Source organism: Drosophila navojoa, chromosome 4 (genome assembly GCF_054131105.1).
Source record: "Drosophila navojoa isolate 15081-1374.11 chromosome 4, UAZ_NAV_1.0, whole genome shotgun sequence".
NCBI classification, from domain to species: Eukaryota; Metazoa; Arthropoda; class Insecta; order Diptera; family Drosophilidae; genus Drosophila; species Drosophila navojoa.
The window spans coordinates 16,906,377-17,050,555 of record NC_142892.1 but is presented as its reverse complement, the minus strand read 5'-3'; the positions used below and the strand labels follow the sequence as shown (position 1 = coordinate 17,050,555).

Sequence of the window (144,179 nt, the reverse complement as noted above, 5' to 3'; positions counted from 1 at the left end):
AAACTCAGATTTATCGCGGCCAGCATATGGGACGGATTTCCAATCAATATTTGGCGGATGTAGCAGATGTTGGGTCAGAAAATTCAGCTTGATTAGCCACGGGAACGACCAGTTGTAAGTCTCAAAATAGCTATTTAGCAGCTAATAACCACTTGTGCAATGCGACAGTGTGACAAAGTGATCTTCAAAGTTCAGCAAGGTCTCCACCGCTGATAATACCAGTCTGCGCCGAGCTCCATCAAATAACACAATTTGTTGCTTTATTATTGTAAACGGGTTTTTCGCTGAATAAACCATTTGCATACATAATTTATTCAACAACAACAAAAATACACCAGAAACCACTTGAGCGCCAACGTCGTTGCATTGATTTAATGACTTAGTCACTCAGTCGGCAACTGGCTCGTTGGTCTAGGGGTATGATTTCCGCTTAGGGTGCGGGAGGTCCCGGGTTCAAATCCCGGACGAGCCCAAGTCAAAGAAATTTTTTATTTTTTTATTTTTAATTTGTATATATAAGTAGAATTGTTAAGATAAGTATATTTTCGTTTATGTTTGGCCTGATAAGCAAATAAAAGATTAAATATATTTCTTATGATTATTGCTATCAACTTTTTAGCATTGCTTGCTTCGCTCGCAGAAATTCGATAGCTTCTTCCACTTGAACTTTACAGTTCAAACACTTATAATTAGTTAGACTTTATATGGCCTCTTAAATGATAAGAACAATTAAAGGCATACAATTACCTGAACCCCCATTTTCCATTGTAGAAAAGTGCTATTTGGGCGACAAAGGCGAGGCTTCGATTACCAGACGATGTTGACAGGTTGAGCGACGGCCAAAAGCCAGCAATGTACTCTCTCTCTCTCTCTCTATCTCATGGAGCATTTAAAGTGCATGCGTCTGGCCCAGCGACCGACCTGACACTCACGGGCGGCCAGGCGCTGTGCTCCACCGGTCTGGCTTTGTGGCTATTTGAAAACCGACGCCCCACAACGCGCACTCGAGACACGGAGAAAGAGACAGGGACAGAGACAGACAGACACAGACTGATCCCTTGTCTGAGAGTATCCCAATGAATTTATATGCATTGAAAATTAACACAACAAACTTTTTGGCTTGGCTGACAAGAGCAGAGTGCGAGAGATAGCGGGAGGGGGGAGAGAAGAGGTGCCTCGGGAGCTTATGTCTGTCATTACTGTTTAAAATGCAGAGACCAAAATCCATTTGCCCAGCCAGTGGCTGCTGGTGCACATGTATCCCATTTGGGCTGATGTATCCGATTGCATCCATAACAGCTGGAAGCACGTAAATCCCATTGTTTCATGCGTTTTGCATGAGGAGTTTCCAAGTCTGCGCTGTCGATTTCAATGCCAAAGCCCCAGGCGATTCGGACGGCTGCCGGAGCTGCATTTGATAGGCCGTAATGTGCGAGTATTGAATATACTCTTTTCTTTTCTCTCCACTTCTCTCCTCTTTTTTTTTTTTATAGCTGACAAATGCAGCCCGAAAAGGGGCGCTCTTCCCGCAGCCAGCAGCCTGTGGTTAACTCTTCGCTCAGCTTGGGCTGAAGCACGCGTCTCTGTCGCCTGCGGACTCTGCAATTGACTTGAACCCGTGGCGCATCAATTGTTGGCTGCGGTTTGTGTGATTTTTATGATGAGGCCCGAGGGCATCAGCATCAGCAGCAGCATCAGCGGCAACAAATGCGAGAGCTCGTTTTGATTGCCCTGCCGGAAGCGGCGCTCAGGTTACATTTTAGCAACGTTTAAGCCAAGCATAAAATGGCCACTGAAATAGGAGAAGTAGCATGTGCAGCTACAGTGGTAATTGACAGCGAACAAATAGACGAAGGCAGACATATCAATGAAAGGTTTTTGCATCAAAAATATAGTTGTAAATAAATGCGAAAAGATTGATAATAATATTTTTAAATTAAATCAAATTATAAATATTTTTACTATTAAAATTGTATATAACAAATATTCATTACAATTCAAATAATTACAAAATAAAATATTTATGATAATAATAACAATAATTATAATTTAAATAAATTTAAAGTTTTAATTTTACACATATACATACATACATACACATTATATGACCCTCTCTACTGTGTCCTTCTTTCTGTGAGCTACTGTACATGTGAATTAAATATGTTGTCTTAAAAATAGGTGTTGCTAGGCCGCAAGCTTTTAACTCAGGCAAACACATAAACACACGCACCCACGCTCCCATACACGGTCATTCTCACACTCATACATAGCCTCGCACAACTGTTGAATAAACTTTTGTATGTTGCGTGCGTATGTTATCTAATATTACTTGCTCTATAAATAGCTTGCGTTTGTAGTCTGGCAGAGGCAAAAGCAACAACTCAGCTGCTAGCTCGTCGCTCGCAACATGTCAGGATGGCCGAGCGGTCTAAGGCGCCAGACTCAAGAGCTAAACTCTTGCCTTCGTAACGAAGGTTGTGTGTGAGCGTTCTGGTCCTCTCTGAGGGCGTGGGTTCGAATCCCACTTCTGACAAGATCTTTTTATATTTTTTTTTATTTTTTTATTTTTTTTATAATGTGTTGCCTAACATTTTTGAGTTTTGGTGCCACTTATTATTAAGAGCTAACTCACATGCTTCGCAATAAATATTTCATACATTCAGTTTTAGATTTTAAAGGATGATCCTTGCTACTGAATTAATTTTTATACATTTGCCAACCCTCGCCAACGTGTCAGGATGGCCGAGCGGTCTAAGGCGCCAGACTCAAGAGATATAAACTCTTGCCTTTGTAACAAAGGTGAAAATGTGAGCGTTCTGGTCCTCTCTGAGGGCGTGGGTTCGAATCCCACTTCTGACAAAGTTCTTTTTACTACAAACTTGAATATGTTTATTATATTATTTTAAATTAATATAAAAAAAAGTACGTACATACATACAATTCCTATTTTGTTTGTAACAGAAAGTTGAATAAAATGAATAACAAATAATATGATAAATATACTGCTTAGGAAAAATGTTCTTTTGAACACAAATTTAAAGTAATTAGTTTCCTTTTATTGATTTGTTTATGTAGAGATATAAATAATAGATAACAAAGCGCTACTACAGAATATGCCACTGCTGTGACGTTAATTTTTAGCCAGTTTTTCATATGTGTCAGGATGGCCGAGCGGTCTAAGGCGCCAGACTCAAGAGCTTTACGTCTCTTACCTTTCATAGAAAGGTGTGTGTATAGATGAGTTTTCTGGTCCTCTATGAGGGCGTGGGTTCGAATCCCACTTCTGACAAAGTCTTTTTTTTACGTTTTCAAGTACTCTTATTAAATATTTTAAGGATGTTTAATCCCTCTTTATGTCGCCTAAGCCGTAGCAAATTAGTTTTTCCCCAACTGAAGCATATTAAATATTTATAACACATCATTGTTGTACTTCTACTCATACCTTATACAATATATATGTATATATGCAGCTGTTGTTTTTCCTATGTCGAACTACCCAGACTTTAATCCCACTTCTCATAAACAAATTACCCGCTGTGCCTTCTTAAAACCCAGCACGCCTGCAACTAATTAGTTTGGTTTTATATTCATTTTTTTCTCTCATTACTTTTTTGTCATGTTGCAAGACTAGCTCAACAACACGAGTGCTCGAGTGTGCGTGTGTGTGTGTGTGTGTGTGTGCCTCCACTGCTTCCTTACCTTAGTCAATAGGGGAATTTTTCATTCTGTCGACTGCACTTGAGTGCACTTGTTAAGGTTCTGGGCTGCCACCTACGCTCGGTAAGCCACCGACAACAACAACAACAGCAGCAACAACAACAGGAAGAACTACAACAAAGGTCGAAGACGCACGTGGCACAATGGGCACGCAATCAAACACCCTCCCGCTCCGCATTCCCCCTTAACTTGTCTGTGCAATGGCCAACTCGAAACTCAATTTAAATCCAGTGCATATGCAAAGTGTCACGTAATTTCAATTACACAGAATGGAAAACGCAGCAGAGAAAACTGCACAAGAGGCGAGAGTAAAAAATGAAAAAAAGAAAAAAAAAAAAAACGAACTCTCGCCCAGTTTACAAACTAAGCCAAGAGCGACGGCTGGTGCGTGGCATGCCCCAAAAGTGGGCGCCCCAGCGCGTGTTGCATGTCAATCATGACTGCACCGGCTGCCCTTCAGACGCCTCCGCATTGTGGCAGGAAAAGTGTGTGAGAGAAGTCTATTGACTTTGGACAACAATAGAGACGCGGCTTACTGACCCATAATGCGTTTGCCAACAAGTCGTTTCGCTCGTTCTCCACTCTCCCTCTCTCTCTATCGCTCTGTCTCTACTCTCTGCGCTCTTTCTCCCTCCCCGTGACCGGCAACCCACGTACAGATCAGGCCAGCGTCAATATTGCATTGGACGTATAAGCTGGCTGCTTACAGAGAGAGTGTATATCAGAGTCGATTAGCAATGGAAAACTTTGAGCAACTTATCGCTATTTTGATATTTTTAATAGAATTTTTAATAAAATATTTAAATCCTAATACTATTATAACGTTATAATTAATCAATTTTATGCAAATATGGTGTATAACAAATTTAAAATTATTATGTTAATAATATACATATGAATATTATATTTATACAAATAAATATATATAAAATAAATACAATTTTAAAAGAGAAAACAAATTTGTTCACATCTAACATACAAAAATTTTCTATTTCTATAAACAAAACTATAAAATTATTTTTTTATTCTATTTATATTTTTACATTTTTTTTAAATATATAATGCAGGTATTTGTTTTTTAAATAATTTAATGGATTTATAAATTATTAAAAAATATATATCTAGTTATTTTTTACAAATTTTATATATTTATAAATTATTTAAGTAACATTAAAACATTTTTATTAAATTAATTCAATAATTTTATATTTTTATATGTAAGACATTTTTAATTTAGTTGTTTGCTAATGTAAATTTAATTAGTTATTTTTACTGCTGCTCTACTAAATAATTAAAAAAAAAAAAAAAACAAGTTTTTTAAACTATTATATACATATTAGGCCTTATTAAAACATTTTAAATGTATTCCCCAAAATTTAAAAAAACGAAAACCATTTTATACTAAGACAAAAACAAAATGTAAATATTTTACCCACACCTTCTGTTAAGACCAAAAATTGTCATTTCACTTTAAAGTTTTCCATTACTAGATAATAATTTTTATCACATTGCAGTAGGAAATGCATTTCTTGCAGTGCATTGCATATTCAGGTAGTGAATATACATATTTATATATATGTGTATATATAAATTTTGTTCAGCCATTAAATTGTTTCCATCTTTTGTCAGGCATTTCCGCTCTTTTATTGAGCCATCCCTAAGGTAGTTGTTACTGCAAGTGCACTTGTCCGGTTCGTTAAAACTTACGGAAATAATGCTGATTCACATCGGTCCACGGCGTGGTTCGTGCGACTGCGCAGCTGCAGCTTTGGCGTAACTAATTTGTTGGCGTTGCAAATCCGTTTTAAATGCTGCTTGTTGCTGCTGCACACTGAAAATTGATTTTCCCTTCTTGTTGTAGTTGCTGTCGTTATTGTTGTTGTTGTTAACTCGCTTGACATATGGACTTTCTGTTGGCGGACAATAACAACAGGTAGCTCTGGCCTCGAATGGCTAACCACAAGCCTTTTGTTCCGCACAAAATGCTTCAGTGGCGGGCGTCAACGTTACACGTTACACGTTACAGGTTACACGTTATACGTAACACGTGTGCCACATGCAACGTGCCACAACTGCCGCGTACCTCCTCCTCGTCTATCTGGACAGCTATATCAGTGCTGTGCCCTGTTGCATTTCGGGGGTATTTAGCGGCTTTCATTGCATCATTAATTTTGATGTGCTCGCTGTCCCGAAATCAACCTGACCAAGCCACGATAAGCTAGACAGTTTGTTGAACCTGACGAGCTCGGCTCGGGGCAGTCATAAAACATGAGTGGAGTGGATGCATGCCATGCAGGTAGGAGCTGACCAAGCTGGAGTGATATGATTTGCATGAATTTCAGCTCAGCTGCTGTTTGAGGTAATCATGCGATTTAAATTGTGGAATATTTATTAAGATTTTGCACTCTATGATGATTTTTTGTATAACTGTGAGTGTATTTCTTCTATTACTTAAACTGTGAAAAGAAAATAAATATTCAATAATTTGTTATATTATAATATATAATTCAGCTTTAATAAATATTAAAGTAAATAAATATATACATAAAAATATTTAAAAATTATAATATTTAATTTTAATTTTAATAAATAAATTTTTTTATATATATTATTTATATTTAATAATATTATTTTATTAAAATTAAAAAGATTAATATATAAATAATATAAAAGTATTTTTAAATCTTATTTGTAATAAAAATATATTATGTAAAATAAAAAAAAAAAAACTTTAATATTATAGTATTTAATTTAAATTTAAGAAAATAAAATGATTAAATATATTATTATATATAAATTCTAATTTAATCATTTTATCTTATATAATTGATAATAAATGAATATGGGAAAGTATTTTTAAGTATTTTTAAATTATACATATATATAATAAAATCATAATAATATAATAAAAAATTTATTTTGATGAATGTGTGGAAATAATTTCAGGTTAATTTTGTGTAGTCTCTATAAGTCTCTATAAGAGCTTTCGTTAATATAATTATATATATTTCATTTTCTTAAAATTGTATTTTATTTTCTCCTAAGATTACTGAATTTTGTGAAAGTATTTGTCAAAATAAATTGAAGAATAGTTCTATATATACATACATATATACAACAATGGAAAAGCAAATCTGGATGCAACATTTGAGACGCTAAATAAAATCATAAAAATATATCCCTTGCCTTATCTCTTTCCCTTACCCTTGCCTAATGGCATTGTTACATCTGCAATATAAATCAATAAACAACTCAATAACTCTGCTCTGCTTTCATTGCTTTTGCATGCTGCTGCTGCTCTCATTTGGTCAGTCTACATACGTAAGGTATAAATAGAGCCATTCTTATTCCACCTACTTTTCAGCTGACCTTTGTTCGACAGTGTGGAACAAAATGTGCGGCACTTTTTCAATAGCCATAAGAAATAGAATAGAATGTGCATAGGAAAATATATGTGAAAAATTTTATGCCACTCGGTGCATGCCACACGCTCTCAAATAGACTGCAAATATATATATATATACTATATATGTGAATGCGTGTGTGTGTGTGTGTGTGCATGGCAAAAGAAATACTGGAAAAAAATCTTAGGCTGGCTGACACTGACAAGTCGTGTGAAGCACACCTGCAAGAGTCAAGCGTCGACCGCAAACACAGAAACCGAACTGGAACGTGGCTTTTTGGCAGGGGAGGGGGACTAGGTGGGCATGTTGCAAAATGTAGTCGTCGTTGGAGCCCGTCAGCTGCGTCGTTCTGGCCTTAAAATGAGTGCAACATTGGCTGGCTGGCTGTCCGTCCGTCCGTCTGTGGGTCTGCCACAGGCTGGCGCTGTGCCAAACTAGCAAACTTGAAGTAGCGCAACAACAATAACAACAACAAATGAATAGAAAAACAAATGCCAGCAGCTTGTTGCAAGCCTCAAGCCTAAGGCCTTTCGCTACTTGAGCACACGCACACACACATACACACACACACTCAGAGAGGGAGGCACGCATGGGCGTGAGTCTAGGTAGCGGGTGTTGCAAGGCATTGTCCTTTGGCACACCGCAGGCGCTGCGCGTGCACAACAGCCACGAGCCGTGTGGCAGCATCACACGGCTAGCCGTAACAATGTTGCACACTCAAGACGCGACCGGCATTCAAGCTAAGGCGATAATGTGACAAGGATAACGAGACAGAGACAAAGAGTGAGGGAGGGAGAGCGAGACAGCTTGTTGTTATCACTGGCTGCTCGGCTGCTGCGTAATGCGCTCATTACGTGACGGCAGCGCAAGGCAAGTGGCAAGTGGCAAGTGGTGCTAAGTGGCAAGTGGCTTAGTCTCTGCCGTCTGGACTCTGTCGCTATTTTTAACCATTTGCTTTTTTTTTTCGGCTTCAACTTGAGGTCCAAAAACTGAACACGACATTTTCATTCCAATGTGCATGCCTCACCTATCGATTTCCCAGCGCAGTTGCTGCTGCAGTTGCTGCTGCAGTTGCAGTTGCCGCAGCTAATTAGACAATTGTCGCTGTGGCCGATAAGGCAAATGGATCTACGCATTGGATTTTCTTGTCTTTGCGCGGAATGTGAATTTATTGTAAATTGATGAAATTGTTTTGCATGGCTGGAGGCCATTCGAGCTGAGCAAAGGAGATTGGTGGAATGAGGAAGACGGCGGGAATACCCTATAGCTATAGGGCATAGTGAATTCTAGTGGAAATTGAGAATGCCCATTGGAATGCACTCAGCAGAAGCAGATGAGACTGAAGAGGAGAAAATGGGAGCTAAGCAAATATGCTTAACAAGAAAATAATGCAATTTATATATGGCCCCTCTACGTGATTCTCACGCGTAAATATTCAATTAAGCCAAGGGCACTCAACTTAAATTGATTTAGTTTTTTCATTAATAGAGATAATATAAAGGCAAAGATTAATATTCATTATGGCATAATTAGGAAATATTTGCTCTCCTGTGAGATTCTAAAATTAACCAATAAAAATATATATTATAATAAGTTCCATAAATACAACTTTTATACATATTCGTTTCAATATTATATTTGTCACAATTTAAACACATACAACTCTAAAGCTAAAGGCCATACCCACGTTCCAAGCTATCCTATAATTTTATTATTAATAAGCTAACTTTTAAATAAATAAATAATTTTTATTTTATATTTATATTTATTATATAGATATTTATAATATTCTATATAATATTTATTATTTTATATTTTAGTTTATATTATATTTATTTATAATATTCTCTTCTCGCATTTTAGTCTCTATGCATATATTTCTATTTCAATCACTCTGCGTCTCTCCTCTTTATCTGTCTTCCTATTTGCAACTCTCTATCTTTCACTATCTCGCTTCTTCAATCTGTCTTTCCCTGCATCCTTCTCTCTCCCTCTCTTATTTAATCTCTATTTTCCACGATCTCTCACTCTTTTTTTCTTTTTCCTCGCACTCTGTGTATATCTTTGATCAAAATCTCTTTTTGTTTCCTATTGGCTGCCTCTGCCTCTGCACTTCTATCTCTCTCTCTCTCGCTCTCTCTCTCTCTCTCTCTCTCTCTTTATAACTCTCTCCTTTTATCGGTATCCTCTAGCTATCTCAATTTGTCTCGCTCATTTACTGTTCCTTTTTATTGATAGAGATCAATCCTGTTCTCTCGATTTTGATATCTTGATCTTCTCTAACAATTTCACTTTCCCTGCTTTTCTCCTTCTCTCTCTCCCTTTGTCTCTCTCTCTTTCTCCCCTTCTCTGTCTCTCTCTTTCTCTATCATTCCCCTTAACTCGGCTCGTAAACTTTCTGCCTAGCACTCTCTTGATCTTACCCCTCATCTCTCTCTTATTCCTCACCTCACCTCTCCCTCTCTCTCTCTCTGTCTCTCTCTCTCCCTTTCTTTCTGACTCCATTCACACATGTTGATCAGTTCCATTTGCTTGCCCTATGTCAGTCCATTCCAAGTGCATTGACCATTATCCATTCACCTGAACTGTCTTTTCACACATCAAAGCTGAAGGCCTATGCCCCCATGGTCTTGGCCAAATTACCATACGGCCAGACTGTGGCAAGCAGAAGCCAATTAACTAAACTGCGCCTAATTAAAACTTAATCGAGCTTGAAAGGCAGCTGCAACGGCGACGGCGACGGCAGAGTTAAGCAAGTCGCAGTCGCAGTCGCAGTTGAGGCAACAGCTGCACTAATTAGCTTAGCTCTCACAAACAGATTCGAAGACAACCAGATTGAAGTGCGGACTGCGGACTGCCGACTGAGGACTGTGTACTGTCACAAGCCATAAATTTTCATAATTTGACAAAAATTGCACATAATTTCAAATAGTCGTCGGTAGGCTTACGGCGATAAAAATCGCCTCGTTGCACAATCCTCGAGTGAGGGGGGCAAGGAGCTCGAGTGCGCGAGTGCGCTTCCTGATGGCCTGGATGGATGAGACTGATTGTGAGAGTTGCGGTCTATTAATTTGAAATGTCTTGAGATAAATTACTAAATGACTACCGCTTACGTGTGATCCATCCATCAATGCCATCATTAAGCCAAACATTTGACAGAAAACGAAACGAAACGAAACGAAGCGACGTCGAGGCTGACGAGGCGGCGGGAATGGGTTTTGGGGCAGCTAGCTGGGAATCACAGCGTACCCAGAACAAGCAGAGCTTACTCAGAGAGAGAGAGAGAGAGAGAGAGGGTAGAGAAGACACTGAGAGCGAGAGAGGTAGAGTGAGTGAGCGAGACCCCACAGTGTGTCTTCGTCGTCTTCGTCGTTGTCTTGCTCGCGGTTTCCTAGCGATTCGTAGGGTGCTGTCGATAGCTCTGCAGCTCCCTGCCTCATCCCCCCGTCGCAGAGCACCGTCTCGGCGCACAAAGAGACGCCGCAGTCGAGCTGATGGCGGCTCGTTGCAGAAATATTTGTACGCCTTGTCCCTTGACGGCGCTGACTGCACTCAGGCGTGTCCAGGTATTTCAACTTGATTACGTTGATAAGTGCCCGCCACATATTTCTCGATTGCACTTGTAATAATTTGTTTGCCACTCATGTTTTGGCCTTTTTGCTGCTCCTGGTCGGGCTGTAATCAATGCCGATGTGAAGTGAGGCAAGCCGAGCTGCGGACACACATTCCGCAATAAGCGCGAGCTGTGGGAGCTGAGAGCCAAGAGCCAAGAGCTAAGAACTGAGACCCAAGTTCCAGGAACTCGAACCAGCTCCACTCAACGCTTCCGATTGCGTGCGGTCTTATCTTTGATTTTATTTATATATATATATGAATACATATACACATACATATACATATATATAAAAGTAAACATCGTTCTTTCTTTTTTTTTTTGGTATTTTAATGAGTTTGGCTTGAATTTTAGCGATAAGAAATTCTGTTTCTTTTTTGCTGACTGGCAAAAGTTTTTTCTCTTTTATATTTTTTGGCTGTTAAAGCTTTGATCTTGAGCTGGGGATTTCTTAGAGGTTTCTAGCTAATTTTTCTAGCCAACACAATTAAGCTTAAGTAAAAGTCTTTCAACAAAAAATCTTAAATATTATTTTAAATATGCTATGCACAATATAAAAAAAAAAAATATTTACATATATATAAATACATATATACTATAAAATCCTATATAAATATATTCTAATCACATTTTTTGTTTGGCTTTGTGACGTTAGCTGCATTCAAGTTGAAAATTTTGCATTTCCTGTGGCGCCCACAAGCCGTTGCACTCACCTGTACGCCTTAACTCACCTGACCACAGGGCGAGTGAACGGCCAAAGTTTCAGCATCCTGCAGGCTACGAGCTGCCTCCGTTCGGCTGCTGCCTAAGTAAATTTTATGTTTTATTATATTTGGGTCAAAAGTTTTTAATAGTTTTTGCAGCTTCACAGCAAAATTTGCCAGAGTAGAGCTAGAAAAAGAGCAAGAGGGAGAGAGAGAAAGAGAAGCGAGATGGATAGGTAGATATATGTATACTTACGCATGAAAATGAAATGAGTATATTAGTTTACTGCAATGACCGTCTGGGTGTCCGCCTGCAATTTGAACGGTATGGACTTCAAGATTTAACGCCCACTAGAGGCGTGGCCAATCGGTAAATGCGTTTTCCAGTAAAACAGAAGGGAAGTAGCTAGTGCTAAAGAGTAGAAATTCGGAATGTATATTCGGCTGGACGGAATAAGAAGAAGTTCAAGGAGATATACATAAATATATATCAGAATCTTCTATTCATTAAGTATTCCCCAGTCAGTAACACTCCACTGCTAGATTTTTGCTTATTTTGTTATAGATTTACTTATAGAGAATTTGAGCGTATCGAGAGTCTTGCACTTGATTAAATGCTCTGTAAATTGCATTTATTCCATACTCTGTTAGCAAATCAATTACAAGAGCCTGGCCCACTTTCGGCTGCATTTGAACGTATTTGATTGCAACGTTGCTGCACGAAATGTCAACGGACTGGCCCGAAATATACATACATATATACGTACACACGTCTGTATAGAGGCCTGGTTTTTGGCCAGGTCCGCAGGTGCCTTTACTTTACTTCACTTCAATTCACTTTACTTCACTTCACTCTGCTCTGCGGCTAACCTAGAAAAAAAGCTAAAAATCCGTCTTTTTTTTGAAGTTTTGATTCGGGTTTTTTTTTCTTATTCGTGTTGCTTTGTGCCCGCATTTAGTGAAAGGCACAAAAAGCACGTTGACGTCGTTGCTATCGTCGCTGCTGCGAGATTAGCTACACTTGTGCTCCATTTAAATGGCCTGGCAGCTAAATTATGCCAAGTTCTCTGCAAATATACCCTGTAATCAAATGGGAAGGGAGTACGAATGATTTAAGGTAGTATGTATTGATGAAGGCAGACTGTTTGTTGAGAGTTCTTAAGTTCTTTTCTTTTAAAATTGGCTTAATTCTTGAATGGGTAAAAAGGGACTATCTATGCCTTAGTATTATCAAAAATTTTAGCCAGTGTATAGCTGGAAATACAATTTTAATTACTATTAAATACTTCAGATCTACTTCATATTTAATAGACTGTAATTTAACTAACTGGTTATAAATTATTTTTTAAAAAATGTATAAAAATAATATTGTGTTGCTTATGTAGGGTATCTGCTAGTTGAGCAACTTAAATAGGAATAACATATACCACAGTGCCTATAATATATCAACCAAACCAAACATTACTTATCATAGAATTTATAGGGTATTTCCCGGGCTATCACACTTTTTTCCAAGACCATTCTAACCGTATTTTTTGGTTTCTTGATTTTTTTTCTGCTTGCAGCCGTTGCTGCAGTTAACTGAAAAGTTTTTCTGCAACGGCACTAAAGAAAAATAGAAAGTGAAAGACGCCGACAAACCAAATCGCTAAAAAAAAAATGTATAAAAAGAAAAGCAAAGAAAATGGCAATCAAAGTGTTTTTCCAGTTAATGTCGACAACGCCCTTTCCCTGAGCGAATGTTGCTCGATCTAGAAAACTATCTGGGAAACTTTCGCCAGGAATTTTTGCGCCAGGCGGGTCAATTGAATTACTATTTGAGCAGAGCCGAGAGTAGAGCGAGAGTTTTCAGAACTGGAGCTGTTTACATTGCTGAAAGTCTAAAATACTTAAATATTGAAACTCTACAAAAATATATTGATAATTTGCATAGGTTTATAAAAGATAAAAAAAGGATATATTAAGCATTTAGGGATGTTTCCATTATTTATTTTGTACAGCGAAAAAATCAAAATTTCGCTTTTATTAAATAAGAGCATAAAATGAAGCATATATTAAGAAATAAGAAATAAATCCTATTTACTCTGCGAAAAATTTTAATTATTTAATACATAATAATAATAATAATAATATTTTGATTAAATATATTACATAAATTTAAGCTTTATTTATATATTTATAGATCTCTCAAAAGTTATTTATTTAAATTTTTTTATATTTACAAAAGACCAATTATGCCATATGTAAAATTTAGTATCATTTCCAACACTAATTTTGAATCAAAAACATTTTACATGACTGTTTAAAAAATTGACTTATCCTAAAACTTGGTCTAATTCCTAACCTAATGCATTGCATTAGAGCATATTTTGCTTTCCATTTCTGGCATTGTTCAACACTTAACGGTTAACACCAGCTACAAGCCGGCAACAAACTAACTGCAAACTAAGCAGCCAGAGCAGAATGTCTGCAACGACTATAACCTGAAAAAAAAAACTGGAGCAAAAATAAAAGTTATGATAGAGAAATTAAAGTTTTCGAAGCTGTAAAGTTCTATATAAGCATGAGTGTGTGTGTGTGTGGGTGTGTGTGTGGCTATGCATATATGGCTAAAAGTTGGAGTGCAAAGGGAAGAGTTGGCAGTTGAATACCATAAAAAATAGCTAATGACAAAAGTGTAAGAAGTCGACGTTGTTGTAACTGATCCATATGGAAAAATATGGAAAGTTAAGAGCAAAGTTTTAGAGTCAGGCAGGAGCAGGAGCAGCAGCAGTTGATGATGTTCGGGAAAGGAAGACAAGTGGGTCAATTACAATGTACGAAATGAGGTGCAACTGAAGTTGTGCAGTGTTGTTAAACGTCACACAAAACACATGATTTACAGCACTGTGCGGGCCACACAAGCTTTAAAGATATTCCAATAATGGATTGTAAGTGTATTGGTCTGACATATATGTACATACATACATATATTGTGTGTGTCAGAGCAGGCATTTAGTGCAGTTGGCCAGTGTTGGTAAATGCCACAAAGCAACCGCATGGCTTACATAAAACAATTGCACCTGCATTTAACTTCAACTCAATGCCAAAATTAATATGCTACCATAAACTAGCCCGAACGACCGAGTTCACTCTATATACATATACACACATACATACATATATATATATATATATATGTATATACATACTATATAGAACAGAGCACTGCACACAACATACCTCTGTCCATTCTGGCCATGTTCCTAGCCAGGTGGCGGTGGAGCAGCCAGAGCAGCCACAACTATGCACATGGCCAGGAATATTCCCTAGGTGAAAGTATGTGAAAGCATGCCATAAATCGTTTGCCTGCTGCTCCGATGTTGTGGGTGGCTCTATACAACACAGATAAACCTCTCTCGTTCTCTCTGTCTGTGTGTGTGTGTGCATGTGTGTGTGTGTGTGCGGTGTTGGTGTTGGCCAAAGCTACAGGCGATTAGAATTGATGTGGGTTACTAAGCAAACATGAAAGGCTATTACGTTAAGCGTTACGTTATGTTACGTTGCGTTGCGGCATTTTATGAGCTGCGCTGAAACTCGGCATTGAAAGCGAAATAGTTTTGACTCTCGCTTAACGTCCGTGCGATCCACAGAGTTTAGCCATAAATTTCACAGATTGAATTATTGGCAGTTCTTGCTGTCAATTATTATAGTGGGTATAGGGGGGGGTATAGGGGTAAGGGTAGGGGGTACGGCTAAAAAAAGACTTTCTGACAGCTCGGGGTAGGGAGGAGGGGTATAGGGGGTATAGGGGAGGGTATAGGGGTATAGGGGGTATAGGGGGTATAGGGGGGTATAGGGGGGTATAGGGGTAGGGGGTACGGCTAAAAAAAGAATTTCTGACGGCTCGCGGTAGGGAGGGGGGGGTATAGGGGGTATAGGGGGGTAGGGGGGTATGGGGGGTATAGGGGTATAGGGGGTATAGGGGGGTAGGGGGTATAGGGGTAGGGGGGTACGGCTAAAAAAAGACTTTCTGACGGCTCGGGGTAGGGTGGGGGTATAGGGGGGTAGGGGGGGTATAGGGGGGGTATAGGGGGGGTATAGGGGGTATAGGGGGTATAGGGGGTTATAGGGGTATAGGGGTAGGGGGGTAGGGGGTACGGCTGAAAAAAGAATTTCTGACGGCTCGCGGTAGGGATGGTTGGGTGGGGGGTATAGGGGTATAGGGGGGTAGGGGGGTATAGGGGTATAGGGGGGTATAGGGGGGTATAGGGGTAGGGGGGTAGGAGGTACGGCTTGAAAAAGAATTTCTGACGGCTCGCGGTAGGGATGGTTGGGTGGGGGGGTATAGGGGGGTATAGGGGTATAGGGGGGTATAAGGGTATAGGGGTGTATAGGGGTATAGGGGTAGGGGGTAGGGGGTACGGCTAAAAAAGAATTTCTGACGGCTCGTGGTAGGAGGGCAGGGGGGGGGGGTTATAGGGGGTATAGGGGGGTAGGGGGGTATAGGGGGTAGGGGGGTATATGGGTAGGGGGTAGGGGGGGTACGGCTAAAAATAGAATTTCTGACGGCTCGCGGTAGGGTGGGAAGGGGGTATAGGGGGTATAGGGGGGGTATAGGGAGGTATAGGGGGGTATAGGGGTAGGGGTACGGCTAAAAAATGAATTTCTGACGGCTCGTGGTAGGGAGGGGGGGGTATAGGGGGTTATAGGGGGTATAGGGGGTATAGGGGGGTAGGAGGGTATAGGGGTATAGGGGTGTATAGGGGTATAGGGGTGGGGGGTAGGGGGTACGGCTAAAAAGAATTTCTGACGGCTCGCGGTAGGGAGGGGGGGGTATAGGGGGTATAGGGGGGTAGGGGGGTATAGGGGGGTAGGGGGGTATAGGGGGTAGGGGTAGGGGGTACGGCTAAAAAAGAATTTCTGACGGCTCGTGGTAGGGAGGGGGGGGGGTATAGGGGGTATAGGGGGGTATAAGGGTATAGGGGTGTATAGGGGTATAGGGGTAGGGGGTAGGGGGTACGGCTAAAAAGAATTTCTGACGGCTCGTGGTAGGTTGGGAAGGGGTATAGGGGGTATAGGGGGGGTATAGGTGGGTAGGGTGGGTATATGGGTAGGGGGTTAGGGGGGTACGGCTAAAAAATAGAATTTCTGACGGCTCGCGGTAGGGTGGGAAGGGGGTATAGGGGGTTATAGGGGGGGTATAGGGAGGTAAGGTATAGGGGGGTATAGGGGTAGGGGTACGGCTAAAAATGAATTTCTGACGGCTCGTGGTAGGGAGGGGGGGGTTTGGGGTATAGGGGGTATAGGGGGTATAGGGGGGTAGGAGGGTATAGGAGTATAGGGGTGTATAGGGTTATAGGGGTAGGGGGTAGGGGGTACGGCTAAAAAATAGAATTTTTCTGACGGCTCACGGTAGGGAGGGAAGGTGGTATAGGGGGTATAGGGGGGGGTATAGAGGGTATAGGGTGGTATAGGGGGGGGTATAGGGGTAGGGGGTTACGGCTAAAAAAAGAATTTCTGGACGGCTCGCGGTAGGGAGGGGGGGGTATATAGGGGGTATAGGGGGGTAGGGGGGTATAAGGGTATAGGGGGTAGGGGGGCTAGGGGGGTACGGCTAAAAAAAGAATTTCTGACGGCTCGCGGTAGGGAGGGGGGGGGTATAGGGTGTATAGGGGGGGGGGGGGGGTATGGTGGTTATAGGGGTTATAGGGGGGTAGGGGGGTACAGGGGGGTAGGGGGGTATAGGGGTAGGGGGTAGGGGGGTACGGCTAAAAAATAGAATTTCTGACGGCTCACGGTAGGGTGGGAAGGGGGTATAGGGGGGTATAGGGGGGTATAGGGGGTATAGGGTGGTATAGGGTGGTATAGGGGTAGGGGGTACGGCTAAAAAAAGAATTTCTGACGGCTCGCGGTAGGGAGGGGTGGGTATAGGGGTATAGGGGGGGTAGGGGGTATAGGGGGTATAGGGGGGTATAGGGGTATAGGGGGGTAGGGGGGTATAGGGGTATAGGGGTAGGGGGTAGGGGGTACGGCTAAAAAAAAGACTTTCTGACGGCTCGGTGTAGGGAGGGGGGGTATAGGGGTATAGGGGGGTATAGGGGTATAGTGGTATAGGGGTATAGGGGTATAGGGGTATAGGGGTATAGGGGTATAGGGGTATAGGGGTATAGGGGTATAGGGGTATAGGGGTATAGGGGTATAGGGGTATAGGGGTGTATGGGTAGGGGGGTTGGGGGTACGGCTAAAAAAAGAATTTCTGATGGCTCGTGGTAGGGTGGGGGGGGGGGTAGGGGGTATAGGGGGGTATAGGGAATGTCGCTTATTGGAGTCTGTGTTGGGGAGATGAGAGATCTTTGCTGAGCAGTTGGTATTAAGATTCTAGGTGATTTATGTAGAGCAGGTGGATAGAGTTAAATTCGGAATGAATTTAGTTTGCAAAGATTTGTTTCTTTTACTATTATTATATTACAATAAATTGTGAATAGTAAATTAATATATAGGGACAAATGGAATGGGAATTAATCAATTCTCCCATTGCTTCTGATCAAGAACAACTATTTATATGGGCTTGCACACATCAGAAACACATTTATCCTAAATTCCCCTTCCCAAAATATTCGTTGCATATCCAATTCGTTAGAATCCAATTCCAATATCTCTCGCTCTCGACTTCATTTCTCAAGCCTTGCAGGCACGTCTTAATCAATTCCATTCTTTCAAGTCAACTTCAAGTGCAATCCGATCAGAAGTGTCATGAGCCATTAAAGAGACTGCATAATTGAGCAGTGTTGTGTAACGCCTTCGAACACCTGTTGGCAACGAGCAAAATACCTTAAAAGTAACAAAGAAATAAACATAAATATATATACATATATACATACATATACATACATATTTATCCATACACCCATAAAAAGCACGCCAATTTGTCGTACATGTCGGACTACAAGAATTTGGTAAACTGTCAAACGGCAAGCAACAAAAAAAATAAACCTCAAACATATTTTCATATTTCTATGCACACACATATAAAAAAAAACTGCTACAAAAGCTACAATAACAACTACAACAACCACAACTTCACTTCACTTACAAGTGTTATACGCTGTTGTTGTTGGTACTGCGTTTTTTTCCTCTCTTCTTTGACGCTTTTTGTCCCCTTCGCGCCTATGACAGTTCTTTGACATCCAACTGTGATTTTTGGACAGCAGCAGCAGCAGCAACAACAACAACAGGAAAGCTCACGCTGTTGCTGTTGCTATAGGTTTGGCATATGTAAGTGTGTATGTTAATTTGATTTCGGTGTCAAATGCTTTGTTATTGCGTCTGTGTACTTTTTGCCTCTGCCTCTCCCTCTCTCGCTCACTCGCACTCAGCTTTTATGGGCTGCACTTGGCTTTGCGCTTTTATAGCGAGCGCAGTTAGTACGTCAAGTGCGGACGCTCTCTCCCTCGTTCCCGCTCTGTTCACTTACACTGACACTCTCTGTTCTTGTCTATCTATCTCTGTCGCTCTTTCGGCTCTGCGCCTATGTCAATCTGTTTGATTTGCTTTTGATTGTGCGCACTTATGTCTTTATTGACAACGGCGTATGGCTATGTTACATAAATAATTTATTTCATACCAGCATTGAGCGATTTGTAATTGAACACACACACACACACACAGGCATACATAAATACGTACATACATATATGAGCTTTTGAATAATTTTGATTTGGCATCGAGTGCAATTGAAGAAATTGGCATAAACAAAAGCAAATCACAAAAATGTTTATCGACTGTTTGTTGTCTGTAATTGATGCACTTGTCGCACATGAATATTTCACATTTAACAACAACAACAAGAAGAAGCAGCATAACAACAAACCCGCAAATTGCATTTTAATTTGGCAAACAACAAAAGTGACCCAGAGACAATGCATTTTCAATTAAGAACAGGCACACACACACACACACAGGTGCAAGGTGAGCGCTTAATGCATATTGATTATTATGCAAATATAACAGCGAGCCATTCGTTGCAGCTCGACAAAGTGTTAAGTCATAAAAAATTATCGTACATACATACATATGTATGTACATACATATATATGTATTTATATATGTTGCATTTGCCAGCATTAGAATTAAATCAATTATTTAAAACTTAAATATTTATTTAGATTTTAATTCGAAGTAATGTGTACATAAAATATTTTTCAAATTTCTTTTTAGTACACACTAAATATTATTATTATTATTATTTTTTTTTTTTTGCGCCTGAAGGCCTTTGTCGCTCTGGCTTAACAAAAATTGTTATTTAGAATTAATTTTTGGTAACAATTATAATATAAATAAATAAATAAAATTATTTCTTTTAATAATTAATTAATTTTTTGATTATATAAATTCATTGTTAAAATACGAAACTTTTTTTTAATTTTATTTTGATTATATATTTTTATATACCAATTAATGTTGAGTTGTTTTATATTTTTTTTTATCAAATAAATTCGGACTTTTTTTTTTATGAGCAGAATATTCAAATTTATATATTGGCCAACCCTTTTTTTAATTTTCTTAATGTATTAAATTAGTAAAAAGATTTTTACACATATACATTTTATATTATATATTTTAAATATTTTATAAAGACTGTATTATTGTTTTTTTAATTAATATAAATATTCCCAATATGTAGTTATATTTCTATGATCTTTTGCTCATTCATTAATATTGTTGTTATTTTTATTATTATTATATTATTATTATTATTTTGTTTTATTTTTATTTATTATTATAATTATTGTTATTAATATTATTTTTTGTTATATTTTATATTGTATATTTCTTTTTCGCCCATTTGTATTCACATTAAAGTTTATTGAAAATTAAATTTTAGATCTGCCTTTGCTTAAAATAGAATCTAATTTTTCGCTTCCATAATTTAGATAAACGATCTTTGACTTTGCGAATTTTCATCAGTTTTTCTTTGTTTATGCATTTCGCTTGCTCTTTAGACACTGATTTTCGTAAACGGCGAATAATAAATTATGTTGCGAACAGCGAACAAAACAAACTCATTTATAATGCCGCAAATTATTTGTCACTATTTCTGTGCACTTGCTATGAGAGCAGGCGAACTAGATTGATGAGGTATATTGGTTGAGCGGGTATTTTTGTAACAGGCAGAGGGAATACTCTCCAATATACAGAATGAGCGACTATAGTTGATTTATGTATATTTATAAATCTTGAGTCGGCATCGAGTCTGCCCGAATAGAACTTTGCCTAGACTCTATATACATATGTATATGTGTATGCATATATATACATATATATATATGTATATGTATATGTAAATATATATATTATATCTTTGTCATCTCTACAACTATTTTGTATAGAAATATTATTCAGATTGTGGAATAAAAGTCGTAATACCCTCAAAAATCTTTCTCAATTTTACTTGGAAGTTTACTTATAATCCCAAAATTGAACTTAATGGGATCGTAGCGTAAGGTAAGTGTAGAATTTGCATACTTAAGCCTATAAAAGCTTACTACGCGGTATCTGCTAGTCGTTCACACTCGTTTGTCTTACTTTCACTTGTTGTTTTTTTCGTTTGGCACAAGTTTTTTTCTTGTTTATTGGGCTGAAACGCGTGCCACACACACGCGACACACACACACACATAGCACACACACACACGCACACATTTGCGCTGTGGTAGCCATAATTAATTTGGCCACAAAGACATCCACAGCCAACACAACTACCGTGTGGCCCTCCCCTCTCCCCTCCCCACTCCAAACAATGGCAAACAAATTGATTAATGACAGCGTATTAAACAATAATCGAGATAGGCCGCCGACGCCGACGCCGACGTCGCTCTCGCACGGCACCTTGGAGGGGCATGGGCGATGGGGGCGAGGCGAGCGGGGTCAACTACCAAAACAAAAACAAAACAAAAAAATTAATATGATTCGCCCACGCGCAAATTTTTTGTGTTTGCGCTCCGAGAAAAGGTTTTTATCAGTTGGCCAAAAATTTGTTGTTATTGTTATAGTTGTTGTTGTTGTTGTTGTTGTTGTTGTTGTAGTTCGCTCAAAACAATTCATTTAAATAATAGCTGGTCCACTTGGCCCGCCCCGTTAAAGGGAAGCGAATCATTTTTCATATGAAAAGCAAATTAATAACGTGTAATTAATATTTCGGTTTAACGGTATTATAATATATATGCGTGTGTACCTGTATCTATATCAACATACATACATATATGTATGTATGCATGTGTGTGTGAGTATATGTGTAGATATTTGCGTAACAGTGAAGCTTGAATAAAGCAGAATCGTCAATCAAATGTGGGAATACAGAATTTTAGTTGGATGTGTTAGATTAAGCTGCATTAGCTCCAGTGTGAACGACTTAAATTGTTCATTTAAGGAATTAGTTCAATTAGCTAACTAGTTCACAGACTAAAGAGACTGTTGAGTGAGTTGATTTTATGAGGCAGCTAAATAACTTTTTCAAAAACAGTTAAAAACTTTAATGAACTAGTATTATTGTTGTATAGTACACCAAAAAAAGTATTTATATGAAAGCAAAAAAACCTAAATTAATAAAACAAATGGAGTGGAACTTTAGTAAAATAATACAAAAAATATAATATAAATTTAACAATAATTTAAAAAATATTTATAAATAAATAGTAAAAAATATATTAATAGATTAAGAGTAATGTCAATTTTTTTTTTCATAAAAAAAAATAAATAAAAATGTATAGTTTACAAAAAAAAAAATGTATTCATATTTACTTGTTAAAGTAAATTTATGAAGAACTGAAAGCGTTAAAAAGTCTTTTTCTTTTATATTTTATTTTTATAAATATATTTATTTTAATACATTAGGTGCGTTAAATTATTTTTTAGGTTTACACTGAATTTTGTTTTTATTTTTAATTGAATAAAAATTTATTTTGATTTAAATTAAAAATATTTATTTATTTATATATTAATTTTAATAAATTAATTGCATTAAATTATTTTAAGTTTTACAGCTTTTAATTGAACATAAATTTGTTTTGATTTAAGTTAATAATATAATTTAAACAATATATTATATTTATATTTTTAGTTTAAAATTATTCATATATTATATAAATTATTCATATATATATAATTAAAATAAACTGAATATATATGTAGATAATTTTAATTTAAGTTTATTCATATATAAAATAAATACAAATTCTAATTGCATAAAATATTTAATATGTTTTTTTTTTTTGGTTTTATAGCTTTCAATTTAACATATTAATATCATTAAAAGTCGTTCAGTTTGCTTATATCAGTTTAAATTTAAGCTGAATAATTTTTTAAAATAAAAATGAAATGAACAATTGTTTTATTATTAATTTTTAATGTTGTTCTCAAATATTAGCAATTATTAGAGATTAACAAATCCTTTATTATCCAGCCGCTCACTTTAATCGCACACTCTCAGCGCCTCTCAAACTGTAATTAGTGCCACTTGAGGTCTAAGAAGCACTCGAGCTGAAAGAGTTTCAATTGCAGCAAAAGCATCTTTAATTTCAGGCATATTTCAGGCATAATTCATATGTATATATGGTGTACATATGTGTGTGTGTATGTAAGTGTGTGTGTGTGTGTACTCCCTGAAGGCAAACTTTATTTATGCAGGCGCACACACACACACAATGCAACCACCCCCAACAGGCTGCTGCTGCAAGCAACCCCAAGGCATTTTCCCTCACACCTCTGCCACCTACATCTCTCCCCCTCTCCCTCTCCCCCTCCCTCACCCACTGGCATACACATGCACTTCACGGCTTGCACTCTCTCAATTATGACTTAATTCATATCTAATGGATATTTTCTGTGAAAATTTCGTGATTAATCGCTGCCTGGAGGCCAAGTCAGGAGGACATCTCATTTGGGGGTTGCTCGCAGCAGCAGAAGGAGTCTGCGACGACAACGGCGACGTCGACTGCGACTGCGACTGCGAGTGCAGTTGTTCACACATGTTCACAAAAAAAAAAAAAACACATGCGAAAAATGAAAACTGTGTTTGGGGCAACTGTCGAACAATGGCGCACCACTCGAACCACCCGCACCACCCGCACCACCTACTGCCGTAACTCAGCGCTGAAACTTTCAAGTTCTTTTAACATTTTCAAAAAATTTTTGCTTCCACACCGCCCTCAATTGTGGAGGCGTGGCAGGCGACATATGCAACGGAAGTCGCTAAAACTGATGACGTCGCATGTGACTTTAATGCCTTAAAAAAAAACAACAACAAGCTGCAGTTGCACGCGGCTTTTCTTATCTATGGCACAGTAGCGCCATCTGTGCGTGTTTAGCGGAACTAGCGCGCTGAGGAAAAACTGGCTATGAATGCATTTTTATCTAAGCGAGAGAGCGAGCGAACTTACGAGAGAGCGAACATGCTTTGAGTGACTTTGAATGCCGGCAAAACAGAGCACAAATTATTTCTTTTACGCTCTCACGCTGTGGCTCCCTCTCTCGCGCTGCCACTCGCTCTCCCACTCAACGCCCGGCTCTCTGTTTATCTTTGGCAATGCATTCTGTTTGCTTTGCTTCCCGTTGTTGCTCTTGTTGTTGTTGTTGACCGCTCCCAAAAAATCTGATTTGCATATTTTGTGTGCACTTCAAGCCGCATTCAATTTCTATTGATATTTGCTGATAAGCTGATAAGAATTTAGAGTTATTAACCCATTGGAATTTAAAGCGGATTCTTTCTGTCAAGCGGCTACCAATTGGAAACTGGGTTATTGAGTGAACTAGAGGCGGAAATTAATAAAAGTTTTGATACAACAGCAAAAAAAATAAATATAAAAATTAACAATATATTTTATATACGACTTATATTAACTAATAAAAAAGTTGTACTAATGCATTAAATAATATTAATTTACCAATTACTCGAAGCCTTTCCAATTAGACCAATTCGCGTGCCTGACAACTTTATTGAATCAGCAAATTATTTGTCTCACCTGGCGGCTTAGCACACCTGTATGTAGTCCAATTGGACAGGCACACACACACACACCACATTGACACCCACAAATATTGTCAAAAAAAATAAAATAAAATCTTGGCAAAGCAGCTCAGCGTTTAGCCAAGTTTCAAACCCAGCACACCATGCGTTTATCTGACTCAATGAGAATCCAATTTGAGTGCAACTCATGCGCTCTCTCACACGCTGCTTATCAGCTGCTCTCAGATAACTTTTGCACTATCCAATTCGCTGGCCGTGCTTCGTGTGCCTCGTATTTCGTGAGCTCGTGCGCTCGTCGCCCGACGAGCAGCGAGAGCGAGCGTGTGAGCGTGGTGGGCTGCTGGCAGATAATTTTAGTTCATAAACAAGTTTCGTTGCGTGCGATGCCCGTTGCGCTCTCAGATACTTTTTGCCAGTTGAGCCGAGTACGTGAACGTGTCTGGACGTTGTTTTTATGGGCAAGCGTTGTGGAGAGCCAGCGAAATTGAAACCAAAACCGAAACCGAAACACAAAACCGTTACCGAATTCACAACCAAAAACAAAACGAAAAAACTCAAAACTGCAACCGTTAGCCGTTAACTAATACAATTTGCATTTAATAGTTGTGCGTTTAGTGAGTGCAACGCGCGCGTGCAAAAATTCTGCTCCAGTTCGCCCTCCCCCTCGCACACACACACACACACACACACACATACGCTCAGGCCTCTCTGCCCGCTGCAGCCGCTGCTGTGCCTAGTGATGAGCGTTAACCCGTTCGCTTTGCGGCGTGCGTGCGTCTTGTTATTGTTGTTCTTTTTTTAGGCAATTGCCGAAAATAACCGTTTTGCCATTCATCAGCACAAAACAAAAACAAAAACAAAATCGAGCAAATATTCGCGTGTTACTTTTGTGCGACGTTTCTTAATTTACTGCAAAGTGCTTTGCCGCAATTTTTCCAAGCGTAAGTTTTAATTAAGTTAGCTTTAAGCTTTATTGATGTTCAGCTGGAATTCTAGCTTCATTTTCCTTTATTTAGCTATTTTCGGCTGTCAGTGAGCAGCTTGCATGTAATTTATATCCTTAACTTGCTTGCCATCGATAAGGTTTCATTCTGCTTCTTCCTGTTCTTTTTTTTTGTGTTTTGATGAAAATTCCACAATCATTAATTATGTCATTCGTCCCCAAAGACAAGAAACGGGTTTGCCTTTCGTTAGAAGATCTTAAAGCTCGTGCAATTCCAGGAACTTTTCAGTTAGGTGTTTGTTCGCTCTGCGTGTTTGTTCTTCGCACTCAGATGTGAATCTTTATGAATGAAGCTCGATCGGGGGCTCGGACCTGGGCTGGGGCTGGGGCTGCTGTGAGGCGTGGACACAGATTACATGTGTTTGCGTCTGTGTGTTGGCTTCGTCTTTATGTGGAAATGCTTGACACTTCTGCAGAACAGTTACCATTTCGACTTGACTTGTTCTGTTGACTGCTGCTGATGTTTGTGTGTGTGTGTGTGTGCGTGTGTTGGGCGTGTTTCTCTTTCAGTTTGTGCCCAGAACCGTTGCTTAATGGCCCAAACGTGAGCTGGCATAAAGTTGGCCTAGGCCAGAAGTTGTGTAACAACTGCAATGGGGAAGCCGAAAATTCCGACACTTTTGACTAAAGTGTAAAAGTCGACGATGGGCTTTAACAGATCTTTAACTATGATTAAATATTTTAAAGTTAATTTATGGATGTATAGAAACAAAAGCAATTAAATTTTAATATACAATATAAATATTCCCAACTAAAGTAATTTGTATACATAATTATTAATATTTAATTTAAAAAAAGTTGTATTTTTTATTATAAATAAATTTTAAAATTAAGTAACTGAATTTTTTATAATATTTGTTGCTAATTTATTGCTAATATTTTAAATATATAAATGAATTTGGTTGACAGATGAAATTAAAATATTTTAAAATTAATTTATATATTCAATTTTATTTAGATTTATAATAAATTCAAACATTTTAACTTAAATGTACGTTAGTATATTTATATTATATATTATTAATTCTTGAATATATAAATATTTTCTATTTCAATAAAATTTATAGTTAAGCAAGACAGCATTTATTTTTTTTATTTAAATTTAAATTTCATTAAATTATCCTTTAATCTTCATCATTTAATTTTAATATTAATTTTCAATTGGTCAACTTCATATGCAGTTATCGATAACTCCGACAACTACTCAAATATAGCTATCGCAATGCTTTTTCACTCCTTGCTGGCATTTGCTCTGATTCGATTCCAATTGGATTTAAGCTCCTGCACTTCGCTAGCCTCGCCGCTGTTTGCTCATTGATTAGCCCCAAATTGAGCGCACATTTGGGCATTACACAACACTGGGCAGCGCTTGCAACACTTGCCACACGCGGTGAACTTTTGTAATCGCATCAGCAAATCCAGCCAGTTCGCACTTTTCACCGCCGAATGAAAAATTGTATTGGAAAATGGAAATTGATGTTTCGAGCGAGACGCGGGCCAAACAAACTCCCAGCTAATTATGCGCTGCAGCAGTATATGGATGTGCTCGTGAAAATAGCAGCAGTATTTGTTTATTTGTTGTTGCCCTCAGCTGCCCCCGTCCACCCTCACCCACTCCCGCTCTCTCGCTCGCTGTGTATTTTCATGCCACTTGAGCTTGTATTGCATAAGCGAGACACAAACAAATTTTCCGGCATGCCGCATGCTTTTTTTTTTATATTTTATTTTCTTCTCTTCTTTAACCTTGATTAAGTTGACGCTCTAATGATGCTGCTAATGCTGCTGATAATGTTCTCGCTGATTACAATGATGATGATGATGATGAAGATGTTGTTGACGATGATGCTGCTGTTGTGCTGTGGGGGGGGGAGGGAGGGGGACAGCTAGAGCATCATTAGCAGCCGCTCGCTCACATTTCTAAGGCCGGTGCGCGGCGCTCTCTCAGCGTCTCGTATTTTTAATTGCCGCCCAGCACTTAGCTAATGTAATTTATATGACTTCTTATGCTCTAAAAGCTTTAAAGGTAGCCAAAAAACATAAAGAAGAAGAGAAATAAAAAACAACAACAAGCAGCAGCAGCAGCAAAGTGCAGCAGCAGCAGCCGGCGAGAGGTGGAAAAAAACTTTTGTTTATATTTACCTAACATTGTACTTGAAAGATATTTTCGTTACTTTTTTTTTCTGTGTCTTGCGCCTCGGCGCCCCGCCCCCCGTTTAGCCTGTTTACGGCTCTTTCTGTTTGTTTATCTAATGGCTAAAAAATATTTAAGCTGTAAAATTGTTACCGTGAGCTGGGCTAAAAGCAGGAAAAAAAAGTTGAGTTTTTCTTTTTCCGTTGGTATTTACAGAAGTCATAAATGCCTTTCCAGACTGGAGAGCAAGAAGAAGAAGCAGCAGCAGCAGCAGCAACAGAGCAACAACAAAAAAATTGTAAAGGTTTAGATTTTGGGCAGAAATTGAAACTCGGACTCGACCTGGCCTCGTCTCGTCTCGCACATAAAACTTTGTATAAAACACAATTTTCCTCTCGCTATATTTGAAATTTATGTAAATGTTTTAGCTGCCTCTGCCGCAGCCTCAGCCTCTGCCTCTGCCTCTGCCGCAGCCTCTGCATCTCTCGCTTATCTTGACTGCTTTTCCTGTTGGTAATTAAAAAGTTTTTGCTGCTCGTCTGCTCAGATTAGCTAATGCAGGTTGATGTATATATATACATAAATATCTAAGTGTGTGTGTGTGTGTGTGTGTGTGTGTGTTTGGCCTTGAAATTGTTATATAAATCTTGTTAGTATTTAGTTTTTTTTTTTTTGGGCCGTTTGAATGGCACGGAGGCCAGTGATAAGCCAGAGTATGGCAAACATTTTGTAGAGCTGAGAGCTGGGAGCTGTTAGTGGGCCTTGAATAGCGGTACCTTTGTTTTGATATTAGCTAATGCTTTAATTAGATAACTTGGCTAGAAGTGTGGGCGGTAGAGAGCGAGAGAGAGAGAGAGACAGAAAGAAGAGTGGGAAGTAAACAGTATGAGGAGAAGAGAAGGAACAAGAGAAGAAAGAAAGAGAAATGACAGTTAAAAGTAGAAAAAAGAGAGATGATTGGATATAGAACATATATTTAGTGAGGAGAGAATGCGAGAATAAGCGAAAAGAAGAAACTGAAGGAATGAAAAAACTAGAAGAAAATGGAGAAAGAAGAGAGAAGAAAAAGGTGAAATTAAATAGAGAAATGAGACAAGAAAGCAAAGAGTAGAGAAAAGAGTAACAAGAGAAGAAAGGATTAAAAAGAAGGAAGAGAGAATAAGGAAGTAATAGAAGGACAGAAGAAAGAAGAAAATGGAGAGTAGAGTGAAGAAAGAGTAGAGAGGAGTAAAGACAACGTATGAGGAAATAAAGCAAAGTGTAAAGAAAAGGGTAACCAGAGAAGAAAGGATTGAGAAGAAGGAATACAAAAGTGATAAAGGAAGAAAAGAAAGAAGGAAATATTGAGTGGATATAAGAAAGGTGCGAGAAGAGTAAGGAAATAAAATGGGAAAATAAGGAAAAGTGTAGTGAGAAGAAAAAAAAAAGAGAAATAAATATTGAGAAGAAAGAAGGGGAAGTTGAGTAGAAAGAAGCAAAGTGTTTGAAGAGTACAGATAACAGAAAGAGATGCAAATATTCAACCTGGCAGAATGAGAAGGAAACTGAATCAAAGCCAAAGCCCATCGTCCAAACTATCTCTGTCTCTATCCAGGGATGTGAACCTATACTCTAGCTAAACAGAGACAAAATACTTTTGTTTACCGTTTATACTTATATATATGTATGTATATATTAAAATATATTTATAGATTCATCTATGTCTTGTCTTAGCCACATTCTGTTTACTTGTTGACCAAAATATCAAATGATTTTTGCTTGATTGTCGAATTTCATTTAATTTAAAAGTAAACTAAAAATCTAAATATAAACATAACTCTTTATCTATTATTGAAGCTGAAAAATAAAATATAAGAAAACTAAATAAAATACCAAATAAATAAGAGAGATTATAGATTACAAACATCTATCATTATATTGTATACACTGATGTATATCGCTGCTCACATCCGCCTCATTCCACACATCTACTCCATTCATCAATCCCATGGCAAATCATATAACTAATAGCATAGACAGCGCGCTGCTTAGCGAATGGTAACAAGTTGTTCGATGGCATCTATTTTGCTTTTTTCTTTCTGCTCTGTTCTGGCAGCTCGACTTGACGTAATTAGAACCGCGCTCAGCCCGCACTCAGCGACAGCGACAGCCCGTGTTTAGCATAGAATTTGTCTATGCCCTCAATCCATATTCCGCAACACATCCAATTCTCGAGCTAACACATTCCAGAACCGTATCATTTGCTCAATCAATTAGGCATTCCGATCTTGAACATGGCTAATCAGTTGGCCAGAAAGGCCAGAAGCAACGCTATTGAATTTCAGTTAAAAGCAAAGACTTGACCTTGCCGCAGAGCGCAGCTGAAACAGTGCTGGGAACAAAAGATCATTAGTTGGAGCGTCTAATAAAAACGTTTGATTGCCCATAATTATGGCCAAGTTAAAATGACAGAGGAGACGCCGCCGGGTCTCAACTTTGTTTGGCCCTTGTGCCAAAATGAGTTTAAACGTCTTCAGACGACGACGACGACGCCGCCGCCGCCGCCGCAGCGACAGAGGCGGAAAGTGAGTCAGGGAGAGAGAGGGAGAGGGAGCAAGAGGGAGAGAGAGAGTGAGCGAGAGGAGAGCTACGTCTGTCTACAAAATAATCTAGATAAAGTGATGTAAGCAGCTGAATATACACATACACATACACACACAGAGACACTCTCTCACACACACACACGCATACTCACACACACACACACACACACACACACTTGACTAATTGTGCCTTTGCTTTGCACAACGCGTCGTATACATAATATAATTAATAACCATAAATGTTAATTGCGCATACGCCACGTAAGACAACTATTTGCAAGTTTTACGCTTGGCTCGATGGCCGTAGTTGTGCTGCCTCTTCCTCTTCTTGCTCTTTTTTTTTTGTTTTGTTTGTGTTTCGTGCCAGCTGTCAATAGCTTTTCGTCCGACTATTTATAGACACGTGTCCTGCGTCCCGCCCCCAGCCCCTCCCCAAAAATGTTTGCCTAGGTGAAAAGTGTGCGTTATGAAAACATTTTCACGGCCTCATTTTCGTACCCTTTTGGGGCGGCTCTCTGCGCCTTTGTGGCCCAAAGTTTTTGTCAGTTAATTAAGCAAATATTTTTTTGTTTACCCAGTTAATTTGCTTTGTGGACCCAACCTGAGCGAACAGAACAGAATAGGACATAACCCCTTTCCTGCACAAATATTGTTGACATGTGCGGGTGGCTTAGAGACGTTGTTGCTGCTGTTGTGTTGGGAAATTAACTTGGCTCAATTTGCGAGTGGCTTTTTGGGCCCGGCTAACCAAAGTTTTGCGCCCAAGATAGTTTTGGGCCATTTAATCGCTCGGTTGAGCCCAGTGGCTTAGCCCGAAAGCATTTAATTTTAACTTGTATTTAAAGATGTGCTGCATTTCTCTTCCTCTCCCTCTCACCCTCTCTCTCTCTTTCTCTTTGTGACATTTGGAATTTGCTTCGTATTTATTTTGTGTAACTTGACTGCTGATAAAGCAGAAATTTAACTTTTGCCACAAGTATCAATAAACCCATAAATTTAAAAAGCACAACTGAAACACTCCACAAAATAAATAGCAAAGAAATTGCTGTTGTTGTTGTTGTTGTTGTTGTCAGCCCACAGATTTATTATATATACATATATTATATATGTATGTATATAAATTCGTATTTGTATAATGTTTTATTTGGACTGCGCTTGTTTTCCGGGGGCGTCAACTATGTGGCCACAGCAAAACTTCGCCCGCTCCCTCTCTGCCTCTCCCTCTCACTCTCTGTCTCTCTGTCTCTTTCAACTTATCTATTTTGTCAAGTTCGAGTGTAACAAATTTTTGCATATTTTGTCATAAATTTTCTGGTCCCATTTTATGATCATGTTTTTGCCCATGTTTTGCTCTTGAGTTTTTACTCGTCTCTAGAGTTTCTATTTTCTGCCTTCTGTTTTAGGTTTTATGTTTTATGTATTCTGCGGGCAATGTTTCAAACAATGTTCAACTATTAAATGCCTCGACAAATTTTAAAAATGTATTTTCATTGTTTTTATGGATAGCTGAAATATATATTTAGATATGTTTATAGTTTTTTTTTTGGGCTTTGTGCAAACAGATGGCTTGAGCGGCAGCAGCTGACAACACATGGCCATGACATGGGCATTGCTGTCCAAGAGGGGGCGTGGCAAACGATAATTCATTTGCTCTAAGCTAGAAGATTAAAGACTAAATCGAGTATGCAATGGTTAATGAGGCGACTAACCGTAGTTGGCAAAAATGCGCAGCATCCAAATGGGTTTACTGTATAGGAAATAAATATATAATATACTATATATATAATATATATGGGTAATATATATATATATATGTATGTGCATAAATATCAAATGACTCATTCAATATAAAATGTATCAAACAGCGAAATAATTGAAATAATCCGCCGAACCTGATTGAGCCATAAATAAGCTACTAATAGATTTAGTTAAATAAATATTTAAAAAAAAATTAGAATTTGTCCATTATTAAATTTATTGCTTTCCTGCTTTAGTAATCAATATTTTTATGAACAATTAAATTTTATTTTCCCTTACTCTAAATTTAAATTGCACTAAAAATGAATAAACGTTTAAGTTTACTTCTCTTGAACATGTGATGGAAATTTGCTGCAATTTGCAAAGGTCTTATGTAATTTTATTTAATATAATATATATACTAGTTATATTGACAGGACTTCTTAAGAGTTCAGTTGTCTTTGTAATACAAATATATTATATTTTACATTTTATATAACATAATATTTAATTTATTTAGTTTATAGATTATAGTTCAATTATTATAGCAACTTTTTGACCTTGGTAGCATATTTTCCAAACCTCATCACCTTTTTTTGCCTTTTCTCCATTCAAATTTATTATTTCTTTATTTAGGTAGGCTTTTCCCTTTTCCTGCTCCGTCAATTATTCGCACAAAAGCTGAAGCTAATGTGGGGTCATTATCCATGTACATATATAAGTTATATATCTCGCATTCATATTTTACAAGACTCTTAACAAGACTCTATTACACTTCAATTTCATGTACTTCTTTCGGTGCTCTGCTAATTATTGTCAATTAATTCTTCTTATATCTGCACAAATTTAATTATTATTATTTTTATTTATTTGGTTCTTTATTTAAATTATTATTATTATTTTCTTAATTTATTTAATATTCTGCTCTTTCATTGTCTTCTTTCTTTTCCTGTATACATTTAATTATTGTTTTTTCAAATATTATATTTTTAATTTAAATTATTTTATTATAATTATTATTATAATTATTACTATTATTATTATTATTATTATTATTATTATTATTATTATTATTTTATTTAATTTTCTGCTCTTTCATTTTATTTTACTTTATATTATTATGATTATTCTTTTATTTTATTTTACTTTTCTTTATAATTTAATTTTCTTTATTTTATTTTTATTTTTTTATTTTACTTTTTTTTCAAATATAATTTTCTTTATTTATTTCATTTTTTATTTAATTTTATTTTATTTCACTTTATATTATTCATTTTTATTATTGTATTTTATTTTATATTATTTACTTTATTTATTTTCTATTCTATTTATTTTATTTCACGAACCAATTGTAATATTAGTAACTCGTGCTTTGACCTTTCCAGCACATTCATTCGCCTTCATCAGGAATTCTCTTTATTTGCCCATTTGCTGTTCAATCAATTATCTGTTCTCCTTCAGCTAGCCCACATTGTATCTGATTTATATATTTATTCTATGCTAATACCAGACTAAGCCCTCTGATGGCAGCTCTGTTTCTTTGACCTTTCTTGCCCAAGACTCGGCTGTCGCCTGTCAATCGCCGCCATCAAAGTCTATCTTATCTAGAAATTATTTCTACATTATATTCTGGTTTGCAGCTAGCCTGCCTGGGCTCTGGCAAATATTGACCAACAATAAGCGGCTATAAATAAGTAAATAGTAGGGTTCCGTTCGTTACGCCGCGGCGTCGATATTTCCTCAAATGCGCTTGCACAACAATTGCAGTCGCCGTTCATAGAAATCACAACTAAATGAGAGCAAAGAGAGAGAGAGAGAGGGTGAGTGAGGGGGAAGTGAGGGCGAGGCAACGTATAAGGTAGGGCTGCCTAGATATCACACCTTCGGGGGCTAGTCACCTACTCAGCTACGCTGCTTCGGCTCTGCTTTTTATCTTATCGAAACGCTTATCAGTAAAAATGGTAAAGGTAAACAAAAGATAAGGCCGAGCTGACTTTTGCTGGCGACTCATTTGCCAGCCTGCATACATATATATTGTATGTGTATTGCTATAAATATATATTTTCATGTATGACGCATCACATTTTGATTTGATGCTCGCCAGCCAAAAGTCAAAGCATTTAGAAAACTTTTAAATGCGCATCAAATCAATTTTATAGCTCACAACATTCATCAAAATGCCATCAAATTTCAGCAAAATTTAATTACTAGCCCATATTATTGTCTGTATATGTGTGCATATATGATATATGTATATCGCTTCACTCTCCATTCGTTTAGAATCTTTCTCTCTTACTTTTTCTCTCTCATTCACTCTTTCTTTTGCGCCCACAATGCTTCGATCGGTGTGAATGGCACGTTCCCAGCATTTTGGCTGCCAAGAATTTTGCTTATTAATGCAATGAACAGAGCCTAGAGGGCAAATACATATGTATCTATATATCCATATACATAGCTGTATTTATTTAGATTTATTTATGCGTATGTGCTGCCATATTCATGTCGCTTTCTGCTTTCGCTTTTATGCTCATATTGGTTTCTTTTTTATCAACTTGAAAGTTTTAGATTTTAATATACATATATATAAATACTGTCGAGTCTCGATAATTATTAAACCGCTGAATTGGAAAACGAAAAAAATTATATCATTGTTAAATAAATTCGTTCTCAAAAGTCGTCTGTAATTTAAATTTTTGTGTTATCAAAAAAATAAATAAAATAAAATAAAATAATATAAAATATATATAAAATATAATAAAATAAAATAAATAAAAATAAAAAAAAATAAATTAATAAATAAATTAATAATAAAATAAATAAATAAATAAAAATAAAAAAATTATTAGAAAAAAAAACAGATCTCCTTTGCCATTATCGAGAATCTACTGTTTAAAAAATATATACAAAAATATATAATGTGTATAGAAAAAATATATTTAAATAAGTTAAGTTTAGGATTTTAAAATGTTAAAATAAATTAAATAATAAACTGATCGCAATCGATAAATTGAATCGCAATCATTGCAATGTCTAATGTTTCCAACTAAAATTTATTATTTTTTATTAAGCCTAAGGCTTTAGATAGTGCATTTATTCTCTTGACAAGCAGAGCCCCAATGCTTAATAAGCAGAATTACAAAGTTGAGTTGATCTATAAATAGATACCATAACTCTTTTATGGATCCCGTGGAGACTTTATATGCAACTCTATTAAAAAAAAAAAAAAAAGAAAAGAAGCTTAATATATATGTATATTATCTAGCTGAAAGCCACAAAGCTCTTTAAGATTTTTATCAATCTACAATATATTTCAAAAAATTTAGCTGTTCTCATTCACAATTAAAAGCGAGCATAATGCAGTCAGTTCCACCCGATTGCAGCTTGTTAAATTACCTTTACATATTTAAAATATTACGTGAGTGCAATTTCGAGCGAACAGCTGGGCAAGTGAATTGTTTTAATTACATTCTGTGATTGAACTGCTAACCGAAAAATAATAGAGCCACATAGATTGGGTAATTAATATGGCTCGGGTAGAGCTTGTTGTCGATTGCAAAAATTAATTACAAAATATATGTGCTTTTAATAGCTTTAGCAACTGAGATGCCGTTAGCCTGGTTATTATTAAACTGATTAGTGGAGCGAGCAGACGGAAAACTAGAAAATTGTTTTGACTTTGATGTGAGCCAGCTAATGGCTGATAATTGCATAAGAAAATGATGTGATTAAAAGTCAAGGCTAGGCGAAAGAGCTGCTTGGCTATGATACAAATGGAACTGAGGCAGATTTAGTCACAACTAAATGCGGATTACATCATAGCAATTTGTATGGCAAAATATATGTATATGACATTTGCACATGTCTTACAGATAAATATAAATTATATATATACTATATATATATTTGCATATTCAGCTTTGCCTTTGCTTTGGCTTTTTGTCTATAAATATTCGTATTTATTTCCCATGCATGCGAAACGTGTTTTGCAATGCCAAAAGTGACATTCACACAGCCATTTGACACAGCACCCGAAAAAGTGTTTTGGCCCGGTCTAAAGTCGCTTTTGCATTAGACAAATGACTCCATTCGTTGTCGTTGTTGGCTCGTTAGCTGTAGCCGAACGCCATCAAGGTGATTCAAGTCGTTTGTATTTAAATTGTTTTTTTTAGAGTCACTTTCAGCAGCTGCGAGAACTTTGCATAGTTAATTAATAATTTGTTGTTTCATTGTGCGAACAGGTGGCTGACCACTCCTCTTGCCTCGCCGCCCCCCTCCTGCACCTACTCAACTGAAATGTGCGCGCTCATCTTTCAATATTGAAATGAACTAGATTTTCATTCGCTCTCTCTCTCTCTCTCTCTCTCTCTCTGTCTGTGTGTTGCGCCCTCTATCGGCCGGCTAGAGTTGTCTTTGTTCATTTGATAAACAGCAGTACGACCCAATAATTAGTTCCACTTAAGCACACATTAGATAAGTCTGCGAGGCGCAAACCGTTGTGTGGACATTTCCTCAACTAGAAATTGATTAAAAGTCAATATTTTCCATAAGACTTTTAAGGCTTTGTCTGCCTCCATCTCTCTCTCACTCACACACTCTCTCTTTCTCAGTGTATATCAGCCTTTTTGTTGTTCATCCACTAATTATATACTAACCTATTCAAATTGTTCGCTTGGGTTTTTGTTAGGGGAGTTACCAAAAAAACTAAAAAAAAAGAAAAATAGTAAAACTTATTGATTTTTCTATGCGATTTGTTGTTTGTCCGCTGCGTTGCCTGTTTGCTTGTTTGTTTGTTTATTTAATGTTTGCTTGACTCGAAAATTATTTGGGCTAAGTCAACAGAAATGTAATCAATGAATAGACGAAAGCGCCGAACAACGCTGGACACAAATCCACAGAGAGAGAGAGAGAGAGAGAGAGAGAGAGAGAGAGCGAGGGAGTGAGCGAGATACAGAAAGAAAGGTAGAGAGTGACGAAAGCCAAAGAGTGAAATATGAAATTGAAATCGAAATTCGAAAATCTAAATAAAAATATTTTAGTTGGCTGCGTAATTGCTTCCTGGTTTCATATTGTTGTTGTTGTTGTTATTGCTGTTGCTGTTGCTCAATTTGTTTATCAAAATTTGGTTTCTAAATTATGGTCTTTATGCGTTTGTGCTTGCGTTCTCATGTAGGTCGGCATTTGAACAAAGTTTGTTTTGGTTTCATTTTGGTTAGGATATGTTTAATAGGAATTGGCCTAGGTAAGGGAGAGATGGAGTAGGGAAATGAAGTGAGTTGGGGCTAAGATTGACATAAGTGAGAGAGGGAGAGGAAAAGAGAAAGAAAGAGATATGAAATGAAAAAGAAGCAGATAGAGGAAGAAGCAGAGTTAGATACAAAGAGCGATATGAGGGATAGAGAGAGAGAGAGAGAGAGAGAGAGAGAGAGAAGAAAGAGAGATAGAGAGAGAGAGAGAGAGAGAGAGAGAAGAAATTGTGTTATTGCGTCTTCAGATGGTATTTGATATTGCCAGATCATAAGAACTTCAAATATCAAGCCAATATATTGTTGTAGTTAACATAAAATTATGTTACATCTAATGCTTAAGCTATTTAACTTAGTCTTCTTATAGAAGAACCGATGCATTGTCCGCTAAATTTCTTGAGGCTTTCTACGCTTTCTTTGAAGAATGCGACAGTCTGTGGTTTCTTGGCAGACAGAGTTTTTGGCACATGCCCAAGTACTGCTTTTCTGCTTCTTTGATAATGATAATTTGAAATTCTCGTTGGGTTTTCTACTCATTATTTGAAGGCCAATCTCTCTTTGATAACCTTATTATAGCTCTGTTTCTTTTTTTGTGTCTCCTAAACTTTTCTGAAATTATTTGCTATTCTTCAAGGCTTTCACTTCTTTTCTTATATATATGTATATTACAAATCGGACCCTTCCCCCTTTCTTTATAAACTAAATTCTGGGCTAGTTGCTTAACTTGAAATGGAAATTATTGCTTTACTTGGCAATAACTTTCTCTTAACTCCTTATTTTGCTTATTAAAAAACACTCGTTCTGTTTATATGTTCTACTCTTTCTTTGTATACTTAGTTCCAATACATGCTATCTTCTTGCCTTTCTTTGAAGATCCTTGCCAATCCCCTTAAGGCTTTCTTCTTCTTTAAACACACTCTTTAAGTTGAGCATTAGTACATGCAGAGCCTGTTATCTTGCTTTTCCTGAAAGATACTCTGCTTCTTTGCGGGCATTCCTTAAGCTAAGTTCTGCTATGATGAATAAGCTTTGAATTTCCAGCAAATCTCAATCAAGTCTTGCTCCTCTTATCTTAAAGAATTTCTTGAAATTCTTTCATTACTTTCTTCTCTCTCTTTAAGCAAGTTGTGACTAATGCTCCAGCTATTCCGCACAGTCTTCGATTAACTCCAGCAGCAATTAAACCTTGTTACCTGCCAAGATTGAATGCTCCCTCTATACAAGTTTTGGCTTCATACACTTTCGCCTTTAAAGGCAAACTCTCCCCCTCCCTCTCTCTCACTCTTTTCGAACATGTCTCAACCCCATCTTGCTGTGCAAGCGTACAATATTCCTGCATTTGCTATTCAAATGCGAACACAACTTAAATTTGTGTAGCTGTGCAGCTGGGAGGCTCGTGTCTTATCTAACATTGGCCTCAAGTTGGAGCGCTCACAGTTCGGTTGTCACAGCCTGAGCGGAAGTCCTGGGCTGCCGAGGCGGGCCCTCGGGCGCTACATGCGAGCTGTGTGCCAATTAAAGGCAAGCAAAGCATAAGCGAGGGTTGCCAGAGATGTAGTTAAAGAGCCGCCAACTCGAACTAATAAGGAGCTTAAGGAACAAGGCAAATGTGCTAAAAGGTTTACACACGGTCGCGACGTCAAGCTCTATGTTGACAAAAACAGCCATAAAATGTCAGGCACTGAAACCAGAAAAGGCTATGGGAGAGAGAGAGAGGGGGAGTGAGGCAGCGAGTTGCTCCACAGTTGTAGACACGTAGACAAGGGACGCACATTGTGCTGGTGGAAATAAAATGCTAAAATTATTCATTTTGCAAATAAGCAGCGTAAATATTTAATTAACAACTCAGCAGAGCAACGTGAGTGAGCGAGTGAGTGAGAGGGAGGCAGAGAGCGAGAGGGGGCTTGCTTGGGTGACGAGCATAAATGTGTCTCATATGTGCGTCGTCTTCTAAGGTTTCCTCTCTGTGTGAGGTGTGTGTGTATGTGTGTTGGTGGTAATATAATATTTATTTATGTGTCGCTGGCAGTCAAAGTCAAGCAACGCCAGCTCGTGACGTCACAATTCGGCAGCGCTTGCCATCGCTTTGACGAATACCTTTAGATATTGCCTTAAGAACGCAGCGGGTCGCTGACACGATAACTCTTATCAGTTCGGGCAATCGTTGAGCAGCTGGCTGAGCTACAAGTAAAAAGCTGACTTAGCTGTGGATAACTCAGAGAGGAAATGCTTAGGGGGAATGAGTTAGAAATGTTTATATATTGATTATAAAGCGTAAAGCATAGGAAATCAGAAATTCGACCGGCCTATGCTATGCAATACCTAGTTTCAATTTCTACTTCATATTTACTAGAAATAATGCAGCTTTAGCGGCATATATGGATAGCATATCATTCTCATTAACAGCTCTGTTAGCTTAAGGCGAATTCTCTACTTGGAATACTTTGAACAATAGTTAAAATATTAATGCGCAATATATCGTAATCCTCTATATGTCATAATTTGAGTCATATTCTTAGTCACATTTGCAGTTAAAAGTAAATAAAATAGTTTTTGGTGTGCTGCCTTTATATACAATATTTACTTGGCGTAGATTTCATTATAGGTAAATTATTTCTAACTAAAATTAAAATAATATTAATATATATTTGTCCATAAATAAATTGTGCTATTAATATTCAAATCAAGAATTTTTGGTGCATTGCTTTTAATAATTTATTAAAAAAAAAAAAATTACAATTAATATGTACTCAATAATTATTTACATTTATTAATGTACATAAAATAATATTAATTTTTAAATTATATTATGAATTATAATTGATTTAATGATTTTATAAAAAAAGGAGATGTTTTGTTCATTCAAAAATATTTTTAATTTGTTAATATGAATAAAATAATATATATATATATATATATATATATATATATTTTTAAATGATTTTTATATTAAATAAAACCTAGTGTTTTTATATTATATTATATTAATTTTATATTAAATAAAACCTGGTGTTTTTTTAATAATTTTTTTTTATTTTAATTATATAATATATATAAAATAAAATTAAAATAAAAAAATTATTAAATTAAAAAAAATAAATAAATTTCTAGATTTTGTTTAATATGCAAATAAGTTTGCAAAATATATATTATTTTGATAATAAGAACAAATTAAACATATATATAAATATATATTTGTTCATAAAATTTTTGCAAAGATATTTTTTTTAATTTAAATTTACTTTTTACAAAATAATATTTTTTTTTTTTTTTTTTAGAATATATTTACAAATTTATTTTTATTCAATTAATATTTTTAAATTATATTTGGAATATCATATTTTCTTTAAATAATATTTTTAGTAATATAGTTGCTTTGAAAATATTGGCTTTAATGATATTCCCCTTCTATTTTATGTGGAAACTTCTTGAAGCTGTTAGCTTAATTTACACACCTTTAAGTAGACATTTGATTTCTTGCAGCTGCTGGTCTCTGTTGCCCTTCTCTGATTACATTTGGAGCAATCGACTCACAGAGTCTTTAGCCTGGAAACAAACGCCTGACTAACCCCAAACGGCCCTAAGTAACTTGCCCGAATCCCTTCAGCCAACAGCTCCGAGCGCAACTCTGCTCTGACTAATTAAATTAGTGCAGAAATTTGCCGTTATTATTGTAGTTGTTGCTGTTGTTGCTGTTGCTGTTGCTTGGCTTTAATTGCTTCTGTGTTATTTTGGTTGGACTGCAGAAATGACTTAATAGATTCAATGGCAGAGAGCTCCGGGCCAAGCTCTTTGCGAAAATTTCATTATTTTTGGGCTGGCCAAGCGTGGGCGAACTTAAAGCGGCTTTTGCGAAAATCGATGGGGCCACTCCTGCTGCTGCTGCTGCTCCTGCTGCTGCTGCTAACTAACAAATTCGTAGCAAAACAAAGCAATTAATAACAAATATGTTTATACATTTTATAAGCCATCAAAAAAGGCATTGAGCTCAGCACGTGCCTGACCCGGGGATTTGATGTGCAGGTGCTTAGATATTCCATTAAATGCGCGTTAGACTAGAGCCCTGCCGACCGAAAGAGCTCAGCTCTAAAAGGGAATCAACAACACACAAAAATTGTGAAGGCAAAAAATGAGCAAAGAGTAAAGTGTTTGGTTTATTTCATTGTTTCAACTCGTAAAAGTGAGCAAATATTATTGCCTAAGCTTTTTTTGTTTGGGGTCGGGCTATTAAAATGTCATCATATGGAAGGGGGCGTGGCAAGGGGCTGTGTTAGCCGCTGAACTGTGAATGATAAGTCAAGGCACGCAACGTGAAATCGTGCGCCCGCTTTTATTGGCAGTCCAATTCCCAGTACGCCCGCTTGACGTATTTATTATTTAACACCTTCCCGAGTCAAGACTATGTCAAGACTCAAGTCTAAGCCAAAAAAAAACCCTAAGCGCCGCCAAATAGCATACCCATAAAATGTTGACCTTTTTGCACACACGCACGCGCACCCACACAGCCCCAGAGGCGGCCCACACCTGGGTGGTCTTGCTTGCCTTTTATGAGGTACTCTAGTTTTTACGAGTCGGCCTCAGCATAGGTTAGAATATTTAAAAGTGTGCTTAATTATGCTGTGAAAATAAAAGAGAGACGCAAAAAGAGTAAAACAAAAAACAAAAAAAGAAGCAAAACAAAAGAGAGAGAGAGAGAGAGAGAGAGAGAGAGAAGCGAATAAAGAAATTCTCATGACTCGACGACAGCCACAGCTCATAAAGTGTTTTTGTTTGCTATCAAAACTCATTTCTCTGGCGTGACGAAAGCTCTTTTCGCAGAAGCGAGTAGCACAATTAATTTGCAGCTTAATTACATAACGGCATAATGGTCGCATTCAATGCGCTCAAGTTCAAAGGGTTTTGCGAATTTGCCTGTGCAGCGCCTCTCAATTTTAGGTGCGCACAAAAAACAAAAAAAAAAAATACATCAATAAAATTGCAGTGAAAAAAAGTTTTAATGCATGAGTATTGGTGTGCTTTTAGCTGCTACTTTTTAAACACATTTGAATGGAAAAAGCTTATGAATGGGCCTATAAAAGTAATATATGTATGTGCGATAATTGAGGCTATTCTTAAGATTTTCGTGAATTGTGTATGTGGAGGGAAATATACATATGTGAAATTGGGACTGGTTTTAAAATTGACAATTGATATTACTATACGTGATATCAAAAATATTTATAGTAAGTCTAAAAATAAATTGTATTTAAATAAATTGTATGTATTAAAATACTAAACTTGAAATTGATAGCAAAAGCACATGAAATTGATAATATTCTATTCTTGTAGTAGTTAATATTCTTATTGAACATTTATTGATATACATTATTTATATAAATATATTATTTATAAATTTATTATTATTATAATATTTATATAAATATATAAATTATATATATATTGGTTATTTTATTTGTTAATATTCTATTCTTGTTGACCATTTATTGATATATATTATTTATATAAATATATTATTTATAAATTGCTTATTATTTTAATATTTATATAAATATTTAATATATAAATATATTATTATTTTATTTGTTATATATTTATATAGTATTTATATAAATCTTATTTAATATATAAACATATATTTAATGTACACATTTCAAGTTCTTCACATTTATTGCTAATCTCACATATCTTATATAGAAGCTTATTTCATCTTAGATTCTAGCTTAGTAAAATATATTTGAATTAGTGTAGAATTTCTGGCGTAGAGTAATATACACAAAAATGCATACATAATGCTTAATTTAAAAATGTAATATGCATAAAAATTAATAAACATGTTTATAAAAACTTAAGGAATTCATAGAATTCATATCTAAGAGCTTAAAGCTCAACTTGACTTGATTCTATATATATGTTTATATACATTACATAGAAAATGAGTTCGTCTTACATACATAAAAAATATTTACGAAACTCTTTAGCTATTCACAATAATTAATTAATACTATTCTTTAAAATATCTCTTATATTATGTACTAAATTATTTATATTGCTCTCTAAACTCCTTTAACTCTTCATTATTATTACACTCATCATGTATCCTCCTTCTCTAACTCTCTTGTTTATCATTTTCCTCTACTTGCAGAGCTCACGAGTTTGATTAGCCAAAGCCGCAGCTGCTAACTTTTAGGGGTAAGTTTTCTCAGTCACTTGCATATATCGATCTGAGTGCTCAACTGGCCAACAAGACTGAATAAGTGTGTGTGTGTGTGTGTGTGTGTGTGTCTCGTGTCCAAAATGTCCAGCAATGTGTCCAGTTCGCTCTGTTCACGTGTTGTTTAACACGCTCTGGCGGCTGCCTGTTACCAAAGTCAACCCCCGCCGCCTTCCTCCTCGAACTGTAACCCAAACCTAGACCCCCAAGCAGCAAGTCGCTAGCTATCATGGAGCGAGACTCAAATTGAATTACAACAACAACAACAACAACAAACTGGGAACTGACAGTCGAATGGATTTAGCTACGAGATGCTCGACCGTTCGTCCGTCCGTCCGTTCGCTCGCATAAAATATGCAATTGCAAGTGCGGACATTTGGCAGGAAACTATGCAGACGACGCGACGGTGCTCAGGTGATATATCGCCAAACTAGTTTACGCAACATGTGGCATGTGCAGTTTGCATGCCACAAACAAAAAAAGCAAGAAGGAAAGAAAGAAGCAAGACAAAAACAAAAAGAAAAAAAATGGACATTTTGACATGTGGCGTTGCCTCAAGATTTGCCACAGATAAACTACAAATGGTCAAAGCGACTGGCTTGCAAAGTGTCTTTTAAATACAAATGTTATCTGCCCGACAAATATCACATGTGTGTGTGTGAGTGTGTGCGAGTGTGTGTGTGTGTGTGTACGTGCCACATTTTGTGGCTGCTACAATTTTTAATGGATTGACGGCAGACAGCGAATGCGCATTAGAAACCGGGCGGTGCCCCAAAACACAGAACGCATAACGTCGAATGCCTAACGCATATCGTATGCCGTATATCGTATAGCGTATATCGTATATCGTTTGTGTCGAGTCATGCCTAGACATGAGCATCAGTTGAACCTTGTCGACATGCAGCAGATGCTGCTGCTGCTGTTGCTGTTGCTGCCGCTACTCCTGCTGCTGCTGTTGCTGCTGCTGCTGTTGATGCTGCTGTTGCTGCCACTGCTACTGCTGCTTCCACTCCTGCTTCTCCTGCTCCTCCTGCTCCTGCTGCTGTTGCTCTTGCTGCCGTTGCTGCTGCTGCTGCTGCTACTGCTACTCCTGCTTCTCCTGCTGCTGCTGCAGTTATGTCAGCTGCTGCTGCTGTTGGTTCTGCTGCTGATGTTGGTGCTGCTGCTGCTGCTGCTGCTGCTACTCCTGCTTCTCCTGCTGCTGCTGCTACTCTTGATCATCCTCCTGCTCCTCCTGCTGCTGCTGCAGTTGCCATCGCTGGCGTCAACTGCCTTTGCATGCCAAATTTCGCATGGCTACTGCAATTTTCTTTCAATAACTGGCCAACTGACTCTGGCACGTACTGGCTTAGACTATCTCTTGGCTACTTGAACTACCGCTAGCCAGCAGCTCTACTCCTCTCTCTCTCTCTCCCTCTCTCTTTCTCACTATCTACCATCTCTATTGATACTGCATACATTTATTTTAATTGCATTTGTTGTTCGCAGCGCATCGAGTGTCTTCTCTGAGGTGTTGTGCCTCCGATAAACAATTTCGGATTGCTTTCGGGCCATGGGCTCGTACTGGTTTTCTGTTACTTGTTTGCAGTTTTTGGCTAATTGGCCAATTGAATGTTAGTTTTGAGTGTTCGATTTTCAGTTCGGTTGTTGTTGTTGTTGTTGTTGGTATTTTAATAAAGACTGAAGACTTTGGCAATTTATGGCCTGCTGAGCTTTAAATAATATCATTTAGCTTTACAGGTGTGCAGAATGCTGCATTCCAATTGGAATGCTTCACGTATTGCAGTTGGCCTAGATAATGCTAAAAATAAAAGTAGATTTCAGGAATGTGACTTGTGTGTGAGGTACTTGGCTTAGTTTTCAGATTGCTTAGCTTAACTGATTCATTTTGAGTGTAGCTCAATTAGGATGTACCTAAAGTTGCCATTTATCATTCTTGATAGATTAAGGTATTGGTTAACATCATGGATTTTTTAATATAAATATAAAAAATGAAGTTTGAATAGTTTTGCCTTCTTTTATGTAAAGTTTTCATAAAAAAAAATATGAAAAATAAATAATTAAATAAATAAATAAGAGATAAAGCTTTTCACAAAGTCTCTTAAAACATTTATAATATTTTCTAAATTTCATCAACAATTTGCTAATATTTTATGCAATGCAAATAAACAAAAATTTATTTATATATATGTATATTTATTTGGCTAAAAGCATTCGTTCGTTTAGACCGTTTAGCCCAGCCCTGCTCAAGTGGCTGCCTGCCCAGCCCCCTTGCTGATGGCTTCGATAAAGATAAAACAATATGTGAGTGAGTCAATAGAAAGAGAGAGAGAGAGAGGGAGAGACAGGCAGAGCGAGAGGTCTCATAATTGATATTCATATGTGGATTTTGTGTTTGTCGTTCGACTGCATCTCATTAGCATCGCACATCCTTATAGGAACTGGGGAGTGTGTCGCGTTACCTGCGCTTATAAATAAGCACATAATCAGGCGACAAAAGCGTCGAAAGCAGCAGCAGCAACACCAGCAGCAGCAGGAGCAGCAGCAACAGCAGCATGCATAAATAAATAAATAATTTGCAACAATTACCATAAGTTGGGCTTGACATCTTCTTCTTCCACTGCTTCAGCTTCGGCTTCAGCTTCCCTCACTTTGGCATTCGAGTTATGACTAACTTAACGTGAAGGCAGCTCTCACAGCGCTCGGCCAGATGATGATGCCAGCTACCAGTCGATAAACATAAATAGCTGACACGAGCAGCAGCTATCATAGAGAGATAGAGCGGGAGGGGAAGAGCGAGTGCCAGGCAGAGTGAGAGTGAGATAGCCAGCCCGAAAATAACAGCCGTAAAGTGTTTGACTTTATGGCCAAATGGGCGACAGACGCGGCTTTTGCATGGAGTCGGCTTTAATTAGCGCTCGCCTCACAATTAAATAATATTTTTCTTTCTTATTTTACGCCCAACTCGCTCTCCCTTTCTCTCTCTCTCTCTCTATCTCCCTCTCTTGGCTTTTGTGTGATGCTGCCGACTTGTTAACTCGCTGCCTGACAGTCTGCCAACAAGTTTTAATTACCAGTCAGAGCCACAAAAAAAAAAAAAAGAAGATATATAAAATAAAAAGTAAAAATTGTCTCCCGGGCAGTTAGTTTTTGATAGTCGTTGGCTTTTTTAATGACACTCGACTGCTGCCTGTATTTATCCAGCTTTTTCTTGTTTTCTTTTTCCGCTTGTTTCCAATTTTATTTGTTGTTTTATGACGGTTTTTTATATGAATGTTTGCAAATACTTGCATTTTGAGTGTATTTAACGATCCGTGATTCTTATCCACACGTCGTTTATTTAGCTGTCGCTACTCATTTGTGGAAAACGGCAGCGATGTAGATAAAGATTACTATATATACTTGATAAACTCTATATGTAGTTATTTTGTGGAAGCTTAGGTTTTTTTCTGGCTTTTATATGTTTTATTATTGTTATTTATTTATTTATTTTTGATTTATTTATAATAAATTTTCTTTTACATATATTAAAAAATGTATTGTGGAAACATAAACTTATTATTTAGAATTTGTAATTATTTTATATTTAGGATCTATTAAATGTTTTTATTTATTTAATTTGAATTTTATATTAATTTTTAAAATTAATAATTTAATTTTATATTTTTTATTAATATTTTTTTTTTTGTATTTACTTATTTTTTATTAATATTTTATATTTTGTATTTACTTATTTTTTATTAATATTTTATATTTTATTATTATTATTATAATGTATAGCCTATGCCGTATTTTGTACTTTGCATTTACTTATTTTAGGCAATAATTTTTAATTTAGTTTTTTTATATTTAGGTTATATTAAATTTATTAATTTATTTAATTTGAATATCATATTAATTTCGAAGATTAATAATTGAAGTCTATATTTTTTATTAAAATATTTGATTTTGTATGTTTCTAATTAATATTTTATTATTATTATTATAACGTATATCATATGCCCTATTTTGTTTTTGTTACCTATTTTATTATTTTTTTTTATATTTTTTATTATTATTGTATTTTTATATATTTTATTTTAGGTTTTTTTATATTATTTTCATTATTTTTTTTTGTTCCTTTTTTTATTTTTATTTACTTTATTTATTTATATTTATTTATTTTTTCTCTCTGCATTGGCAGATTTCTTCTTCTTCATTTTGATTATGACAGGCTACTGTAACCAGGCCTCGCTGCTGATTGTCTCTATTGACACATTGACATGCATTTTGTCAATAAAACCAGCAGCAGCCGCCGCAGTTTGTCATTCAATTTTGATGAAGGTCGTTTCGGTTAGCGTTGTAAGTGTGACGACAACTTGGCTGCCAGCCAAGTCTAATAAAAAATTAAATAAATTATATAAAATATATTGAAATCGATTCGTGCTCCAGATTTCTTACCCGATATTAAATTGAGTTCAAGTCCAAGAGAAAATTAAGTATTAAATAATATAATTGCTTATCTTTGCCATATAAAATTGAGTTTAATTAATTTGTAAGTTCGACAACAACTTAAAGAGCTTTCTCCGCTTTCCCGCTGTCACTTGTGGGCAGCGGCTTCAACTGCACGCTGCCACGGCCAGTTGGACCACGTCCTCTGCAGTGTTGGCCACGCCCACCGTCATGCGAATAGCTGCTTCGTCTTATTTACAACTTGACATTTCACTTGCCAGAATCGCGGCACTTCAATGCGCTCCAATTGCATTTTATGACAGACCGAACTGACCTACTTAAGGGCACTTCTCCACTCACCCACCCACCCAACCACACACACACACATACACATTTACATTGCTTGTCTCGTCCTTTTCAATCGCATTATAAATTTAATGTGTTGACCTTTTTCTTTCCTGCTTTTATTCGGAGCCCTCGCTCGACCGCAATTTCAATAGATTGGCTGCAGAAATCAGCGCTAAAGCGTAGCGAAAAGGACTCTTACGACCCTCGTAAAATTTAACTAAAATGTCCATAAGTAGCTGACGGGGTCGAGCTACAAGTGAGCCGCAGTTCCAGCTCCATTTCCAGTTCCAGTTCCAGTTCCAGTTCCAGTTCTAGTCAGGGCTGTCGCATTTCACGCTGACTGCACGCCGTCCCGCCCACATTTTTGGCCAATATCCTGAGCTATTTCCTGCTTTGTTTTTTGCTTCTTTTTTTGCCATTCTGTTTCGCTTTCGCTTCTGTTGCGTCTTTTGTTATATGGAAGGTCGCACACACACACACACATACATTTTATTCTTGGCACATGCTCAACTCAGGGCTAACAATTTTCGTCACAAAAGCTGCGTACCGGGCTTAAAAAAAAAATAGCTAAAAAAAAGCTAAAGCAAAGGCAAAAAATAAATAAACTTTGTAAAGAGTTCGTCGTTTGTTCTTGTCGCTTGGCATTGAATAAAACGTCTTCAACTAGAAAGCAAAACATTGTAAATTGTTTTTCTTTGCCACACACACGCACACACACAGTTGAGAGGGACTACCCCTAACAGCCCATGTTATTTTTTTGTTACTGTCATCTTTTGTTTCTTACTTCAAAAGCAGCCTGGCTAAGAAAACTTTTCTTGTTCCAATGTTGTTTCCATTGCAAGGACCACACATACACACACACACCCACACACACACACACGTTTTTAAGCACTGTCTTTTGGCCATCTATCGTTTCGGTTCATTTTTTTTTCCACATTTACAAGGCCCAAGTCCTGCGTCCTGCGTCCTGCTGCGCTTGAGCGCATATATTTTATTGACTATTATTTTAGCCATTGTCCCACGTCGCTTTGGGGCTCGGGCTTTTATTTAAAGCTTGTATTTATTGTTTATCTGTTTCCTGCACCAATTTTGTTTGGTATAGAGTAAATACATACATATGTCTAAATATATATTTACAAATCTATTTTTAAGTTACGCTCTAATGGATTAAATGAAAAGAATCGCAAGAGCTTTAAATTTCGAATTTGAAATGTTTTTACTTGAACCTTAAATTGTAACATTCCATTTAAAGGGATTTTAAAAAGGAAAAAATTTGGGAAAAATATAAAAATTATAATAAATAATAAATAATAATAATAATAATAATAATAATAATATATTATATGCTCACACTTAAATTAAATGTTTTTAATATCTACTATATATATACTCTTATCACTAATTATATGATAGAGTCAGATATTCACACATTTATAACTTTAGGGTATATACTAATGAACTGCTAATTCATTTCATTCGAAATATACATCCCTCGAATATTTCACGATTTTCTTTATGATCGCTTAACATTTATAGCTAATTGCTCAATTCGTTAAACATTTTGTTTCTTAATCTATCAAATTGTCTAAATTATTGTTAATTTTGAGCGTATCAAATTTTCGCACATTCGCATTGGATCGTGAATTGTGGCAATTAAAAATATTTGCTACGCACTCTCATTCACACACACACACACACACACACACGCACACAGTAAATTGGCATCACGACTGCGAATAAAATGAATATACAAATTTTGTTTTTCTTTTTTTCAATATTTTCCATGGTTTTAGTTGAGCCAAAGCAATTAATTGACCGGTTGGCGCTCTGAAAGGCCTCGAGTCTTATGAAGGCGTGAAATTTGTAGAAAAAAAGTTGAAGAGAGATGGAGCGAATCGGCGGGACAGAGAGAGAGTGAGAGCAATTCGAATAATTACGAAATGTTAGGAAAACATTGCGTTTTAAAGCCATTTGCCACTAATTTTATTAGATTTTCCTTTTGCTCTCGTTTGTCTGAAATGATTATTGTAAGCAATAAAAATAAAAAAAAAATAAAACAGCCAGAGAATAGAAAAGCGGAAAAGCAGCAACACGCAGCTGGCCAGCATGGCGTAAGTGGAAGCAAAGGGAAACCATCCTTGAAATCTATTGTCTGTCCTTGAGGGTTCAGAGTCGAGACAAATGCAATGAAGCGGCCAAATGGCAAATGGCAAAAAAAAAAAAAAAAAAATGCGAAGAAAAACAAATGAAAATCAAGGGAAAATCAAGGGAAAATGGCAACAACTGATGCCTGGTGCCCTTACATAATTGAAAAACATCACACACACACACAGAGACATCCAAATGAAAATCAAAATATCTATTTAGATACAAGATAAAAGCTGCAATTTCTAGATGAAATCTAAATTCAGTTAGATATATAAATATATAAATATATATATATATATTTTAGATATACATACGTATATTATACAAATGAGTTGGTTCATGGTTATATTCGAAGCAAACATTTTGTATGAACACAACTACATATACATATATATTTTATATATACATTTATATACATACATACATATACTCATGTAATTATTATATATGTACATATATTTCCCTTGTTATTTGTGCTGCAAATGAAAAGAAAACATGCCAACAAAAGCGAGGCTTGCAACACAGATGTTCCAGCATCAATATTAACAATAAAATAATAAAAACAAAGTATCTTGTATAGACAAATATTTAGCTCTCGAATAGATAAATGTAAACAAGCATTTTGAAACAAATTTGCAAAAAGCAGATAAATGAAAATTAAATGAAAATTAAATGCTATTTGCACATTGTCCATTCGAGGTCACAGTTCGAGCCAAGTTAAATGCCTGGGCCAAGCAAACAAAACAAAAGCTTTCTCTGCGCATCAATAATAAATACTTGAGGCGAAATAACTGCAGATTGAATCTAAATCAAATATTTATTGTTGTTTTCTACAGGGTATGCACTGAGAGTATCAAATGCTATTTTACAATTATTCAATTGCTGCAAACAAATTCGCTTTGTTATGTCAAACGCACGCACACACAGATGTAGTCATTACCGTTACATTATAATAATGAAAAGCTTTCACTTAAAAGCAAAATTCGCAGCTTGTCAAAGCGTGTGTGTGTGTGTGTGTGTGTGTGAGCAGTGGCTGCCGCAGCTGTGACTACCTACATGACGACTACCCACACACACACACACACACACACACATAGTATACAGCACCTACTGTTGCTCCAGTTACGGCTGTCGCTGGTGTTGCTGTTCCACGTAGGTTTCGCAGTGGCCATAAACAAGGACACACACGCAATTAATTGCAGAATTATTACAAATTTCATTACATGCTAAAATATGCAAATTGTTTGACGTTGCGCCCACCCTTTGCCACCTTGCCCAAAAGCTGGTACTATGCTGTCCATGCAATTAAATGCATTTGCATACATAATAAATAAATAATGTAGCAACAGCAGCAGTAGAAAGAAAAATACTGAAATGCCTTTTAATTATCATTTTAATGTGTTTATGAAAATTAGAAATGCGCGCTAAATGCGGGCGAAAAACAAAGAGCGAGAGAGTGAGAGACAGAGAGAGAGGAGAGGATGAGACAATGTAGACTTTTAAGCTTTACAGTGTTGCAGTGCTGCTGCTGCTGCTGCTAAATTGTGAATTGAGCAGGAGTGAGTGGGACAGAGTGTGAGTGAGTGTTTGAGGGACAGCTGCATTAAGGGACATTAACAAATGCAAAAATCTACAGCTGCCCGACACAGTAGAGTCAGTTGTGTGTGGCGGGGGTTGGTTGGTTTGTCAGTTGCAGTTTTTGTCCCAAAACAAAAATTGAAACCCATTTGCAAAGTAGCAAATGTCCATTACATCAAAAAATATTGTTGTTGTTGCTGCTGTCGGCTGACTGTTATTGTTATTGTTGTAATTGCGCCAGTTTGCACTGTAGCTGCTGATGTTGCTGTTGTTGTTGTTGTTGTTGTTGCTGTTGCAGCATAAATATTGCATGTCTACAAAATATTTGGGTTAAAATTTTGCACGCACACAGACAAGCACACACACACACATACACTGTAAGGCATGCATATAAAAAATGTTTTATTTGCATGATTGCACTCAAAAAGGGAGTGGGAGCGCAAGAGGGAGAGCTGTTGCTGCTACTCTGCTGCTCTGCTGCTGCCAGCGCCGCCAGCTGAGTGTCAGTTGAGTGGCGTATTTGCTGCCAGCGGCGACAGCAGCGTCGGCTGCAATCGAATTGTTTGTGTAATTGTTTCTTTTATTTACAGTTTTTTTTCTTGCTTTGTTATTTTGCACGATTTTTGCTCCCTTCCATCCTTTGGACCGACTGTGTTTTGCAGCAACAATAATATGTATAATAATAAAAGCAAACAGCACAAACGCACCTTGCGGTTTCTGTGGTCGCCGCGTGCCACTACTGCTGATGCTGTCCTGCTCGCACTCGCATGTGCTATACGCTGAGTGAATTGGACTGTGAGATACCCAAATGCAGTCGACATTCACATGTGAAGCGCAGACAAGCAAAGCTTTTTGCGTTTTTTGTTGTTATGCTTTATGCATTATGTCGGAATGGTTCAGAAATCGTTTTGGGACTGCGGCACTTTGTTGCTAGTTGCCAGTTGTTTCATAGTTTTTGTAATAGGTCTCCAAAGAGCTGTTATCAACAAAGTTTGACGTGATGACAGCCTTTGAGTGCTGTTAAAGTGGAACACAGAACCAAGGTGCATCCAATATGTGCATTTAAATCTTGTGTATGAAATTCACAAATATTTGTGAATGTATGAATGTATGGGTGCAGACACATTTATAGGCAAAGCTATTGAAATTCCATAAAATTGGCTGTGCCTTCAGCTATCGGAAGTAAAAACTATTCATTTATACATTTTTTGATATACCCATTTAAATAAAGACAATAGCTGACATCACACACATAGGCATAGTATTAAAATGTCTTCACTTTGAGCTTTGCCGCTGTGCAAGCGAGACAAAATAAGAGAATCGCTCATAAACATAAACTCAGCAATGACATCGCATAATGAATAAAATGAAGAGAAACGAAGAACAACAACAAAGCAAACGCCAAACATTTATGCAAAAGCTTGTCGCTATAAATAGTCGCATAAATACATACGCCCAACTTGTTAATATTGCGTGTGATTAATAAACGACAAACTCTCACACTTGTAAGCTTTCATGCCAAAAAGTTACTCAAGCGTGACGCTGTTCTTGCTATGTTACGCTCATTTGCTTGGCTGATAGCAGCAACGTTTCATGTAGACTTTTGGACGAGCGTTTATTAACGTCCTCGATAGTATAGTGGTTAGTATCCCCGCCTGTCACGCGGGAGACCGGGGTTCAATTCCCCGTCGGGGAGAGACTGAAAGTGTTTTTTTTTTTATTTTATTTATTTTTAAAAATTACAAACAATTAATTGAACTGCTGCTATGCAATGAAGCTGCAGTATTTCATTGATATTTCAATCTTTTCAAACATTTAAAAATAGAAAGCTCTAGCAGTTGCCAATGTCAGTCAGCTTGGCCCCCACAGCTCATAACTCGCTGAAAAGCTAAGCCCACAAGGCCGAATAATGGCCACACCCACCCACACACATAACGACCCCCCCGAAAAATTCGAGTGAAAAGTGCGTTCCGATTCATTTAAGCCCGAAAAAAGTTACGAAAAAATAGAAATGTAAAAAATATACACACACACACACACACTCAAAGCATAGCCCAAACAAAATCTGCGCAAAACCGCAAAACAATAGTCGGAATAGTTTTGAAAAAATCTATGCCACTGGCATTCAGCCCCGCCCACCGGTTAGAGAGGCGCCGGACCTGTGACCAGCGGACCACAAAAATCACGTTATTTCAATTTAAATGCCCCACAATCGCCGCTCCATCAATGGGACTTGACTCCCGGTGCGGTTCGGTCCGGTCTGGTTAGCTATTGCCGTGCGTGTGCGTGTGCGTTTTGTGGCATTCTTGAAATGCTGGAGCTTACAGGGCGGAACTTTCGATCGACGCCCACGTGCAAAAATGTGAAAATAATCCCAAAGCCAGAGTGCGTAATATCGCCAATTTATCACCAGGCGTTAGGCTTTTCACACACAAACACAGAGTAGATGAAAGTGAGTGTGGGCAGCGGGAAGCTGTGGATGCAGCGGCTGCCGCTGCTGCTGCTCTTCTTTCACTCTCGTTTGGCTGCGTTTGCTGGGACGCCTCTTCAGTCTCCATTATCGGTTGTTGCGACCTAATGAAGAATTATGTTCATAATTTCCAAATTTATCGCTGCGACCCTCTGACAACATGTACTACGATCATAGAGATGATGTTGATGCTGCTGCTGATGATGATGATGAGGAGATGATGATGATGATGCTGATGATGCTGGCTGTCGGAGCGCTGTCTAACACTTAAGTGTGTCAAAATGTTGTCGCTCTGGCGATGCTGCCACACACACATTTTGCTGTGGCATGCAGGCAGATGCCCTCCTGCCCCTGCCCCTGCCCCTGCTCCTGCCCCATCTGTGGCCCCAGCTCCATACGCGTGTTAGTTACAGGGCGACACACTTCGAAATATGTGTATTATTTATATTTATGATGCCATTTCACTCCACTCCAGCTCCCAGCTCCACAGCTCCACAGCTCCAGCTTCTCGGCAGCTCATCCTATTTCAGCTTCAATCATCAACTTGGCTCGACTCTCTGTATTCGGTTCACAGTTCAAAAAGTCATTTCAAGTTTCGTGTTTCAACAAATTTCAAGTGAAAGTTTTACGCATTTCTTCATCATGTTCTTCTGCTTCTTCTTCTTGCACCTCTTGTTGAGTGTGTGTGCTATTAATTTTCACTTAGTCCAAGTTCTCGTTGCGTATTCAATTTCATTGTCAATCCTTTAAATCGTAACAGCTGACAAAACATTTTCCATTTTCCTCTTTTTTTCTGTATTTAATTTGAATTATTTTTGGCTATTTTCATTTAGTCTCTGACTCTCTCTCTCTCTCTCTCTCTCTTTCTGGCTCTGTTTTTAAGTGCAGCGTTGATATTTATGGGACAGCATATTAAATTTATATGTTTTGCTCTTCATTACAGATTATAGACAGACCGAATTGTGTGTGGATTAGTCGTCGAGTGGATACACATGTTGCTGAGCATCAAGAATTTTATGGGTGAGTGTTCAGAAGTTGACTTTGTTTTGGCTAGGGCTTTATTTCGAGCATAATTTAATGGGAATTTAATGCTGAATGTCTGTGAGACATTTGCAGAAGTATATAAAATAGGGAAATAAATGTGGTCAATGAATACAAATACAATTATAAAGAATATATATATATATATATATATATAATAGTTATAGTTGGGAAAGTAAAAGTATATAAGAAAATGATTTTTATACTTAAAAAATTATATATTTGTATATGTATATTTTTTATTATGTTTTTAAATATTATATTCAGTTCATCAAAAACACGAACTTGGAAACTGCAGTCTAAAAAAAAAAAAAAAAATAAAATAACAAATAAAAAAAAAATTAAAAATAACAAATAAAATAAATAAAAAATAAAATAAAAAAGTATAAATATATAATAGTAATATTAAAAAATAATAATAATAAAAATAATAGTAAAAAATGAATAAATAAATTACTAATACATATATTGCATTTTATTAAGTTTTTAAATATTGTTTTCCATTCATTAAAAACTTAAACTTGACTGCAGTCTAAAAAAAAAAAATAAAATAAAATTATAAATAAAAAATAAATACACAAAAATATAATAAGAAAGTTATAAATAAGTTATAATAAGTTATAAAGTTATATATATTATAAATAAAATAAAAATGATAAAATAATAATAATAATAAAAAAATATTAATAATACAAAAAATGAATAAATAAATTACTAATAAACCCACTTGACTTTCATGAATGAGTATACAAACTTTGCCTGCAATTAAAGTTGCTTCAAGTTCTTTGGCCAGTCAAAACTTTATCAAGCATTAAAGTCGTTTGCAATTTTGCAAATTGAATAAACTCTCTAAGCTGTCAAGTCAAGGCAAAGGCGACGGCAGGGCAATTAACTTATAACGCATTTCAATCATAATTCCACCTGAAGCCAGCATGACTAATCTCTAATTATGGTCGCACATTAGCAACATTTCAAGGTCAAACAACAAAAACAGGTTTCAGCGAAATGCAAAATTAGCGCAAAGTACAAACATTTTAATATACAAGACTTGCTTTTGTTTCTATATATGTGCATGTACATATATAAATATGTATCAGTGTCTTTCTCTGTCTCTGTATTTGCATATTTTTTTGTTGTTGCTAAGCTTAGCTCAGACATTTAAATTTGGATGCAAAAACGATTTGCATAATGCGCAAATGTTGCGCTCGATTGAGCATAATTTCGTGGCACAGCTGAAAGATATTACGAAATTGAGTTGAAATAACCGTTGTCTTGCTTTCATTTTTTTTTTTCTTTCTTGGGCCAACGGAAATGCATGCAACATGTTTGCCAGCGCAGATACTTTGGCTGCAATCCGTGAGATACTTTTTCATTTATTTCATTTGGTCTTTGTTGTTTCTGTTTTTTTGGCAGTCAAGGATCCCGATCCAGCGCTCAAACATCCTGTGCAAAATTTGACGCCTGCCTTTTATTTCCTCATGTTTTCTTTTTTTGCACTCTCTCTCTCTTTTTCTTTCCCTTCCATTTTGTGGCATGCCTTGTGGGCGGCTGCCACGCCTGCCGCCGCTGTGCGTTTGTCGCCGCCTGTTTGTTATTTACCGACAACTTTATGGCCACATGTCGACGTCCTCGTCGTCGAAAGCGATAAAAAATTGTCATCATAAACAACAGAGCACGAGAGAGAGAAAAAAAAAAACACAAAAAACAACAAAATTTTTGTTGCTTAAATTTCTGCCTCGTTTTGCTGTTGGCATTTTCTTTATTTTCTTTGGCCTTTTTTTTCTGCAGTTGTTTTTCCCCGACGAGCATGTGTGAAAAATAAGCAGCCGCTTGAGTGGTGCCCCCCCCCCCCCCCCCCCCCCCACGCCACCCGCCATGTGGGTAATGCTGGGGGCGTGGCTGGGCTCGAAAAGCGCCGCGGCGTCTATTTAATGAAGTGCCATCCCAGCCAATTCCCAAAGCCCAGCCCTGGCCGGGTCTGGCCTAAGGCCTTAACTCAGCTTGTTGTTGTTGTTGTTGGGATGACAGTGTGAATTTTCACATGCGACTTTTAGCTGCAGTCGCCGCAACTGCACAAAGAGCTGCCATTGAGTTGTTTCTCTTGGTATTTGCCCAAAGGTGCTATGTGTGTGTGTGTGTGTGTGGGCGGGCAGCCAAAATGAGGTTGGCAATTGAATAAATTATATGTGAGGAAACTACGAAACTATAAACTGGGCAACTTGATTGGATGCAGCTCATAAATGGGTTTAATAATTGTAGCCTAACTAAATAAAGCTGGAAATTTATTTGACGGAAAAACCAATTTTAGTTCCAACTCCACTCGCTTTGCAATGGATGAAGTCAATGGAATTCTGTAATAAATACTATATACTAATTATTAGTATTCAACTGAAAACTGGAGATTTTCATGTGATTTAATTAACATAATATTCATATTTTTTCTGTGCTTTTTATTTGCAAGATATTCATAGTATTTTTTTTTTCGTCTTACAGTACTTTGCGATGAATAACAATTAAACAATTTTTAAGTTTGCTGAAGCTAAAAATAAATGTTGATATTAATATAGCTTTAATCATTTTTTATTTGTATTTAATATGTACTGAACTTTTTATTTTAATATTTTTTTATACTTTTAAAACGATTTTGTTGAGTTATTGATTTTTATTAATTTTGTTTACTAAAGATTTTGTTTGTTTATTATTATTTTTTATTTATTTTTTATTATTTATTTTATTATTTTATTATTATTTTTTTTTATTTTTAATATTTCGATTTATTTGTATTTCTTCTTGTTTTTGTTATATATATTTATTTTATTTTTTATTATACAAAATTGAAATCAATTATTCAATAAGAAATTTCGTAAAATTTGTTACATTCAGCTGAGATGATTTTCATCTCATTTATCATATATCAATTAAATATAGAGAGAAATTATAATGATTTTTATTTTTGATTTCATTTTAATCTATGAATTTATTTAAATGATATTCAAGTTGCTTTTTTTATATTTCAATCTAATTCTTGCGCATTTAGCAGAAGTTCTGGCAATAGAAATTCCCCAACTGTCAGCAGCATGGTTAACCTTTAGTATTTTTCCAATTGAAATCAATTCGATTCGCATCTGGCCACATTTGTCAGCTGTATCAATAACAATTTTAGATTTCGTATTTTGTTGTTTGTAATTCACCCACAGACATAGAAACACATTTATCCCAAGTCTCGACAGGCAATTTGTTTAGCACACAAATATTTATTTTAATAATATTTTTCTGTCTTTTTTTTTTTGTTTTGTATTTTTGTTGAAATTCCTCACATGTAATTGTCATTTTGTCAGACAAACAATGGGCTCAACTCTGGCGAGTTGTGGGGCCGCCCAGCAGCGGCAGCGGCAAGTGCTAAGCTCTCCATTGTTTGCCCACGACATGGAGCAGGAATGGGGGTAGGGGGAGGGGCCTCGCTTGGGGCTGTACAGCACAGCAAATGCGCAACGGCCGCATAAATAACAAGAAATTAGCAGGCAAATATCTCAAGTCGCAGTCATAGGCGAAAAAAACAAAAAAAACTTGAGACTTGAGAATAAATCTGGAAAACTTGTTTCTCTTTGTGTCTCTCTTTTTTTTTGAGTTTGCAGCGAAACACCTGCGTTTGCTGTTATATTTTGGTTAAAGTACTAAATCACCTGCTTGGTAAAAGTTTATTTTTATCTAATTTGAATTTATGCGCCTAGATCTTTGGCGCTAGATCAGAGCAACAGAAACAGATACAGAAACAGAAACAGAGACAGCAACAGAAACAGAAACTGGTTTCGGTTGGCCCCGCTCGTGATTTATGCCCCACGATCAGAACTCGCTGCCCGATTGTCACAGTAGATATGGCAGCAATGCGCTGCGGCTTATTGAAAATGATAAATATCAGCTATGTAGATGGGCCCAGCCACATGATGTGGATGTGAGTTCTATGCAAATTGCGTCCATTGTGCCGACCCAGTGTGCGACCCCCAAAAGTGCGGCTCATTAGCTCAAAAGGTTAGTCGCGCTTGCATTGTGGACTATATACGCAACAAATATGAATATTGTTAGCTTGATAGATTTAACGACTAATTTGAGTGGATTTCCAGGGGCTTACACGGGTGTTGAGTGCGGAAGGTGATTGAGCAAAGGTTAAAGCGGATAGTGGGGATTTCAAGTGTGGCTTACGAACGGTTTGAAAAGGCCTTAAATTTCCATAAGAAAGGCTTGAGAAGTTATCAAAGAGAGATAGGAAGAGAGAGAGAGAGAGAGTGAGATGAGAGTTAATATGGAAAAATTTAGGCAACTAGCTGAGGTCTTTCGAGGGGCTTACAATGAAGGCACAATTCAAGTTTTGGAATTGGAATTATACTGGAATTATACTCTTAATATTATGCTTATGGAATATTAATTTTAATTAAATTTTATTTCATTTTATTGAAAATATTATGTCCTAATCAAAATAATAAAATAAATAAATATATAAATACAAAAATTAAGTAATAAATAAAAAAAAAAAAAAAATAAATAAAAATAAAGTAAAATAAAAAATAAAATATAAATAGATATAAAGTAATAAAATAAATAACTTTATAAATAAAAAAATTAAATAATAAATAAAAAAAAAATAAAAAAAAATTATATTATAATTATTTAATATATATAAATTAAAATATATGATAAAAAATAAAATAAGCAAATGAAAAATAAAATGAAAGAAATAAATAAAAAAATAAATAAATAAACTTTAAAAAATTAAATAAATAAAAATAAATAAATAAAAAACACTAAATACAAATATAAAATTAATTGAAAATATTAAATTAATATTCTATTTTTATTCGGTTTTTAAGAGCTGTGTGCTCATATTTCTGTAATAATAAAAGAGGCCTAGCTATATAGTATTCGATAAGTTCAGCTAGTAATAAATCGCCTCTATAGGATCCACGTACTGACTGAAAATAAATAAAACAACCACTGAGTTTCCCAAGGTTGACTTCATTCTCCTTTCCAATAACTTCTCCCCCACGCATTAGCAATATTACGATTCTTGATATATCAGAGCGTTTCTCTGGCCCCAAATAGAACTTCAATGCATTCTGATGCCGTATACAAACATAATAAAGAAGCGATTGCAGTTGCTTTTTGTTTCCAATGAACAAAGGTTTGCTTTGGCTGCCCTTTTCAACAATGTTTCATAAATACTTCAGGCACGCACACGCTGCTGAGCGAGAAGCGAGACTCGCATTCAGTCAAGCAATTCATTGATTTTGCGGAATCTCTGCTACAACAGCAACAGCAACTCATAAAACTACAACATACAACATAATAATCAACAGTGAGTGAAGTAATTGGAGCTCCAGCCGCGCTCAGTTCACAGAGCCCAATGGGCGAGGGGCAGCGGTGCGGGGCAGGTCATGCGGGGCACATATAAATCTCGAATGAAAAAGAAATTCATCTTCATAAAAAACAAAAACCGGCAGCGGCTGTCGATGCAGCCCAAAGCCCAGCCGTAGCCAGCTGTGAGAGATAGTTTACTTGCGATAATCACACCAATTCAAAGTCCCCCCGCAGCCCCCTCTCAGCTGCGCGCCCATGCCTCGCCATGAAACGTCATAAACACTTGAAAAACTGCTCAAATTTTTGATGTACCACTTACAAGTGGAGCGTCGGCTGACTGGCTGCGATTCGTGTGAGACGAGGGGGCACTCGCAGATACCCTGTAAGAGCTGTGTGTGCCGGCAGCAGCCACAGACGTTTGATCGATAGTAGTTCGATCTACAAGAGTTCGATTTGCATGTTTAGTAGCTCGTAAATCTTCACAGAGGCACAAATAGTTTAGTTTAGTTTAATTTTATGGCCTAGGGTATTTAATGTGTTTGTACCAATTTTTATTTGCTGCTCCGCCTCTTCTACTCTGATTTTATTGGCAATGCGCTGGGTTTTCTTGGCGGCTTCTTTTGGCCAGGCGATCTTGCCTCCACACTCGAAAATTACATTTAATGTGTTGTTGCAGTGATTTTGGTCTCGTTTTTATCCATTTATTTTAGTTTATTTTATTTTTCCTTCTCTGTTTCGTTGTTGTTGTTGTTGTTTCTCTGTCTGGAGAGGCGTGAACCTGTTGAAATACGCAGCCAGCATCCGTTCTAGCCACGGCCAGTGTCTGTTTTGGGCCGTGGGCTATGTGGGCTCTGTGCACGTTGGCCAACGCATTTTGTTTTGGTTTCTCTTTTCTTTTGGGCCAACTTCAATGGTGGCAACAACAACAACATAATTATGTGTGCTATTGCGCTTAGAACCTGTCGATTTAGTTGTCTTTGATTACATATTCCATCTTATTTGCCTGACAGCTTGTCCGACCTTAATCACATTTGAAAGTTATGCGCAATAGAGTTTTTGCTTGATTTTGGGTGTTCGGATTTCTGAGATTTCTGGGATTTCTTAATTGCCAGACCTTGGTTTGGGGCTTTCTTTATTTTCACCTGGCCGCGCGCACTTGGTGCTCTTGGCTAATTGCCATATTAACCTATGGCCCCCATGCTGATGACGATGTCGATGAAAATGATAATGATAATGTTAATGATAATGTTAATGAAGCTGGTCTGCGTGCTCTTGTGCTGATTTGCAATGATTGAATGAACTCTGCTCGACATTCTGGCCAAGTGAAAGTAATTAGTTGGCATTGCCTTCGGGTGAAAGCTGAACCTTTAATTGTTTTCTGTATGCCCCATGTCTGGCTGCCCCATAATCAATCAACGCTCCAGCCAGCATTCGCATGCGTGCGATGCCCCTGCGGTTTTACTCTACTCTCTTTTCATTATTTTCGTTTTGTCTTTTTTTGTTTTTGGTTGGGTGTGTCTGGGGTGGTGTCATGGACTGTGGTTGAGCTGGAGTTCGAGTTGTGCTTTGAGGCAGCGAAAGTGATGTTTGATCGCATAACTGATTAGCTCATACAGAAGCCATGTGAAATAGCTGGAGCTGAGCTTCAGAGAAATATAATAATATATTTTTATATAATTTATTTTTTAAAAGTTCCACATTCAACAGCCTCTAGAAATTTATTTCCCGCAAAACTCTAATAAATTCTTTTTCATTTCCAAATTTGCCTCTCCTAAATATTGATGCTGTCGCAGGAATTTATAAACTTGTTTTACTACGAACTCAAAATCAACTTTACGATCCAAACTTGAGATAAACTCGTGATTAATTTCAACGATCGATTCTTGATTAAAACGCAATTTATTTGCTTAATGGCCCTGTCGAGTGGTTCTTTATGGCTGACTTTGAGCTGTAAATTGGGATTTATAAATCAATCGGTATATATTGTTAGGCTGGCCAATTGTTTCACACGCAAAAATATGTTAATCTGCTCAAGCTTTAGGCCCAATTGACTCTAATTGCTTAAGTTGCTTTGGTTTTTTTGGGGCTGACCACCCAGTTGGCTTTCTTTTCCTCTCACGCTCTCGTGTTGCTGCATCAGATAACGATCCCTGGCCGATTGCAACCCCCAGCACAGCATTCCGATGCGTTTCACGTTAAACTGTGCCAGTTCAATCAGGCACAGGATGGCCTCAACATGATCAACGATCAAAGAGATAGAGAAAGGGAGAGAGAGAAAGAGAGAGAGAGATGTGCCTCGTATGAGCATATAAACATTGCAACCGATCTGGATCAGCAGCTCGATCGTAGCAGGAGTGACTGAGTTGGGGGCAAGCTGCATTCAAGCAGCGCTGATTGTCATAATTAAGGATGTTGTATGTTGTTGCTGGCATGCCAGACGCGATCCACTCGAGGCACTTGTAAAACCAACAGAGATAACCGTAAGAACAAGTTTTCTCAAACTGCCAAAGAGCCGAAGACAAAGCTTCCGGTTGCCGGCTGGCGGCTATGACTGTGGCTGTGGCTGCGGCTGTGGTTTTATGCCTCGGCTCTTTCCAAGATCAGCCGCCACATCTCATAATTGCAGTTGAGCAAAAATTATATAGCTCTGATCTTCGCAGATCTCTCACACAGCACACATAACGCATGTGTCATCCTCTCGACAGGGCGCAGAGAGCGACACCGACTCGGATTATGTGTCTGTGTTGGTGTCTGTGTAAATATGCCAGCGGTGCAGAGCTTCACTCAGCTGCGATCCACCGCAATTACTGCAACTGAGTGAGTGCATATATATATATATATATATATATGTGTGTGTGTGTGTGGCTTAGGCAATCTGTGGCCAGCCGCTTGCCGGCCTGCACTCGAGACAAATGTATATCATTCATCAAATTAAAAGTTCAACAGCGTTGCAGTTGCCAGTTGCCTGCCAGTTGCCGTGAGGCAACAGCCAAGCGCGAGGGCAGTTCTAGAGTTTAAGCAAGGATTTCCTTGAGCAAATATAAATTTGTAAAATCAGATACATTTTGTACAATTTTTTTAAGAGTGTTTAAAGGTTTTGGCGGAAAAGAGAGAAATAATTTAGTACAATATATGCAAGATTTTATATTAAATAAAAATACAATAAAAATATTTTTAATATAGTAATTTAACACGTTATCTTAAGTTAAGAGTATCTTAAGTAAACGAAATTTATTATTGATTTATTATTATTTATTTTCTATGTATCAGTATATATTTTTTATTATATTTAGATATATAATAAGGTATTATAATAATTATAGTATTTATTAGATTTATTATTAGAATTTTTAAATTAAATGTATTATTATTTTATATAAAATATTAATTTATTTATATTTGACAGTTTTATGTATTAAGTCAAATAATTAATTTAAAAGAGCAGTGTAGAAAATAATTTACTATAATAATATATATAAATAATAATATAATTTAATATACTTACCTTATAATAATTTATATTAAATATGAATTATTATTCTTTAAACATAAATACCATAAACATTTTTTATTTTTATATAAATTAATTTATTAATTTTTCTTTTTATTTATAAATATCAATTTTAACACTTAAAATCAATATTTATTAATAATATATATTTTTAATGCAGCTTAAATTTATTATTATATTATTATCATATATTATTATTATTATATTAACTTAAGCTTGGCCAGCTGATATTCAACTTGACTCCTTAAAACTCTTCTGGCCACCCTCGCTTGTGTCAGCACAGCAAAACGACCGCAAGTCCAAGTAACTGACAGAGCAACTGTTGCTGTTGCTGTTGTTGTTGCTGTTGCATTTGACGTCGCCGTTGCTCTGGCATTGCTCTATTTTACAGCCGGTCTTTGTTTGGCAAGAGCAGAGGGAGGGTTAGTGGGAGCTGAGCACTCTTTGGCTGCCAATCATTGCCCTCGCTGGCCCGACGACGCGTCTCTTGCTCATCTTTCGACTCCATTCACTCAAACATCAGACGAAAAGGCAACTCGCTCTAATTCTGCATCGGCCCCAACTCCCATTATTCCCCACTGTGGGCCACTTGTTGGCATTGCCGGCTAAGGAGCCCAGCTGCAGACCCCAGGCCAACGCTTATTAAGAGGGCTTTTCAACTTGAATGGCTTCCTGAGCCACTTTAATACAATCTATATGGACACAAGCATATATGAGCGCACACAACTATATGTTTGAGTGTATGTGTGTGTGTGTGTATGCATGTGAAAGGCTGCAGGTCGAGCTGTTTGCCCTTTGGCTCCGCTCTCTTAGATCTGTCTTGGCTGTATTTTAAAATAGCATTTATGAGCTTAGACGGCTTAAGACATTTTATTGGTTATTAGTTTGTTGCCAGAATTTATGTGGCACCAAAAGTTTGCCGTTTTACCCGCCCCGCCGCATGGCTTGAGAAATCAGAGCATCTAATGAGCTTAGCACGTGTTGGTCATCCATTTCAGTTGCTGCAGCTTGTTGGATCCTGCTTAGCTATCCACTCGATGTTCGTTCGTTCGTTTCTTGTTGTTGTTGTTTTTATTGTGCTGAGACTTAAATCTTTAATTGCTTTTCAAGTTGTGCGTGTGTGTGTGTGCAAGCATTTTAGTGTTGGTTTTAGTATTTATAATGGCAATTTGAAATTGCGGCCAAGACAGCAAGTCCAAAATGCCTTTAGAGAAAAATACTCCAATTAAATTTGAGTCAGCTTAAATTTTAACTACTAATTTTAAAAATAATTCTGACATATTATATAGTATAAGTATATATTTAACTTATGTCTAATTAAATTAAAAGAATTGTTTTTTAAATATGTAATTAAATAAAAAATTATAAGTTTATTTTTGAAATAGAAAATATGAAAAAAATAATTGTTTATTCTATTTAAAATACATAAATTTTTTTAATATACATATTTTTGAAATATTTGTATTTATTAACTTAAATATATAAAATTAATTAAAACTTGTAAAATTTTTAATATATAAAAATATTTTATTGAAGTTAAAGGAAGAGAATTGAAAATTAATTTATATTTTTAATATATCAACATTTTGAAAAATATTAAAATTTAGTAATATTTTATTTAAAGATAAATTATTCTTAAAATATTTTTATTGTTTTTTTTTATTCAATATTTTTTTTTAAATTTAAAAATAATATTTAAATCTGATTTATTATATTATTTTTAAATATTTTAAAAAAATATTTAATCACATATATATTTTTTAAAATATTTAATTAAATATATTTTTTAAAACTATTTTTGTATATACAAATATTTTGAAAAATATTGTTTGTTATAATAAATGTTGCTTAATGTGTCTTTTGTTTTTATAAAATTTCTACTTTTACTGCATTTTCGGCAACGCCCAATTAACAAAAAAGAACTTTTGCATAACATTGCTTGCTTTAGATTTCCACATTTCTCAACAAAAAAAAAAAAGCTAGCAAAACTTTTGCGTACCTCAAAACAATTTCCATTAGCAAATGCAACCGCAATGTGCCACAAAAAGCTGCTGAAAAGTTCTCTTCGCTTTTTATTGGGTACGTTTTGCTGGTTATATGCAGCCTTGCTCGCTCGTTCGCTCGTGCGCCCGCTCGCTCTACTAATTTCTCGTCTAATAATTTGCACTTAACTGTTGGCCGAACTTTGTGCTCAGGTTACTCAGTTACTTTCATAGAAAATTCCCTTTCATAAGCAAATTTTTCGATTCGAGCTGCGCAAAGCGGACGACGAAATCCACTCAAATGGGGGGAAATTGAGATATAGTTGGTTGGCAGGGGGCGTGTCGGGCTTAAATTACGTGCAGTGCACAATAGTTCAATAACGGATACGCCAGCAAAAGAAAAACGAGCAAAAAATGTAGAAAAATAAAAAGCCACAGACAGGCATCCAGTAGATACGCGCCGGCATGTTGAAATATTGCAGAAATACTGAGATACATTCAGAGCTCGAGCTTGTGGAGAAAACCAAGTTAAGGCCAGCAAAAAAGACAACAACAACAACAGCAACAACAGCAACAATAACAATAGCTAGACTTTTTATTTACATTGTATATAGCACACACGTCGACGGCTAACTACAACAAATACTGGAGCACAGGAAAAGCACACACTGAAAATATTTCCCGTAGCGCTTACGGCTTTTTTGGCCTGACACTCGACATAAGTTATTATTTGCCCTGGCAATAAGCAGTTGTTGTTGAGGGGCGGGGACGGTTGGTGGGGGGCGTGCCAGTTCCTGCCACACAGTGTCCAGGATGTACAGCTCCAGTTTGCTAGTCAATTGTGCTGTGGCCCCTCGCTAACTTGTTGTTGCTGCTGCTGTTGTTGTTGCTGTTGTTGTTGTCTTTTGGCTGTCTTGACTCTGGCGTATCTGTCGCTGAGTCTCTCTGTTTCTGTCGCCCGCCTTTCAATACAACTTTCATGGGCCACCGCTTGCTGAATCGGGGAGGGCAGTTTGAAAAATTTGGCAGGTGTATTCAGAAAAAAATATTGAATGAAGGTAGATTTGTTGGTAAAATATTTGTTTTTTCTAGTTTTAATATTTATATTAAATATTTAAAAAAAATGCTTGTAATCTATAGACCAAACCATAAAAAAAATATAAAAATTAAAATTCAAATTAATGATAATGGCAATAAAAATAAACATAATAATAATATAACATAATAATCATAATAATAAATAAATGATATTATTAATACTATTAATAGTAATAAAAAAAATATTAATTATAAAAATGAAAATAATAAAAAATTATAAAAAATGATTTTATTAATAAATAAATAATATTAATAATAAATAAATGATATTATTAATAAATAAATACTATTAATAGTAATAAAAAAATATTAATTATAAAAATAAAAATAATAAAAAATTACTAAATATAATTAAAGGAAAATATAATAATTTTTTAACATTATTTTATATATTAATAAAACAAAAACAATATTAATAAAATAAAAGAGAATCTGTTCTCAATTGATTCTTTTTATTTCCATTTAATTATTTAAAAGATTTTATATTATATCTACTTTTTTTTTTATTTTAAATTAAATTGTTTATAGTTTAATCTAGAGTTTTAACTAGTTATCTTTTCATTCATTTATTTTTATATATTCTATAAATTTTATTTTGAATTTTCCTTCGCTTATCTTATCAATTCTCAACTGCCCCTTGCTGTTCTACCTCTCACAATCTTTGGGGCAACTCTCGCTGACATTGTTTTTAGCTATTTGCTGCTGGCTTTTGTTTGGCACTCCTCGGCTGGTAAATAATGGTTAGTTTTTGATTTCAAACAATAATTCAATGGCATCGCAGCGGCGCAAAGCAGAGCCAAGTACTGCCCCAACTGGGATAGAAAAGTATCTGTGGTCGCATCCAATCCGATGGCGGGGCTGGCAGTCAATTTGGTGGCGCTTTGCTGACCATTTTTGGGTGGCCCCGCAGTTCGAAGCGTTGCGACGCCTCCTCGAGATACTTGGGCAAAGCCGCACGCGTTCCTCTTCTCACTGTTGTTGCTGTTGTTGTTGTTGTTGCTGGCAAAGTTGGCCATAAAAAGTAAGACAAGTTCCAGAGCGACGCGTTGCCAGGCTGTCGCCCCGTCTCTGGCCTGGCCTGGGCCTGTCAGCTGAAGCTGTTAGATACAATTACAGTTAGCTGCTACAGACGAGACATACTGTAGATACAGCTACAGCTACGTAGTGTCGAGTGAGCTTGGCGGCACTTCTCTCTGTGGCTTTTGATGTTTCGAGCTGTGCCCCTCCGGCTTTCTAGCAAAACTCATGTGCGGTCCTCCATCTGCAGTTTCTCTATGCCCCCCCTCTCTCTCACTCTCTCTGTCTGTGTTTATTTCATCTGATATGAGCTGTCTGTAAGACGAGACAGAGACAGAAGCAGAGTCAGAGTCAGTCGCAGCCAGATTTTATTGTTTCGAATGTAAGATTTGTGCTTTGATTCGCTTATCGTGCCTAGCCTGCATCTGTATCTCTTCATCTGCATGCGCCGATACGTTGAGTCAATCTCTGCCTGCCGGCCAGCCTTGCTGGCATCGCACAATTTGCTACAAATATGAAATACCTGAGCTGTGTGAATCATCAGATACGTTTCGCTTTGGCTAACTGCGACAAGTGTTTGTGGTCTGTGGAAAATTGCATAATTGGCATGTGCGCCGTGGTCAGCCCATATATAATCGCCCCAATGATTCATCATCATCAACATTGCCTTAGAGTTCTCAACTCTCTGATCTGACCTCAGAGATAGGCAAAGTGTGTGGCCAAAGTTGAAGGCAGTTCAAAGCACAGGCTGAACTATCGTTTGCATCGCAAAGTAAATGTTTGCTTTGAGATGGGGAATATTTAAATGGTTTCAGCAGGTGCGGAGTATTACCTAGTCGGGCAGTTGCGACTCTCACTTGCTGGCTTTTATAAATATGGTTGAAATTAATAACAAATATTATAGAGTGCCAATTGAAAGCCTTTCAAATCCGATTGCAGCTATTTAGTGCGCCTTTCTATGCGATTCTCACAAATTTAACTTTCAGCTCAATGCGAATTTGCTCGGTAATACTATTTAAACAAAAGTTAATTAGTTTTCTCTTATATATTATATTATATTAATTTATAATTCTCTCCTCTTCTTCTTACAGCAATGCCTGCTTACACGCGACAGCTTGCTCCCACAAACTAATGCCAATTCATTCATTTAATTGTGCATTTTTTGGTAAGTCTTCATTAAAGAGTTTTCAGTTTTGTGTTTGGCTTATGGAATCATTGGAATTTTCTCACGCCACAAATTGCAATTGCCCAGAATGCAAATACATACTTAAAAACCAGACAGAAACGCAAACATGAACGAAAATCAAAAAGATCTGAGCCAAAGCCAACGGGCTGACGGCGAAATTAACTTTATTCAATCAACGTTTCCAGTGAAACTGAAATAATATTTATGTCATTTTGCTTGTTGACACAAGCCGAAAACGCATGTGCCTCGATTTTGATTTAAAGCCTCGATATTTACATGAGAGCTGAAATGGAATCGCTGTTAATCGCCTTAAGGACTGGCAAATATTGTCAAAGGCAACAGTTCTTAACTTGCGCCTGAACCAAATCAATTGATTTCTTATTTATAAAGTGAATGCGAATGCCACACGTTTCTCATATATGTATATAAGTGAGAGAGGGAGAGAGAGAGTGGGTCTGGTATATCTAGCTGTAAGAGTTTTCGGGTAGCCAAAGGCAGCACCTTCTAAGCTCTAGGCAAACAAGACCGAGCAAGCCGAGGCAGGAAAATGCCACGATGGGAGAAGTAAACAAACAAGACCATAAATAAATTATTTACATTGGCCCGAACGTCTTTGCGGGAGCAAGGTTTCTACTAGGTAGTTTGTGGACGGGGGTGGGTGGAAATATTCTTTATTTTTTTGCAAAATCAACAAAACTGAAATGACAAAAAGGCAGTCGGCCGGCAAAAGCTGACAATGCCATAAGACGCCGCCGACTTGGGACGTGGCGCATTATCAAGGCAAACAGAGGCATAATGGACGCGCATAATGGAGCAGGACAACAACAGCAACAGCAACAGCAGCAACAACAAAAAACTCAGACTCAAATTGAACAACTAATAGTGGCAGAAAAAAAAAGTCAGCAAAGGGCGAGCGATGTGTGTGGTCCGCTAGCGAAATTAAATGAGCCAAGGAAATGGACTTGAGCCTCGAATAGCTCGCACTGAGGGAATAGTTAGTGCGCTCGCATAGGGCTGGCTCATTGTGTTGATAAATAAATAAATAGCCGCAACGATTTGACTTACGGGCTTATGGGGCTAAAAAAAAAAAAAGTACTAAAAAAAAATACTAGCGGAAAAACTACGTATAACCGCTATAAATACATCACAGTGGGCGTGGCGGGGCTTAAATGCTTAATGGGGCGGGCTTTAAGCCAACCCCAAGCTGAATATTAAAGCTAATGCAACTGCGATGATTTGCATTTGTGCGGCTTACAGTAGAATAAATTGATAAAGGAAATGCACAATTTGCGCAGCCATCCGTAATGAACGGCCATCTAAACGATATAAATATTGTACTTTTTTTCGAATAGATAAAAATTGATATTAAATTAAAGTAAAACATTAAAAATAATGCGATTGTTGGTGATAAATTAGCTAAAAATGTAAATGCTAAAAAAGGGGGGAATTTGTTCCGTTTCTGCTTGAAAAAAAGCTAAATTTAATTTAAATTGTTTGTACGCAATAAATGTGTTTGCAAGGCTTGCTTTATATAGTACTGAGAAATCGAGCGAGAGAAATATCTCTACACAATTTGTTGATTTGATCCATATAATTCTGATTTATATACTTTTTTAATAATTTACTTTGCTCTCAACGGCTTGGCTATAGACATGTAATATCAAGAGGGGAAATATAAATATGAAATAATAAATAAATAACTCTTCTACATGGATTTGCCGTTCTGAAAATATAAATATATAAATATAAATATGAAATAATAAATAAATAAGTAAATAAATATATAAATATTTGAATATTCTTTCTAAGCCTCAAACTCTTCTGCATGGACTTTCCTTCCGTTCAGGAGTAAAGACCTCGACAAAGAATTATTGCAGAACCTCACCAATCTAGCTTATGAGCTCACATTTTATTTAAATGCCCAAAATGGAAATTAAATGAAATGCAAAATGAAACTAAAATCAAATGAAATTAAACTGAAATCAAATGAAATTAAATGCGAGTTAGCTGTCAGATCAGAGCAAGTCGGCTAATTCATTCGATCTTTGGAGAGCTAAGAGACTCACTTTTGTGTGAATCGATGCGTGAGCAGAGGAGGATGATTTCTAGTGTAGGCTTTGCTTAATTTTCTTTTGAAATTTTTTCTATATAAAATAAAAGGAAAAGAGCACCCAAGAGTAGTCAGTTACTTGCTAAAACTTAGTGAGCAACTGAAAAAGAAAAAGGGTTTGTTCAGCTGTCAAATTTAAAATTAAAAGAGCTAGCAATTAAAAAAAAAATAGTAGAATTTTGTTCACTAGCTAAGCAGTAATCCAAGACTTCTTAATAGCTTCCTAAGCAACATCGACTAATTTATTTATGCCGTATATTTCATTAATAACATATAAACTAATAGACAATCGACTATTTATAAGCATAAAAAATATATTCCCTTCACTTCAAAATCAATTATAAAATTTCAATAAACAACTACAAATTATAAGCTGATGTGCGAAATTGTTAGCAAATTAAATTAAAAATAGCAACAACAACAACAGCAACAAAATGATGTGTGCTGTCTGGGAAAAAAATATGATTAGTTTGAAATTTATAAAATTTATTTCAAGCGCTTCATTATCTCGATTTCAGTCGCCGAGTTCTTGCCCCGCAGGCAGCTCAATGCGCATCAGCACCCAATTAACCTTAAAAATGAATAATAAAACAAAAAAATACAAAAAAAAAAAACAAAAGGCATTTTTGTTATCAATGGCAGCTGATATTTCTTTTTTTTTTTTTTTAATATTATAATATATGTATATATTTGCATAAGATAATTACGCTAAACGTTATGCGCATTTATTTCCCATTGATTTTGCATTTTTTATGTGAAACGATTTAACAACAAAAAATTAATAGAAAAATGCATTTTAAGGTTTTCTTTGAATGCTGCTGGCGGTTTATTAAATATGCAAATCGTTGCGAGCTGAAAACTTAAATATGCAGCTTACAAAAGACCGAACTAGTTAGCCAGCAACATTTGATAAAAGCGAACAAAATTTTTGCATAATGCGTCAACAAGATATATGTATATGTAAATATATATAAAATATATACATAAATGTTTTGTTGTTTTTCTTGATTTTTTTCTTTCACCCTGTCAGCTAGATTATATGGCCATAATAAATGAGTTCGATCCGCTGCTGTGACCCTAATGAGCTGCAGTCGCTTAGGACAACTTAAAGCGCATCAAATCAAATTTGAATACGGCGAGCTGCAGCTGCAGCAGACGTTAACGAATTTCGATTTCCGATTATGTCATTAGCCACCCTGTGCTGCCCCCACAAAATTCGTATGCAAGTGACCCAGTTTATATTGAAATTACATTTTCTACATATACATATATCAATAACAAAACATGTTTTGCCTGCAATCGCATACATTTTGCCTCAATTATTATTTAATTGCACTTTCAATTTGGCAATCTGTGTGCCACAAACACACACACACACACGCACACACAGAGCTCACATTGTCAGTGTATTTTCTTGTTTGGGGAATTGCACAGAGCGTCGCAGCTTAAGCATATGTATTTGATTTGATATTCAATTTAGCTACGCAAAAGTCAAAACTCTGACGGATTAAGGTTACTCCTGCCACGTAGAAAGTGAATTGATATCTCAAGGCCAAGCGGACTTGGCTTGTGCATATTCGAGTACATTTGTTATATGGCTTAAATCATGCATAGAAATTGTGGATTTTGTTTACAGGAGCTTTATGGCTTTTACTAAATGTATAAATAATTGATTGGGGATTTTTTGTAAGGAAGTTTATGGCATTTATTATATATGTAAATATCCAATAAATTAGGATTCTCCTGAGGAAAAATTATATATATATTTTTTAAATATATACGTAATTAATTAGGATTTGGTCAAAGAAAAGTTTTGGCTTTCACTAAATATATTTTCAATGATTCAATTAAAATATATTTTTATGTTATATATATTTTATTATATGTATATACATATATATTTAAATTATTATTGATATTACGTTTTGGCTTTTACTAAATTTATTCTCAACGAATTAGGATTTTTTCTACGATTAAAATATATTTGTATATTATTTATATTTAATATATATATGTATATATAAATATTTAAAATATTATTGATTTAATATTAAGCAACATAGATAAACTAATATTAAATAACTTAGAGAGAATGCAGAAGGTGGAGAGAAAGGGCAGATGATGTGGATAAAAGGGCAGAAGAGAAAGACAAATGGTAGAAGAAGTCAAGAACCATTAAATATCGAACCATTAAACCATTAATTGACGAGCATAATTTATGGCAGAAGAGTAGAGAATATGCCATAAATAATAAATAAATAAATAATAAAACTTCAATGTAATTATATGCATACGCTCTTTCACACATAATAAAAGAGTATATTCGGTTAGCTTTTAAAATGTTGAGTAGCAAGAAATATAGAACAGAACCAAATAGTTTTCTATAATATAATATAATAATATGAATAATATAATATAATGAATAATATTCATTGCAATATCTATCAATTTCATTTTAATGAGCTAACAAAAGTCGATCCGCACTTACTTTTCCCATATTAATTAAAACTCTTATCTGAATAGTATTTAAAAAATACCAAACCTTATGCATGCTTGAGGCAATTTACTGCAGACATTATTTAGATAAGTTTTTGGACCTAGCTGCCACCAAGACAGACAGTGCGACGCTTCACATGGCCTTTTAGTTGAAAACAAATCAGTATAAATTACCTAAGACTCGAGCAATTTATGCACGCACTTTTGTGAACTTAAAAACGTTTTGTGTGCTCTTTTTCGATGCGTTGCGTCGCTGCGATGCCAGCGCACCCGCCCCCGCTCCCGCCCCGCTCTACTTTGGGGCCGCTGGGTGTGCGTATTCCCCAAGTTTGTTTACATTTTCGATGGTTGCTCGTAATTGCCGAGCGTAATTTATGCCAGTCTCGGTCGGGCCCAAAGTCAATGTCGAACGGGGGCCGAACCAAAAGCGAAACCAAGTGCAAACAGAGTCGAGACACGGACATGGAAAAGCGTTTATCTGAGCAAATGTATCTCAAGGCAGTAATTACAATTTATTGTTGGTAATTATGTAATTTCAGATGCGACAGATATACATAGTTGACAAACCAAGTGCGTGTCTAGGTCATTGGCTGTTCGTTGTTGTTGTTGTAGTTGTTGTTGTAGTTGGTGCATGCATCTAAGCTACTGTCATTTTCATGCGTGCGCATTTGAATGAGTCTGAAGAAAGAAGAAGCAGAATGCATTGTCAGGTTGAGCTGAGCAGCAGCTGCCACGTTTATTGACAGCTTGTTAGTAAGAGCAGCAGGAGACGGAGCAGGGAGAGCTAAGGCTAGCACATTGCATGCTGCATGCAAGCAGCTAACTATGATTGGTATTTGAGGTACTTCAATTCACTTTGCTTCATCTTCCACGCTGACTACGCTTTGTTTTGCCTGCACTCGGCTCGTTTGTTGGCCAACGGCGGGAATGCTGTCATTTCCGCTGCACGCTGTTCGTGCATTGTGACTTACTTTTGTGTCAACTTTGGCGCGTAATACACGCATTTCCGCTGGACGAGCCACCGAGATTGAGAGATTCACCCAACACTCGGAGAGCTCTCCAGAGCGCTTGACACCTGCTCATTAATTGTAGACCACTAAAGAAAGAACGACGTTTATTTTCAATTTAATTCTAGCCAAAATACATTAGTTATAGCCGTTGCCAGCAGCGCTCAAATTAAGTATTTCCGTTTGGTAAAAATTTAAAATTGTAATTTAATTTGCGCGCAAACAAAGAGAGCTGAAAACGCAGCCTCATCATCAACGGCATTAGTTTGCACATATTCAAATGAACTTCAATTTTTTTCTGTTTTGTTGCTCGTTGGCTGATTGAAAAAATATCATTAAAATAAAAACAAGCCAAGTGTTGGCGCAGCAGCGCACAAAAAGACAGGAAATACGTTTGGCTAACTGTGCAGACAGCGAATAGAAAAAAAGTAGAAAAAAAAAACAGAAATGAGAGAAGAAAACTGAAGCTGGAAATCATTGTTGGGTTACGCTGGCAGCCCGCTGGATCATTAACATACATTCGAAAACGCAAATTCCTATGCTGCGATGACTGTGTGCCTTCTGTGTGCCTCGATGTCGCTCCATCCTCCTTTTTGGGTGATAATGTGGTCTTGGCTGTTGGCTCTGCGGCTGCCACATGAAAATTTGTAAGTATGTTAGACTTGTCACTTGCACACTTTATGCCCATATTTGTCACATTTGCGCCATGTTCGCCTCGGACTCGCCATCGCGCTGGGGCTGGCTTGGGTTGGGCTCGGCTACGGTTACGGGTACGGGAATGGGTCTCTGGGTCTGGGTCCGGGCTCAGACATAGAATGGCCCACGGCACTGCGTCCGGCGCTGCTTCAGCATGGTGCCTAGTCCTTGCCCGTTGTCAGCAACGTTGTCGTGGTTGTTGCTCGTTAGTTGCGCATCTGATTTGCCCAACTACGACGGCAGCGACATGGAAATTCATTCGCTTCTCTTGCGAGTAGCCGGGTATATACTGTTTCAGGATTCAAGTGTGCTGTAGAGTTTCAATTGAGAGAAATTTAAGAGATGGAGAATATAATGGAAAATTTAAACAAATTTTAAAAATATTTAAAAAATAATCAAAAGTTTATTATTATGAAGTTCAAACAAAAAAGCTCCGCTGATTGAAATATATTCTAATATATTTAATATATTTATTTATATTAAAAAGCCTTGCTTAAAAATAAAAAAGAAAATACTTATTTTTATTTCATATTTATTATAAAAAATTGATAAAAGAAACTAAAAATTTGTATGTAATTCGGAATAAGAAACAGATCAAGTTATGTATATTTATTTATTTATTTATTTATATCAGTTTTATAAGCTAACTTAACAACTAAAACGCCAGCTACGCTGGCTATTAGGGTCTTCGGCTTGAATATTTATTTTATATTATTTGATATAAATGGATCACATTTATTAGATCACATAAAATAATAATGATGATGTCTCTCACTTTGTTGTCTCTCTCTCTCTCTCTCTCTCTCTCTCTGTCACACACACAATCTGGTCTCTATCTCTCACTCTTCTCTCTCTATTTCTGCGTCTCTCAGTCTGTCTCACTTCGTTCTTTAGCTCCTTCTCTATATTTTTGTCTATCTCTCTCCTGCTCTCTTCTGCTCTCTCCCTCTGTTCTCTATTTCTTTCACTCTCTCACCTGCTCTCTCTCCTCTCTCTCTCTCCTTCTCTCTCTCTCTCTCTCTGATATCATTTTTGCAGGGCATTTCATAGTCATATATAGCTGGAGCATTGGCCAGCCAACTTGTTTTATTGTTTTGCCTGCTGCTGTTGCGGTTGTTACTGCTGCTGCTGCTGCTGTTGCTGCTGTTGCCGTTGGCCATATTTGTATGAATAAATGCGTATTTAAGCACATACTTACAACACTTGCCATGTACATATGAAACAGACCCAGTCCCAGCGCCAGTCCCCAGCCCAGTTGGAGTTGCACAGGCTCTGCTCTGCTCTCCTCTGCTGCGCGACCCATGGCCGAGGCGAGGTGTTCCAGCTGTGGCTGTGCCAGTCAGAGTCGCAGTCGCAGTCTCTTGTCGCGGCCTCTCCAGGCGCGCGTTTTGCATTTCCCTTTGCGCTTTTCCCGATTTTCCCCACTTCTTCAGCTCTTGCGGTCTTTCGCGTTGTCACACATTTGCTTTATGCTACTTTTTAGCCAGCGAAATGCTCATTTTTAAATTTGCGGCATAATTGTTATTTTTTTATTTCATTTTCTTTTTTTTCTTTTTTTTTTGCAGCACATTAAAAATAGTTTATTAATTATGCTCACACAATTTGCATAGCAATTTTTTGTTGACTTTGCTTGGCGCTTAATTCAATTGCGAAATTGCGACTGGCATTGTTAATTGCACAAAAGATAATTATTCATGTTTGTCTAAGTGGAAATCAGGGCATAAATATGTTTTAATTAAAATTAATAAATTTCACCTGACACTCTAAGAAATATGTTAGCAACGGCATACACGAATATATATTATTTTGTAAAGTAATGTGAATATGAATATGAACTAGCGTACATATGCGGTCTATAAATATTTATTTTTGCTCTAGCTTTCTTGTGTAGCGCTTTCTCTTTTGGGAATAAATATATTGACTATTTCTCTGTATAGCAAATATCATTTATTTAATTTTTTAAATCATAAAATATATATATATATATATATATATATATATATATATATTTTATATATATATATATATATATATATATATATATATATATATATATATATATATATTGTAATTCCCTTTTGAGAAATTTGTTTATGATCTAACATATTTTAGTTATTATTTTATTATTATTATTTTTTTTAAATATTATTATTTGAATTATATTATTAATTTTATTTATTTTTTTTTAACGTATATATTTGTTAACATTTATTTATTATAAATATATATTTAATTTATATATATTTAATATTATTTATAAAATAAATATTAATTAAATATACAATGAATATAATTATTTTTTTTTTTTTTTGGCTATTATATTTGATAATATATAAATTTTTGTTTAGTATATTTCAATAAAAAAAAACATTTTTTTAAAATAATTATTCTGTCTCTTTCAATAGTTAATCAATCTTGCAAACCCTTTCACAAAATCAAATTACTCTTCCTTCGTGGCAAAGCGAGAATGTTTTAATGAATTTTATTGCGTATTTCAAAGAGCCATTAAAAAATTAACATAAATAATTTAAATATATATTGAGTGCAAATTAAAAATATATACAAACATGCGAGCATTCACATACAAATAGCTTTATTCTTGTGTTTGCACTTCACTTAATGTATGTGAATATATTTTAATGCATTTTTTCCACTTTTGTCATAAATTGTTGGCATCAAATTGTGACATTATTAACAATTTAGCAGTGCTGCAGCTGTTGTTGGTGTTGTTGTTGTTGCATAATTTATAGTTGCTTTTTGCAACATATTCATGTCAATGCAGTCAACAACAACAAGAAAATTAATATAATATAATGCAATATGTTTGACAACAAGTTCCGGCGATGAAATTGAAATTGAAATTGAAAAAATAAATGGTTCTATATGAAAATTTAGAGAGAGAGAGAGAGAGGGGTGGGAGAGAGAGATAGACAGAGCTAGAAGAGTGCTCCACATTTTGAATATTTAATGAGCCACAAAAAGTGTTAAATGTTCGCGACGTCGCTGTCGCAGTCGACGTCGCTGCCCGCCTCGTGTTCCATAGTGCTGAAAAGTCAATTAAAGGTAATCAAATCGAAACTGATTGCATTACAACACCAGCCACAATCACAAACAATTTTACTGCCCATTTATAAAATTCTCATTTTCGGTTTTGCAAATGTGCGCGGCGCGTTTTAAAACGCCTTGAATTTGCGCCGCGCGTTTATAATCGCTCTCAAAATCGCGTTTGTCATTTTGTTTATGCAAAAGTTTTACAATTGTGTTTGTTGATTTTCCAACAGCAAGGCAACACGATATTTTTGTTGACGCTTTCAAATGAATGTGGATATATATAAATATATATGTATATCTTAGCGTAGCTCATCAGTTTTCAATGATTTCTGAGAATTGAAGTGCATTATTTATGGCTTTTTAGCAGTTCAGCTGAATTGAATACGCTGGAAGACTCGGCTGAAGGCATAAACAAATGGCAATTAGAGGTGTGAAATTGAACGAGGTATGCAAGCGTCATACCCTGTACTTCTGGCGCCATCGACGCTGCGTCGCTCTTGCCTCGCCATCAAAGAGAGAATTCCAATGCAATTTCGTGCATTCAATTGAGCTTCCGCATTGATCCAGAGCCGTTGGCCCCAGTTGGTCTGCCTGCGGCAATTGCGTGACAATTACAACAGCTGCCGCTGCCTCTCTAGGCGCTTCTCATCATCGCATGCCGTCGTGCCTGCTCTGCTCCAGTTAAGCTGGCCAGTGCGTAACTGAATTAATACTCAGTAAACTATGAGCACAATAACAACATTGACAGATCTTGCAGTTAGTTTGTCAACTTTCTTCATTAATTTAATTACAGTTTTCAATTGACGGCAGCGTATAACAGTGCATAAATCAATTGATTTGGGTCGTTCCGCTTACCGCTCGCCCCGGGGTCCATTGCACCCTTTGCAAATAATGTGGAAACATCAAAGCAGCACATTTAACATTTCAAATGCATAGACCTCGCACTCTCTTTACCCCACTCTCTCTCTCTCTCTCTCTCTCTCTCTCTCTCTCTCTCTTTCTCTCTGTTTTCTCTCCTTCACATCATTCATTCATTTAAACACTTGTACATCTGTTCGTCTATCAATTATTGCTTGGTATGCGCCACTTGAGAGTTTATCGGGGGTCGCAAAACTCTCGGCGACGTTTTCCACTGCACAGTTGACCGACTTTGAGTTGTGTTGTGTTGTTTGTGTGTTTGATTTTCATTAAGTCGCTCCCTTGTGCCATTCCATTGCTGCTGCTGCTGCTGCTGTTGTTGTTGTTTCTATGGCTTGCAGCTTGCAACTTGCAACGGGCTGCGCAGTTGCAATTACTTGCGTCATTAAGCAAGCGACCAACAATGCGCCGGCATTGGGTTACTTACAGAACCTTTTGTGTGTGATTTATATTACTTACAGTTTTCAACTCACTAAAGATTTTCAATTGAGTCGCCGCTCAACTGGCAACTGGCAACTGGCAACTGGCAACTGGCAACTGGCAACTGGCAACTGGCAACTGGCAACTGGCAACTTGCTGCAGCTGCAACATTAACAACTCGCAATTAGTGTACTACCATATCAGAGCTGACCCCAACAATGAGAAGAACAGAGAAGCTAAACAAAACAAACAAGCTAACGGGCACGTATGTGGCCAAAAGCTCGCAACAAACTCGAGCTGAGCGTTACCAACCAAAAGGATGCTTTCAGTTGAACTGAAACAAATGTTAGTTTGTTTGGCGAACTTTGCAAAATGTATTGAACTTTAATTAGTTTGCTCCAGATAAGTTTTTGGGCAAATGGCTAAGCATAACAATAATAAAATGCAAATGTTATGCGGTATAATTTAATTTGAATTTGGTTGGCATGAAAATCGCATAGAAAGGTGCTGATAAGAGCTGAACTAAGTTGGGATGAGCAGGAGCGGGGAATCGGATAATAATATGTGAAAGTTGAGTGTTTTGGGTAACACTCTCTGAGGTAATATGAAGCATAGTTAAGATATATTTCGAGATATAAGGGATTAAGAATGTTTGGGATGATAGTTGACTGAAATAATAAATAAATAAATAAAAGTCTTATTTATGATCTTTCAAAGTCCTTGAAGTGTTCCTCCAAGCCTTTATCCCATGATTTATGAATTCAAAGTATTCGAAATCTCTGTTTTTGAAATTACATTTCCCGCATAGTTCTCTCTAATTGAAACATTTCCAGCCAGCCAACGCCTCAGTGCCGGAGCTGTAAGCATGCCAGGCGGCGATACGTCATTTTCTTATTGTATTGCTCACTTTCTTTCTGGTCTTTGGCACGCATTATTGAATTAATTAAATTCTTGCGCTTCAATTAAAATCTTATTAAGTTCTCCACCAGCCTATCCACTGAGACGGTGCTCGCCGGCTATGAATAATGCCTTGAGGAGTGGACAACGAGAAAAATTGCAGACAGAACAAAAAGACATCTGCCGAAAGCTTTCTGGTTCACACTTGGGTATCCGTTGCACACAGATGGGATGAGAGAGAGAAGGAGAGAGAGAGAGAGAAAGAGGGAGAGAGTGGGAGTGGTAGAGGCAAAGAGACCAAAGCACAGAGTCTCGTTGTCTGAGTGCCTGCAAAGGCAGACGCCGTCTTCCTGGGCATAAACATTTTTTCCAAATAATACATATATACATATCTATATATATATGTATGTATTTATATATAGAGTCCTGCTTCGTTTGGTCCTTTTTGTGTGCGCCATGTGGTTCGCTTTGCACCGCTTTGGCGCTGCTGGAGTTTGTGCGAGTTTTTGTTGTTGTTGTTGTTGCTGTTGCTGTTGCTGCTGCTGTTGCACATATTGCTGCTGCATTCTTCGCATAAATTTTTCCAAACGCACTTAACTCACGTTGAGGTCTGCACGGCGCTGAGTCTTTGAATGAGTCTCACTCACCCACAGTTTCGCTCACTCTTTCCCACTCTCTCTGTCTCTGTCTCGCCTGTGCATAAACAATGGATCTGTTTAAAGCAAAAACCACGACTATCCCCAATCTCTGGTTCCCCGAATTCCCGAACAAGCCCATGGCACATGTGACGTTGCCGCTGCCTCTGCCGCTGCCTCTGCCGCTGCCTCTGCCGCTGCCTCTGCCTCTGCCGCTGCTGTTGCTGGTTGCATTCATGTTAAATTCAGATGCTGCAGCAGGCGGCACAAGATGAGCAAAGGGAGCATGGCTGCTGGGGTCTGTGGCTCATGGCATTGAAGGCCGGCGGTAGGCAAAACTTTTTTACACGGTTCAGTCCGGGAAAAATGTAAATGCACAGTGGTGTGAGCTAAGCTATTTTGCTAATGAAAATGAAAAGGTAGCTCGCAAAAAATAAGGAAATATATTTAAAGAGGAATGAATTGGAAGGAATTGTAGAAAAAAAAAATTGTATTTTCATTTAAAATAAAAAAAAAAAAATGTATTTTCATTAAAAAAAAAAAAAAATGTATTTTCATATAAAAAAAAAATAAATAAATAAATAAAAAAATACTAAAAAAAAAATATATATAAATTAAATATATAAAAATAAATATATTAAATATATTAAAATATTTAATAAAAGCAAACAGAAAATTCACAAACATTTGGAGAATTCATTCAGCAATTCGAGATAATATTAATTTTTATTAATTAATCAAAATTGACTTCACAGTGCTTGCTTGACCTTGATCAATTTATAAGTCCCACAACCACTCAGTTCATAGAGGCCGCTTCTGAGATATCCTGGCTAAGTGTCAAATGCATTTTTAAAGCAGCATTTAAGCATTTCGCGCTGCTGTGGCCCGAATCGTAGTTTATTGTTTACGCCGCTTTGACCTCCATTGCCGCCCACAATTCAGCGACGGCGACGGCCACGGCTTGGGCCAACTAGTGCGAGTGCAATGGCCAACTAAATCACCGCAACTGTGCAACTAAATTTCAAGCGCACTAAATTTCGCACACGCCAACTGCAGCTAAACCGACTCCGACAAAGACAACGACAACGACACCGACACCGACTCGGAGCATGTGCTGGGGCTTTCCTGGCCAGGCTGGCTGTTTAGAAACGTCTCTACTTGCAACTTCCTGGTCTCTTCTAGCCGCCTCTCTCTCTCTCTCTCTCTATCCCGCTCTTCCTCTGCCTGCCACGCTTTTGTTAATTCCTCTGCCGTCCAATTTTCGCCATTTTGTGGCGCACTTTGCGCCCGCCTCGCGATTCCCAAAGATTTATGGCGCTCGCCGTTTGGCGGCCGCTGCTTAGTCCAGGTAGTCCTGGCCCTCGTCTGCCGCCTCCCTCGCCGCTGTCTGCCAGCTTGTTGCAGCTCTCGCGCGCCGAGTCAGCAACAAATGCAGCTCGCTTTGTCTCTCCCTCTAATGCTTGTCAGCATTGTCGCAAAGATGCGCTAAACCCTTTGGCCAACTGCTAAATCCTTTATGCGTTCTTCAGCTGGCCTAATTCGCGTTTCGTTTTCATTTTGCTGTGGCGTATTTTTCCCGCTTTTCTCTCTTCTTTTCTGTTGCTGTTCCATGTATTTGCCTACTTAGTGCTTAATTTAACACACAAATCCGATCTGCTCGCTGACTTTTGTCGATAAGCGGCCTAAGTAATGGCGAAACTTGGCAAGCTTCGCAAGTGGAGCGGGTCTGCAAAGGTGTGAGTGTGAGTGTGTGTGTGTGTATTTAATGTTAACTGGCAATGAAAAGCCTTAACTGATTTATGCCTTATAAATTATGCCTATTAAGGCTTTTTAGGCTTTGCTGATTTTTAGCAGGAGCTTTAGGTTTATATGTAACAACTTATATATATGTATGTATAGTTATTGGTATATGTACATCTATACATATACATTTATATATTATATATATGTACATTTATATCGAATGGTTTTGACTTTGGTCTAGGTTAAAATCTTCTCTTCACTTCAAATTCTTATTACGGATTTTAGCTTATTTTCCCCTTAAACTGACTTTTCATTTATATATGTATATGTATATAAATCTCATGTGTTTTATATATACACATATATATGTACATAAATGTCTCACTGCAGTCTCCATTACTGCTTTGAAATATATGTTATGCCAATATCTATAAACTTCATAGTATAAAGACTTTATATTTACTATTTAATTTTAAATTGAATTAAAGTTGTCTTTAGTTATATAAGCTTTAACTCTATCAAAACCTTGAAGTATAGATTTGAATATGTAATTGAACTTATGCTGAGTCGTACCTTCAGAATTCGATTCCAAGTAATTGATTCTTGGATTCAGCTTCAACATCTTTACAAGAGAAAGTTTTCATGCTATTGCAGCTTCAATTTCGCTCTAAAGCTCACTTAAACTTAGTTTTTATATCTAGTTAGCTAACTGTCGCGCTGCCAGCTGATCTCTGCATTAGCTCATCACCTAGCACTCTCCTCTCCCCCCTTTTGCACTCTGCGAATTTATCGTGCTACTAGTTTAAGTTCGCTCTTAGGATAAACATTGTAATAAAATGTTCGCAGACGTTTGCCTTAATTTTCAACTTGGCTGCACTAAACGCTGCTCCAAATCCATGGCAAATCTCCAGCCGTGCAAGGTTTATGTTCGACATGCTCTTGCGATGCCATATGCCCGTTTATCAAAAGTTGAGTAAGCGAGAGATAGAGAGAGAGAGGGGAAGAGCTAGTGGGGTGCGGTGGCTGCCAAAATGTGGCAGTATATTGCCAGCTAGTGGAGCTAGCTAGTTTTCCGTTTGCCATATAAATTTGTTTAAGACATATAGCAAGGATCAATGGCTGCGATTTATTGTCTGCCACACATAACTTTGCCTTGGCTTTAAAATTCCAGACGACGACGACGACGATTGCGCCGCTCGAGGAATGCGTGTGGCAAGGTCGCCGGCTAAAGTTTCTTACCTACTTTTTGGCCTGTCGCCGTTTTATGGGCACGAGTCCAAAAAAAAGAGAAAAAAAAGCACACACACACACTTACACACTCACAAAAATTATGGCTAAAATGGCGACGACGTCTGCGCTGCCTTGGCAAGTGCCTCGACGCTGACGTCTGCTTGCGGTCGTTTATATGTAAAATATTTGGTTTACTTTATGACTGCTTTGGGTATTACTCTTTACTTTCTAGCCCTGCCAATTCGCCGACTCCAACCCCACCCTCCTAGCCCGCTAAGCTTTTGGCCGTAAAAACAAAAAAAAAGACGCAGCTACGAATTATGCCATAAAAGCGTCGTCGTAGTGCCAACTTTATCCAATGCTGCTTGGCCAGAACTGCAACTGGTACGCCTTCAAGTCGCGTAAGTCGCGGCGTCGCTTAGTTGGTGTCAATGTTCAAGGGACACATAAAATACTTTTTGCAGCTGAAGCGTTGTACTTCCCTGTGATGATAGCTTGTGCGTGAAAGAGATAGAGAGAGAGAGAGAGAGATAGAGAGAGAGAGGGAGCTCAAAAAACTTTCGGCGAAACATACCAACAAATGAGCCAAAAGGCTCGATTAAAGCATATTTTTGGGGTTAGCTAAAAAGCTAATTTGAGAGAAAACGATTGAAAGGGAGATAAAGACACACAGAGAGACAAAGAGAGATAGAGAGAGAGAGAGAGAGAGAGAGAGAGAGAGAGAGAGAGAGAGAGAGAGAGAGAGAGAGAGAGAGAGAGAGAGATAAATTTATTAGAATAGGCCTTAGTTAAGATTTTGACAATTAAAGTTGGGCATGAATAGAAAATGCAGTTTTAATATGATATACATATAATTTAACTGTAGATTAAATGGAATTTAACTTAATTTGATGTTACTTCTAATTATATATTAGCTCAAATGTATTATAAATAAATAAATAGACTTAGCTATCGTTTCCTTGTTAATATATATGTGTTTCCAAGAAGTCACAGAATAAAACCTTTCAAAAAAATTATGATTGCGATGAATCCAAATTTATTGATCAAAAATAAAACTCAAAATATTGTTTTGAAAATATTGAGTTTATTCTTGAACAGTTGATCTAGTCTATATTAAATTATACCGTCGATGGCCCTCGTAGCTAGCACGTTTAATAATTTTTAGATTTATATTTTCTATATTATCTAATAAATAAATAATATTAATAATAAATTATATAATCATATACATATATAAATTATAATACATATATTTACATTTAATTTAATAATGAATTTATATATATTTTAATTTATATATTTATATTATTATATAATTTATTATAGATTAGATTGGGCAGACAAATTTGTTGCCTAATATAGGAAAGATTTTTTTTTTAAATATATATTTTTAATTATATATATTTTAGTAAATTATATCAATGTCTTCAACAATTAGACTTGGGTTATATAATTTTTCTATGCCATATATGTGCATATGATACAATTTGTCTATAGTTTATATATAGTCTGCTGATTTGCTTTCCAGAGAACATTCTCATATTAAAAGTCCTATTCATATAGCTTTGAAATCATTTGCTTTGTGTTATAAGGCATTCGATTTATATATTAGCCTAGTAATATTTTAGGAATTCTTAACACTTGTGCAATTGCGGCAGTTTAGATGATACTTCCAGGCGAATCTCTTTAGCTCTGCTTCTTCATTACAGCTCGTTACATTTCGTTCAACTTCAATTAGACAGATCTCACTGCCTCTCTCTGCATCTCTCTCTCTCTCTCACTCTTTCCATTCCAGATATGTAATTGCAAACCAACTCCTTTTATAATCCATATACTTTATGCCAATAATCAAAGTAAATCTCGCATTTCTCTTTTTCTTCTTCTACTGCTCCTGGCTTTCTCCTCCTCTGCCGATTCTTTGTTCGTAAGGCAGCGAAAATTGAATTTCGATCTGGGCTTTGTGGCTACTTCACTTGGCTCAAGTATTTCCCCATAGAGACCGTTAGCGATCTGCAACGCGAGCTCCACATTTAAATCAATTGCTGGGCTAGTTGGCAGAAGCAATTCGAGACTTGCAATTGCCAAGTTGCACATTGCAATTCTGCGATTACTATTACCAAAAACGAAACAGAGAGAAAGAAAAATTGAAGTAACATGTGTGACGGAGCGCCCTCTGGCGTCGTGGAGCGGCAGCAGAAGCAGCAGCGGCTGACTTCTCGCGTTACGCCTCTGCCCCGCCGCCGTGCGGAATGGAGCCATTGTTTCGTTTTCTATTTCACAGACGACTGGCTGCTGGCTGCGGGCTGCCGGCTGCCTTCATCCATCGACTGACTTTCACTGGCACAGCCTTCAGCCTGGGTGGAGTCGTTCGTTCGCCGCTTTCCGGGGAAGTGCCCCAAATACCGCGCTCAACTTTGCAGCGTGCGTGCGCTTGAAGTACTTCTTCTTTTTCTATTTTTTGTGCTGTTGACTATTGTTGTTGCTATTTCAAGAGCATTGCAAATATTTGACTGTGCTTGTTTAGCAGCAGAAAGTATCTTATAGATGCGCACGCGACGCCGCCGCTCCAGTCGCAACTGTAAACTGTGCAAATACTAGAGTTCCAGCCGGCGTGGCCTCCGTGGACGGGGACGAAAACTGTGCCAAAAGACGTATGGCACAAAGCAGGATAAATTTGCCAAGTTTATCATAGCAAGGGCGGGGTGTGGTGGTAGGGGGGAGGGGGGCGTGATACGTTGGCAAAACATGAGGCAAAGCATGAGCATAAAATATTGTCAGCGATATTTTAACGCGCGCTCAAGCGAAATTGTCATATAAATAACACCAGAGCTTGGGGCGAGGGGGAGGCAAGAGGGGCGAGCAGCACAAGTGGAGTCCCGATCCCCATTTCAAACTTCATTCATCCGCCCGCTGCTGCTGATATGGAAAGTGGGTCTGGTCTATTGGCTGGCGTTACTTTGAAATATTAAACATTTGGCAAAGAACAACAAACCGGTTGAAGTTTATTGCCGGGCGGCGAATGGGCGTGGCCAGCTGGTGGAAATTGGAGCCGCTTAAAGTTGGGCCAAAGGAATTAATAAAGCGGGCGAAAGCAAGAGTTGGGCATTTGATTTCCCCAAAAACTTTGGCAGACTCTAGGCAAATAGAAAAACTAGAGGGAAAACTTATTGAGCATGAGCGGGCATGAGTCCTGCTGCACCGCTCTGACCCTCCGCCCCTCCACCTCTATTAAATCAGAAACATGCATTTATTTAGCAATTTCCTGGCAATGGCGAAACAAAAGCAAAACTGTTGCAAGAGTCGCATGTTTTTTTTTCTTTGCTTTTGCTGGCAAATTTTCAAAAACTCAACCGACTAAACAATAAGCAGCAGCAACAATACAGGGAGGGGCTGTGGGGCTGGGGGACAGGTGGTTGGCAAACAAAAAACGGAAGTCATAGCAGAGGCGAAAGCAAAGCCCGGCGGAGCAGCCAGCTCCAACGGGGGACTGCAACTGTGGCGGCACCAGCCAGACAGACAGACTGAAGGACAGACAGTCGCACACACACACACAATAAAGAAGTGTGTGTTTTATTTTTTGCTGCTACCTTAGGTTTTTCCTTTTCTATTTCCCACTTTCTGTATGTGTGTGTGTGTGTGTGTGTGTGTGCTGCAGCATGGCCGCAAGGCTACACGGCCACAGTTGAACTGACAGCCAAACATTTATAACAATGGTCAGCATGGTGGGCGTGGTGGGCGTGGGCTCACACCCGGACACGAATCCAGTCAGAACTAATAAATGAGTTCAGCCAAAAAAAAAAGGGGGACAGCAGTCGAAAAAGGTTTGTCCGTAAACCAAATAAAAATGTCCGAAGCGAAAAAAAAAGGATAGAAAAATCTCAGTGGCTAGCTATAAAATATTTAGAGCATACTTTTGAGCGGCAGACACGTCAGCTGGACAGAGAGAGGCCAGCGACCGAGCCGAGCCGAGTCGAGGGTGACAACTTAAATGGTGTTGAATGTGGAGGGAGAGTCGAAGCGATGGGGGCTAAAAATTAAAGCTAGTGTTGGTAAAGAGCGACAAATATGATTATTATTTGTATTTATCTATTGAGATTTAAAGCGGTGCATTTGTGATATCTTAACAGAAATACAGTCATGTATAACCCACCAAAGCTTTATCAATAAAGTACCAGTAGATTATTTTGTATGCCTTGAAATGATTGTGACGATCTCAGAACTTATGAGAGTTAAGAACCAGCAACTTTTTTTAGAGGATCTTATATATGTGAAGCACATTAAATTTATTTTGATAATCGATAACCATTCCGCATTTTGATGCTATCGATTGAAGCCCTTAGCAACATTTCGTTTTTCGTACTAGTTTTTAATTTTTTATTAAATTATGATTGTGTTTTTCTTAAGTTTGTACAAATATGATGTGGCGGTGTTGGTAGAGGCATTGTGGGTTGATTCAGAGATTTAATGGCCTGGCTCTGGGCCTGAGCTAGCTAGAGTTTAGAGCTCTTATTAGATAAATGCTGTAACCTAATAATGAAAGAGTGAGCTCTACCTTATACTATAGCTTCGCCTTATCAGTTTATGAAGTATTTCTATGGAGTATTTCGTAGTGTTAGGGTATTCTAGCTAGTTTTATTCAATTTTTAGACGTATCAATTCATTTATATATTTTAGCAACATATTTAATAGAGCATAATCAGAAATTTAGCCTCCTAGCTCTACTCAATTACTTTGTCACCATATTTAAAGTGACGGCATGTCGCTCTGACCTTTACGCCGTGACAATGTTTGTCTACACATGTTGGGCATTAGCCGGGAGCTGTGCGCTCTAGTTGAGCTGTTGGTTTAGGCCGGGCTGTTGCCATATTTTGTTTGTGAGCCGGCGTAAGTGTCTTCCTGTTAACGTATTGTCTCTCGGCTAACAGCCGTCATTTGTTGGGGGACTAAGCCAATAGCTGGCAGCGAGTCGGGTCATGTCCTGCCCGATGCCTGCTCTGGGCCATTTGGCAACCTGGCCCCAGCGCTTTCTTGTTGCTGTTGTTGTTGTTGTTGTTGGCCATTTAGCAGCATTTCACATTTCAGCAATTTAAATTTGATTTTCCAAAATATCTCCCCCGGCTTGCAAGTGCGTGTTGACTGACTGCTCAAGCAGCTGCTACCCGCACACAGACAGACAGACAGACAGACAGCGGCTGGCAGTGTGTTTCCATGTAGCTGCTGTCAGTTGTTTTTGTGCTCTCAACGGTTTGGCTTCAACTCAAGTTGCCAAAAGAAAAACAAAGAAACAGAAAAAAAAGGAATGGAATGTAGAAAAGCGAGCAACCTCTCAGTCGCAGTCTCAACAAGTCGCTTTATGGCATATGCATGATAATGATGAGATACTGCACAGAGAGCCAAGGACCTGGAACCCGGGACCCGGGACCTGGGGTGCTCCATTTTTGTGGCGTTGTTTCATATGATTGCGCCCGCTTCGCTCCCGGGTGTTTATGTGATATTTACATAATAAAAACGAGAGTCAAGTTGAAGCTGGAGCTGGAGCCGAGACGCGCCCGTCTCGAGAGTTGCTGCCAGCAGTTATCCTTTTTGGCGCAGCGCAAACAATACACAAAGCCATCAGTTGTCTGCACCGCCCCAGCACAGCCCCAACACAGCCACCCAGCCAGCAGTCCGCTGCTTGCCATGAAGTATGACCCACATCTATGATTATTTTCATGACGCCTTCGGGGCCGAGCCATTTCCATGCCGAACAATGCGTAAAGTTGAAAAATATGAAAAAGGCAGCGCCAAAGCCAAATATGCTTCAGCTGGGGCGTGGCCAACTGCTGTGTTTTTGTTTATACGCACTGTGAACGGATCGAGGGAGTGAAAAAAGAGTGAGAGGCAGAGAAAGAGAGAGAGTGAGAGAGAGAGAGACAGACTAAAACCAATAATAAGAAACAACAAAAATTGCTTTCTCCCTACCTCTCAGTCTTTCTCCGACTCCTGACTCCTTTTGTTTTATTTATTTGATAGACCATTTGGGGTTGCGCCTTTTGCCCATATCCTTTCTGGCATCCTTGAACTTCTCGGAGCTGTGCGCTAAATTGAGTTTCCCTTTTTGCCATTCTCTGATAAATGTCCCCGAAGCACACAGAGTGCAAGTTGTTTTTCAAGTTTCGACCAAAACTAAACTATGTGGCATATCTTTGGCCTGGTCGCCTTTGGGGAGCTGCCCTCGTCCGCACATTCGAATGGGCTGCGACTTTGGGGACTCTGGGCCAGCCGGTCGGGCGCAAAGGGTTGGGTCACTGCCTAAAAATCGGATAACGGAAAAACGGGCCGAATGGGGCCAACCAATTCATTGTCCCCCAAAACTTTAAGTTTTACACAATTCAAGTGGATTAATTAACACTGAGGCTTTAAGTCGAGAAACGGCTTGAGCATGTACTATGTTATTCGACTTTAGCGGGCCTTCAGCTCAAGGATTTCTTAGCCATGTCAGACCCGATGTTGTACCAGTCGCGCTGTCCATTAAAGCTACATTTGTTTTGCGGGGCCCCGGAGTTGAGCTCTGCCATTGCCAGTTTCCATTTGGCTTTGCCACTAATGTTGTTGCCGTGGCCATTTAAATTGTCTTCATTTGTTTACTGCCAGACGGAGAATACAAAATAGAGAGATACAGCTGGTCGGCTGGGGACGTGGGGACGTGGGGACCAAACGGTGGAGACTCGGGCAGAGGCAGTGGCAAAATAATCCACAAAACTAGCGATTAACTTGCCAGGGTAGCCGGCGAATGCAGCTGCCAAATCCAATGAAAATCCAAAAGCCAAGCAATTTTGAACTCTAATGGAAAATCAATTTAAAGCGCACATACTAAAGCCCCGCACCCCTCTTAATTTTCTTCCCTTTACAGGCTAAACGAGACGGCAGACAGAGCGCCACGAATGTCGGACGCCAAATACGAAAGCCATTGGCAAACTTGGCTAAAACGTATTTAACCCAAAATAAAAGTGAGTGCAAGGGAGACCAAACGAGAGAGAGAGAGGGAGAGAGGCAGCTGCATCTATTGGACAGACAGTCAACGTCTGGTCACAGCAAAGGCAACTAACCAACAAACCAAACCAAACCACGCCACAGACCAGGCGCACACCGAGGGAGTAAAGCTCCAAAGGGGGCGCAGACAGAGAGACAGCCAGAGAGAGAGAGATAGATAGAGAGGAGCAGGCAGAAGGAAGAACAGGCACATAATGAGCAGACGAGGGTCGTCGGCAACGGCTATGGCAATTACCATGTCGCCGTCAACAACGTGGCTGCTGGTGCTTGGGCCGCTGCTGCTGCTGGTGCTGCTCGTGCCGACAAATGGCCTGGCAAATTGTCCAAATGGCTGTGAATGCGATGACGAAACTCTGAAAGTCAACTGCGGTGTGGGCACGCTCGATGTGCTGCCCATCGCACTGAACCCGTCCATACAGCGGCTGGTCATTAAGAACAACAAGCTGAAGACCATCGACTCATCGATGCAGTTCTATTCGCAGCTGACGTTCCTTGATTTGTCCTACAATGACATGGTCACGATACCAGAGCGCTCGTTCGCGTACCATGCCAAGCTCCAGGAGCTGCATCTCAATCACAATAAGATCGGGCAAGTGAGCAACAAAACCTTCACTGGGCTAACCACCATCACAGTGCTCAATCTGCGCGGCAATTTGATTGCCGAGCTGGAGTATCGCACCTTTTCGCCCATGGTGAAGCTGGTGGAGCTGAATCTCGGCCAGAATCGCATCAGTCACATCGATCCGCACGCCTTCGACGGGCTGATCAACTTGAGCATGTTGTACCTGGACGATAATACGCTCACCACGGTGCCATCGCAGCTCACATTCCAGGCCCTGCCCGGCCTGGCGGAGCTCTACTTGGGCACCAATTCGTTCATGACCATTCCGGGCGGCGCCTTCCAGGATCTGTCGGCGCTGACGCGTCTGGACTTGCGTGGCGCTGGACTGCATAATATATCGGCCGATGCTCTGAAGGGTCTGGAGGGCATACGTTATCTGGATCTCTCCGACAATCGGCTGCAGGCAGTGCCCTCGGCCGCGCTGCAGCATCTGGGCCGGCTCGAGCAGCTGTCGCTGGGTCAGAACGACTTCGAGGTCATCGCAACGGGCGCTTTTGTCGGTCTGCGTGAGCTGCGCCGCCTGGAGATCACGGGCGCTCATCGTCTGCGCCGTGTGGAGAGCGGCGCCTTTGCGGACAACACGAACCTGGAGCACTTGAATCTGTCGGCCAATAAGCAGCTCAACGAGCTGTTGGCCAACACCGTGGGCGGCTTTCCACACCTGAGCACCGTCATCCTGAAGGAGAATCAGCTGAGCACGTTGTCGGAGAGCCTGTTTCCATGGTCGGACTTGCAGACCCTGGATCTCTCCGAGAATCCCTTTGTGTGTGACTGCCAGCTGATGTGGCTGCGCAATCTGCTAATCAGCCGGAACGGAAGCAGCCAATACGCCCCCGTCATCTGCGCCTATCCGGCCAATCTGCACGAGCTGCCGTTGACGCAGCTGGCCGAGCCGCTCTTGGGCTGCACCCACGGCGGTGGCAACAAGCAGGCCATCATCGGCATCATGGTCGTCGGCTGTGCAGCGCTGATCACCACGCTGGCGCTGGTGATCTACACGTGTCGTCGTCGCATACGCGAAATGCTCAAGGGCCACTCGGCGCTGGGGCGCAAGGAGCGCGAGTATCAGAAGACCTTTTCGGATGAGGAGTATATGACACGGCCGCCGCCCGGCTGTGGCGGTGTGCATCCGGCGTCGGGCTATCCCTGTCCCAGCAGCTACAATTCGTCGCAGTATCTGGGCAGCCGGCCGATACCCGTCACCGAGCTATAGCTAGAAGCTCCGCCCCCACCTCAGCTGCGGGGTCGGGGCGGTGCCCCCGCCAGTCACAACGGTCCCTCGCCCTTGACAAACTCAGGAACAGCGCTACAGCAGCTGCAAGTGCCCAGCGCCGTCGATGCATCCCATGCGCCATTTGCCCAACTCAGCCACATTCACTACATGACCAACAATCCACAGACAGGAACAGGAGCCGGAGCAGGAACTGGAACAGGAACAGGAACAGCAACAGGACCAACAACGGCAGCAGCAACAACTACACCGCGCTCACATCATTCGCAGCAGGACATGCGATTGCTGGCGAATTGTGGCGGCGTCGGTGGGGGCAAGGCACTCGGCCTAAATGCCTCGCTGCCACGTCACATGGCTGCGCGGCAGTGCGGCGTACAGGAGAGCACCCTGTCGCACTATAGCCAACCGCTTGCCAATGGCCATGCCGGCATTCGGCTAACCCAGGATCATTTCAATCACAATGGCGCTGTGTATGCCAAGCCCTGCGATGCCATGGCCGATGCTGGCTATATACACAACAATTCGCATTATTCGCTGCCGCTGGACCATGATATGCCGCCGAGTCCGACGCCCACACCGCCGCCGCCGGCGTTGCCGTTGCGCAACGGCATGGGCATGGCTTTGGTGCATGGCAATACGACCGGCAGGCGTTCCTTCAATGCCAACAACAACAATGTGGCAACGCTGTCAAACAATAACCCAGTGCTGGTCAACGGCAACAGCAACAGCAACAACAATGGGAGCCTCCGCCGATATCACTGATACACGCTCAAGTCGTGCGGCACCTTGGGCCGCACCAAGCCGCAGCAGCCCAACGGCGACATTGAGCTCTATCACTTCTACAAGGGCTGATAACGCAGCGGAATTGGCACTGGAACTGGAATTGGGACACATTCTGTTACTTTTGAATATGCATTAGTTAATATTTATGTATTGTATATTTAGTTATTTCCATTCAGGCGAAATTATTTTGTATAAATTAGCGCTTAGTTAAACATAAAAAAAAAAAAACAAAAACAAAAGACAGTAGCGAATGCACTCGGCGGTTCTGCTGACGTTAGCCAACACTGCTGTCATCATCTTTAGCTGTCTTTTTCGCATCCAGTGATTTATTTAATAAGTTTTACTTAGGCATTTAAATTCCTGTAAATAATAATACATGCTATGCACAAATGATAACAACAAATTATGAAAATGCTAAAAACGAAACACAAAACTAAAAACTTAATTTGTATACAAAATATTTACGCTTCTAAGCACAAGTCATTCTAAAATTATATATATATACATATAAACATATATATAACTTATATGTAAAACAAAGTATAACTACGATTGAAAAATAAACAAATTAATTTAAAACAATTTAAAAAAAAAAAAACCAAAAGAATATCTAAACCGAAAACTAATAAAAATTGAAACGAAAAAAACACACTTTCATAGTTCATAAATTCAATATAAATAGAGCAGAGTTAGTAAACCTAAATTACTTATTGAATTAATAAAATATCAGAAATAAAGCGGTTTGAAAAACGCAGCAAGATAGCAACCATTATGCAAACCTACACAATATTTATGAAGAAGGTACTACAAATCGACGCTATGAATACAAAAGCAATTTATACAACATAATAAACACAAAGTATACAAAAAAAAAAAAAACATATATATATATATACATGTATAACAATAGATATATATGTGTAAATAAAAAAAATTTATGTTCGAACAAATGTAATTTTCTGTTGTTTTTCTCTATGGCCATTTTGCTGATTGGTTTGTCGCTATTATTATTTTTATTTATTTTTAAATTATTTTAGACCTATTATTTTGTATTATTTCACATTCTTTGGGTTGCTGACTTCGTTTTATGATGAGCTGCTGGCGCTGTTTTAATAATTGTAAATATATAAGAATTTAATGGAACAAAATGCAAAACACATACAAGGGAGTTAAACGTAACCTAAACTAAAATATAAAAAATAAAACAACATAAAAATAAAGAAACATCTACAAATAAATAAAGACAGAATATGAAATTCTTATTGAAAAATCTATTCAAACGTAAATTTATAGTCATATTCCATAATACTACAAATCTCTCATAAACAAACATTCATATATATATATATATATATAATAAATATATATATATACATTGAAAGCAAATAAGTAAATTTTTATAAACTTTAAGCAAATTACAAGGGACATTAATAGTTAAATCAACTAAAATCGTAATTAAAACGAAACAAGGCATTCAAACAAAAATTCATAAAATGTCATAAGGAATTAAAAGCAAAACAAAAACAAAAAATCTATTATCATATTCTAATATTGTACATGTATTACAATTTAAATAAAATGTATTAAGAGCATCAGCAGAACCTCTTGCGTATGTACGAGATTATGTGGAAGGCAACTGAAAAAATTAAATGATTGCAAAACTGTTCAAAAACTAGAATATAAAATAAAATAAACGAAAAACTTAACATACTCAATATTTTTATTGAAAATCATTCTGAAATGAATATTTACTATTGTTTTTTTTTTTTTGCCCTAAGACTAGTATTTCTCAGATGCACTGCACAGAACCACCTCCAGAACCACCTCCAGAACCACCTCCACCACATCCAGGAACACATCCATTACGACCGGAACCACCTCCGGAACTATTTGATGGCTGGGCTGCCTTCACCTTCTCCTTTTGAGTTGGTCGGAGCTTCGGATCCATCATTTTCGGTGTCATTATATTTATTTGGTCCATCATTTGAGGACTTAGGACTATCCCATTGCCGTTAAATCCACCATGTGAGATCTGGCCGTTGCCATTATTTCCGAAATTGTCGCTCTATTTACCTGCACCATGATTAATACTACCAGTGCCAACTTCAGTCCCTAATTTGACATTGCTTCTGTGTTGAAATTTTGGATTCTGTATTATAATAGGTCCAGTATGACTATACCATTGCCGTGAGATCCACCATTTGAGGTCTGGCCATTGCCATTATTTCCAAAATTGGCGGTCCAATGAGTGGCATTCAGATTAATACTACCAGCACCAGTTTCGGGATCTTTTCGATCAGCAGCAGTCCCATTGTTATTTAGAGGCACATCTTCCAGCGTAAGAAGAAATGCGTTTAGTAGTATCAAGCTAAATGATATACCAAAGAGGTACATTTCTGCAATGTGGTTGAACAACTTGGAAATAAAGAAACCATCGAAATAAGAAAGCTCTGGTCGTGACTGCTCGGCTACGGAATCCCCTGAACCCTTCGAAGAACAATTTTAATAATTTTTCGCGTCTACATTCGAAATTTGGAGACCAGCTCTAAAGGTGAATGAAATATAAAATTTAATAAATTATTTTTATTTATTTTTGATAGGGGTTTTAATCGATAACAAAATAACAAAATTATTGATCGATGTTTGGAGATAAGCTCGATATCCGCGCTATACATACGGACATTTTAACGCGTTCATACTTACCGAAAATCGGACAGGGTCAAATAGACTCAGCTCGTCGCCCTGCTCAAGAGTATATATAGTTTATGGGGTCTGTCACGGCTCCTTCTGCAAAGGGTTCAGGATTTAATAATAAAAAGAAACAATCATCAATGAAAAACCCACAAGAAGTTGGACGATTATAGCAACATTGTTTAACGTATGCTTTGCTTTATTTATAAAACTTGTGAAAATACCAAGTATATATGGTTAAACTTAACGTAACCGTTTTTTGTTAGTTTTTTTTTGTGTTCAATAAAAAAGCCTTTTGTCAAATGGGTAGCCCAGCCCTGCGGTGTTATCTTGACGAAGCTCAAATTGACCAAGATTGTTAATTGTTGCGTAGTTGCAGGCAATCAGGAAGTTATGCGAAGTTTTTGAATAGAATCTGGATGCGGCACAACCTATAACTATGTTCTTGTCAAACCCAATTTTCTCTTGCTGACTATTTTTGTATTCGCCCCACCAAGATTTAATGGATTGCAATACCAATGCACTATCAGTTCGCGCATTAAATGTTCCCGTATAGACATTGTGCGCGAGATTTTGTCCGGTGATCTTGTAAGTATTGGTCAGACAATCATCGTGAGCGACCTTACATTGCTTAACATTATATTCAGCTAACTTTTCCAATTCGTTGCTCCAGCGAAAGGGGATTGATTTAGTCTGAGCCCCACTGGTGCTGCGCAAATAGTTGTGTAGGCTAACAATGTATTCAACTAATTGAGGACTCATGGGTACCAGATACGCATCAGGGGGGCATTCAGTGGACCATAACTAAAAATGAATCTTGATGAGCCTCTATGCAAAAATTTCATATATGTAGCTACCTACTTCCGATAGACAGTTATTTGGTTCTCCGTGCGCTGACCGGGACTGAGCTCCGTCAAAAACCTGATCATAATTCTGCAATAGAAGTCGATTGGCCTTTCCATTTCCTTGTCCGGCACAAATACCCAGCACCAAGATAACCGTTAATTGCCATAAACTAAAATTCATCATGCAGAAGTAACTAAACGAAAAATAAATTTTGAAACTAAATATAGTTTAAATATATTTTCGAAATGAGCATACTTATAGCAGACAACTTGGTCCACAATTAGCTCAAAGTATATTGCAAATATAAGGAACTCCAATTATATATTGCCCCTAAAATCCAGGCCACAAATCTGTCTACCCCATTACGTATAGATATTCTAGATGACAAGCGAATTGATATAGCTTTGATCGTCTGTCTGTTAATCCGCCCGGTCTACCTATTAGTTTTAATTTGATCAGATAAAAAAAAAAAAGTTAATAAATAAACAATTGTAAAAGCATTTGATTGTATTGCAATTATTGAAATTTATAAATCCTCGTCATTTGGGGCTTAGTATATTAACTAGATGGACACCCCAGTTCGAGTCTTGTTTGATTCAGTATTAATATTTAATAAACTTGTGCAATTAAATCTTAACTTCTTAGGACATTTATCAAAAGGCGGCCAGCTGTTCGCTCCGCACGAATATGTAAAGTAGCTAAACGCATTCCTAAGCAGCAAGCAACAGCAGCACCGACATGTTGGCACTCATCTGCATAATTTAATTACATTTAACAATAACAAAGCATGCATGCACATACACACACACACACACAGTCACATACACAGCGCGTGCAGCGTTTTGCACTAATAAGTGCGAGAACAGAGACTAATTCCTTACTCTTCATCATTCGTACTCTCTCACTCTCACACGCACTCGCACTCTCAATCTCCCCCTCTTGCTGTCTCGCTCGCTTACATATTTTTCTCTGTCTCTCGTTTTGCAGTTGCCATGTTACTTGTCAAGCGGCACACGACGACCAGCAAAAATCTCAAGTGTAGAAGGCGAGCGACGCTCGCATAAACAGTTACACATTTGCATGACACGCCTTCTGCGCCCGACGTCTCCCATAGGTGTTGTTGTAGCTCCTGCTGCTGCTGCTGCTGCTGCTGCTGCGGCTGCTGTTGTTGTTTGTGCATATGCGACATTAGCGCATGCAAACAACGTGCACACAATTAGAAGAATTAACAGTAGTTAGGGCAGCAACAACAACAGCAGCAGCAAACGTGTAGAGAGGAGTGAGCGAGAGAGAGGGTGTGTGTATGCGAGAGGGGCATAACTAGATGCGCCAGAGAGTGCTGCAGGCTGTTGTTCTTGTTGTTGTTTCCTCAATGCTTGTAATTTAGTTTTAGGAGGGAGAAGCAGGAGCGGGAGCGGGAGCGGGAGCAGGCGACGCGTTGCACTTTTCGTACTTTGCATAGTTTGCACTGCTGCGACGGCTTGTCGTCTGCCAGGATGCGGCCGTGTCGCGTTGCGGGGCAGGGCCGGCGCTCTGGCGGCGGCAACTTATTGGCCACAACATGCCAACTTATTAGGCAAAAGCGCAAAAGTTATAAATTGTTTTACGAGGCGCACATTGTTGCGGGTATAAATATGAGCATAGCATAAGGCTGAGCGGGCCCAAAAACTTTGCCTGCAAGGACACACAGGCAAGCCAATCGAGATGGGGCCTTAAAGTCGTAAATGCAAGACTACGTGAAATTAGCGAAGGAAAAGTCTTTCTTATCCATCAAGGTTTTAATTGAAAAGTTTTTTGGCCGGGCTTTTAGTAACGGCTCTTTGGCTATCCAGTTGACCGACCACAACTGACTGACCGGAAATCCGCAAGCGAGCAACACAAAGTGGCCGACGTCCCACAGGTCCACAGGATCTATTGTGTAATATCCGTTCGGCTGTTATTCTAATTTGGGCCCGGTCAAAAATTAAAAAGTTGCCATGACGTTAGTCATGCGCTCTTGTTTTTTCTTGCTGTACGCTTGTGCCTTAGCACAAATTTCATGCAAAATAGCAAAACCGCCCAAATGAAATAAAAATGGGTAGGAGCAACGGCTGGGATCCTTTCCTGTTTTTCTATTCAAAAATAAAGCGAGCGCATCAACAAAAATACCAAAAAAAAAAACACAACACAAAATACTCATAATATGCACACTATGCGAAATAAATAGAAGTGTATGTCTGTATGTATGTGTATGTATTTATGGGAAAGAGCATCGAAAAAGAAAAAATTACCATATAAATTAGCACAGCAGACAAAACAACTGAATCTCTGGGCTAGCCACAGTGGTTGGGGGGCGTGGCTGCTTTTGTTTCGCAAGGCCAATGAAAAACAACAATTTCTCTGGCATTCATTTTGGCAATTAAAAATATATATCATACATACTCTATTCTCTACGCTCTATTATATTCAACAACTGTTAATGTCCCCATAGTTGACCGCATTTCGTTGGGGTTCCTGGGGTCCTAAATATTTTTGCTTAGCTCTGGCATTGTTTCGCTTTCTTCTTTAAGCAAACGTGGCGTTTAAAAGTTCCCCAACAAATATACATACATATATAGAATGTGTCTATGTGTGTATATACATATATATAAACTGCTGACACCTTTGAAAAATTTTCACGCTAATAAAACACAAAACATGCCAGTCACAGCTGAGCGAGATGGCATGAGAGACGTGGCCCAAGCGCACGCAGATAGAGGACCAGAGATCTGGGCAGTCAGCAAAAGCCACAAAAGGCTGTTGGCCAGAGCGGGGCTGTGGGGGGAGGCTGTTGGCGTGGCAGCTCGAGCTGCCAACTTGTTTTGTATTTTTCGCCCCATTTTTGTCAAACACAGCGAAACAGAAACCAAAAAAAAAAAAAAACAAAAATGAAAACCTGATGCAAAGAGAACGTTACAGAAATTTGTTTTAATGCCGCGCACTTTTATGCGCTTTCTTTACAGCTTCTTTTCAGTTCTTTCCCTTCTTTTTTTTGCCCACTTATTGTGTTACATTTGTGCAGCGACAGCAGTAAAAATATCCTCCACTGGCGCTGTCGCTGGCGCCCCTCTCAAGCGAACCGCAACTTGTGCAACATCATAAACCCATTTGCGTTTTTAATTAGTAACAGCGCGCTGCCGCAATGCCAGGACATTGGTCAGGGATATGCGTGTGCTGCGATGCTGCGAGCGTTTGGGGCGCTCGCAATCTTGATGTCACAGCGTTACCACCAAACACAGTCGCAGTCGCAGTCGCAGTCGCAGTCGCAGTCGCAGTCACATTTACCAGTTGCCAGCTGCGCTTGCAAAAGGAAAGAGCTAAATGACCATGCAAAATTCGTCCTGGGGCGAGACAAAGCTGAAGCGACGCGAATGGTAACTGATAGGGACGCAGCACCATGGAGAGGACAACACTCGAAAACTGGAGCAAATAAGGTAAAAATTTTTAATTGCCGCAGCAAACGAAGAAGCGAATGCAGAAAAATTGTTGCAGCAAAAATTATTATTAAGTTGAGGGAGTTTTTTTATAGTTTTGTTTTTTTTTCTTCTGTGGTCAGTCCTTTACTCTGTCAGTCTGTCAGTCCGTCAGCTTGTCAGTTTGTCGGAAACTAGCCAGCGGGTGAGCTGTTGCAACAAAGTTGAATAGTTAAAAGCGCAACTTTTTTCATTCGAGTGGAACAGTTTGCTGAATTGATGGCCCACAATTTGGGGCAATAACCGCTGCCAGCATCAGCATCAGCAGCAGAGGCAGGCAGCATCAGCTAGAAGTGACTGACGATGTTATCTGACAAAGTGCAGGCTTCCATTGAAATGTTGTTTGTTTTTTTTTTTTTGTTTTTTTCCTGATCAATTTAGTGTTCAAATCAAACGAGATTGAGAACAAAATATCAATTTGAATGCTATGTATTATTATTCCATCTTGATTCACAGTAATTTTTCTTGGTTTTTGCCTTGGGGGGTTTGTGACTTACCAATTGAATGCTTTTAGTTTATTAAACCCCGGCACTCTCACGTGATTGTACAAAACTCATGCGGGTCCACGTCAGGTGTTACTTTTATACAAAATTTCGGCTCCATAGCTAATCGAACATTTAGATTCTTTTAATAGACTATGCTTAATCGGCTTAGATATAACAAATCGCTGTTGCTATCCTTATATAATTGCAGATTTTACAGCTAGTAATATGCGTTTCTTATTGCTCTAAAGTAGAGCCAATTAAATTCGTTGTGTTTGGAAAAATGGAACTATGTAATACATTTATATATGAGTTCCATTCTGTAAGTTGGAAAAAGTATTGCAGGCAGGGGCTGATTTCAAGTAGTGTACGCATACATGTTTGATCAGGATGAGTAGCTGTGTCAGTCAGGTTATGTTCATGTGTTTATTCATCGCACGGTTGGTTCAAAGATTGGTCTGTTTCTTCTATTCTATTATACGTAGCTCAGATGTTCTGTGAATACAAGGATCTTTCGATGAGCCATCCCACTCCATACTCGATTCTTTTACATAGATAAGAATCGATTATTTGCATTAGGTTTTGAGGAATATCTAAAGTGCACTAAAGTTGAACAATTTTGTAGATCTTAGATTCTCGTTACCTCTTCCTCAACAAATTTAATTGAAAATGGTATAGACTTTGATTTGCCAAATATATATATTTGGATATAAGCATATGTATGTATGTATATATTTTTTAATCAACTGCAAATCAAATCATATTCCATTGCAAATGATTTCTACCTTTTAATAATTTCAGGCATGATTTATGTGCTTTTTCGTGTCAATCTATCAATTGCACACAAGTAATTGCATTTAATTTGTCAAAAAATGCTTTGGAAAAAGGGCACTCGAAATAATGTGTTATATAAGAGCGCAAGCGGAAATAATATAAATACTATGCCAGTGGTAAGCTAATCGATTAGCCACGGTCGATTTCATAATTTATTTGATAAACAAATTTATTCGCTTAGCCCTCGCCTGGTTCTTTGTAGTTTGTTGCTTGGCCTTATTTTTGGCAATGTATTGAAAAGTAAATAATGCAATTTGCTACGCAAAAGACGAGCCCAGGGCATGGGCATTGCTATTGTTGTCTGTTTGCCTGAGCTGCTGCTGCTGCTGCTGCAGTTAAGCAATTATGTAATTTTTAATAGTCGTCGACGTTACGCAATTTATGAGAGTGAACCTGCCTGGAGTTGGGATCGGGATTGGGGTTGGACTAGGGGTGGGGCTAGCTGCTTGTAAAAGTCAAAGCATAATTTATTATTGTCAGTCGGCGAGGACTGAAGGACGTACAAGGCGAAGCTACCCTCCGAGCAAAATGATGAAAAACGATTAAAATGCGTCAAAATGTAATAAAAGCAGCAGGAGCAGCAGCAGGAGCAGCAGCAAAAACTGAAGGCATGTGGCATGTGTGAAGGTGGAGCAGGGAGCACAGGACACAGAGCAGCGACCCACGAACCGCATCACAGCTGCGAAATGCAAGCGAGTGACTTACTCGACGCTGCCTCTGATGTGACACGTGCAACGCTTCACGGATTTTGCAGCGCACTCACGTCCCGGACTCAACTCGACTCGACTCGAGTCTCAACCCGCCTCGCCTCGACTCGTCTCTGGACTCCATCCCCGGCTGAGCAGCGATTCTGGGTATTCCGGCATGTGTTAATTGTGATGCTGTTCTGCAGGCTGCTGTCAATTGGCCTTTTGGCTAGCGAGTGGAGAAAGGAAGCCCCGACCGCCCTCTGGCTGCCACACTTGTACGTGCAACGCCCCCTGCGCTCCACGCGCGTAATATATGGCTTGTATTTTGTGCCAACACATGGGACTGGGCACGGCATTCAGCGTGTACGGTGGGGCTCGCGCCTGGCACGGACAACATAAACTAGCGGAACTCGGGAACGGCGCTCGGAACTGGCCAAAGTATTTGCGATTGCCGGGCAAAGCGTTTAGTGCACACATTGGTCATGTCCATAAAGTTCTGAGTTTAATAGCTGCCAAATAAAAAGCGTCGAAGCGTTTGCCAAGAAATCTCATATATATATATATGTATACGTATATGTATGTATGTATATACTTAAATACATATGTATATAGGGCGAGTTTTTACGACTGCAGCTTTAATGATTTCCATTTCGATTTTGAAATTGCATCCAGCTCGAAGAAATCCAATTGTGACAAAAAGGAAACTCTGAAGACTTTCATTGTGGACTTTCCTTGAATTCCAGAAACAGGTGATTTGTCACGATTCGGGTATATGTTTATAAATTGGTATACATAGTAGGTAATATTATTCCTAATACTAATATTATTGCAAGTTCTACTACTATTCTTGCCAATTCTACTACCTTTTGTACTGTTATTGCTGCTACTTTTTCTGTAAGTCCTCTTACCATTTAACTATTTACTACTATCTTGACTTCTTCTGTAACAATTTCTACGGTTATTACGAATCAAATTATAGTTGCTAATTTTTATATAAATACAGTTACGTATTTTCTTATATATAAATACTTTTACATTTACATTTACAGTAGCCGATTCGTTCTACTACTATAACAAATTATACCATTATTGAGACTTTCACTACTAGTGTTACTTCTACTACTATTTAAGCTTGCACAACTATTGTTATTTTTACTACTATTAGTACTTTCTTATTATTGTTATTATTATTACAATTTTAATAGTCTTAATACTTCTACTACTATTAGAGCTTCTACTACTTTTACTACTTTTATTACTCTGACTAACATTTCTATCACTACTTCTACTACTATTAGATGTAATAGTACTATGACTACTGCTACTACAACTGCTAGCATTGCTGTCAATTAAAACTACTACTGCTAATATAACTATTCAAACTTCTACTACTACTATTGTCAATGCAACTTCTACTACTACTATTACTATTTAAACTTCTACTACTACTATTGCCAATTAAACTTCTACTACTATTATTACTAGTTAAACTTCTACTACTACAATTACTATTTGCTTTTCTACTACTATTATTATTTAAACTTCTACTACTACTATTACTATTTACTTTTCTACTACTACTACTACTTTTCTTTCAAATGCTTCCCATTGACTACTACTTTTTAACATTACTACTACTATAAATGTTAATAGTACTGCAATTTATACTCTATTTCTAGAGCTAGTATAATTTAATTATTTAAACAGACCTATCGGCTGTCTACTACTTCTGCTACGCTTTTAATCTCCGTTTATCTCCTTCAGTCTCAAGAATTTCAATCAAATTATTGTTTATAGTGCAGCATTCATATTCCGTCGTATTTAAACATTCCGAAACAATTTTATTCAAGCTCTCAATTCGTTTACCCTTGCCGGGATAAATAATCAATTGCGCCTCTGTTATGACAGCTTCAATGCTATTCACACTGCCCTTGACTTTTCCAGGCAATGCTACAAAAGCCCATTTAAAGTTTCATCTGTGTTTACTTTCACATAACTTGAATCGACCACAAAAAGTCGGCAAAAAAAAAGAAAGAAATAAGAAAAATACTGAAGGAAGTAATAATGAAGTAGAAAGGAGAAAGGGGAAGCCCATAGAACATTATCGAGAACTATAAGCAGAACAGCGAAAAGTTTCTGTAAACAGTCGCACTCCCTCGAGAAACGGACCCTGGGAACTGGAATCACACAAAGTAATTGATTGTTTATAGCAATACAATTTATGTGGCACAATTTGATGTGTGCTCCAGGCAGCTCCAGCTGCGGGGGGAGGCGGGGCAGCAAGAGCAGTTTAGCTGTTACAAAATATTGACCATTTGCTAAACGATAATTCAAAATGTTAAATCGACAATTTCAATTTGAGGCGACTCCCTAAGGGGTAGAGTTTGAGTACATACACAATATGTGTGCCTCTCTCTCATTCTCTCTCTCTCTCTGTCTCTTGACAATAAACTGCACACTTCACAAAGGTCTCGCTGGGTGCCCCCGTTTGCCCTGTTCATGCTTGTTGCCAAAAATCAATCGAACGTGTAATAAAATGCATTTTTGCAGTGCTTCCTTTGTTAGCCAGCGCTCGCCACGTCTCCGCATTTCATTAAAAATATACACACACACATATGTATGTACAATATGTACATGTAAAAAAATGAAACTCTATATATAGACTTAGCCGACACCCAATCAGCTGCCCGTTCGCCTATGGCTGGGAGGGGGGCAGAGTGTTTCGCATTTACCCTTTTGCTCTTTGGGGTTCAATTGCTGCATAAATGTTGGCCATAGTCGTTGGGGTCGACGGGGAGGGTAAAGCAAAAAGAAGCATTAAAAAACAAGAGAAATCAACTCCATGTAGCGGTCATTGCAATTGTTGTTTTTGTTATTTTTACAAGCAATTTAAACAATCTGTTTGCTGTGGGTTTTTAGCTTAACATGCATGTAAACAAGGCACGGCGCATTTAAAGCTCAAATGTGCGAGTATTAAGTTTCGGCAAAAGTAATACAAGTAATATTTACAGTTTTTGTTGACAAATTTTTATGGGTAGGCGAGTAGAATTCGAAAAAAAAACACAAATTTTATCAAAATAATTCTGTAAAAAAAAAAAATACCAAAAAAATGAGTTACACAATAATGAATATTATACAATTAATAAAATGTTTTTAACGATTAAAGTCCATTTTAAAAACATATTTGAAGCTTATATAGTTAAGACAGTAAAATTAAAATAAATAAAGTCAAACAACATAATTTATAAATAAAAAACAATTAACATAAATCAAATGTAAACTCACTTATATGTCCAAATTTTAATAAACAAGAAAATAATTTAAATATGCTAAACTTATTCCAAAGGAGAAAAAAGTCACAATTAAAATGTTAAATACAAATAATGAATATGAATAAGAATAAAAAACTGTTTCATGATTTATATAAAAATATATGTTCATCTTTGCATAATGATAAAAATATTGTGCTAAATAAATTATTCCTATAATTAGTAAAACAATTCATTTGCTTTATTTTTTGTAAACTTAATTAATGCAAACATAAATCAAATGTAATGCAGTTGATAAAATCATTCAATTGAATGTTCTAATTAGAATTTCATTGCAGTTGTTTATAATATATATATACTACATACATATATACAAGTTTTAATGTATAGGCATACATAAAATATAGTTGATGCCCTCTTTAGCCTTAACTTTGGCAGGCTATTATAGAATGCTGATTATCAGTTGGGGAGCATCTTAATTGTTGTCTGGACTTTTTGCCCGAGTCCAATCAGAAGCTAATGCTATTCACACGCTGCCTGTTAACCGATATGCCAAGCTGGTAATTTGCTTTTATGTTTTTCTATTTCGTTCTCTCTCACATCTCATTTCTACGCATAATTATGGATTATTAAAACTCAATTAAATGTTAAAGCTTTAAAAAAAATTGGTTTCGCTTTGCTTTTTTGGCAAAGTCTGACATGCGCATGTTGAGGGGAGGTTGGGGGCGGGGCACCCACAAAGCTGGCTAAGCACCTGCCGCCCAGCAGCTGCTGATTGACCTAACTTGACCAACTGGGCAATGGCCAGTCACACATTGAGCTGCCCTTTTTTGTTGCTTTTCTTTTTTTTGTAGGTGTGTTTTTGGGTCTTTGATTTCGCTATGCTTCATAATTATTATTTAATTTTGATTAATGATTTGTGTAATGCGGCGATTAAAACGTGACTTTGTATGAAAATCGCAAGGCGGCCGCCAACTGCTGAAAAAGCTATTGGACTGTGAAGCCAGCAGACGGTCGATTCATAGAATCGAGCCAAGGGGGAGAATAGGAGCAGCTTGAATCAATATATATTGCTGCTTGCTGTTGTTAATTCTGGTGTACTTTTTCAGCTGCTGTTCGCTTTCGTCAGTCGTCGTCCATAAAGTCTATAAAACGCTTTCTGATTGTAAACAATACAGACGATTTAATATTGCGCGTCGGTTTATTCGACTCGACTTGACGATTGCGACTCCCCAGCTCCTCCATGCTGCTGCTCTACAGCTAGCTCCCAGCGGAAACTTCAAATAAGCAAACAACACGCTGAGCACGCTACGTACCAGGAACAAGCGCAAAAGCAATTAAGCTGGAATGCTGAACGACTAGAAGATACCCTGTCTAAGAGACTCTCCGAGTTTCTACAGAAATATATTTATAGTTGAAATATCATTTGAGTCAGCTTCAGCCTGTTTACATTCCTCTTTTCTATTCTGTCCTGCATACCCTATACTTCATCTCACGCAGGGCATTTAAAATTTAGCAAAAAAGTTGAATTGAAACGCATGTGCGCAACGGATTCACACAAAGCTGGGGTAGCGAGACTTTTTTCTATGTATGGGAATGGAAATGAAAAAAGTTTAAGTTTAATTTGAAATGGCAAAAAACTCGACAGTAAACGAGCATACGATGGAGAGCAGCAAAAAAGAAAAAAAACGAAGGAAAACAACACAACGTATAGGTTAAAAGTGATGAAAGCCCTGGACTAGGAAAGGCCAACGGCAATGCTGGAGCAATAGGTATGCGTTGACAGAAGGTTTATTGGCAGCTGGCTGTTAGAAATATTTAACAATATCAATCTTAAGAGTCGGCCATGATTCAAACTGAAAATAGAGAGAGGGGTGACAAAGAGAGAGAGAGAGAGAGAGAGAGAGAGAGAGAGAGAGAGAGAGAGAGAGAGAGAAAGAGAGAGAGAGAGAGAGAGAGAGAGAGAGAGGTCAAAATGAAACTGGATTTTAAGTTTGAGTGATTGAGCAGGGATCGAATGTAAGTTAAAGATTAAATGTATATAAATATTTAAGGTATAAGTATGTATACATACATATATGTTTCAATTTGTTTTCTTTTAAATATACTTACAAATATATTTATTCATATTAAACAACAAAATAAAAATAAATAAATAAATAAAATAAAATAAAATAAAATAAAATAAAATAAATTAAAATAAAATAAAAAAAAAAAAATAAAAAAAATTAATAATTTTCTGATTTTTTCTGCGATTGCAATGCAAATATTCATATATGATTTATATAATTATTTATAAAACAACAAAAATTACATATATGTATATAAATATTTATATATAATTTATATATTTATATAAATAAATAATAATTAATTATATATAAAATAAATATATACTCAAGAAAATTTAATATAATAATAATAATAATATAATAAATATTTAAAGAAGTCTTCTGACTGCGTCATCCAACTGGACATTCATTAAAGTTCATTTGAGATAGAGAGAGAGAGAGAGAGAGAGATACTGCAAGAGGTCAAAATGAAACTGGATTTCTTTTTAAGTTTGAGTGGTTGAGCAGGGATCGAATGTAAGCTAAAGATTAAAGGTACATATATAAATATTTAAAGTAGAAGCATGTATTCACTTAAATTTACGTAAAAACATACAATATTTATACGTATTAAAAAAAAATAAATAAAAAATTAATAATAATAAATAAATAAATAAATAAATAAATAAAATAAAATAATAATATTATATATATTAAAAAAAATAAAATATTAATAGTATATATATTAAAAAAAAAATTACATGTATATAAATATTTATATATGATTTCTATATTTATATACAAAAATGAAAATAACTTATATATAAATATAAATTAAATATATATTCAAGAAAAAATAATATAATAATTTAATAAATATTTAAAGAAGTCTACTGACTGCGTCATCCAACTGGACGTTCATTAAAGTTCATTTGGGATACTTCCTGGATTCGATGCGATGATGAGCACTCATATTTCTAACTGTTTGTTGGCATGCGACGAGGCAAGTTGCAATCGAACCCAAGTGAACCAAAGCAAAAATCATTAAAGTTCACTTCAAGCTCGACTGCGAAAGGTTTGTTTCGTTCTAATGGCTGTTTTGGGCTTTGCGAGGGTTTTCGGCTCTTGGTGGGCCATAAATAATAATCATGACAATATTTAGCCCAAGGCAATGTGAACAGTTCGCGCTCGATTTGTGAGGCTCTGCCGCTCGTCTGTTGAGGCGTCTTTTGTTTTTTGCCGCCGTTGTCAACGACCAAGTCGCCTGCGAGTCGCCGCCTCGGGGGCTAGAGACTAGAATTTTGGAGGCAGCTACTGCCAGCTTATCAAAATCGCATTGCTGGCGCATCAGAGCGTGGAATGCTAGCTAAAAATTGCTGGCAAATAAAAGCAATGCGAGAGCAGAAATGAAACTTACACTTTTTAGCAGCACAGCAAAGTAAGGCAAGGCCAAGACAACAGCCGAAGCGGAAGAAAAAGAAAGACGAGGCAACAGCATCAGCAGAAAAAAAAACTGCATCTCAGTCGTCGGCATAGCCACAATTCTTGACATTCGTTGGCGAGATTAATGCGCCTTTGGTTGCAGCCGCCAGTTGCCGGTAAGGGCCCAGCACTATCCCAAGCCAGGGCCAGAGATGCTGGCCAAAGTCGGCTTGTTGTTGTTGTTTTCGTCTTCTTCGTTTTGGCCAATGCGACGCTGGCATTGTTCGACCTGCGGCCTCGTCCTCGGTCATGGGCTCTCTCTGGTTGCGCAACCCGCAAAAAGCGCACCGAGCCGGCCGGCCGGGATGCTGCTCAAATTGCTGAAGGGTGCGCGGCGAGCCTTCTGCAAATTGTTAAAAATAATTTATATTAAAACGCAGCATAAAGACAGTGCAATGAAATTGTGCAAACAATTCAAAGTCGCGCCGTGAAGATGCGCCCCGAGAGGCAGAGATAGAGAGATGTGCGGCCAGAGATGCTGGGCTCGGATAGATTTCGCAGCGGCTGCGGCCAGATAGGGCCGGCCCTGCTCCAGGAGTAGCTGCAAACAAATGTCCGAAATGATATTTTGTCATAATAAATGGCACAACTATGATTATTTATGACTCTGAGCTGCAATTCCGAAATGCGATCGCTGCTCGCTGCAGTCAATTTAAGTCTCATAATCAGCAAAAAAAATATATATATAGTAAAAACAACAAAAAGCGGAAAAAAACTTTGGTCATGATTTCGATTTCTTGCTTGGCTCAGCTCAATGGCATAATTTATAGCGGCCAGGCATATTGAATAGCGCCTGGATGAGCCAAGCGCGCTGCCATCGCTGCCTCTGCTGTAATCAAACTGGAGTCGGAATTAGAAGACAGCTGGATGAGGCCAGCGCTGCAGCTGCAGCTGTGACTTAAGCCACGAACTTGCTCAAGTTTTTGTTGTTCGTTTCTTTTGCTGGCACTGCTGATTGTTGTGAGGCATCATTAGAGTCACGTAAATCAAACAGCTCGAACAATATGACTCTCATTGTGCTAATAATGATGATAGTTAGCTATTGCAATTAAAATATAGCAATGCACAAGTGAGAGGCAACTGTACTTGTGGAGTAATGATTTGAGTAACTGTAGAATAATTTGGCAGGGGTAAGTTACTTAATGAGAGTGAACTAGAGGCTAATCTCTAAATTAAGCAATGATATCCACATATATAGGCTCTAGTAGGAGCAATGATATCTACATATGTATGTATATATTATAGACTCTTGAACTTATTCTACTCTTAATTTACATAGGTCCTAGGCGTAGATCTTCCAGTCCCACCAATTCATTATGCTGCATTCTGTTATGGCTCTTATAGAAGATCAAATTGCTGATTCGACTTTGCTGCTCTTAGAGCTTCAACTATTCCCACTACTACTAATAGTAATGCTACTATTGGAGAATTAATTATACATATATAGAGAATATGTTTAATTAGTTGATGTTAGTTGGAATTGAAGTTATAGATATCATATGTAAAGCAAAACCAACAAACAGAGTTGAGGAACTGAGAACTGTTGATGGAGAAACGGTTTCTAGGATAATCTAGATATATTCCTAATAAAGTTAAAAGTCCATTAAGGCACCTAGCAATTCATAATTTAGCAAAATGAATTACTAATATATATTCGGCTTTTAAAATTATTCTATATATCTATTCAAGATGAGCTATAAGAAGAACCACCTACCTCTAACACCTTACTGCCTACCACTAGCACCCATGATTATTCAAATCATGAGAAAAACACAAATTTATGACAGACCTCAACACGTCAATTCCTTCCAATTTCAACCCGCTCCTCGATATCAGTTCAGCTCGAAAATCGATTAAAAACACATCAAACAGGAAATGCTTGGTATTCGACTCGAATATTTCCAGCATAAATAAATGTATAATTTTAACACTTTCCACGCGAACGACCACGGCAACACCCCCATTTCGGATGCCAACAGAGCACAGTCTGTCCGTCGGCCTGTCCGTCTGTCTGTCTGTCTGACTGTGTCCCAAACTAAAGCCCACAAATGCACGCACTTCAAAAGGAATTTCAATTATTTATTATTGAGCGCTAAGTGGGCAGAAGCGACGCGATGCGAGGCAACGTAACGGTTCATAACTGTTGTAAATTACTTGGCCAGGTTGTAAATATATTAATAACGCAAGTCGAACTTCACGCCGGGGGCGCCACACTCGACTAGAGAGGAGAGACTACATTTGGGAAGGGGAGCAGATTGAGGAACCAATTAAGCGCATTTCAAGTGCTACGAAAATAACGCCATGTAATAATAATAAGGTGACGAAGCGCGAGGGAGTACCGAAACACTCCACTCAACTTGACGCCGGCCCAGCATTGGACGCCAGTCCATTACATAATATATGGATATTTGGGACAGGGCAGGGATTGAGAACAATAGAAGCAGCGCAGCGCAGCGCTGACATTGAAAAGCGACGCGTGCAGCAGCGCACATGAAATTAAAAATAGACAGGAAAGGGGCAAGAAGAGACAGTGAGAGAGAGAGAGAGAGAGGTGGGTGTGTGTAGAGTATGCTCTATAGATATATTTGGGGCAGGGAGCTGTGCCGTCGGCAACATAAATTAAAGCATGAAACGAGAATCGCTTCAGAGTGTGAGCCGAAAGCAATAGAGACAACAACAGCAGCTGCAGGCTACGTGTGTGTGTGTGTGAGTGCAATCTATTGAATGGCTGCACATTTTAATTAGAAGTGATTTTCAAAATAAAACAGAAAACAGAAAACAAAAGCAAACCGAATTAGATGCGAGCTGTCAAATGGGAGAATCAGGTAAGCGAACTGCTCAGGGCACAGCTCGACGGTAGATTCTCTACCTTAGTCAAATGGACAAAAAAAATAAAGAATATAGCTGTAGACTGGGGAGGAGCAAATGCAAAAGTTAAATTTATAATATCACGTCGTCGCTGTCCAGGGCTCATTTCTCTCTAAAATGCCAAGGAAAATTCTGCAAAAAGAAAAGAGAAAAACAAAGGCGAATTGCATGTTGGGCTGCGGGTGGGGCGCAGCTTAGATTTGGCAGCGAGCTGCACGACTTGAACGATTTTGATGAATGCGACGGGTCGGCAAGCAACAGAGCCGCCCAGCCACAGCCACAGCCTCAGCTCCAACTCCAACTTGGACTCTGACTGCAGCCTGTGGGACTCGCCCGATTGCTGAAATTCACGCGAACCAAGCCGAACCGTTGCGCGCAAAGTTATGAGCTTTAGTTTTAGTTTTAGTTAAAAGGTTTCGCTGGGCCTCATAAACAAATTTTGTTGGCCACAGTCAGAGCCGGAGCTGGAGCTGGAGTTGGAGTGGGAGACAGAGCCACAGCTCAGGCAATGGGAAAGTAATTTAAATGCAGCGCAGTGCAGGCAAATTGTGGCCATTTAATGAGCGATTAGAGCGGCGGCATTGGCCGCATCGATGGCGACCAGGCACGACAACGACAACAACAACAACAACAACAACAGCAACAACAGCAACAACAACAACAACAACAAAGGCAACAGCGAATGGCCAGCCTGGACCTGGCATTGCTGGCGAGCCATTTGGCAATAAGTTCGAGTTGCCGTTATGATTTGAGTTAAGGTCTCACTCGCTTTTGGGCCTCTTGTGGCAGCTTGTCAAATTTGTTGCGACGCTTCGAATTGCCGTCGAGTTATTGCTGTTGCTTTTGCCTAGATGCAGGAGTTGCAGATAGATGCAGCTTAATCTTTCTCTTTTTGGCTGAACATTTAGGCAAATATTATTTATGTGAGCAGGCTGTTGTGGAGTTGGAGATATTTGTATATTTATGATCTACATATCTTATATCTTATATATCATTTTTGTAGAATAGATCTGCAAAATGTGTGTGAACTCCAGTCAAGCTTCAGATACAATACAATTAGCAATTAAAGCGTAATGTTCAATATTCAGTATGAAGTATTTTTATAGCCTGAACCCATTGAAAATGGGAAATCAGGGAATATTAGTTTTGTTGAATACATGAGGCATGGCAGGCCCCACAAAGCATATATATTCTTGATGAGGGCGACAAGATGCATGCATTTCAATGTCACGATCGGAAAGTTTAATAAATATACCATCCGCCGAGTGTCATATCAGTCAGCTTTTGTCATGTAGTCTCGTCACATTGAGCTTCTGCCATAAATTCGCTAGAAGACCTAATCTAAGAGCATTTATATTTCTGTGAATCATATGATTATGTTTTCGACTTAGTGAGCAATGAGAATAAATTTTTTCCACAAGCTTCATTCAGTCTTTGGCATTGATGTAAATTCGAGCGAGTCTCGTAGCATTCAGCTCTTGTCAGGCAGCTGACTGAACTCAAGTTTCAAGTTTTTTTGGTCACATTCACTGAAAGACGGCCCACAGTTTCAGAGGCATTCATGGGGCTATGTTATTTTCTTGAATGAGCAAATTATCATCAATTGGGTACCTTCCCAAGTTTTATTGGGCATCTTCCAGCGAGTCTCGTAGCATTCAGCTTTTGTCATGCAGCTACCTTAACTCAAGTTTCAAGTTTTGTCTGTGTAACATTCTCTACAAGTTGAGCACAGTTTCTTAATCATTCGTAAGGCCTTTTATTTAGCGAGCAAATTCTAGTTAATATTTCCCCTATTTTCATAGATGTAACCAGTTAGTGGTACCATCCATCGAGTGTCATATCATTCAGCTTCTGTCATGCAGTCTCAGAGCATTTGACTACTGCCTTAAATTCGCTAGCAGATCTAAACGAAGATCTCTATTTCTGTGAGTCATGAATATTTGTCCTATTTCATGAACAATGAATTCATATGATTCAGTCGTTGGCATTGATGTACCACTAGCCAGACAGCTCTATGGCTAGTCTTGTAGCAATCAGCTTTTGTCATGCAGCTGCCTTACCTACATTCTTGTGGATTTATATATACCTTATACAATTTCGGTATTTATTTTACTTCAGGCGAAGAATTATTGATATATCAGTTTCTCGTAGGGCTCAGCTGTGTCTTAAGTGTTGCTCCCACTCATATTTCCAAGTCAGGAAGTCTTATATATACAATAATATATATGCATATATATTCAAGTATACATATATAACTTCTAAGTTCTCTGTATTCTGCATACTACATATGACATCTTTCGACGTCTCAGCCTCAGCCTCAGCCCCAGCATTAGCTCTAGCTCTCTGTGCATGTCGTTCAACATTTATTTTGGCATTGTCATGCTGATTGGCAGAAGACCAAACATAGATTGTTCCCATGTCGTTGCTGCTGCTGCTGCTGCTGCTGCTGCTGTGGCTTCATTTGCCGTTAGCTGAACCATTAAACCTCTGCTTGATTGCCACGCCCACACAAACACACACACACACACACACACACCCACACACATACATACATTGAAAATGAGATGGAAGTATTTTTTCCTTTTTTTTTGTGGAGAGGCTGCAATCAGGCGCATAGCTCAATTCAAGAGCCACGACACAGGGAAGCAGACGTGGCGCACTTTTTAAATTAAAAACTAAAATCGATTGACATTCAATTTAAGCAGGCAGCAACAGCAACTCAACTCAACTCGGGCATGTGTGTGTGAGTGAGTGAGTGGGGGGAAGCGTGATGTCGCATGCAGAAATGGGGAGTGTACATGGGATATTCAGTGTCGTATCTCAAGTCAACATTTGTCGCTATAAATTTGCCACTGCGCAACTTTTGCACATTTCCTTGACTTGGCCATCGATGCGTGTGCGTGCGTAAGATTTAGCCTAGAACTGAGCTGAGCTGTAGAGCTGTGGAGCTGCGGAGCTGTGGAGCTGACGAGCTGTTAGCTGGTGTCTCTCGCTCTTGGCTGGGCGCTGTTAACTGGTAGCTGCTAGCAGTCATGGGCATGCCATTTCCTTTCCCAACGACAACCTTGCCAGCCAGCGACAACATTGAATGCATGCTGACATGTGAGCGCCAGTCAAGCTGGTTGCCAGCTACGCCAGTTCACCGGGTCTTCACTTCGCATGTGTATCTTCTGCCATGTGGCTTTGCGCCAAGTCGCGTGCAAATTTTGTGACACTTCACCCACGGGAGCGCTGCCAGCGAATGGCTTCCCGCTCCATTACAGCTGCCTGACGCTGACAAACTGTTCGGGAATCAATTGTGAGGCGAGCTTAACGCTTAAATGACATTGGTTGAAAGTGCAGCAAGGGCTGACGAATAATACACAAAATATCTCTAAGAATTCTATTGAATTTATTTAATTTTAGTTGAAAGCTATTTTACTTATCATAAGAAATATCAAGAAAATTACAATTTACTTTAATTTTAATTATTTTAATTTTCAAATCCTTGACTTAAAATTGGGAAAGAATTTTATTCAAATCCACATTCATATAAACTGAAAGTTACTTGACCTAAATCTAAATTATTTGTGCAAATTAATTAACTTAAGAAAAATAATATATTTTTAAATTGATTAATATGATAATTAATTTTTTATTTTATTTATAATATATATAGATTTTTCTGTTACTAATTTTATTTAAATTTATTTTTATTTCAACTGAAATATTTTGATTGTTTTACTTAATTAATAAATTTGTGTAGAACCCATTAAAATTTCTATAAGCTCTAAAGGGCTCTAATATGAAAAAAGAAATTGATTAAAATAAATAAATAATTATTAAAATTTTCTTTTATACAACCGGAATGATCTTTGACTATAAAAATAATAAATAATTAATAAATAACTTATTAAATTGATAAGAAATTAAATTATATAATTTTCATTTCTTTCAGATTTAATAAAATTTATTTTAATTGAAACTATAAATTACTAGATAACTATAAGACTAGTGAATAAATTGGTGGATAAAGAATTATTCGTAAGAATTCTTTTAAATTCATCATTATTCAAACTAAACTGACTTAAATCTGGCTTTAATATTTATTTAGATAATATCTAAATTTCCGTATGCTTTACGCAATTCTTAAACTTTGACCTCATAATCAACTTTATTTCACATAAATTCGAATTAAGAATCTGCTTTTTTAAACTGCAGCTTTCATTCGGTCTCGGCTCGAGCGCTGCGTAACTAGAAATGTCCCGTTCGGTAGGGACAGGAAATTGCTGATTAAATTTGAGCGGCGAGTGGAGAGGCAGGGGCAGCTCGGTGGGGCAACCCTTCATTAGGCGCGACTCGACCCGCTCATTAAAGTGGAAAAAATCTGCAGCGTGAAGTCGGCTCTGGTATCGCTGGCATCGCTGGCATCGCTGGATGCTGCATTCATTAGACAGCCACTTGATGGCGTGTGCATAATTTGCAACTAGAGTTGAGCTGTGTGCAGAGCGCAACAAGTTGCAGCCGCTTTTAATTGATATTAATTTAATTGACACTCGAGTTGAGTTTTTAGGCCTTTGCAATTCCCACTTCGCCTTGCCTTTGACTAATCGACTGCCACAGCGCAGCGTGGGCAGCACTCGACAGCTGCTGCTGGCATCCTCCACGGGCAGAGCATGTTAACTGTTTGCACTTCTGCTGCTGCATCCACTGAATGGGGCCGAGCGTGTTCTTGTTTAAGGAGCTGAACGGGGGGAATTTCTTTCCAAAGTGCATTTTATGAGTTTCCGTTTAGGTTCAATTATGCTGCGTTTGCTTTGATGATTAGCATAATGAGCAAGTGGCGTGTAACGAGGGCCATCACGAGGGCTCTGTCTAAGCTGGGCCAGGGTGCCAGTTGAGTGTGGGAAACAGCTGTGAGCCCTTCAATAAGCAACACAGTTGCAATGCGAGTTGTAGAAGATTTGTTAAACATAAACTTGGCTAGTGCTAGAAATCTATCAAGAGATGGATAAATGGAACTATATAAAAAGAGAGAGGGATCGACCTCTATCACTTGCAACATAATCGAAGACACACATCCTTATCTACCAAACATTTTTGTAAACTACCCAGCGCGTTCTCTCTCCCTCTCTCTTTCTTCTCTCTATCTTTCTAACTGATTTTGTCTGTCTTACATCGTAATGCAAGACCATTTCCTGCGTATATATAAGTTTATCTATTCATCTCTATTGTAATTTTTACTACTCTCTCTCATTCGCACATTATATTATAAAAGATCTCCTATCCATCTATATCTTCTGTAAATTAAACTGCTTTCCCTCTTACCCTCTCTCTCTCTCTCTCACATTCACTCACCCACTCCCTGTTTCTCCCTCTATCTCTCTCTCTCCCTTTATTAGAGATTTTAAGTGACATCTCTTTAGTCTTCTCCTATCCTCTCACCTCAGGCATAGACATCTTTATCTACATATTTCTTCCCCTTTCTCTCCTCTCTCACTCTTTTTCTCTTTCTCTCCCTCTATATGTCTCTCCTTCTTTATTTCTCTATCACACATCTTAGTATACTCGCACACATCTTAACCTACCTATATTCGTTTGTATCTAAATATCTATATCTCTATTCTCTCTCTCTCTCTCTCTCTCTCTCTCTCTCTCACTCACTCATACTCTATCACACACATCATTAAACAGCTTAAGCCAGCATCTTCTGTCCGACTCATATCACAGTCATAATTAAATTAAACAAGCTGTTTACTGCATTGTGCAGCATATGCAAACGGATGAAGGTGCCAATCATTGCGACATCAATAAAATATTATCTATGTAAACAGAGTGAGAGAAAGGGTCTAGGCATGGGTGTGTGTGTGCGTGTGTGTGTGGCTGGTGTTAATGTGCTGGCTAAACGGGTTTGCAAATTGCAGCCGCATTAAATCCACTTCCGGTTGGGGCCGCTTCCGTTGTGGAGACACACAGACTTCGAAACAGGTGTAAACTCTGACGCCACACATTTGGCACTCATTCAAGTGTGACAACAACAACAACAACAACACACCGGGCACTAAACAAAACGCGGGCACATCAAATTGAATAATTGTTGTATGGACATGCATTGAGGGCTTTGAGCTGGGAGCTGGAATAGACTTTGGGACTGAGCTGGACAAACAACAGGCCGGGCATGCGATCGGCTGTCAGGCGCGTGGCTAAAGCGACTTCAATTCAATCAATTGAACGTGCCGCGAATGCCTAGCAACAAAATATATAGACACAGAGAGAGCATAGAGCTCGTCCTGCAGGACATTCAGATGCGCAGCCACTGGCGTGTGAAATTCACATTGTTGTAGCTATCAGGCGAAAATATTGTTGCACGCGACAAATGGCCAACATGTGAGATTAACAGGAACAGAAAGGACGCACACATGCACACTCACACACTCACACACCTGGCTGGCTGGCTGGCTGTTCGTTGATTGACTAGGTGGACTACACGTCACTCGACTGGCAGCTCGTTTGGCTCACCATTGTTGAGTAAATTTGTATAAAAATGCGAACGCGCCACATGGAAAATCAAGCAAATAAATTCTATTTAGCTAGCAGAGACACTCGCCTGTGTGAGTGTGTGTGTGTGTGGCACAATGATGCCCGTGATTTTCAATATTTGCAACGGGTTGCCTACATATGTAGTACGTACCTTATAACAGGTGTTGATATGTTTATCGACCGGTTCTGGGGCCCTGCCAGAGAGCTATGTACGTGCGTGCAATTTGCACAAATTGATGATGGCCAGCCGCAAAATGGGGCAGGGGAGCAAAGGCGGCTCAATTCACCGGCTCTGTTGCCATATAGAGTTTCAATTAAACAATTAGTGGACTATTATTTGAGCAGACGACGTAGGCGACAAGGGGGCAACTGTGGGGGAGCACACAGCACTGGAGCTATCTGCAGCTGGGCAGCTGGGTCGGTGCAAGGCTCCACTGCAAGCAATTGATAATTGATTGATTCTCAAGCGTACCACCGATTGATTTAGCTGTGGGCTCACTGGAGTTGCCCAAGCAGTGAATTATGAAGATGGAGCAGACGGAGGAGCAAATCGAACTAAGCTGCTTAGTTAGTATCAATTGTACAAGTAAATGGGTTTGAAAATTAATCAAAAGGGAAAAGAGACGTATATTTATTTATTAATTAATTGTTTTGGTTTGACATTCATTTTATCAGCTTGTGATTTTTATTCCACAAAGCCATTCACACACACTCCTGAATGTCTTTAGCATTTTTTAATGCATAAGAGATGCTTTTTAATATGAAACTCAAAATAAACTAAAAAGGTCTAATAAAAAAATAAATAAATAATAATAATAAAAAATATGATAAAAATAAGTATAATTAAAATAAAATTGTAGAAAAAAGTCGAATAAAAAAATAAATAAGTGATAATAATAATAAAAAAATAAAAATAAAATGTAGAAAAAGTAGCCAATAATAATAAAAAATATTTGATAAATATATAAAAATAAAAAATCAATTAAAAAATAATTATAACTGAAAAAATTTATTTATTTAAATAAACATATTTTTTTGATGAATTTAATTACTATTATTATTAATGCAAAATATGTTTATATACATAAGTTTAATATTATTATGAAGTTATTATCGAAATTTTAAACAAATAATAAATTGGATTAAATTTGTTATCCTTTTATATTTTTTTTTATTTATATATTCTTTTAATTTATTAAATTTTTAAAGCAGCAGATTTTATTTGAAATTTGAAATTAGAGATATCATAAAGAACTATATATATATCTTATTTATGCTCTTGCACTAACTCTCAAAACTACGTTGACAAAGGAAATTGTATTATTTATGTTATGTATTTTATATATGTACATACATATATATAGATCGTCTTCCTAAACTTAACTCTTTCCACATGTCTGAACCTTGTCAGCGCTGTGAGTTCTTTATGATCTGCATTGATAGCTGGCAACGGGGCCGACAAGCAGCGACTTGTGGCCGCCATTCGCTTGTTGCCAGCTAAGCTTTACGGCCGGCTAGTGCATATTTTACACGTTGCTAATTTCCGCCAAGGCGGCGACAGAGCCTCGCCAACAACAGAGCCCAACAGATGGGACCAGACACGAATTCCCCTGGCCACAAGCTCCTCTGAACCTTAACAAATAGCGACGAAAATTGCAACAAATGTGTTACGAATGGTTCGTGATCGTCATGACAGAATGTCGCCAGCAACAACAGCAACAGCAACAACAACTAGCAGAGTTTAGTGGACCAATGAGGAAATCGCGCTGCCTTGTCTTGAGCCACTAACATCACGAGTTGAACTCTTAACAGCCTGAGAGAGTCCAGGTTTGAGGCGAAGATGCTGATGATGAGGACGTTGCCGACAACGACAACGACAACAACAACGACGACAAACACAACGTTGGCCAACTTGACAGCAACAACAATAACAGTAACGGCAACAACAACAAGATTAGCGCGTTGATGAGGCTGCCGAAATGCCAGAGACCCGATACCAAAGAGCCAGCCAAGAGTCAAAACTGAACCGGGAGGAAGCCCAACTGAGAAGCTGAGGTGGTTTCTACATAGTTCGGCTTCTGAGCTGCTGAGGTTGCTTGTTTTGCGCTATTTCTTTTTTATTGTATCTCCTTGGCGATTACAACGTTACCGAATGTCTGCTGCTGCTGCTGCTGCTGTTGTTGTTGCTCTTGTGACTGATGCAATAAATCGCCGACATTGTTGTGTTGGGGGCCTGCGATAAAATTAAATCGTAGCAAGTCAAGATCGTGTCGTTGCGAAGGGCTAAAACAATTTTTAGGATCTAAGCTCAGCTGCGATTAGGCCAAAGTTTCTGGCAATGCTAATTAGAAAGAATGCATCAGACATATTGAAGATTATGTTGATGTTGACCTTCCCTGGCAAAAGAGAATGACAGAGAGAGAGGGACAGAGTAGAACGCCAGACTAGAGAATGATCTTCCTATGTGGACAAAAAGTGAGAGAATAATTAAGAAGATTCTATCAACTGTCATCTGATATAAAAGACAGCAAACAGAGGAAAACTTTGACAAAATAAAGAAGGTTCTTACATCTGCCATCTGTTTACTCTATTGGCTTGTAAGTAGCTCTACTACTTATCTCTCTCTCTCTCTCTCTCTCTGGAAACATTAACATTAACAGATATTCAATGGCATCGCGCGCTCTTTTTCTTCCTCTGTCTTATCCTGCCTTAATTTTTATTTATTCTCTTATTCTATTCTTTTTCTACTTTTCTAATTTCTTGCTATGTCCTCAGTTTCTCTATTCATTTCTATCTTCTCTATTCACTCAAATCTCTCTTATCTTATTTCTCTTGTTTGCCGCCCTTCTCTTCATACTATATTTGCCCTTCTTTCTTCTGCATTCTCTCTTGTAACTTTCATTTCCATCCTAGTTTTTCTTCCTTCTATCATCTCTCTTCCCACTTCCCTTGCTTTTCTGTTCAAGACCTTCTGCCTTATATAAGCTATTGCACACAATTACTACAAGAGATTCGCAACGTTTAAATTTAAACTTGAAACTTCGGTCATTACACATTCTCTATGATTTTGTAGAGCAGTCACTTCTTACGATTCCACTTCACTTTCTGCCCCGCCCCATGCACTGGAATGTCTTATCAATTTCATATTGCCAAACCAACACGTAGAAAACTTTTTGCACAACTCGTTGCGTATCTTTTGTGTCCATGTGTGTGTCTGTGTATGTGTGTGTGCTCATGTGTGGCAAGCAACTGGGGGAAATGTGTGCGTCTGTGTATGTGTGTGTGTGTGTGTTAAGGGAAACTTCTGATGTTTGGCATTTTGAGAATCCCCAAAAGCGTTGCGTTGGCGTATTCTAAACTTTGCGCCACTTTTTGCTCAGCTAAAGTCATTATCATTAAAGCCATACTTTTTGGCTAGGCCAAAACTTTCACTCGTGTGTGGCAGGCGGTAGCTAAAAATATTGTAAATTGTATCTAACAGATACTGTATCGAGCCGCAGCGCAAACTTTTGCCATTGTCCGCGAGCGCAATACTGACACACACACGCACACATGGAAAACTCTGCATGAGAGAGTTGAAAATTGCACTCCGTTACATAATGAGAGTGGGAAATGGGCGTGGCTGGGTGTGACAGAAAAGTTATTCTTTAGTGCAATTCGCATTGGCAAATTATGAGCATGTGGAGAAAACTTTTTGGTTTTTGCATCGAATGCTTATCAAATCAAATTTCTAGCCAAGGCCAAAGGCAATCGTATGCGAAGACAATAATTGCGATTAGAATTCTAATTTTCAAAATTGGCCCATAACAAATATTGCCAACATAGTTGGCTTTTAGTGCTCCTCCCCAACTTTGCATTTCCCTTCCAATGTCGAGAATTTAGAGCCCCATAGGGCAGCCATAAGAGCGCCACAGACTCACAATCATAATATGTCTTCATTGGCCAGGAACTGACAAGCCCCGAACATAACGATCGACAGTCGCGGCTGGAGTCATAACCCGCGGGCCATGGAAATCAGCGTCGAGTTCTAGCCATAAAATTATAGCACTGCAGCGACAACAAAAGGCCAACAAAATCACAAGTCGATGGCAGAGATGCCCGGGCTGAGGCCTCGTATCTAACTGTAGCAGCGGAAGAGTGAAAGGCGTCCCGCTGTTGCCTGCTGCAGCAGGAGAACATTTGCTGCCAGCTGCTCCGAATTGTGGCTCCGCCTGCTCGTCCGTCCGTCCGTCCGTCCGTCCGTCTGTCCGTGTGTCAGTCAGTCTGTCGTTTGGGCTGGTAACCTGATTCATTGAGTTGGCGAATCTATCACTTGGCCCGGCCGCATGCGGGCCTTTCTTTTTGCCACATTTATTGCAGGCTAAAACTTGATTGACCAGCGAATGCCTGACTGTTTTTTTGTTTTTTTTTCAGCAACTATTCTACATATAAAAGAGGAAACCTTTACACTCGCACCTCTCACCACTCGTACTTTCTAAAGCACCCCAAGCTGCTCCCCAGTTGTTTTATTACAAATTGGAAATTTGTCTTAAATGCGCTCAGAGGCGCGGATTTAAATGCCGAATGCAGTGGCTGGCCAGAGCCAGAGCTCTGACTCTGTGTAGAGCCCGTGGAAAGTCACAAAAGTCATGCGAAATTTGCATACGACTCGGTTACAAATTTGCCAGGCGCTCTTATCGCCTGGCAAGCATCTCAGAAGGCAGCCACGACAAATGTTCAACTACTTTTTGCCAGCATTCGACTGTGAATTTGATTTGTGTTATGCAAGCGCTTAATTAGTCAACACGAAAAAAAAAACATGCAAAGCACTGCAGAGCCACAATTCGGCTGAAAGCCGAGCAAAACTCTTGGCTCTCATCGTACAGAATATTTCATCTTCAATGGGTGGCGATAAACATAATCCCAGCTATACATTGAGAGTTTTATTTTTATTTTGATAACAGCGCCATTTGCATGAATAAATTCGAATCGAGCTAGAAACTCGCATCGACTACGTTTTCATTGCTTGATAATTTTTGCATATCAAAACTATATTTTTTAATTGGTCAGATGGAAAAAATGTTTTTCATTTCCCACTACACACTGCACATTTTTTTCAAGCTGAAAGCGTTAATTAAATCGCATATCCGAAATGCATAAATGAATTCTAAATAAATAAATATTTCTCTTCATTAAATATCATTCATATTCGATAGCAATTACCGCCATCTGGCGCACGGATGCTTCTTCTTCTTCTATTGGACTAACTGAAATCGCTTTGCCTACTTTCAGGCTCACTCTTTAAATGAATGTGGAAATTTATTTTGACCCAAGCGTAGGCTTTATTATTTTCAGGCAACACAGACTAAGCGCCATTTTCTCTGAAAAGCCAATTTACCAAATAAATCGTATTGCCCTACTATGCGATTCTCAGGAATTTAAATAGGCATTTCAGCTTTTGTTAAGCATTAGAGATGGAGCAGCAGGCAGCTAATACGTTAGTTGAGTAGGGTGAAAAAGTAGTAAAGGATGGAGTTGAGATTTGTATATAGAGTCTAAGGCAATAAGCTGCAATAGAGAATTCTTAAACAAAGTGAAACATATGTTTTGTATTTACTTTTATATGAGCAATAAATATATTTATATATTATTTAATGTATTCTTATTTCACTTTTCCAATTCAGTAGCTCCAAGTCTTCATTCTGTATTTATCAGTCATTCTTCTGGTCTATCGTATTGTTTTTAAACGCATTCTTAGGTCTCCTACATATAAAGCAGCTACTATACAGACATATATTAACATATTATTAGTATCAGTATTAGCTAGAATCAATAATCTAGCATAAGTTTGCGCTTAATTAAATTTCTGAGCTTTCTCTCATTTGCAATCAGAATCGAATATGTCTGGCGCTAAGCGAGTCCTTTGCGAGTTTAATGTCCTGCTCATGCCACATGTGCCACATTTGCATTGTCTGCACATGTGTTGGTGTGACACACACACCCAGAGTGTGTGTTGTTTGTCCCGTGACGTTGACAACGCTGTCGTCCTATGGCCATTGTCTGCGACTATTGTGGGTTCCTTTGTTTTTGTGCATCGCGCGCTGTCGTCTAATAAAAGCGCCTCATAATGTGGGTCATTGTACCGCCATATGGCGCTGCATTTGTCACAGCGAACAACAACAACAACAGCAACAACAACGGGAACTACAATAGGCGGGATGCTTGGGCTGCTAATTGCAAATACAGTCGCCTGAAATGGTCGCAATTGTTGCGTAGTCCTTTCATGCATCGCGGCGTGTCAGCAGCTGCAACAGCAACAGCAACAACAACAGCAACAACAACATATTGCAGATTATGCGGTGTATTAATCGATTTATGAATAGAATTTAATGTAAGCTTAACCGAGCGTGACTAAACTTAAAGCTTAGTCCATATACAATGTGCCTAAATGATAGATCTATTGCACTCAATTTAGTTGTTAAGATAGGAAATTTAAGTGTTATAGACTCAATATTTAATACCAACTAAAATCATATTTTGTGTCTATCTTTTAGCTTAAGAGTAACTCTCACAAATCCAAATGAATTCATGCTAGTAAAGCTCAAGAGTTTGCCTAAGTAAATATGGCTTATTAGCCACATCCACCCAAAATTCCAATATGTATGGCAACTCATATAGAATTGTGTAGATAAATACCAAAGTCCAATGCATTTTGGGCAACAGCATTTGGCATTGTGACTTCTAATTGCATTTCTGATGAGTGCCCGTTGAAGGCGATGCCCTCAGATGGGTGGGGTCAACCACGCCAACGACAACGACAACAGTTATCGTCGTCATCATCGTCACCAGCAAGTGGAGTGGGAGGTCGACTGTGTCGACACATGCAACAAAACGGGGCCAATTTGCACCTGCAGCCAGGGCAGTTGGACTGTGGCCAGGCATACATAGCTGCAATTGTGCCATGGCCTTTCCATGTAATCATTTGTAATTTGCTTGGCCAAGTGTTTGGCCCACCTGTGCAGATCTTGCAGTTGTGCTCAGGTGTAAGTAGTTAGTTAATTAGTTAGTTGTTGGCTACAAATGGCAACTGTTGTCCGCCTGCTTAGCACATTCATAGCTGGCTCATAATGCGCTCAGCGACAGCATATCGCAGTTGTTGGTACACGAGGTATATTGAGCCAGGCCAGAGCCAGATTCAGATTGATGATACGACCACATTCCATTGACAGTGGACTGGCCGATGCGGAAGCCGGAGCCGGAGCGGAAGCGGAAGGGCTTTCACTGACAGACGACATTAAGAAATAATTAACAAAACGAAAAGATGGCCAAAAGCGTTCTCGGCCCCGGCTAAAAGCCTATTGCGTAATTGTCTAATGGACTCGAATGGCAATATTTGAGCCCATAAATTATAAGCAATGTACAGTTAAGCCAAGACAAAGTCTTTAAACGGCTGTTGATGGCGCCCGGCTAATGCGCAGCCTTAACGATGCCGAATCCAAATGGAAAATTTAATGCGAACTTTTCTCTATGCGCCAGCCACTCAATATTGTGATATATTCCAGAATTCTCGCATTCTTGCATGCCTCAAAGCAATCAAATCTCACCACCGCAGATTCCCTTTGACATCCCTTTCAGTGCCATTGAATAGATTTCAATAACAACATTTTTTACGTGTAAATCGAATTATGTGCAGAATTTAAGTGGAATTCCATTTTTATTTATTTGCATGGCGTAAATTTGCATCAATTTTTCTTGGCATAAACAGCTTGGCTGGGGTTGTTCTCCGCGCCATAATTGAGTTAATAAATCAGATGCCAGCTTCAATTACCGCTCCACACACACACACACACACACACACACACACAGACAAAGCCAAATCTCGCGACAGACGAGGCCATTGAAATTGTTGAGGTGCAGGCTCTGGCTCAGGTGAGGAGAGATTGAGGGAGTGCGCGGCTCTGGGACAACAGCTACTTGAGCAAATGTCATTACCAGCCACTTGAAATATTCAATTTTCTATTGAAATGCCAAATTCGCGTAATATTTCAGCCTCTCCCTGTGTCTGTTGCGTCTCTTGGAATGAAATTCAATTCAGCTTCAACACTCAAGCTCGGCGCCTGAGCGTATCGATGACTGATGGCTGTTAGCTGCAAATGGCTTGGAAATGGCCAAATATATATATATATATATATACTGCAAATTTAATGAAATCGTTGAATGCTGAAGACTGACAAAGCGCCAAAGAGCTGACCCAGCGTTTGGTTAAAGCCTTGGCCAGCGCCTTTAAGGCAACGTGAAAAGCCAGCAGCTTTTCTCTCTCTCGATGGCAGCACAGCGTGAACGTGCGAACAAGCCGGACATCCGCTTATGGAGCGGATGTTGCCTGATCTCCGGTTTGTTGACAGCAGCTGCTCCTTGCTGTTGCTGTAATAATTTATCTTCACTTACATTAAATGGCGATTTGAGGCTGTCTTCTCAGTGGCAATAAAAACACAATTCGCAATCCGTTGCCCGCCTGCATTTGTTGTGCTCGCATTGTCATAAATCAGCTGCGTGGGGGAGGAGGGAGCGAGTGGGAGTAGGCGAGTGGGTCAGGCACGGTAATTGCTTGGGAAAAGTGGGTTAAGCTGAAATTAGTTGCTTAGCAGGCTCTCTGATACGAATCATCTTCAACTGCTGCGGCTGCTGCTGCTGCTGCTGCTCATAGAAATTTTGATTTAGCTTTCGATGCGCGCCAGCAACAACTTTTACAAGCGAACACAAGCCAACGACAACTGGCACAAGCATATTTCATGTCGAGGGCAGGCCGAAGGCAGGAGGAACTGCAACTGGAACTGGGGAAGTGGAACTGCAACTGAAGCCGAGGCTCTGCTTCTAGCAGCAGGAACATGCACACTAAATTTTCATTTGCCGGACAGCCCAGAAGAGGCAGCAGCAGCAGGAGGCGCAGCAGCAGCAGCAGCAGCAGCTACCAGGCTCCAAGTGTTCAGCTTCAGAGATGCGCATTTAAATATGTGTTGAATTATTGTTCTGCAGTTGGGCAGCCAGCTAGCTATGTACATGCACAATACACAAGTACAACGCTGTTGCGCCCGCTGGCCCCCACAGCTCTGGCTGATGCTTTGTATCTATTAAATTAAATTGCTTAATTTTCTGCACTGCACAAAGTTAATAGAGAGAAAGAGAGAGGGAGGCAGGGCGTGTGGAGAGGGGACCATCAAATTACAAAACTTTCATCATTGTATGACATAAAATTATTCGTTTGTTTGCCGTTTGTCCTTGTTCTCTCTGGCTGCCAGGCAACAACATTCATTTCAGTTGTTTAGATTTTATGCGCTCGCATTTTATTTATAGAGAACTGTGTCGTAGCCTCCAGCTCGATTATTTACATACATTCGAGTTGTCCTGTGCCGGCTGTGTACAAATAGTGCTACAACTGTGGCGCATGTCGAGTGCATTGATAGAACAATAATAATGAAAGTAAGCAAAGCAAATGGAGCGAGCAGAGACCAGACAGACTCCAGTGTCTAGCACATTAATTAATGAAGCCGAGTTCAATAGACCAGAAAATCAGAATCGAAGACTACATGCGAGTCCATAGTTCTTGCTCTCTCTCTCTCTCTCTAATAATCATCATAATCTCTTTTTATCACTCACACAAATCAGCTCGAACTTGTTTCAAACTTTGGCCGAGGGACGAGCAGTCGCAAGCCAAAAGGCATCGAGCGAACCCATAATTCATTAAGACTTTGAGTTATTCACAACTTTTTCTGCCATTCTTACAAATGGCACAAAGCCACTGCGCCGGAGTGAAGAGCGTCCGACTAACGCCTGTAGACAAAACTGATAAAGGGCTTCGTCTGACTGGCTGCTCGCAGATAGCTGGGCTACTGTTAATTTTTCCCAGCGAGGACAACGCTTGAGAGTGGAGGCAATGCAGGGAAAGAAAGAATGAAGGAAAACTTTGCTTCTTTAAGGTGTAAATTGTCGAAGCCATAAACAAAGGGGATCCAGTTGCAGCTTCTCTGCATTTCGCACTGCGCTTTTGAGCTTTTGTTTGCACGCCTTGAAAATGCTGCATTGTGTATATTTGAGGACTAGCCCCGGCCCCGGCTACGGCTCTGTCCCCGGACAGTGGGCACGTTTATGGCGTCATCGTCCTGGCAGTGGCCCTGCTGCAGCCGCTTGAGAATAAAATGAAATTGTTTTGCTGCCGCCGCTGTGTGTTGCTCGTCGCTTGGGCTTTGAAGTCCTTTTTAGTATGCCGAACAGCTGCTGCTGCTCCTGCTACGCTAGCTACTGCTGCCTTTGGTCACTGGGCGAGGGGGGCGAGAGTGCAACAGCGCCTGGGCCTGGGCCTGGCCCTGGACATGGCCCTGGTTCAGTGCGCCGCGTTGCACAGAATTTGTAATTGCAATGTCGGTTAATTAAATACAGTTTTACTTTATGCTAGCCCTCCCTGGCCACTTCCACGTCCCCTTCGCCGTGCCCGTCGCTGTGTTGTTTATCTTTTGTATACGCCCATTTTTTTCTCTTCTTCTATTCTATATATACGCCTTTTTCACTTAGAGCCTAGCACACAATTTATCATTTGGGCCGTGCGCCCTGTTGTAGTTGCATTGAATTATTAGCTCTGACTGCGGAAGTTAACAGTTCAATGCCATGGAGCAGCAGACTGAATGCAATGGAACAAAAGCCAGCGCCAGCAGAAAGCAAAGTAACATAATTAGAAGTCTGAAATTCATTTGAAAAGCCAATGCAAAAGCAAGAGGAGAGACGCAAAAAGGAATAAAACTTTTTGTCTTAATATAAAAAATAGCTTATTAGATTAATATAAAACAAGTAAAAAGGCTCTAGCCGAGACTGCTCGACTAAGAGATACCCTGAACCCTCCAAGCTGATATTTTAATCATTCTATATTTCATTTATGCACATATACCTACATACACAATAAGTTTTCTTTTATCACTTACTCTTTTCACATACAGGGCATTTCCTTTTGTCTTCTCTCTTTATCCACTCTCTGTTCGGCAGCTAAACTGCCAGAGCAATTAAGGCAACATATGTTCAACAATTAAAAATGTTGCTCTAATGCGCCACACGTGTATATGTGTGTGTGCGTGTGGCCTTTTTTTTCTCAATTCAGCTTTTTTTTTTTCAGCTCACAAATTTGTCAAAGCTCATCCATTTGTGTCTGTGCTTTCCCAGCTCTTGCTCTCTACATCTCTTGCGGAATATTTTCTTTGGTTTTCGCTTTTGTTATTGCTACAGTTAAATTGTCTTCCATTCGCTTTGTTCCCTTTGATGGGCGGCAACATTTGTTTTCGCACTCTTTTAATTATCTCCATCTGCCAAGGCAGACAGCGGCGTGTGTGATATCATTCGATTGAGAATTCGAAATTTATTCAACTCATATATTGTGATAGTAATATTAAAGACTTGGCTTTCGAGCAGTTGAATTTATGTTGGAGGGTTCTTTAGTTGTGCCTTATAAAGCAGAGTTTGAATCTTGCCCAGCTCGAGCTGCTTGGCTATGCCCAGCAGCGATTCAAACAATAATTCAGTGTGACTGAAATATGAACTTGGCTTGGGCTGGGAACAATCAAATATTATTTATTTGCCATTTAAATATTTAGCATTTGCCATATACTCATGTTAAGTAACATGTGCCTAGACCGTCCGCCGTCCACCGCCCGGCCCCGCCCCTCGCCCTGTCAGTGCCGAAAATTTATGTAAATTGTGCGTTTCCTAGCTAGAATGGCGAACATGGCGCATAAATTGGCTTATTACGCTATAAATTGTATTTATTTTGATGAAATTTACACAACGCAACGAGAATGTAGGCGCAGACCACGCCCCCATCCCTCCACACGCAGAGCCCACATATATGCGGGCGAACGCCTTTAAGGTTTAAATCCAACGACGCGCGCTTCATAATGAAACGCAATATCGCGGAGCCCAATAACAAATTAAATATGTATATGTATAAAGCGTGCGAAATTTTTTGCGGTTATCGGAAATGAGATACACAGAGCCCAACTTCAAGACGCTGTCAGAGAGAGAGAGAGAGAGGGGGGGAGTGGGAGTGGGAGCAAGGCATTAGCCAGAGCCACAGCCAGGGCCCTCCTATTGATTTCGCTGCTTAGCGACGTTGATGCTTATGGAATTTGATTGGCGCTGTGCGAAAGCTGATGCCAGGATAAGCACGCTCCCATGCACAGCGCTTGCCGAGCGCATGGGGCCAGGCGGGGGGACGACGCATTTAATGAATATCAAAATTGCCAATTTCAATATTCGAGCGATTTCCACGCTACATGAGCTGTGCTATGCCCGATAAGATTGCCAAGATGTGCTATATAATATGCCATAATGCATATGCCAACAAATATATATAATAAATACACATATATATACACATATGAGTCTCTATGTATGTATATATGTATATATATGTGCATGCAAGTATTATGCCGATCTCCGAGTCATTGGCGTGTGAATTATGCCAGTCATTGGTTAGGTGGCTGCGATTTGATGGCGTGGAAAAGTTAACCACAGCCCAGTGGCTCATAAATTGGCCTGGTAACAGCCGAATGCCGGGCCAAGATATGCAAATGACAATGCACATCGGCCACAATTCGGACGACAGAGAGCTAGATGCTGTGGCTCTATCCGCCGTCATGCACATAAAACAAAACGAGCATCAATTAAAATGTAGAATTAGTCACAAATACACGACACGCTCTACAGCAGGGCGGGGGCTGGGGCGGGGGCGTGCTGGGGCTTAAGTTGGTTTTCCGCACAGCCCGAAAGTTTTCAATATAATTGGCCAGAGGGTTACACAGTTGCGACTGCGGCTGGTTGTGCTTTGAAGGATGCGAATGCGGCCGGCAGAAGCTGTGTGGATTCATCTCCCACACCCCTCCCACTCTCAGCTCTGGGGGGTTGTGCTTTAGTGTTATTGCAGTCATTGCTAGTTGGGCCAAAACTCATAAAATCAAGTCAAGAGTTGTGCTCGTTGTTGATATTGTTGTGTGGAGCTTCAGCTGTTGGCTGTTTGCTTGCAAATGAAGCTGAATGGGGTCTGCGCTGCCTGGCGAGCTCTTTGTTGCCTAATGAAATTTGCAACCACCGAAAATGAACAGAAATGGAAAAAAAGTGGAGACTAGCTACATAAATGGAAATTAATTTTCAACGAAACAACTGAGAATAACAAATGGGTTGGCCCAAGAATCACATTATTCAAACCAAATTCAACGGCAGAAAAAAATCTTAAGAAATGAAACGAATAAAGCCAACTCTCAAATCAAGTTAGTGAAAGAGAAATGAAAAGAGTTTCAATTCATCAAACGTCTAATAGACTGTATCTGACTTACCTGGCATACATATATATATATGACCTGTACACTGACAAAAATGAAGCGAAACTCTCAGATCAAGTGAATGAAAGAGAAACGAAACATTCGGCTTGGAAAGCGGATATATCAAATATATCAAATAATATATCAAATATATCAAATTTTCCTTTCTTTCCTAAAATCTGACAAAAATAGAATAAAATCCTAAATTATATTTATCATTTAATTTTTTTAATATTAACAAATTAATTTATTATTTATAGAAAATATATTTGATAGCTTACAATACAATATTTTAATTTTTAATTATTATTGTAAAAGATGTATAGCATATATGTATAAATGTATTAATTTATAATTAATTACTTATTTGTATTATATTTTTATAAATATATATTTATTTGTCTTTTTTAAGTACCCAGCATTTCTTTGCCTTGCAATCTGAAAAATTATCTAAGGTAAATATTTCAGTTGTGCTGCTAAGTCAGCGCTTAACTTCAATTAAGTCAAATGCATCTTAGCTCTGATAAATACGCCAGCTGCTCCATGAGCAAAGCCATAAGCTAAGCCTAGTTTAGTCCGCAGTCAGCCCCATTTTGGCTTGGCTTGGGTGCGATTGCGCCCGTGGCGCTGCCTCTTGACTTCAATTCATTTAACTGTGTTGAATTAAATCACAAATCAAAAATCAATTACAGTTATTACGACAACGACTGCTACGTCGACGATGTCTGCGATTTCCAATCTCTAAACGAGCGCACGACCCGCCCTGCGGATGGCACCCCAAGTGCCAATGCCAGAGTCCCAGAGAGCTGTATATTCTCCGCTCCCCAACCCACCCCGTGCCGTGCCGTGCCAATGCCCAATGCTCGGCGAATGTCGGAAGTGCGAGCCGTAGCCGTGTGGCTGCGGCAGCTGAGGCACATTCCTGCAATCTGTTCGTGCGGCGCGCGCTTCGCCGCCATCGCCGCCGCTGCTGCTGCTGCTGCTGCTACTGCTGCCTTTTTTGCCATTTGCTGGAAGTGACTTTGTAACCCGCCGCCTGCTCCGGCAACCCACGGCTTCATCAATAATGATGTTATCGGTTACGGAGCAGACAGCAGCAGAGGAAACGGCAGCACACGCTGCATATTTATTTAAAGTTTTATGGCCAGACCCCAAGGATCTGGGAGTCTAGTTTGTAATGTCTATCTATGTGTGGGTGTGTGTTAGAGAGAGGGAGGGTCACCAGGAAGCAATTCAAACTGGTTTTTAATTTCGATTTGATAAAGATTTTAATATTGTTAGCTGTGTAGCAACATGGAAATAATGTAACGGATGTTGATTGCTGCCAGCTAAAAAAGCATTTCAATTCGATTGATATATATATTTTTTGCAGATAAATATGTAACGCGAAGTAAAAAGTTTTTAAAAGTGAGGGATATGCAATTCATTAATATGTAATTATTTATTTGAATAAATGAAAATAGTTTTTTTTTACTACAATATAATCATAATAAGATTTTAATATAGAGCAGCAACGATTGGCATAAGCTAAATATATTTCTAATGGAATTTCTTAGTAATTTTAATGTTACTTTTTCTTCCATATCTATAAAATATTGTATTATAAATAAATATATATTCTAAATAGTTCATATGTATTTTTTTCTAAAATTAAAAATTAAAATTATAATTTATATGAATGCAAAAAGTATATTTAATTCGTTTTAAGAATATACTAAAAATTATATAATATAAATTTTATATATATTTTTTTGTATATTATAAAAATTAATTTCATATATATATATATTTGGATTTATAATGTTTATTCTTTTTAATTATTTATAATTTAATATAATTTATTATTTTTTAAAATTTATATTCACACTTCTTTAATAGTTAAAGATGCCAAAATTCTGCTTATATATTTATTTATATTTGTTATGGTCCTGTTTTTTGTTTGTACCGGTTCTACACTTAATAAAAATTAATAATAATAAAAAATAAAAAAAAAATAAATATATTTATATTGTCAGGCTTTAGACAAATAAATATATTATACATTAAAAATATAGATTCATTTGTTATCTGCTGTTAAATTCCTTTTAGATCTATTTGTATACAGCAATCAGTAGCTAGAGATAGTAAAGAGCCAAATAGCGATGCTCTCGCTTTTTCCGCTCTCTCTCTCTCTCTCTCTCTCGCTTGTTTAATGACTAGCTCTGATGTGCTACACACTACTCAGATAGCTACATTTGCTGGCCATTGCTTAATAAGCGACGCGTCAGCGCCAGAGTTAGTGAAGCAAGAATCTTTTGGGAGCAGCTGACATCTGCTGCTGCATCATTGTCGCCGTCGGCATCGCCGCCATCATCGCCATCATCGTCTGCACTTCGCGCAACATTTAATTAATTGTCCTGCCAGACCATGATGGCATACAAAGCAAGCTAGTGAGCGAAAGAACACTAAAGCCAATTGCGTCGCAAGTGCACCATAAATGCCACAGCTTGCAGTGGCCAAAAGACGAGGACGACGACGACGGCGAGGACAACGGCGATGAACTGCTGACAGCAACCGACAATAATAACAAAAGCCGCATCCACTGCTGCTGCTGCAATGGCCTTAACTTGACGTTGATGATGAGTCCAAGATGCGTCCGAGTGCTGCCAGCAGCAGTCAGCAGCATCTGCTGTCAGTGCGAGCCGTAAAAAGGACATCGCAGCAAACGCTTTGACTGCCATCAGCTGCAAATGCAGCAGCAGCAACAGCAGCAGCAGCGGCAGCTGTAGACGTTCCTAATGTCCAGCAAAGAGGTAAACACTTCAATAAAACGTGTGTGCTATCTATCTCTCTCTCTCCCTCCCTGTATGTGTGTGTGTGAGTGTGAGTGATTGTGGCGCAACAAAGCGATTGTCTGTCCATCTTTAGCCGCGACATTTACGCAATTGCATTCCACATACGCCACGTATGGCTGCTTTGGCTGGCTATTGTGCTTGATGGCTATTGTGAGTGTGCAAAAAGCTAGAAACGCTGTTAACATTCTGCTAGATTTTATTTTTAAGTGTAAGAATAGTCTTAACTAAAATATTTTAAAAGCTACAAATTACAGCTTATACCAAATATATCACAGATATGATAAGAAAGTAGATTCTTATCCATTCCAATTATCTGTTAAAGAAGATATTATAGAAATTATATTTAACTCACTTGCAGCTTTTTAAAATAGATTAGAATGGCAGGAAACGTAGTTAAGATTCTGACTATATATTAAAAATTGTTGATTGCAGCTATTATAAAATAAATGAAAGAGAAAGCTGAGATTCATATTTCATAAGATAATCAGTCAAAGAAGATTTTATATAAAGAATATTATTATCTCATACAGATTCCAAACAGAGAATAAAAAATACAACAGATTCGTATATATTTTCGTATTCCTGAAGTAGACCCAAATGATAAAGTCGCCGCCTCACTTCAGCTCACTCACAATGGACTTTTGTCAAATAATTTTTGAGCTGAATTTCGTTTTCGGCAGACAAACATGAGCCGCATTAGCAAATGCATGCGAAATGAACTCGGAGTCAGCTGTAAGCTCTCAGAGCATTTGCAGCTTTGTGGTTGTCTGTCTGTCTGCTGTGCGGGCAAGTGAATGCGAAATTATTTCATTTATCTGTCTCGCTCACAACGAGACGGGGTTGGGGGGTGGGGGGCGACACAATTAAAAATCAACAATACAACCTAGTTTGAAAGCAGTTCTCAGCTCGCCAGCGGCGATTCCATCAACAAAATTCCATTGCATGGCTGAGCCGGCCAAAGGGATAGGAGGACTATAGGCTCGCACACAAAGAGCATTTGAGATATCCAAAGGAATTTACTGGACACAAGTCGAAGATGAAGTCGACGCAAGGCAAATGGCATCAGATGACCTGAAGCTAGAAATTTCCAATTTAACAAATGACAAAAATTGTTGCGCAAATTGATTGCATTGCATTGCATTGGGGGCTGCCAGCAAGTGGGCGTGGCCATTCAGCAAAGTAGGTTATACGAGAGAGCTGAGAGAGAAATAGTAGAGTAACACATGAAAGCCTAATCACATGTCATTTGTAAAGCGCTTGACAGCCTGATTGACTGACTAACGCATTGGTATTTAAATTAGTTTATGTGCAGTAAGCTCTAGGCTAGAGTGGGTATATTAGTTGTGTGCAAATGTCAGTGAAAGGAGCTGCATGAGACAGAGAAGCGTTGATTGACTTAAATCAACTTCTCTCCATAGCTGTGTTGCCTGGCCATCGATCACACAGGGACTCAAGGTCAGCTGCAGTTTGAGTTGTGCTCTCAGCAACTGAGACATCAACTGAAGAGCTCTGTTGCCCTTCAGGTATAAAAAGACGAACCTCTAGCAGCATTTGATCAGTCGTACGCCAGATCTCCTGCTAGGCAGTCGTCGTGCAGTGCTCCAGGCTATCGTTGTGTATGTATTTATATTTTTATATATGTATTTTGCTTCTATACCTCAATTAATGTTGTCATTTTATATTCCCAGTGTTCATGCGGCTCCACACAACTTAAGAGCTCAGCAACGAAGCAACGAAGAACTAGCTGTAGGAATAGATCATGCGTCTTCCAAATCTTCAACTGGTAAGTCGTGCCATATTTATTCTTGTCTACATATATTATAATAATGCTTTGATTCAATAAATGTTCTGAGTTGACTATGTCAGCTCTTAAACTAAGCAAACCTATACAAAGGCTTTGCTTGCTTCTGAGTCGTGTTGAGATATTAAAAGAGATTATGGTGGCAGCTATAAACCAGATCTCTTGCTGCTTAAGTAATCTGCCTTGATCTACTTTAACTTTGGTGAATATGTAATATCATTTTATGTTTAACTTAAGATTTTTTTACTATTTAATTATTTTTATTTATTTATATAGTTCTTTAGTTATTTATTTATTTCTTTATGTATTTATTTATTTTGATTTATTTATATAGTTCTTTAGTTATTTATTTATTTCTTTATGTATTTATTTATTTTGATTCTTTAGTTATTTGTTTATTTATGTATTTTTTTATGTATGTATGTATTTATATATGAATATATTTATTTATTTATTATTCATTTATTTATTTATTTACTTTTATTTATTTATTTTATTTATTTCTTTTTGTATTTATTTATTTTTGTTGCTCTGGCTTCAAACTTTGTTATACAGAATAATTTCTGTGTAACAAAAATTATTCTAAATACACAGAAACTATTCTATTTAAATAAATAAATAAAATTTTAATAAATAAAAATAATTAATTTATTTACTTTTATAATATTTAAAATCATATTTTTCTCCCAGTTCTATTTTTATCGAATATGCTTCTGTTGCCAATCACAATAGTTACAAAAGTAAAAGTACTCGAAAATTTCTATGCTGTTGCCCAAAAAAGCCTTATCGTGCATATGAATGGGTATTTTGAGGTAAATGTTTAAATAAACATCAATGTAGAATTTGAATACAAATTGTTATATGAAATTAATTATAAATTATCAATCAAAAATAGCCCTAGGCTGTATGAATACAAACAATAAAGATTGAGCATTGACATAGTTGTATGTACTAAGCTGTCTTATAATTATTTGTGGGCAGTTTAGAGAGAAAGCGCAAGCAAAGCCATTCAGCATATTAATTATCTAATTTTACTATGAAAAGCCAATTGTCAAAAAGTTAAATATCAAAAGTGAAAATAATTAAAGGCCATTCATGTATATTTAGCTCAGAGAGAATGCCAGTGGCAACTACTCTATGTCTATGCCTTAGTCAATTCCATTTATTTTGCGACTGCCGTTGAGCAATCAATGCATATTAATTTGTCAGTTACGCCCAAAAATAGTTGGCATTGGAAATTATGTGCTGAGCTGGCGGCGACTGGCGACGATGCCGCAGACAAAGTGACGACAACGCGACCAGACAGGCCATAAAAGGATGCCACGAGCCGGGGCTGAAGCTTGAGCAGGAGCTGGAGCTTCTGATACTGCGGCTGCCTGCAGCAATAACTCAAATGATAATCATAATAAAGCGAGCAAAAAGAATGAAACGAGTCCAGTTACAACGGCCACGACTCAGGCCCGGCGCACGTAAGTATGCAACAAAAAACTAAGGCGGAGAAAGTCAATTTGTTAAGCTGCAGCAGCAGCAGCAGGCAAAAAGGCAGAGAGATGGAGAGGGGGAGAGTCAGTGGAATTGTGTGGAAGCCGGTTGAGATAGAGTCAGCTAAAGTGGTAGGAAAATATGGTGGCCCAGCCTGCAGACGATAAACTAACCGAGGAGCCGCAACTTTTCTTTCACTTATTTTATTATAATAAAATTGATTTCTTGCGTAGGGACGAGCGAGGAGGGTAGAGGCGAGGCGACAGCGGCGCTGGCATAAAAATTAATATAAAATGAAAAGTTTGAAATTTATTACAAATTGAATTGATTTATGCAGGCCAGCCAGCCCACTCCAGTCCGACCCGCCTCCTGCCCGGATGCTGCTGCTCCTGCTTCTCCTGCTGCTGGCAAAAGGTGACAAAGTGAAAAGTTTTGCCATTGCCGCGCACTCGTTGGCAAATTAAATTGGAGAGCGAGGCATCGATTGAGGGGCCCGGCTGGGATTTATGCGTGAAGCGTTAATCAGATAAAATGACTAAAGCCAGTAAAAATCTGCATGAATGAATATGCAATAAACGCCGACCCAATCCCACCTCCATGCCCATTCCATGCCCATTCGCATCTCGGCTGTCACTCCGTATCAGAATTCTCGAGTGTGTGCATGCAAATGCGAGTGCCCCGCCTAAAGTTATGCGCCCACACGCTTACGTACTGAAACACACCTGCCATTATACCACACACACACATACGTTTATATACATACATACATATATTGTTTTTTAAATATGTACCATATATACCGTGAGCGAGTGCAATAAACAAAGGCAAATAAAAACAATAACAATTTCTGTGCACGCCGCAGTGCACACAATTAAAATAACACTTGTTAAAATATTTATTTTATGTTGCATGTTTTACACACACACACACATACACACACACTTAAACAAAAAATGAGCTGTGAAAAAATGAAATGAAAGCGCTGACCCTGGCAGAATGAAGTTTATGTAATGCAGAGATTGCACTTGCAGTTTTTGTATGCCTAGTGATATGCATAACATTAAATTTATATAGAGCCGGGAGCATGCATGGCAAGCACTTTCGATTATGCAGCTTAAGTTTTAAATGAAGGTACAAATTTGCCTACGCATTTATAAAGTTTTAATAAAGTTTTTCTGTATGCTGAAAAAAAAGTAAAATCTTAATAAAATATAATAATATTTAATCATGTTAAAATTATAAAATTTTTTTTTTTGTTTTATTTTCTTTACATTTATTTAAAATCTCCACTGAATTATAAACATTTGTTAATTATTAATATCAATGTCAAAAACTCATTTAATTTATATAACAATTAGCAAATAAAACCTAATGAATTCAATTGATCAAATATAAATTAAAACCATTGCCATGTAAAAAGCAGCCCTTTCCCTGCTGCCGCGCCCTCTTTCACAACCTCTTTGATGTCTGTTTGTATAAAAAAATGAAATCGCAATTAAAGTTAATAAAATTCATTGAAACCTTTGAAAAATTGCACGTGTCGTTGGCCAATGCCGATGATGGACAGCAACTGAATTGAATTGGAAAAAACACGAATTAAATTGTTTTCAAATGCATTAAAATCAAATTAATTACTCTACAATAAATACGAACAGGCCCATGTCTTCAATTAAATGCGCATTAAATATTTAATCGAAATAACTAACATTTCATTAAAAAATCAATTAAATTTGTGACTGTTCTCTTATTAAAAAAAAAAAAAAAACAAAAATACCTCGAAAACTATTGATGCAGCTGCAGAGTTCTCGTCTCCAGCTGTGGCAAACAGGAAATGAATACCCCGTTCGATAGCGAGAAAAAATGAGGAGGAAGAAGCAGAAGATAACCTGTGCCACATTCGGAGCGGAAATATGTTCAATTTAGAGAATATCAGAAACACACGAACAGAGCGAAGCAAACGTGGCAGCCGATTGACTGATGCACACAGCCACAGCTAACGAAGAAGAATTTTGGTCATTAAAGAAACTTGAATGCGCTTTACCTATGGAAATATCAAAGAGAGAGAGAGAGAGAGAGATAGAGAGGGAGAGAGTGACTGAGAATGGGGTTTAAAATTATTTAATACCTAAATATAAGTCAGCTCAGATAATTGCTTTACTATGTATATAAGAAGAGTAGAGTATCTATTATAGCAATCCTGATAAACTATCTTTCCATTACAAACAGAACTTACTCTCGATTATACCTAGTCAACTTACCAAGCTCTTTGTATGCCAATATAATCTCATAAAGTACCCTTTGGCTTCCTCCTCGAACTTGCCTGAGGTCGCACTTATACATACATGTATATCGGGCTCTCAGTTAACATAAGACTTTTCGCTGTTCTTTGGCAGCAATTTTTGGTGGAAAGACACGCAGCTAGACTACTCGAAATGATAGTGTATCTAAGGAAGCAACATCAGGTAGTGGCAGCAGCCACTGAAGCAGCCAAAATAAAAGCAAATGCAACAAAACGAAACAAACCAATGCAAAAGGCAGCGAAGTAGACGTGAACGTTGTCGAAAAGTTAACAAAAAGAAGAGGCAAAGAGGCAGGCAGCTGTGGAGGACCAATCGAGCTGCAAGAGCAGCAGCAGGAGCAGGAGCAGGAGCAGCAGCAGCAGCAGGACCAGCTGAAGCAGCCAAGTGGCGGTCATTGTGCGGCTGCCTAGACAAGTGAAGCAAAAGCTGAAACTGAAGCTGGACAACTGTCAAAAGGACATGCACTCGAATGAATGCAGAGGTGGCTGCGAGGCGTGAGTGGATGTCATTTCCATGGATCAACATCCGCTGCCTGTCCGTTTAGAATGTCAATTGAATCATCGTTGGGATCTTTTGCATTGCTTTGACAATTGAACTTCTCGAAATTGCTCGGCACTAAATGCAATTAGAATGCCCTTTTTTTTGGCTGTGTGGCTTGTAGTTTGTTTTAAACTAATTTGTCTGGCAGTGACTGAGTGTGGGTGTGTGAGTGTGTGTGAGTGTCTCTCTCTCTCCCTTTGTGGGTGAGTGTGCTTAAATGGAAAGTGTCAAACGCAGCATTGATTGTCATTCATTATGCAATCAATATTGATGACTGTGTGGCGAGAGCAGCGCGCCAACCACTGAAAAGTGACTTGCCAATCTTCAGAGGCGGCAAATGAAACGCCGCCCCAGCCAAGGCACGGCATAGTATAGTCCCAGCAAGTGGGTGTAGATGGAAAAACTGGCAATGCCCTGGAATATACTATATACTACTACTATAATATACTATAAAATTTTAATAAAATTATTATTTATACTTGAGCATAATAGAAATGACAAAATAAAATATTTAAAAATATTTTAAATTTATTTCCTTAAATTAAGTATAAATTTTATGAAATTGTTGTTTCTCTTAAGCTTCTGCTTCCGTTTACAGGGCATTTCACAGTCTTTCATTGAGCGGCCATCAATTTTTATTTGACTTTTCCTGCTGACATTTTTCATGCAATGTCGCGCGCTGATTGATGAATGAATGAAACATTGTGTGTTGCTTCAGTCGTCAGTTTTTTCAACCGTAAAAATATGTCAAGTGGACAACGGAGGCGGCCACTCGGGCTCGTGCGTTGCGAAACTTGTTTTATCCAAAATAAATCACCTTTCTATTTTAATTCCGATTGTGCTTTTTAATCAAAATCACATGTGCGTCACCAGAAACCCATATAGAAAAACTTCTTGCCGAAACTAATGCCGAAAAAAAAAGAGAAAAGTTATACAAAGGCAGCAGCGGCAACAGCAAAACAGCAAAATAAAAATAAAATAAAATAGAAATAAAGTGGAAAAGAAAGAATTTTACGTGGGCATTGGATTCGTTTTGCAGCTGCGTACCCGAGTTCGGGTACAGCTGAGCAGCTGAGTCAGCCAGCCAGCCAGCCGGCCAGCTAGAGACATAAATCAAACTTAAAGTAAAACAAACGGGCTTTGCTCTGAGGGCCTGGCGACATTAACTAATGGTGAGCGCCTCAGCGTGCTAAGCGCCTGCTGATAAGGAGCCGTGGCGAACTGAGCAACAATCAACATGAAGCGCTGCTGAAATATTGCAATGGAATACGGAAGTAAATGTTGCATCATTTAACATTTAAGCATGCTAAAAATCATCATCTCCGCCCACTGCCTCCGGCGCCCTCCGGCACACGTGTCTCTTTCTCACATGTCGGCGCTGCATGCGCTTGTCAAATAAATACACAATAAATGACACACTCACTCAAACAAGTCGCGCACCACCCGCACCAACAACCTTTGGACCTCTCAAGTGTTTTGGGTGTGCATGGTCTCCACACACACACACACACATACGCAGCGTGGCAAATTTAAGTGATTGAAAGGCAGACTGGAGCTTCTGCCGGGTGTGAGCCACTGCCAGATACTGCGCCGCCCCACCCACATAACGATAACCGCCTTTTTGGAGTGGCACAGCCCACGTCTTGTCATGCTCTGCCACGCCCACCATTGGCGCACTTGAAATGCTCTTAGTGCATTTGGTTTTACGCTTACATTATTTGGCATAAAAGGCGCGGGCATGTGCCGAACTGAAGCCACTCGACAGCCAAGCAAATGCCGTGTTTCCATTGCCGAGCAGCGGGATGCGTTAGCATTAGGAAAATCAGACAATTGCACGAAGCGGGAGGTGGACTTCGATATTTAAAATTAAATTTATGGTAAGCAAAGAATTATATTCCCAGACTTTACGTTTACATATATAGAATTATAGAAAATATAAATTGAATATTTTTACTAAAAGAAAATTATTTAAAATATATAAATAATATACGAAATATAAATGTATACAAAATAAATTATAGTAATAATAATAAAATACTTAAAAATACTTAAAGTGTTAATACATTGAATTTTAATATAATACTTTATATACCTAATAAATTATAATAAAATAATAATATAATAAAAAATATATTAATATTTTTAATACTTAAGATAACAATAATAATTGTATATCATAGTAAAATATTAATAACTTTTAATAATATATAAACAAAAGCAAAACATCAAATAATGCTGAAGTAAATTAGCAACAGTGCATAAAATTAAATTAAATAAAAT

The 144,179-nt window shown here is 38.2% G+C and overlaps 2 protein-coding genes and 5 non-coding genes across 8 annotated transcripts; 6 read left to right on the top strand and 1 right to left on the bottom strand.

Annotated features, from left to right (window-relative positions):
• Positions 1-400: 400 nt before the first annotated feature.
• TRNAP-AGG (transfer RNA proline (anticodon AGG)) lies at positions 401-472 on the top strand. Its single transcript has one exon. It is a non-coding gene; the product is annotated as a tRNA-Pro (tRNA).
• A 1,937-nt stretch (positions 473-2,409) lies between these two features.
• Positions 2,410-2,533, top strand: TRNAL-CAA (transfer RNA leucine (anticodon CAA)). Its single transcript has 2 exons — positions 2,410-2,447; positions 2,489-2,533. It is a non-coding gene; the product is annotated as a tRNA-Leu (tRNA).
• Positions 2,534-2,732: 199 nt separating this feature from the next.
• On the top strand, positions 2,733-2,859 carry TRNAL-CAA (transfer RNA leucine (anticodon CAA)). The gene is made up of 2 exons: positions 2,733-2,770; positions 2,815-2,859. It is a non-coding gene; the product is annotated as a tRNA-Leu (tRNA).
• Positions 2,860-3,157: 298 nt separating this feature from the next.
• On the top strand, positions 3,158-3,289 carry TRNAL-CAA (transfer RNA leucine (anticodon CAA)). The gene is made up of 2 exons: positions 3,158-3,195; positions 3,245-3,289. It is a non-coding gene; the product is annotated as a tRNA-Leu (tRNA).
• A 21,505-nt stretch (positions 3,290-24,794) lies between these two features.
• Positions 24,795-95,272, top strand: caps (capricious). Its single transcript, XM_089259075.1, is given in 5 exon segments — positions 24,795-25,384; positions 43,282-43,328; positions 55,269-55,345; positions 69,418-69,491; positions 91,608-95,272. A coding segment is annotated over 1 exon segment (2,421 nt). The 5' UTR covers positions 24,795-25,384; positions 43,282-43,328; positions 55,269-55,345; positions 69,418-69,491; positions 91,608-91,941; the 3' UTR covers positions 94,363-95,272.
• On the top strand, positions 53,480-53,551 carry TRNAD-GUC (transfer RNA aspartic acid (anticodon GUC)). Its single transcript has one exon. It is a non-coding gene; the product is annotated as a tRNA-Asp (tRNA).
• A 1,941-nt stretch (positions 95,273-97,213) lies between the features above and the next one.
• On the bottom strand, positions 97,214-101,997 carry LOC108652176 (antigen 5 like allergen Cul n 1-like). 2 transcript variants are annotated; one of them, XM_089259081.1, is made up of 3 exons: positions 101,909-101,997; positions 97,936-98,113; positions 97,214-97,878 (listed from the first exon to the last, which is right to left on the bottom strand). In XM_089259081.1, exons 2-3 carry the CDS (start codon positions 98,101-98,103, stop codon positions 97,354-97,356), a joined length of 693 nt encoding a protein of 230 aa, XP_089115207.1. In that variant the 5' UTR covers positions 98,104-98,113; positions 101,909-101,997; the 3' UTR covers positions 97,214-97,353. The 2 variants fall into 2 exon arrangements, with proteins under 2 accessions (XP_089115207.1, XP_030241622.1); XM_030385762.2 differs by having other exon boundaries at positions 97,936-98,137; positions 101,909-101,976.
• Positions 101,998-144,179: the final 42,182 nt, after the last annotated feature.

Bases quoted from the DNA above. Each gene is read 5' to 3' on its own strand.
- LOC108652176 (XM_089259081.1), bottom strand. From the start codon at position 98,103: ATGATGAATTTTAGTTTATGGCAATTAACGGTTATCTTGGTGCTGGGT. The intron at 97,879-97,935 runs GTAGGTAGCTAC...ATTCATTTTTAG, and splicing joins CAAATAACTGTCTATCGGAA to TTATGGTCCACTGAATGCCC.